Source organism: Trachemys scripta, chromosome 11 (genome assembly GCF_013100865.1).
Source record: "Trachemys scripta elegans isolate TJP31775 chromosome 11, CAS_Tse_1.0, whole genome shotgun sequence".
NCBI lineage: Eukaryota > Metazoa > Chordata > Testudines > Emydidae > Trachemys > Trachemys scripta.
In genome coordinates this window covers 44,351,418-44,453,737 of record NC_048308.1, presented here as the reverse complement: position 1 = coordinate 44,453,737, position 102,320 = coordinate 44,351,418, and the positions used below count along the sequence as shown (strand labels likewise).

General features: G+C 41.7%; 1 protein-coding gene across 6 annotated transcripts; it reads right to left on the bottom strand.

Annotated features, from left to right (window-relative positions):
* Positions 1-11,573: 11,573 nt before the first annotated feature.
* Positions 11,574-76,533, bottom strand: ITPRID2 (ITPR interacting domain containing 2). Of its 6 annotated transcripts, none has more exons than XM_034785413.1 (19): positions 76,515-76,529; positions 71,055-71,288; positions 70,642-70,687; positions 63,142-63,191; positions 62,149-62,205; positions 60,019-60,058; positions 58,220-58,318; positions 57,476-57,684; positions 55,355-56,073; positions 48,755-48,827; positions 34,043-34,125; positions 29,075-30,262; positions 26,408-26,485; positions 24,677-24,804; positions 23,615-23,765; positions 22,166-22,231; positions 20,933-21,346; positions 13,375-13,499; positions 11,574-12,814 (listed from the first exon to the last, which is right to left on the bottom strand). In XM_034785413.1, the coding sequence occupies exons 2-18, from the start codon at positions 71,233-71,235 to the stop codon at positions 13,389-13,391; spliced, it is 3,693 nt and encodes a 1,230-aa protein (XP_034641304.1). In that variant the 5' UTR covers positions 71,236-71,288; positions 76,515-76,529; the 3' UTR covers positions 11,574-12,814; positions 13,375-13,388. The 6 variants fall into 6 exon arrangements, with proteins under 6 accessions (XP_034641304.1, XP_034641303.1, XP_034641308.1 ...); XM_034785412.1 differs by lacking the exon at positions 76,515-76,529 and adding an exon at positions 72,015-72,212; XM_034785417.1 differs by lacking the exon at positions 71,055-71,288 and having other exon boundaries at positions 76,515-76,533.
* Between the last annotated feature and the right edge of the window lie 25,787 nt (positions 76,534-102,320).

The window sequence follows — 102,320 nt, the reverse complement described above, 5'->3', positions numbered from 1 at the left end:
ACTTCTTTGATCCTGAACCTTTAGCTGATGGATTATGTGGGCCAGCCCCATATTGTCAGTCTCAGCTTTCGGATTGTACGCTCTTTGGAGCGAGGACTGTGCCTTCCTCTAAGCTTACAGAGCACCTTGCATCTAGCAGGAGCTTGATAAATAATAGCAATAATAATTCCTTGTGAATCTAATTTGTTTTTACTCTGCATTTCACCAGCATACAAAAACAGTAGAGGAGCATATTCAGAAATCAGTGACCAGAGCTATCCGCTTTGCTTGGATTATGTGACCTCTGAATGGAGGTGTGCTGCAGCTGTTGCAATGTTTCCTGGGCTAAAAACTGCAGCTATGGCCAGAGCCTCCCACTGACAGTTCATGGAGCAAAGGAGTGGGTGTGAGCCTGCAGCTGAAAATGATGCAGTCAGTCTTCTGTGGCATGTAGCCACCAACTAGGGAGAAAGAGCGAGTGAGATGAGGAATGAACAACAGTTTAAAGAAGACAGACAGGCACAGAGATATACTGGAACAACTTTAGCTACGATGAAGATTAATGTAATTTAGGGCTTGAGAATGAATGAAGGACAGTTAGATTAGTTACATGGAGTGACAGTGAAGATTTGGATAAGGAAGGAGAGTGACCGTGCAAGATGAAATGAGGAAACAATTTAGTTCAAGCCAAGGATTAAAGGAATTTAATTTTTAACCAAAGGTAGGTCTGTACTGCAAACTTTCCCCTAGTTTAACAGCATTCAGATCTGAGGTAATGGACTGAAATAGAGATGGGGGAAGCTGTAGAGTTCAGCTGCATTTGAACATCACCAAAATTTAGAGGTGCTTGGAGCTGTGAAAGTGGGTTTTAACACCACAGCTGGGAATTTCAAAAGCATGCTTCATTAGCCTAACTCTATTCCCATGTAAGTCAATGGGCATGTTACTATTGATTTCAATGGAGCAGAGTTAGAACATACAGAAAATATGAACAGAACTAGAAGTAACCAAAAACCATACTATCCTTAAACACAATTGTAAATCAGAAAGTCAGGAATGGACCATCTGTTTGGCTTAGATGTATTGAAGTGACAATGCAGTAACTGCATACTGTGGCCATGTATTTAGATTTTTACCTCCAGCAGGAAAGTAATGATGGAGGCCCCAGTGGTTAGGGCATTAATTAAAAATGGGTTCAATTCCCTGCTCTTCTTGCATGACCTTGGGCAAGTCACTTAGTCTCTCCGTGCCTCAGTTTTCCATCTCAAAAATGGGGATAACAGTACTTCCCTTCCTCACAGTGTTGTTGTGAGGATACATACATTAAAGATTGTGAAGTATTTTGAGATCTACTGATTAAAAGTGCTATATAAGTGCTAGCTATTATTATATAGACAAATACTCACATTTGTTAGGTAGGTAGGCATGTGTTCCCTAGAAACAATATAGGAGCAAGAATATACGTGGTTGATTGGAAGGTTAATGAAATCAAGGCAATTCACAATGACAGCAGAAACTCCACTTTATAATATGCAGGTATTACAGGAGTTTCTGAGCATGGCTTTATCTACAATGTGAAAATGTTAGCAAACATGGTAACTAACACATTTTAATTAGCACTCTGCTAGATTCCAATCTGCACCTAGTGTAGACAGGGACAAGTCATGTTTAAAAACATACTAAGTGGTTGCAGTTTACAACAGGTGTTGACAAAGAGCCATTGAGGGATCATGATTAGCATTTGTCAGAAATTGCCATTTCTTACCACCTACATGGAAGAAAGCTGTTTTCCTCTTTGGTTGGTGACAGACAGTTCATATATTTAAGGAGCTGTGTATATCTGTACACACATCACGTGACAATTATGAGGATCAATATGACATAAGCTTTTATTAAAGACCTCACATGGCCCCTTCTTTCGTGAACTAGAATGTACATGCCAGAATCAGGGGATTCTTGTAATCCCCTTTACCTGTTGGCATTGAGGAGTTCTAAGGGTCACACATTACCAATCTCATCTGGAGGAAAATTCCATTCTGACCCCATATATGGCATTCAGTTCCACAAAGGTATTTAGACTCCTAACTTCCATTGATTTCAAGCCTAAATACCTTTGTGGATCTGGGCCATAAACCCATAGAATGTGAATAAGAACAAGCCAGCCAAACATCCGAGAGAGAGAATGCTCAGAGCCACCTCAGAGCCCTGGGCCTCCCCGCCTAGTGTCCCATCTCCATCTGTGGCCATCTCTTGATGCTTCATAGGAAGGAGACAAAAAACCCAGAATACACTGGGGGGGAAAACTTCCTCGCTAACCCCTGAAGCCAACCCCTGAATCCCTGAATCATAAGAGTTTAGGAATATCAGACATGAATGAGAAGGGACCCCCAGGGCTGCCCAGTCCTTCCCCATCATCACAAGCAACCCCATCAAACAATTCCACTCATAAATTTGTCCATCTCTTTCTTAAAACTAAGTAAGTTGTTTGCCCCCAAAACTCCTATAGGGAGACTGTTCTATTTTGGGAAGTTCTATGACGTGTGTTATATAGGAGGCCAAACCAGATGATCACAATGGTTCCATTTGGCCTTGGAATCTATTAAGCCTCACTCCTCTGATGTCTACAAACCTTCTTCTAATTTCCAGCCTGAACTTATTCATGACCAGTTTGTACTCATGTGTTTTTGGGACAATATTGTCCTTTAACTTAAATAGCTTTTCACCCTCCTCTGGTGTTTACACACAGACACACGCACATGCACACACACGTCTTTATAGACAGCAATCAAATCCCCTGTGAGTCTTTGTTTTCCTGGGCTAAACAAGGCAAATTCTTCCACTCTCCTCTCATAATATAGACCCCTCCCCATTCAACTAACCACCCTAGTAGCTCTTCTCTGTACTTGTTCCATTTGAATTAATCTTTCTTGAACATGAACACAGAACTGTACACAGTATTGCAAATGAGGTCATGCCAATGCCTTGTATTAAGGCATTAATACTTCTCTCTCTCTACTGGAAATGCCTTTCCTTAATCATGCTCGGATTGCATTTGCCTTTTTTGCAGCTGCATCACATAGGTGGCTCACAGTCATCCTGTGATTAACCAACACACCCCGATATCTGATAAACCACTATTTCATTTTTAAAAACACTGGCATTCAGAATGACAGTAAGAGAGATCTAGTATCTTCTAACATCTGATAGGGGCCGCTGCAGGAGACCAGTCTGATTCAGTATGGCAATTTCTATGTTCACTTTAAAAAAAGGCCAATCGGTCACATTTGTGAGACTGAAGGAGAAGTGAGCAACAGAGCCTGAGGTCTGTGTTCATCTCTCCTGGTGAAGTAAATTTGTCCAGTACATTTTGGGGGTTTTGACCACATCTCAAAATTATTATCATCTAAATGACTCAAACCTCTTACCTAAATATGATATTGCCATTTTCCCTATCACACCCCTTCAGTAATTTTCCAGTGTAGTGCTCCCTCTCTCTGAGCTTATTCTTAGGATCTAGGTTTATTGCATGTTGTAGCATAATGTGTTTGTTATAAATTAGGAGTTTAAATGGACCTTAGTGGGGTTTTCAAGAAAAAGAACATACAATAGCAGCCCTAAGCCAGTTAGCACAGAGTTTATCAAAAGGAAACATTCATACCAGCATTCAAAACAGTAGGGAGACCTGACTTTGAGCTCTTATATACCTGCGTAACCCCTTTGCTTCATGTGTTACCCGTAATTTATAGCACTGTCAGTGAGATCACAGGCAGGCCCTTAGTCTCCACACAAAGAGGACTTGCATTTTCTATGGCCTGCATGGTATCCTGGAGTATAGCTGAAAGTATAGGTAAGCACTGCCCAATCTTTTAGCTCATCAGCTGACTGCTGTTTTTAGTACTCAAGCTGCACTTTGCTGTTTACTGTTTTAGTTTCCTTCATGATTCAGCTAAAACTGCCAGGAAAAGAAAAAACAAATTTGCAATAATCAAAAATCACCATTTAGTTTAAGGATATTTCCCTGTCTGCACTGAGGCTGTGAACCTGCATACTGGATGTGACTTTTTTGTAGGGTTACCATATTTCAGCAAGCAAAAAAGAGGATGGGAGGAGCCCTGCCCTAACCCCGCCCCCGTCCTGTCCTGGCCCCGCCCCTGCCCCTCCCACTTCCCGCCCCCCTCAGAACAAGCAACCCTCCCCCCACTCTTTGTCCCCTGACTGCCCCCTCCTGGGACCCCTGCCCCTAACTGCCCCACACAACTCCACCCCCTACCTAAGCCTCCCTGCCTCTTGTCCCCTGACTGCCCCCTCCTGATACCCTCCCCCCATCCTAACTGGCCCCCTAGGACCCTACCCCCTAACTGTACCCTGACTACCCCAACCCTTATCCACACCCCCACCCCCAGACAGACCCCTGGGACTCCCACGCCCCATCCAACCACTCCCTACCCCCTGACAGCCCCCCTCAGAGCTCCCGACCCATCTAAACCCCTCTGCTCCATGTCCCCTGACTGCTCCGATCCCTCTCCCCACCCCTGCCCCCTGACAGCCCCCCCAGAACTCCCAAACACCCCCCCCGCTCCTTGTCCCCTGACTGCCCCCTCCTGGGACCCCTGCTCCTAATTGCCCTCCAGAACCCCACCCCCTACCTAAGCCTCCCTGTTCCTTGTCCCCTAACTGCACCCTCCTAAGACCCCCCTGCCAACTGCCCCCCCAGGACCCTACCCCCTACCTGTACCCTGACTGCCCAAAACCACCCCCCCCAGAAAGAACTCCCCCCCCTGAACTCCCGACCCTCCCGTCTCTTGACTGCCCCCTCCAAAACCTCCCTGCCCCTTCTCCGACCCCCTGGCCCCCTTGTTGTTGGCCTTCGCCTAACGTCTCTGTGAACTTGCTCAGGAACGGCCTGAGCCCTTCGTCCCGGCAGGCTGGGCAGCAGTGGAGGAGGAGCGGGGGAGGAGCTCCAGACTGCCAGAGGCAATCTGCGAATGCAGGGAGGGAGGGAGTGATCTCTGCTGCAGGGGAAGCGGAGGAGGGGCTCTCTCTGGCTGTCGGAGCCCCATGTAAGTGGCACCAGCAAGGACCATGTAAGTGGAAGAGCAAGGACCACTTTGAAAATTACAGTCCTCAAGGCTTCACCTCCAGGGAGCATGATCCAATTTCTCTGAAACCAATGCAGGGAAGTGTAAGTTACACTTCTGTGAACCTCCAAGGTCTTTTGTTCTGCAGGGAGGATTCAGCTTGAGGAAGGGCGGGTGTTGTTTGCACTGTACCTTCTCTCGGGCTTCTGGTCAGAGGACAGCTTTGTAGCTTGGTAGCAGCTCCATTAGTGGGAGCCCTTGCAAAGAGGTGGTGAATCAGTTTCCTAGTCACGTACTCTGACCACGCTCTCGTCATACCTAGAACTATCCACTTTGGGTCCATGTTGGACCCCTAACGCAGCTCCCCAGTGCATGGAAAGCTGTAGCCATTTTGCACAGCTGCAAGCTCCCACCATAGGAGGTTTGGGGGCATTTGGCTAGGGCCTATGCTGGCTTTGTAAAGCCTTATGCTCTCTCTCTCCTTGTGTCCTATTCTAATGACTCATCCAAACATTGTATTAACAAATAAAGAAATGTTCCTGTGAGTCTGGAGCCTTACTTTAATGCATAGATAGCCACAACACAACCCCCTCCTTTGTTAGCTAGGGACTGAACATGGAGAATAAATTACATACTCACCCCTACAGATGATCCCTCTAGGCGTGGGGACATGTTGGCAGCATGGTGCAGGAAAGCCTGCCGTACTGCTACCTATGTTGTACCTGGCTGGTGAATAAACAGATTTCATACTCCAGAGCTCTCAATCTGGCATTTTCATAATCACTAAACAGACACAAATATATTAAAAAAAATAAAAGCTAAACACTCAGGCTTGTTCCCAATCACACTTTGGAAACACTGTGGAAAAAACAAAGGATTTAAACTCTGAAGAAGTGAGAATGTAGAGCAGATGGCATCTGTTTTGGCAGCAATAAATGCTGCAGCAGGCCGGCAAAGTTGTAGGACAGAAATCTGTATTGAGCATACACAGAGGCCAGTGTTACGTGCCAAGAGGCTTTTGTTTGTCCAGTAGCAGTTTGGTTGGGTCTCTCCTGAAACACGTCTTTCCTTCTCCAGTATTTCTCCATTATACTACAGTGTTCACACATACCTGTGTGCGCCACATGAGTACATGGATTCATGTGTTAGCCTAATAGAAATTTCATTTCATAAACTACTATTTCTACTTATTAAATGTCTTTGGGTGAGGATGAATAATACCTAGGAGAGTACAAATAATAATCAGCTTTACAGTTATGTTAGTATCAATTCTTAATTATCAAATTATGTTTTTAAATTAAAGTCATTTTACTGGGATTAACAGCCACCAGGCTGTCAGGTAATATACAAACATTTACTGATAGATGCTTTCTGCTGTTGTCTGTAGAATCAGCAAAGCCAGGTTATAGGAAATGAGCTAGATAAACGAGACGCAGACTCATTAGGCAGCCAAAAGACTCATGTCTACTATGGACTATATTTCAACATTGCAGAGATTAACATATTGGTAATTTAGTTTTGTATATTTATTTCAGCAGGAAATCATGATAGATTTTGGTCCATTAGTGAGAAAATAGTAAACCTAATGTATTTTCCACTAAACAAAACCCACGTTGACAGTCAATGCAGACTTAAAATGAAGTCATATTACCTCCAGTCCATACTAAATCATTAATACACAATTTTACATTGTCTCTTTATGTTAAACAATGAAGATACAAAACTGAGCTCCCGTTGTTATTTTCAAATTTTTTTTTTTTAGGATATTAAGGTTAAAATACAACAGGCAAATAAACATTACAAGGGAGAAAGTACCACAATTTCAGAGTTTAAACTGGGATATACAGTCTACAAACAATAGGGTACCAAATTCTGAAGCCATTTAAAAACCATTGGAACTTTTGAGCTCTCAGTTCCATTTGACTCTGACAAGACAGCACTTCCAGGCTGCTGTATTGTTTTTTTAAAATGTATTCATGCTCCTCACCTACAACGTGCAGGATCAAGCCTCAAGCTGTGGGCCTGTACAGTTTGGAAGAAATTTGAAGAATGGAGGCAGAAATCCCAAACTCTTAGCAACATTACTTGCCAGTTTTTAATAGCCTATATTCCCATTAACTGTAATGAAAAGCATGTACTACAATCAACCCAGCTCTTCTCCCCAATTCAAATTCTAGAGCTTTACAAAATTCAAAACCCAAGAGTTTTAAACATTGCTATGAAAATCACATCTCCTTGCTCTGCTTTTCATGGTACCAGTCTTTGTTTGTGAATGGGTGCAGTTTTACAAACACTTGCTGCACTCTATAAGAAGAATAAATCAGCTACATTGTTTGTATTTTGTCATGATCATAGTGTCAGCATACGAAGGTATGCTTGTGTAGGTAAGCATTTGTCCACTGCAAAGAAAAAGGCAAGCCTTTTGTTAATTACACATATTTAAAATAGGTTTTTCTTAAACTAGAATTAGCCTAGTCATTGTCTAATCTCCAGCACAAGATATTTCCCTCCCAAACCATTTTCCGTTCCTCTACTATGTCCAGATAAAAGCATGGAAATGACTATGTGTATTTTTATAGAAAAATAAAACAGAATAACTGCAGAATACGCAAATGAGTCATAGCAAGACACTTAGGGATAGCAGCAACATTTTGAAAAATAAACTCATTTTTAGGGAAGCAGCAAATAATTACTTAACCTTCATTGTTTTAGAAATGATAGACTGGCATCCACGGCTCAACGCTTCATACTCAGCAAAGCAGCTACTCCCATGCCCAGACAATGCTTAGCTTTCAATGTGCTGTCCTTTTACTACAGTAATTCAATTACTAACCACTGTACTGTGTATAGATAAATTCATTGGGCTGGTCCTCCCCCTTTATGCTGATGGGGAAGGAGAAAAATATCTGTAAAATAAGTAAATCTACTGCATGGTGCTTTACCCCCAGGAAAAACCTACCTCAAAGCTGTGCTGTATACAAGTTACTTTCAGACTGCCAACTCCTTGCTCCTCCTCTTTTTAAAATGATGCCATAGTGCTTACCATTACACTACTGTGGCTGGGGCTTATTTTACACTGTTAACTGGATTGAGCTACATTCTAAGAGCCATATTTTGAATTCCATTATACCAATGTCAATCTGGAGTAAAACCTGGTTGTCAGCTTTCACTGGGGGTCTAATATTATGCTATCATTTTGTTTGTTGTTATGCTTGCTTAGAGTGCTGAAAACAATAGACAAAGCTATACATGTTATATTGTACTCTAGACGGCTGGATGAGGACAGTGCCATTTTGTGCCAACTTTTGCAGTTTCAAAATTTGTTCTTATTCCACATTGGAATGAAACAAAAGCTTTCAAAAGTTTTCTCCAAACAGAATTGCGTTGAAATGGATGATTTTAGCCTGAAAAACCTAGTTTTTTTTTATTGGAATTGGTCAGCAGTGACCAGAGAGCCCTGAATCTCAAACACCATCCCAATGGAAATTTCATTATGTTTCAATGAAATCACACATTTAGATTAATTTCATTTAATCAAAAATGTTTTGACCAGCTGTAGATTTTTGAGCAGTAGCCATTTGATTGGCAGTTCACAAAAGCCATTGGAAGAGACAGACCATGCCCCAGAAGGCTAAATTGATTTGCACTTGTCAATGGCTGAACTAGGACACTGAGGATCTAAGTTAATTTCTCTGGTCAGAAGAGACACCAACCAGGATTGGCTTAAAGCAACCCAGGCTTCTAGACACATCATGACATGGGGCACCTCTTTTGGCCCTGCCTCTCATTGTGTCCAACTCTACAGTATTAAGAGCCAACCCACAAAAGAACTGACCACTAAGCTGCTGAGGAGCCTGCCACCACTTCTCTTTGGGCATAGTGGGGTGCAACAGAATGGCACAGTCTTCCCACTATAAGCAATGGCAGAAACAGCAGCAGGCTCCTCTTCCCCCACTTAGCAGCATCAGGGGCACCTCCTCTCCCGCACAGAGAGGCACCAGAAATGTCAGTAGAGAGCCCTCCGCAGTGTTTACCTCAGATATATCTACTTGTGGGGTGGGGGCGGCTAAGTCCAGCTTCCTCTTCCTCCTCTGGCCGCACACAGAGTCCTCTGCTGGGTTGGTGTTGGCAGTACTCCCCAAGCACTGGGTCTTGGTGTAAACATCCCAGAGAAGACAGACCCAGGACAGTTCACATCTTTTTGAGCGATTGTTTCTGGCTGTTTGAATACTCAGACATACATCATTGCATCAATTGATCTCTGGTCACGTCTTAAAGCTTTTGCAACCAAGAGGGCTAGAAACATACTTTATTAAAATGGAAGACAAGATTCTGATGTAACTCGGTGACTCCAGAAGCTGGGGCCCTAACCTATCATGGCTATGCCTTAAGATAGTCTTTTCACTAGCACTCGCCAGTCTGTAGCAGTTGCTGTGCTCTAAAGTTCTTGGCCAAGATTTGCAGTCACCTTACAAATTCAGCTGCCCAGTTCCCATCCAAATCCCTAAGGTGGTTTTGCAAAAATCAGCCCTTGGTTTTATTTCTCTGCTGACTAGCAGTCATCACTCCACTATCACAGGGAAGCTTTGGAAATGATCTCTGGTAGTTATTACCAATTTATTCACAGTGAATTTAACTGGTGAAAATTCACTAACCATTAATACAATTGTGTCACTCAGCACATGATTCATATCAGATTGTGAGACTGGCAGGAAAAGACAACATCGATTTGTGATGAATGGGAGCTATTTCAATCATTTAGACAAAATAACATGCATCTTCCCTCATAAAGTTAGGGTTTTTCATTACATTTGAAGTGGCATTACCAATGGGTAATGCACCAAAGCAAAGGATGTTTCCTGTAATAAATGACAGCTGTTTTTAAGACATATGCAGAAGTTGTCAGAAAAAATTGATACACAAGTTAGGATTAATTTGCGTGACAGCAGTGGTGAGTTTTATGAATATTAAAAAACGCCATTGAACTGGAAAATATTAAATGATCAATAGCCCTAAAAGAGGGTGAAGTTCATAGAATCATAAGAACGGCCATACTGGGTCAGACCAAAGGTCCATCTAGCCCAGTATCCTGTCTTCCGACAGTGGCCAATGCCAGGTGCCACAAAGGGAATGAACAGAACAGGTAATCATCAAATGTTCCATCCCCTGTTGTCCATTCCCAGCTTCTGGCAAACAGAGGCCAGGGACACCATCCTTGCCCATCCTGGCTAATAGCCATTGATGGACCTATCCTCCATGAATTGATCTAGGTTTTTTTTGGAACATAGGACTGGAAGGGACCTCAAGAGGTCTTCTAGTCCAGTCCCCTGCACTCAAGGCAGTACCATCAGGATTACAGGCAGCTGAGCAGTTTACTTGTCTGTTAGTTTTTGTGTAGTTTAGTATAGTATATCTATTTTAAATTGCACCAGAACCTCACTAATCTGGCTTCTGTCAACAGAATGAAAAATTGGTACATTCTTCCAGCAAATATTAAACAGCACATTCTATACGCGTGAGATCCCACGTTCGTATAGGTTCTGACCTCAAACCCTAAGTAGTCTGGGTTCTTCCTAGCTGAAGGACCAGGACTCTCTCCTTGACCTGCTCCCACAGCAGAGATCACACTGTCCTACCAAGCAAGGGGGCTGCTGGCAGAATGTTCTGAGAGCCCCTTTCCTTTGGAGCACTCTCCTCCACCCTGGTCTGAAATAGCTCAAACTTGTTGACATTCCAGGCATGCTGCCATTTAAGCAGCATTGGAAAGAGATTGGTGCAGCTGGGGGTGGGAATTTGGTTTGGGGGGAAGAGTGTGATGTGGGAATTTTAATTTATATTGGGTCTACTGAATAGTCAGATGTAGTTGGAGTGAGGCAGGGAAGGGGAAGAAGGTGGTCCACTTCTATTCCGATTGCATGGGTAAATTTACTTTCTTGTGTTTTTAAACTGACATCAAGGGTGCACAAAGCTCTGGCTGGATGTTCTTTGGGATGGAGTTTTGAAATGTAAATAGAGTATTTGGGCATGCAGGTTATGAATTAAAGCAGAGCCCCCTTACTGCAAGTTATATCCTTACGCTAACTCCCTTCGGCAGCATTTATGCAAACCCATTTATATTTCAACATGTAACATCTAGGGGGGCTTTTCAAGAATGCTCTGCATCCATAAGTAGGGCCAAATTTCAAAAAAGCTTAGCCCCCAGCAGTTTCCATTGAGAGCAAATGGGAATTGCAGGGTGAGGAACTTCTTTTAAAATCTTGTTCTTGGTGCCCTTAGATTTACCTCACACATTTCTTAAGTGTCCGGTAAATTCAACATATGAGGCCTTCTGCAGCCCCCAGACTTAAGTTATCTATTGTTATGCTACTCTTCTCGTCCACATGTCCTCATTTTCTAAGGAGGACTGTCATTTGATCTAAAATTGGTATTTTTTAAGCAAAAAAGTAGAATGCACAAAATGACATGAAAAAATATACCCGACTGCATCAATGTAAAAAAACACTGGCAAAGACTGTATGTAGGCAAAATAAATACTTTATTGGTTTAATTCCTGTTTTTAGAAATCAGCCCTTAGCTGTGTCTTCCAAACACATTTATAAATCTTTCAGATAAGCCTTTTTATAGAATATTGTTATACCTTAAGTATTCTTTGATTGAGACTTTAACACAATATAAACATTTTTAATAGCTGGAAATGACAAAGGCACAAAGGAGAATCCCAGCAACATTCAGACATTGTGTTACACACCCACTAAATTTCTGTCTGATCACACACACACACACACACAAACACACCCCATATATGAACCCCATTTACTTCCAATTTTATCCATTGGAACAAATACATTTGCATTGCCTTAAGCTACAATACAACCAATGAGGGGTGGTGGTGGGGGGGGGTTAATTGACTTTAATCTCCCCATAATACAACCAAGGTCACCCACCCACTCCAAGTTACACATCCCCATTACTTTTCCAAGAGCAATCTTTTTATTGTATTTTGTTTAATAAAAGACAGAAAAGAACTTCTCTTGATATAACCGAGAAGTAGTCAACACATACACCTAGACAATGTTTAACATAAGGCACATTTCCAAGGAGTGGGAGGACTAGTAAGGAAGCAAAATAAAATTAAAGTTATCTTCTGCACAAAGATAAAGCTTTCAGTGTAAGAACTTTAAGTAGTTTTAGGTAACCTCATATCATTCTACCACTCTGCTAATAGTAACCTCCCCAAGAATTCCTAGAAATTTTTACAACAGAATTTTTTTTTCTTTTGAAGTGGCACTAAGTAACAGCAGTGGAAACAATTATTGGTTGTTTCAAGCTCTCAAAGTGAATCAGTTATTGCACAGTAAATACCTCATAGAGGTCAGTGTTTTTTATTAAAAAAAAAGCTAGGCTGAATATGTATGTTATTTATAAATTGGTTAGATCAAGTTTCATGACACACCTCTCCACAAAGAAATAAACTACACACAAATTAACAATAGGGACATACAAATAAATATTAGGTCTTTCAAAGGGCCATACTTTTCTGGATGGTTTATGGAAAGTAGTAAACTGAGCAGAGTGTCTAAATCATTATATATGGACTCAAGAAGAAATAATAAGGAATGCATCATAGAACTAAGCATTGTATAACAGTAGCCTATCTCAGCAGCTGTAGTGAAGCCCAAGTACATAATTTTATGCCGTCACCAGTGTACGTCATCCAAGAGCAGAATTCCACAGCTTTGCTGGTCCACATGCCTACCCTTTGGAGAAAGAAAAGGCAATGAAACATCTACCATTTAAGAGCAAGACTAGATTCATGAAGGAGCGTGACACAGGGTTGTCCCTTTAAAACTTGCCAGTTGCTTAGATAATTAAACATGTATTTTTATTTAGATAGCCTTGATATTTGCAGTAGCCAAGAAATGCTCTACAGTGAAAACACAGCTGCATAGGGGAGCACTGTAGATCCTGAAGTAAGGATGTTACATATTAAGTAAAATTGGCAGGTTTAAGGACCATCACTGTCAGATGGCTGGAGTTTTCAAAGCCATCTAACAGATTTAGGCATACATCTTTCATTAATTTTAATTAAACTTCAACAGAGCTGATGTAGTTTAGGTTTCAGGGGAGAAGAGCATGTAAGACTTGACTTTCTTGTAGCTGTATAAAAGGCTTTTATATTTTAACTATGCAAGAATCCTTAAAAGTGAATCTAACTCTTTCAAATACAAATATTCTATACAATGACAAATTCTTCTGCAGCCAGTTGTTCCATTTCAGTAAGTTAAATTAATCAATCCACAAAATTCATAATAATTACCTGTAGTACCTGTTTCATGGCTGCATATCTTGCTTTGCATTAGCAGAACTACTTGGGGATGATACAGCTGCTAACAATCCACTTACTATTTCCCGTCTGATTTCACCAACAATAGATTCTTTGATCTAAAAAAAAAGATTAAATGGAGTTATAAGGTCATTAAGTTATACACAACTCTGCAGAGGGTAAAATTGCACAGTATAGTACATATTAGATATTAGCTGCATGTCCTAGGAGTCATAGTCACAATGAATGTTTTAAAAAATACAGATGGAAAAGAGTCTCTATTGCAAATTAAGACTATCTGAATTTAAAGACTCTGAAAAATCATGGCGTTGTAAACTAAGTAGCTTTCCAGATTGTTTATATTTATATTTGTTTATATCTAGGGTTACCAGTTTTAGGTTAAAAACTGATAAAATGCTGACCACCTATGATTGTGAGAACAGAATTTTAGCAAATATGCACTGAAAACACCCTAAATGGAGCAACCTTTACAGTGTGAATAGATCTCTGGAGAAGGTCCGCAGGACCTAAAGACATCTCTATCCCCGATCCCCACTCCAATTCATTAAGCAGTTCATCTAAATGGTGGGTGGGATTTTGGATAGGACCACGATTTAATACAAATCAAGGAAACAAATTTACAATATTCATGAGGGTTTATTTTTTTAGCAGAAAAACACCTGCCCACTCACGTTACCAGTTTGCCATTGGAATACTACTTATGCTGGCAAAGGCAATTTCACATAATTTCTATTAAAATCTGTTAATTAGGCTTACATATAAAAATTTAAAGGTGATTTAATTCAAGTAAGATCCTAGTTGGAGATGGGGAGGAGCAGAGAATGAACAGATCGCTACAGGCTTCAGTAAAGAAAAAGCAGAAGACAAGGTGACACTACAGCAGTGTATTGCACTGATCTGACATGAAGAAAAAGAAATGATGAGCTACTAGCAAGTCTGGGAGAACTTCACGAGCCAAGGCAGATTTAGATGCTCTTCGCCTTTGTTGCACTTAACAGATTTGATGTGTGGCATGAGTATAAAATAGGAAAGGACCATCAAATCCTGGTAGAGGAATGAAGGCTATTAGAAATCAAAGGATATCACCTGTCAGTAACATTACCAATATATTCCATCTCAGTCAGAATAAAGAGGAGTTATTTCTTATTTTTTTTTAAAACACAAAACCACACCACTTCCTGGCATGATTAGTAAATCCTAGACTTAAAAAAAACTGTTCATATTGTAGGTTGATAAATATTCTTTTCAAATGTGGTAGAGTTTGTGTGGTTTTGTTTTAATGAATATGAATTAGAAGCCTGGAAAATCCCTAATCCTGACTTTGCCAATAATTTCTTATGTGTCGTGGGCTAGCTTCAGAATCTCTCCATGATCCCCCATCCTTAAGTGGGGGCAACATTTGCTTAAGCCGACCTGCTAGGGGTGTTGTGATGTTTGTCTAACCCTTTCAAGGTAAAGCTCACTATTACCGTCTCAAAATTCTTCTTCTCTCTCTTAAGGAATACAGTGTCCTTCTTCCTTGCATGCTAGGGAGATTAAGTGACCAAGTCAGCAAGGCTATCCCAAGAGTACTTATCTTTTGTTCTTCTTGGCTAATAATTCAAGCCTTGAACCGTTAGTGGCAAAAGCGCATAACTTGATTAGCGATCCATGCCAAGCAGAAATGCAGGCCCTAAAAATATTATTCAGGAATAGTTTTTCATCGGGACAGTTTGCCGACTTTGTGCATTGTTAACTGGTAAGACAGAAAAACTCTACTCATCGATTAGCAAAACCTTCACAGGGCAGTGTCACTAATAACCACAAACCTCACAGAGATATGTGCACGCAAACACACACCAGAATTTGGGACAGCTGTTAATCTGATAGGCACCCGTCTGGTTTTAGAGTGTCTCTTCCTTCAGGTAATCAGATGCACACCATGTTAAACTTGGTGGGGAAGGCACAGTAGGTAAATGGCTGTCTAGGGCCAGTGTGCTACTAACACTGAGGTTCCGTTGACCACATAGCAGTTACAGCTGTCAGAATAGGACACACTGCATTTCTAGCCATTTTTCTTCTATAGTAATATAGGTCCCAGAGTGCATTCCAAAATATACATTCTGTGCCCTCTCTCTAATAGGGTAAATAAAAATAAAGGCTGATTTCTAAAATAAACTGATAAAGCCTGCCCAAATTAGCACAGCTAACGGGCTAGGAGGAAAGATGGTCTTGTGGTAAGGAATAGGACTGGGAGTCAGGCTTTTCCTGTTCTAATCCTAACTCTGCCACAGGCTTCCAGTGTGACCTTGGCATATCACGCTAGTCCTGTCTCCCCCCACTGGGATAATAAAACGTATCCACCTCCCAGGGGCTACATTTGCTAACATTTGTAAATCACTGAGATCCCCAGCTTAAAGCTCATCAATATAGTGCTTGAGGATTGCACATCACCACACTTCCCTGAATGTGAGCGATTCCCTAAATTACTCCTGATTATGTCCTTAAAGGAATAAAAATAAAAACAAACCAGAAGCACCTGTTAGAAACATTTGACGTTTACTGATAAGACATGGACACCTAACAAAGAGCGACTGCTACTCTCAGCTCCTCTACCTTAGTTCCAGTCTCTGATCCTGAGGTGGATCTCCATCCCTCTTTAACTAAATTCCCTCCCAATTACTGACCTTTCACCTTATGACTTTCCCCGACTTCCTGATGTCTGAGTGCCTCACAGTCATTAGCATATTTACCCTGTGAGAAAGGGCAGTATTGTCACCATTTTACAGATGGGGAACAGAGACATGGAGAGACTTGCCCCGAGTCTGCAGCACAGTGGGGAACTAAATCCAGATCTCCCAAGTCCCTAATCAGTGCCTCAGCTATAAGATTAACCTTCCACTCACCTTCCTCTTGCCTTCTGCATCAAGTTTAATCTCCTGGTCCTCATCTTCAAGGCTCTGTAGAACCCTGTTTCAGCTTCCATCAATATTTATTACCTTCATTGCATCCCAATACTCCCTTTGTATTTATCCCCTACTCCCTTCCATAGGCCCCTCTTCCAGACTGCCAGGGATGCCATTTCTATCCCAGTGTTTTCAAGCAATCAACCTCTCAACTTTCAGACCCCTAGTCTACACGTCACACTTACCCCAATCCCTGACTCGGGTCTGAGCCATAGTCCCCTTTCCATCCATAAAGAAATCTGTTTTGGGTCAGCTAGAATTCAGGACCTGTGTCCTAGGATCCTGCCAGGGAGGTGGGTCATTTATAAAGTATTAATTCGCCCTCACCCTCTAAAAAGCAACAACCAGTTAACAATGAATTTCTTGCTGGTGTGACAAGTGCCAAACTGACAACCCTGGCAGATTAAAGTCTTCCATTTATCTACAGAAGATGTAGAATATGAATAGAAGCTTCCCCCCACTGCCCTGTAACCCTGTCCTGGAAGAACATCCTTTAAAGACTGAAAGGCTTAGTCTCCATGCCAGTTAATCTCTTGGTGCCTTTACTGAGACTACTCACTAGTACCAATAGTAGTGACAATTTTATATGATATAATACGCAAGCATGTAGGGACAGAATCAGACAGGTTATAGCACAAAATGAGTTACATGAGTTATGAAGGACATAAAAGGCAAAAAGAAGATATTCTATAAATACATTAGGAATAAAAGAAAGATGAAGGAAAGTGTAGGTCCCTCCTAGCCTTGCATTTCTATGATTTTATGTACACCTCTACCCTGATATAACGCTGTCCTCGGGAGCAAAAAAATCTTACCGCGTTATAGGTGAAACCGCGTTATATTGAACTTGCTTTGATCCACCAGAGCACTGCTTTACCGCGTCATATCCGAATTCGTGTTATATCGGGGGGCATTATATCGAGGTAGCGGTGTACTGAGGTAACCATATTTGTCTCTCACAAATTACTGAATAGCTAAAAAGTTGCAACAGTTTTTGGTCACTACCAAACTGAGCTGGATTTAAACAGGAGACACAGAAGGGAAAGAATCCATCTCACATAACCAGTCAATTCCTTGAGCCAGCTAATGTACTAATATTTCATTCATTCAAAAAGGGTGCTTATAGGATGTCATAAACTTCATTAAAGTACAATTTCATTAAGATTCTCCCACACCAGGGTATGGTCAAATAATCACCATCCTAAAAACCAGCTTCTTTAATTTTGTTAAACAACATGCAGAATAATAAAAGGACCCAGTTGCACTTCTTGCAATGCTGTGATCTAAGAGTCAAGAAGCAAGCATTGTATGTGATATTTCAATGGAGGCAAGACTGTACTTTCATCAAACAAAACGAGCAGTGTCCAGTACTTTGACATTTAACATTGCTGAATTCCCTTCTGTGGGAGTGAGTTCATTTACTCTGAGAGCTAGCAGTTAAGGTTTTGTTTTTTGTTTTAAACCAGTAAATAGTTATTGGTCAAAGCTCCCATACACCACAGTCCACCCAAGCATATTCTTAAGCACTACATACTTTCTCCTTCCCCAGCATGAGATCATGTGGCTATACAGAAGGGGAGGCATTATTTAATAAGCAATGGGGTTTAGGATTTGTGAAGGCATATATCAAGAATGCATACTAATAGATTTCCTTTCCTTCTCCAACAAAAAAAAATAATTCCAGTGCTAACAATGGAGTTACACAAGGATGACACACTTCAGTTTGTGGTAATTTTAATGCTTATGAAATGGAAAGATTCTCAGGAATAGTATTCAGTAGCATTTGCAGACGCTGCAAAAAACTTCGAGACACCCCTATGCCAATTCACTTAAATCCTGACCTTCAAAACAGTTCCTATTTTGGGCCTGAATCTCTCCTGAGTAGGCTGCTAGAACAGTTAAACTGTGTGGCAACTTAGTTATGTGTTCAAACATCACCTGTGGAGTGAGTCCAGGTCAACTAAGTCAACATATTTGAATCCCAGTCTTTGGGGCTAAAAGGCTATTGCACTGATTGTACAGAAGCCTCAGAAAACTCAGACAAATGTCATGAATCTCTCTTCAGAGTGTACATCTTTTTTAATTTGCTATCACCTAAAAGGTTTAAAGAGAAACTTTCACACTGAAGTAAATTTGAAAAGAACATTTCCTGAAATAACAGCATACTTTGACTCCATAATCCCACATATGACATTACAGTCTGTTGCCAAAAGAACCATAGAGATGTCACAAATGCAACATTAGGGCTTCTTTGGAAGACCAATGTAGAATGGTAAAATGGGCTGCAAGAGAGAGATCTCTTGAACATGTCATGAAATGGCCTCAGCAAATAGCACAAGTAGCAAGAGGCTCTTCAAAAGGGATTAAAAGGAAATAGATCAGAGAATAGGAGAATTTGGGATGTCTTGGTCTACCTGGTCACGTCACCTGAATCAAGTAGGCAATTTCCGGAACTTCTCTCACCTTTCCTTGAGCTACTCTACTGGACGCCATTAAAACAAACAAACAAAACCATTTACCACACAGTCACTTCAGTTACTTTCTATTCTATGTGGAGGGGTAAATGGTGGAATCTCAAACCCCTCCTCCCCCTCCAGTGCAATGGCAGATAGCGAATGTCTACTTAGTGCTGATCACAGAAACAATGATGCAATCACTCCAGGTGTACCTCACTAACAGCCACATTGGGAAACCCTTACGCACATTGCATAGGGTCACACTTTACAAATAGTCCCAGTTACTTCAGTGGGCTACTCATGGTGTAAGGTACCATGGTGTAAGGTGAGCGTGGGTATTGAAAGCTGGACCCGTTTGTTTGACCACACTGCCAAGTGTTTTCCATAATAGCCAAGCTAGATGTATCCTGCTGTAACATTAGTACTTCAATCAGTTTTAACAATGGTGTCCAGTCATTGTACTGCAGTTTTCTCTCTCTTTTCTTTGTCTAGTTAGGCAGTTACCCAGATCTAAACAGATTAAATTCCTTCAGTCTCTTCTCAAACTAGAAGTCATGCTCTCAAGAACTTGTATCATATTATTTACCATTCTGTGCTCCATTTTACAGTGTAAGCATTCCTACCCATCTAAATTTAATGGCACAGAAAAAATCTGGGTGTTTGAAAACTTCAAGGATTTTTTATTTTCATTGTTTAGTTTTTCTACCAGAGCACAAAGTTTCAGTACTTTTGCGGAGAACTGAGGGAGCTCAGAACTTAGCACTGTTAGATCGCTTTACATCTTTAAAGCACTGTGCAAATATTAAATATCCTTCACACCACCATTATGAAGCAGGCAAGTAAATAATATTCCCATTTTACAGGTGGAGAAACAGAGAGCAGTGGGGTCACATTGCAATCCTAGCTATGCTACTAGACTTTGGGAGGGAGCAGGGAGGGTAAAAGGAGCATGAGGCCCCCCCTTATTCCTACTTATATAGGCTATCTGCACTGTGGGTGGCAACACAGGGGAAGGAGGGTGGGAGAAGGCAATCTCCCTAAGGCTGCTACTTTTTCTTCCACACAGGTAGAGGGAGATAAACTGGCCTGCCGGAGAAAATAATTTGTACAACTGTACTATGTATAGAGCTGGATCAGACTACTTCCCCACCCCCAACATCCTGGAGCAACTTGGGACCAGGTATTAGACTGAGGCTCAGAGAGTCACAATTTGGTCGTGGTGTGCTCCTGGGACAGCACAACTGCAAGCTGCCGTTTCTCAGGGTTCAAAGCCACAATTGAGCCTTAAGTGACCTGCTGAGTGAGTCATTTTCAGAGCTGGGATTAAAACTTTCTGGTTCCCATTCCTGTGCTCAGTGCACAGAGCGAAAAGTCCACATTCTCACAGGAGAACTTCCAGGAGAAAAATCTTTGATTTCCTTTTCCCTGGTATTTTGGGTGTCATGAAGTTTAAATTATCATGGTCAGTTACATGCAATTAAGAAAATGTGTCACTGTCCTATTTTAAAACCAAACCTGCAGAAGAATCTGGCAACCAGACAGCAGATAACGGGTCCAAATTCACACACACAGATAGGGATCACTATAGTGGTTCAGAAGAGCTGGAGTCATTTCTGTTCTGACCATGGCTCACTCCAGTCACACTCCTAGAACCAGCAATGATTTGTGGGGAGGGGCAGGGAAAGAGGTGGCGAGTAATCTCCTTAAAATTTACTGTTGAGACCTTTTGGATACAATGTTTCATCAATAAATTAACCCCAAATAGCCCTTACCGCCAGATGAACTTCTGAGAGAAACACCTTCCATGTAATTTTAGTTTGAAGTCTGATATGCTTTCATGCTACCAAGCAGAGGCGCTGGAGGGCTCTTCCCTACCATCCCCATGGTACTAACCAGTTATCTTTTATGTGCTGTTAACTGTTTTGCTCAGATATAACAAACAATTATGGTTCAACCCATTGGTGGCTGACAGCAGGTCCACTGCGGCAGGCTCCAGTGAGTTTGCAGGGAGGGCAGGGGGAGAGTATCCTGCTTCTCCGTATCAAAGAGTTAAGTGCAGTACAACTACAACCTCAATTAAGCAACATTTTAAAAATCCAGGACCCCAGTAGACTGACCATCTTTTCTCACCTCCCGTATGACTTGCTGCAGCTCCTCGTTCTCCACACTTCTGTGAATGTCATCAACTGAAGGCACAAGAGGGACTTTTTCAGGTTTTTGTTCCACCTCTGATCTGGAGTCTCCAGACTCCTCAGAGCACTCAGCTTGCTGCTCAGTGCCTGCTCTTGCCGGCGGGGTGGGCGTTAAGGCAACACATGCTCGGTATAACCTCTTGCTTTGGGTCTTGGATTTTCCAGTCAGCTCAGATGAATTTACAGCAGCTTTTCTACTTGTGTGACTGGAGCACACTGAAGAAGAATCCGAGTTTCCATGAGAGAACACTGACTCTGATCCTTCTGCTGGAAGAGTTTCCGAACCAAACTCTCCCAATCCCAGTCCCAACTCTGACTTCAGAAACGACTGCTCTCGAATAAGTTCAGAGACCTAGGAGTGCAAAGAAACCAGTTTCTCTTATTTCCCCTTGTATTTTCTATAATGACTTAAGATGACAACAGCTAGAAAAATGGTACTCAGTGGTGCTTTGCCTGTGCACCTCACGGGCAAAGCAAATTCACACTGTTCTGCAGAAGCATATAAGTCATTTGCAGACAGGACTCTCCCTATTTTTCTTATGTATTCAGTCACTTAGTCATTCCATGATATGTATATGCTTTGCCTTTGTGACTGCAACCAAGGATCATAAGGAATAATCTTTTATTTAAAGCCAAATTAAATAAAAATGACTGCAGTGCTGCAAACCACTGACTTTTGTAACAATGGATGCACCCAGTCAAAGCTGATGAAGACTATCCCTAAGTCTTGAATTGTTTCTCCCCCTAGTAAAGCAACTGAAAGCTGCCTGTGTTTCTGCAAATTCTGGCCAGCTTTTTTTATGAAGTCTGTTATAGTTCTATTTGTCTAAATCTAAATAAATTAATGACAAAAAGATACTTATCCACAGCTCCTGGAACTGCAAATAACTGACCAGTACTGAGAAGTACTGCAACAACCTCACCATGAACCAACAATAGCCAACCACTCCCAAGCAACACCTGCCCTCCACACGTCTCCTAAAACATAAACTAGATCATGCAAATACTTATGTATATGGGTTTCTTTGATCATGTGAGCAGTGTCACTGTTTTCAACAGGACTACTCACCTGGGTAAGTGCTTGCAGGATCAGGCCTCTACTAAATACTAACCCTGTCCCGCCTTTCCTAAGAAAGCCTTTTCTAACAATGTTTAAAACAAAATTACTTACTGGTTCCATTACGTTCAGTGGAGAAAGGCATGATAGATTATCAGTGCTTCTGCTACCATACATGCCCTGGAATAATAAGCAAAATTAGTGTGTTGAGGTTTGGTTTTTTTAAGCTGTCAAATGTTAATAAATAATATATTGTGTAGTAGGAAACATTCTGAAGAAGTAAAAACATGGAAATCAGGACACATATAAAGCTGGTCAAATAGGGTATATTTCAGTCATTTTAGAAGCAGGCCTTTTTCTATGAGAGGTTTTAAAATATATGTATATTTATAATACTCCAAGACTTTAAATTTGGCTTTGGATCACAGTAATCTCAGAGTTTGCTGTTCTTCCTGCACTTCAAACATTTCTCCGTGACAGAGTCCCACAGAGGAGGATCTGGCCTGTGTCCCTCCTGCTCCTGCACACAGAACTTCTATAACAATATTGGCTGGGAGAGGTAAGAGAAATGGTCAGAGACTATGTCATTCTCATCAGTGCCATGGTCTGAGATGGAGCGGCAGAAGCAGACACACAAGAGCAGTACTTTGTTGAGAGGGTGGTGGAAGAAGGAGAGGGGGGAAAAAAAAAGAAGAGACATAAAATGGTTTCTCTCCTACTCCACTGATATACACAGGTGTATGTCTCTTTTCTTTCCTAGGGGAATGTTTGTGTTACTAGTGCTTCCTTAATTGTTTAGCAGCGGCACATACATAATTTGTAGGGTGGTAGCAAAAGAAGAGCAAAAAAAAAGGAAGCAAAGCAGAGACAGAGAAGGCGAAGGAAACCTGAAAAAAGATGGGACAATGAAAAGCAGAGACGAATTTGGATCTATGTCCAGTCCTTCATTCACTGGGTAGGCAACACTGGAGGTAGCACATTCGACCTATTTGAGGCATATGCACCTCCTGTAGCTCTCTACAATGACCTTTGGCTAGCAAAAGGAGCAACGTGGATGAGCTCCTGAGGGAACACCTCCAGGCCCTAGAGTTGCAGTGATGCATGATGGTTAAGGTTGTGGGAGCCTAGGTAGATTTCTTGGGTGGGGATTGAAGAAAACAGGAGAAAGAGGAGAATGGCAGAAGAAAAAAGAGGTGTGAAATCCCAGGGTGAGAGAACAAGATCTGCACAGCTAGGTGAAAACAGTTTAGCATCAAAGTGGGGAACACTGTATTTTAGTTTGTTTTCCCTGAGCTTGGATTTCCTCTTCACATTTGAAAGACCCCCTGACAGAAAACAATGAAGTGTCACTTCTGCACTAAATTAAAAACACATCTCCAAGATACAACAAATTATTTTCCCAACTAGTCAAGGAAAATATTCAAAGCTTTGGTTGGAGACTATTTTGATTTCCAAGTTGGTGTTTTCTGCTCTGTAAGGGAGACCTTATGGCTTACTTCAGCATGCAATTAAAGTAAACAAGCTGCTAAGATATCTGAATACTTATTGCAGAGCAACACGCACTGTGAGCGTCTGAGGTCTGTAAGGTGAAGACGTATGTAAAGTTCTAAGCTGTTCCTCCAGAGCAAGTAGACGTTCCTCTAACTGCATTTCTAGCTCCTGTAGCTCCATGCGGACCGATTTTCTCAAACTCTGGAGCTGATCAGCTTCGTATCTATATGCAAGTAAATTATAAAGAACAACAGTATTCTGTTAGCAAAGAGCCATAATCCATCACATTCTATGAAGCACCGGGGCAGCAAGGACAACAGAATCCATGGTGTACCTCAGGACTGAATGATGCTCTTTCACAAGAAACCTGCTGCCTCCTGAGCATTAGTGAAGGGGAAGGGAGCAAAAGGTGAACTCCATCTCTTTTTAAGGAGGTGGGGTAGGGTGGAGGGGATATGTTCAAAGAGAAAACTTATGTCAGTGGCTGTCTGTAAAAGAGAAGGGGGTTGGGTTGCCACATTCCTTTTCTGCATAACAGGGAATGTGTTCCATAAGTTTAAAATTAAATTCAATATAGTCAAGCATATGGAGTTTAGACATTTATATACATTTTTAAAATTTTAAAATGAATCCATTTAAAGAAAATCAGCAGCAACATCATGATCAAAATTTATTTCTCCTGCCTGGTTCTCTCTTCACAAGCAGTGGTAGCACAGGGTCAAGAGGCCATTATGAACAGGCAAACTGCTTGTGAATTTAATTAGTTTTGAATTAGGCCAGTCAAGAGCTGCTTTAAATGTAAGAAGTAGATGAGCAATATTTAAAACTGTTCCAGATCATCTGGATGAAGCTCTTACTGAAATCCATGGTCAGAGGAGTTAAACATAGCCAAAATAATGAGTGCCATTTTTAAACTGCACGTTGCAGCTGGGGGGAGATAGTAACCAAAATGTGAGAGAAAATTCAGGCCTCGTCCTGCTGAATGGCAAGTCAATGAGCAAATTGCCTTTAACTTGAATGGGAACAGGAGCAGGTCCCTTATCATATAATAATTTTTGTTGGACCAAATAAGTTTAGATATGTGCTTATTTTCTCTCTTTTTTTAAAAAGAAAACCATACACAATGACATTTACCTTTCTTCTTCACTCATGTGCTGATAAACTGTTGTTTGCTGACGTAACATAGTCAATTCCAAATCCATCATTTGTGTTCTAAACAAGTTTAGACTCCGCCTCACAACCTGTAGTTCCTGGAAAGTATTCTAGAAAGGTATGAACAAGAAGTGTCAAACACAGAATTTTGTTTATAGGCCCCGATCCTACAATTGGGTCCACACAAGTGGACCTCCACCCGCATGCAGAGCTCCACTGACTTTCACACAAAGGCCCACTCACAGATTACATGACTGGAGTCACAGGCTGAAGTAGTTAAGACACAGAAAAGCAGCCAGTTTAAAAAACTACGGAGATTTGGGCTTAACTTTTAGTGTCTTACCCTGCAGACACTCACTCCTATCAATAACTTTCAACATGAAGTTAGTTCCACTCATGAGTAAGACTACTCGTTTTTAAAATATTACATACATGAGTGTTTGTGAGATTGGGGCCTTATTTGAAAACTGTTATCATGTCCCCACTCAGTCTTCTCTTCTCCAGACTAAAACCCAATTTTTTCAATCTTCCCTCATAGGTCATGTTTTCTAGACCTTTAATAATTTTTGTTGCTCTTCTATGGACTCTCTCCAATTTGTCCACATCTTCCTGAAACTTGGTGCCTAGAACTGGACACAATACACCAGTTGAGGCCTAATCAGAGCGGTGCAGGGGGGAAGAATTACTTCTTGTGTCTTGCTTACAACACTCTTGCTAATACATCCCAGAATGATATTTGCTTTTTTTGCAACAGTGTCACACTGTTAACTTATATTTAACTTGTGATCCATATGACCCCCAGATCCCTTTCCGCAGTACTCCTTCCTAGGCAGTCATTTCCCAGTTTGTATGTGTGCAACTGATTGTTCCTTCCTAAGTGGAGTACTTTGCATTTGTCTTTATTGACTTTCATCCTATTTACTTCAGACCATTTCTCCAGTTTGTCCAGATCATTTTGAATTTTAATCCTATCCTTGAAGGCATTTGTAACCCCTCCCCGCTCGGTATTATCCACAAATGTTATGGCATTATCTAAATCACTGATGAAGAACCGGACCAAGGACCAATCCCTACAGAACCCTACTCGATAGCCCCTTCCAGCTTGATTGTGAACCACTGATAACTACCCTCTGGGAATGATTTTCCAACCAGCTTATAGTAGCTCCATCTAGATTGTATTTCCCTACTTTGTTTATGATAAGGTCATGCAAGACAGTATCAAAAGCCTTGCTAAAGCCAAGATATACCACATCTATTGCTTCCTCACTATCCACAAGGCTTGTTACCCTGTCAAAGAAAGCAATTAAGTTGGTTTGACACAATATGTTCTCGACATATCCATGCTGATTGTTACTTATCACCTTATTATCTTCTAGGTGTCTGCAAATTGATTGCTTAATTATTTGCTTGATTATCTTTCCAGGTACTGAAGTTAAGCTGACTGGTCTATAACTACTCGGGATTGTCCTTATTTCCCTTCTGACAGATTGGCACTATATTTGCCCTTTTCCAGTCCTCTGGACTTTCATCCATCTTCCATGATTTTTAAAGATAATCACTAATGGCTCAGATATTTCTCCACTCAGCTCCTTGAGTATTCTAGGATGTATTTCATCGGGCCCTGGTGACTTGTGTCTGTACAGTACACAGCACATTCCGGGTACTACTGAAATATTACTAGTTACTAATAAAAACAAATGTACTGTCCCTTACTTCATACAGAGGTAGAATGGATGATCTGTGAGTACTGTAGGAGCCAACAGCAAGATCGTGTCCTCTCATCGCAGGGTACTAAAATAAATAAATAAATAACTAAATAAATAAAAAGACAAACCACTGTAATTGAAAAAGCCAATAAGACCATTTTACAAATCAATCCTCATGCACTGACACTACGGTGACGGGCAGCAGTACAGAACCCTAAAAGAGAAGATCGGCTGTGCGAAGTTTGATAAGGAAACTAAAACATGCAGCAACAGTCAAACAATAACGCGTTGGTGGCAGTATGTGCTCTACAATGGATATAATTAGGATGAGAGGGGGTTTTGATGTGAGGAGGGGCATGCAGAACAGCCTTCAAAGAGAAGGGAGACAGGACATCATTGAAGCATGCTTTCCTGTAGGCTCAGTACCAGCAAAGCATTGAATTAAAACTTGAGATAGAAAAATAACCATTTAGAAGTTATCATGTCGGCTGGAGGAAACAGGAAAGAAGGATATGTTTGGGCCTATACCATTTGTTTAACGTCTTTGACATTTCAGTAGTTCTGACTACCCTGCTAATGCGACATAAAAATGGAATACAAGCAACCAACACCTCTAGGGCTGCTAAAAGGATTTGTATAAACAAACAAAAACCACTTTCACCTCATGGTCACATACACCTTTACTGTGCAGATTTGCACTTTTTGTATTTTATGTCAACCTGTTGCCTGCAACCAAAGGTCCCTGCCTTCATAATTTTTCAGAAAACCGCTTCTCTTTGTTTTGCTGTATCCAGGAATGGTGCAGCAAGGCAGAATTTGCAAAGTGTTACACGTACACACATGTTGCAGTTGAAAACAATTGCACATAGCTGAAATATTTGAGAAAAATGTGGTTTGTCCAATGTAATTCTGAGAGAGTTCAAAGGGCAACTGACATGCCATAGAAAATTTGAAATAAATTGTAAGAGGAGGTTTGCTTAAACATGAGCTTTATAAGGTTTCAGTCCCTCTCTTCCCCACCCTCTGGGAATTTATCTGTTCTTCTTTATCTCTGACCTGAAGTTGCAATCTAGTGTTTGGAACTTTTCAGTCATCTTTGCAGCAATTGCTTGTCATATGACAGAGGACAACTTTGTACAAAGAATAAAGAAAAGCAGATAAATTATCATGCAAACAACTCCGGTAATAATACTGATGGAGTGAAATGTAGTAAACAGGATAGAGACTCTGACCTGGCTGAGAATATGCTTGGTGCGGGATTGGGATGTGTGGGTGTCAGGCTCTGTCTACATTAGGATATTTTACAAAAATTATTCCCACCAATGCTCATTTCCATCAGCTGACCTGGTGTTCTCACCAGTAAGAATCCTGCTACAGACATGGCTCGAGTGGCTTCTTCTTCACCAAGTTTAGTTAACATAATGGTGAAAAGACTGTAAAGTTTCCATAGCCTTGTCTACACATGCTTCCACTGGAAAGAATTTCCTTGTAAAATTCTCAATCTAGACATGAGGTCAGAGTCTGAAACACTTACTACCAGCACAGTACCTAGAGCCCGAAGCAGTCCCAGTGGTTTCAAAGTCAGTATAGTCAGCCCTATGCCAAGACTGAATGCTAAATTTTGACAAGTGGCAAACACCACAAAAGCATACAGACTGAGGTCCTGGACCTGCAACAGTGTGCGCGCAAGTTGATGTCCTGCCCCGCATCAAACCCATCAAAATGAATGGGGCTCCACAAGGGCATAGGAATCCACCCACAAACATCACATGACAGGATTGGGCTCCAACATCCTGATCTTGCAACTGCTCTGACCACGTAGACCCATATGCCCAGGCAGAGTAGCATACAGGATCAGAGCCAAAATTAGCCAGCTAAGAGGATATCAAGCCAGAGAGAAGGTGGAGAAGGAAGGATATCAATAAAACTATGAGATTAATCAGGAAGGGCTAGTGCCTGGCATAACTTGGTAAAGAGTGGATTTTATATTTTAATGTATTTATTCTGAGTAATCAGATGTCCAAGCTGGCTAGTTTCACGTATGCATTATGGCAAAAGTGGGTCTTAACCAGGGACTTGAATGGAAAGAGTGAAGCATGTTGTGGATCAGCTGGGGAATGGAACAGTGTTCCATGTACAGGGATGGCACAAATGGACAGATAAAGATGTTTGTGGGATACAGGGACTAATGGGGTATTGAGGCTGGTAGAGCAGAAAGGATGGAGAATGTAAAAAAGAAAACGTTGGCTAACTGAAGGCATGGAGTGGAGAAGAGGGAATTAAGCAGATCCTTGAAGGTGAGGACAATAACGTGTAAAAAAAAAAAAAAATCTGAGCAAGTCCAAGTTAGACAACACAGTTCATTTTTTCCACAATTTCACGAAGTACAATCATCATCGTGTCAATTGCATTAAGGAAAGCCAGTAAAAGCAAAGCCACTTGGGGGTTGGAGAGATGATCTTATGCAGAAGCTCATAATTAACATCAAATTAACCCTGCACAAAATGTCACATTTTGGAGTCATCATGTTACAACTTGATTTATTTGACAGAACACACATGGGATAAATCCAGATCACATTTAAGACCAGATTAACATTTTGCATTGACTTCAACAGCAACACCAACCAAAAAACCCCCTTTTGACTGCAGCTCTGAATTTGGTTTCCTCTTACCTGAGAGAGATTCTGCAGAGAGTTGCGGATATCATGCAGGACTCTGCGCAACTGCATTTCAACAGTAGAGGGTGGGTTAATAGCATGAGGCCGATGAGGATATCCAGCATGCCTTGGGGAGTAGGGGCATCCAAAACCAGAAGCTAGTGCACTGCAGGAAGATCCTGAGACGCTTGGGATGCTATGGTTGCTCAGTGTTCTCATATGTTCACACAAAGGCCTGTCTTGCCAATCAGAAGGAATAGAGTGCAGAGAACATGTTGACTGAGATATGTGTGCTGGTATGGACAATGGGCAGCTCTGTAGTCTGCTCTGACTGGATTCATCCACCGACCTGTTCAGCTCACTCTGGGAAGTTTCTTTCTTCATGGATGACGGGGCAATGAACAGCGTGGATTTACATGTAGGTGCACTGTCATTTGTCTCGGTCACTGATTTCTTGTCCTCATCCACCAGTTTCTCTTCCCCTTCGGGTGTATACTTGTAGGTGAAAGAAGGGGGACTGCACAAAGTCTCTTTTCCTGGAGATAACCGGACATTTACAGAAGACACAACTCTCACGGGATTCAGTAATGTAGTAGGGAGAGATTGGGACCGCCTCAGAGGATAACCTGATCCAGCAAACTGGTGCCTCTGCTTTAAGAGGAAGAAATCTTTTGACGTGAGTAAAGTGCGCCCTAGTCTGGAATCAGAAGTGCTGCTGATCTTCGTCTGGGCTCTTTGCAAAGCAACATTAACCCTATCCACAGCAGAAGAAGATGAACTGCTGCTTTCAATGGATGCCATTGATCTGAGAATATGGTGTGTTTGGTACTGAGGAAACTCGCATTCACTGCTCTTGTCCAGATCACTCTCATCACTGCCTTCTTCTTCTAGTAATTCAGATTCCTTCTGCTGAATGGAAACCTCTTCACTTTCTGTACTGAAATCCCCCTGATCCGTATCTGATGTCTGAGTCTGCTTGCTTTTACTACCTTGGCTCTCAACAGATATACATTCCATGATTTTCTCAACATCTCCTGTTCTGTTCTTAGAAGGTACTTCCACGTCTGTGAGGAGAAATTCCTTTTCCTCAAACTTATTGAAATTCGTCTGTTCTTTGGCTATTGGCGTCTTAATCTCCTCACCAAGCGACTTCACTGTTGTTTCACTGTCACAGCTGTCAGCGCTGCTTCCCATGCCATGAACCTGTGAAAGGCAAAGCAGAGATGGGAGAAATGGCAAAGGAAGTGAGAGAACACTAAGAATACAACTTCTACCTTAATAAAATTCAGGCTAGCAACAGAGAAAGTCCATACTTCTGGGGGAAAATAATCCTAAATACAGGTATTCAATGGGGGAGAGAAATTTGGGAATCTCTAATGCTGAAAGAAGTATATTGGAGGGAAAGTTAAACAGGAATATGTAATGAGATGGGAGACTGAAACAGGCCAAGGCAAATACAATAAAATACATGTTACAAAGCATGTGATCCAGGGTCCTTTCTATACAACTTTATAATATTAGGTTCCATTCTAGATACCTCATTGCCAGAAAGATAAAATGGAAGTAGATCAGAGAGAAAGAGCAAAGTAATTTGAGGGCTTCAGGGACTTATAAAGAAATATATTAGAACATAGCAAATATATATATTTTGGGTAGATGATGAATAAGGGGGAATGGAGTGTCCAGATATGACATCACCAGTATCTGAAGGTTCTTATTCAACACCGATACACTAAGGTGATAATTGTCTTGGAAATATCTAGGTATATAGAAGGGGTGAACACCAAGGAGTGAGAGGAATTATTAGATTAGTGCACTTGGTGTCACTTCCAGGTATGGGATGAAATTAAGAATGGGAAAATTTAGGCTGAACACATATTTCATTTATTTAAAAACACACACAAAATCCCAGTACTGTTACATGACATGGAATCATCAAGTTCCACGTTACTAGCTCAGTGGTGGGCAAACTGTGGCCCATGGACCGTGTCCGGCCCATCAGACCTTTTAATCCGACCCTGGAACTCCCACCTGGGAGCAGGGTTAGGGGCTTACCCCGCTCCAGCCGGGGAGTGGGGTCGTGGGCTTGCCCCGCTCCGCACAACTCCCGGAAGCAGTGGCATGTCTCCCCTCCGGCTCCTACACGTAGGGGCAGCCAGGGGGCTCTGCATGCTGCCCCCAGCCCAAGCGCTGGCATTACAGCTTCCATTGGCCATTGTTCCTGGCCAAGGGGAGCTGCAGGGGTGGCGCCTGCTCACGGGGTGGTGCGCAGAGCTGCCTAGCCAGTGCCGCACCTCCGCATAGAAGCCAGAGGGGGGACATGCTGCTGCTTCCATTAAGTGCTGCCTGGAGCCTGCACCCTGCCCTCCTCCCATGCCCCAACCCCCTGTCCCAGCCCTGATCCCCTTCCCACCCTCCAAACTCTTCGATCCTAGCCGGGAACACCCTCCTGCACCCTAAACCCCTCACCCCCAGCCCCACCCCAGAGCCCGCACCCCCACCACACACCCCAACATCCTGCTCCAGCCTGGAGCCCCCTCCTGCACCCAGAACCCCTCATTTCTGCCCCCACCCTGGAACCCACACCCCCAGTCCAGAGCCCGTGCCCCATGCCACTCCCCAACCCCTTGCCTCAGCCCGGAGCCCCTTCCCATACTCCAAATCCCTCTGCTCCACCCCCAGCTTCCTTCTGCACCCCAAACTCCTCATCCCTGCCCCACCCCAGAGCCCGCACCTCCAGCCGGAGCCCTCACCCCCTCCCACACCCCAACCCCTAATTTCGTGAGCATTCATGGCCCACCATACAATTTTCATGCCCAGATGTGGCCCCACCCCTGTGCTAGCCTATGTAACTCTTGGGAATTTACCACTGTTATCCTGCCTTCCTCTCTCTCCCACTGTTCAATCATGCTCACTTTTGAGTCCTGTCTTAAATTAGATTGTAAGTTTTTCATGGCAGGATCTGTCTCTGCATATGCATTTGAACAGAGCATAGGTACAATGGGGGCTCCCAATCCTAACTAGGACCTTTGCACACTACTGTAATATAAACAAAAATAATAAAAAGGAATAGCAGGAAAAGTTTCCTGAGGGTGAGTTCTATTCGACTGTAGAATGGTTCCCCTGGGGAAGTGATACCAGACAATGGGGCTTCTACATTTAAAAGCTAGATTGGACAAGATATTAGGACAAATGTGCATAGGGTACAATCAGGGGCTTGCCATGGCAGTAGCATTAGAAGATCCAGGAAGTTTATTCCATCTCTAATTTCTATTGCTCTGCATCACCGTAATGATTCTATCTATTTGTTTACTCTTACTAGATCATTTATGGAGTATATTAGGCAATACTCTCCATCTTTACTTTGCCCTGAACAGAATTTTCAGCCATGAGCTTCATACTCATAGGTATTAATCTCTTTGTTGCTTCTGTTAACACTGCACAACTATCACAAATAAGTTTAGAAGGCTGAAGTAACGTGGAATGCCAAAGGAAATTAGCATGTCCAATGTTTTCCCATCTCCAAAAGATGTTAATATTTTAGTGAAATACCTCATGTAAACTAATGTAATTTACAAAGTTTACAGAGCTGTCTGGGTACTGTTATACCTTATTCATCCACAAGTCATCGCCACAATCTCAAAATTGTTGGAGGGAGAATTCCTCCAATTTCCCCTTGATAGAGGAAGTCCTTGATATCCCCCTTCAAAACAACCCAAAAGAACACAACATCTGCTTCAGAAATCTTTATTTTAGAATTTGGAGGAGTGGGAGATGTATTGGTAGCTCCAATTTTTTCAGTTTGCTCTTGTATTTCAAAGGAGCTGTTAGAGTAAGTTATTTAACAGTAGATGGCACTAATTTACCATAATTTTAGAAAACAATCTATACCCATTTTTATTCCTTGAGACTTTTTCCCAAGTCCTCTCCCCTAGCTGCCAAGCTCTCACTTTCTTCTTATATTAGCCTAACCACTCACCCACATTTTTTCATTCAACTATGTACTTGGTTGAAATGAAACCATGAAGACAACAGTCTAAATATTCCATAGCACAAACCAATACTGTCTTGTTCACCATAATTTCTTGATGTACCCATTAAAACAAGTAAAATTGCAATCAAAATATAGTGTGTTTTTCTAATGAACACAGACAACCATCATTACTGGGGCCTATCTAGGCCACTAAGAAGTTATGGTTTTATTTAGCAGAGTACATGGGACCTTAGACAGGTTTTATAACTAGTTTGAAGACCAGCACGGATCAGGGAATGATTCTACTCTTGCTTTTATGTTAGAGTATTGACTTCAATCAATTTACTCTTGATTTACCCCAGTGAGGGGGAAAAACAGACATCAATATATGAAAACTGAATGATTAGCAGAAAAAACATATTGTCCATTTATATTAATCTTTGCTCATTGGATATTATGAAAGAATAGGAAGCAGTTTTAAAGGCTCAGCCAGTGAGCAAAGGTTTACCAAAAATCAGTGAACAGGAAATATTGAACTTAAAGCTTATTCCAAGTCTCAAATCATTCAGGTCAGATCATCCATCTAGAAGACTTTAAAAAGTCGATGCAAAGCTACAAAGGGAGACCAGACAAGTCCAGTCCTGAAATGGAAAATCCTGTCAGGATCCAGGACTGATAAACAAAACAAAAACAGTATCACAATAATCAGCTACTTCTCCAACCACAATACATCTACACAGCTAGCGGCAGCCCACAGCAGTGAGCTCCCCAGCTTGGCTCAACAGACTTGGGCTTGCACTACGGCACTAAAAATAGCTGTGTAGGTATCCCCTTCCCTAGCCTTCAGAGCCCAAGCCACAATGCCTACCCAGCTATTTTTAGTGAGCTCCACAAGTCCAAGTCTGCTGACCCAGGCTTGGAGGCTCACTGCCGTGAGCTGTGTAGATATACCCTCAAATCCCTAGTCATGGGCCAGGGACTCATTGTGCTAGAATCAACGAGCAGCTTACCTGAAGCGAACAGCAATCTGTAGACGAATCTTCAGCAAAGCCACTGCTATCAGAATGCTGACTAGCAGTTCGGAACAGATGGTCTGTAAAGGAAAATAACAAGGAGACTATAAGATGTTTGAGACAGATTTGGCAAATTTCCTGCAATATCCTTGGGAGATTTAATTGAATTAAATATAATTCTCTTTTGGGGTCCATTGTATTAAATGAATGGTTTATGTACCATTGTGGGCTTGGATTGTATTTAATCTCTCTAGGAGGGAGATGGGGTGTGAACCCTGGGAAGTGGTATAAATGTCAAAAGATATTGAACAATGTGCCAGACAAGAATGGGTTTTGGGGACAAACAGGGTCAAGTGCTTTTCTTGGGAATTTCTAGAGGGAGGTGACTGCAAATTCCCCACCATCCTCTGGTTATGCAAAAACCCAGCCTTTTGAAGCTATGCCCTGAGGAGAGGATCACTGTCTGCCTATTATGGAATTTCAAGATCAAAGGCTCAAACTGTCTAAAGGAAAGACTAATCTATTCATGGGTGTGCTTATTCTGAGCTGGTAAGCCACAGAAAAAACCCTTTGTGGGGTCTGAAAGACTAACTCCTGACAGAGCCCTTGTTGGAGTTGGGGAGCCTGTCCTGTCTAGGCATTCTGGCTTGCTGGGAATATCACAGGGTAGCCAGAGAACTGTGCAGCCGTCACACCCCAATCAGGAGGAAGAAAGATGCAGGTTTCTGCCCAAGGGAGGTGATGGCTAAGGAGCCAGGAGCCTAGAGCGGGTGTCCTTGCTGGACCACAGAGAAGGGAACTGTGACAAAGTTTATATACGGAGACTTTTAAATCAAAGTCTATGCTATGTTGAGATGCCAAGACAACAGATACCTTTGAAAACTGGAAACAGAATGGTCCCGTTTCCAAATCATGCATCACAAAAAGCAAAATTTGGGGGCATGTGGGGTTTTTTTTTGGGGGGGGGGGTCAGGGGTTGCTTTGAATCATGAGAAAGTACAAAAGGCTCTCTCAAAATGTCCTACTTGGGAAATGTTGACTAGCCGTGGGATACTGGCCATCTTTTACATTTCTCTTTCATGTGTTCGAGGGTGGGGAGAGAAAAATGCATTATGCTGCTGCTACTAACCCCTTACTTCCTCCGAGGTTCCTTCCCCAAAGCTGAGCCAGTGGCCACTCAGATACACATGCAGTTAGTGCTCCAGTGGTTTGCTGCACTTCCCCCCTCCCACCCAACAACTGCAGCAGATGGCAGGTCTGTTCCTTCCTCCAGTGAGGGGGGATGGGGGACACCACATGAGACCACTAGCCTCTGCCAGTCTAGACCAGACTGCAGGGAGCTGAGGGCACACATGCAAAATGTAGTCTGAGAAAATGCCCCAGAAAACATGACATTTAGGAGATCAGTCTAAGCACAAAGAGTGAGATCCTCATCCCTGTTCCCTTGCCTCATCCCCATTTCCTTTGCTCTAGGTAAGAGGGCTGGAATAGCATAAAGGGGGTTCTAAAAGCCCTGGTTCCACCCATGGAAAGATTCTCCGGGTGCAGGAACTGCAAAGGCAGCCATAAGGCTGCTTGCCAAGGATACCTTCACAAGCCCTAGCAGTTGAGATGTTTTGGGGGCAGATGCTGACTGCAGGCTTGCAGCATGAGATACTACAGAGATTTCAGGTAGCAACAGTGCCCAGTGGGCATTCTGAAGAGACCACTGTAACTTAGGCAGGCCCATAGGCCTCTTTAGCCCTTGGAGAAATCCAGGATGTGCAAGTATGCCTTAATATTACTATAGCTCCTACCCTGTCCCATGGGCTGAGAGTTCAGTACCGTGCTTCTTCAGGTATTGTCTACACAGCAATAAAACACCGGTGGCTGGCCTGGGTCAGCTGCCTCAGGCTTGCGGGACTTGGACTGTGGAGCTGTAAAATTGCTGTGTAAATATTTGGGCGTGAACTCTCAGACCCCATGAGGGGCTGGCTCCCAAAGCCTAGATTCCAGTCCAAGCCCAAACATCTACACAGCAATTTTTATCCCCACAGTCCAAGCCCAAATCAGCTGACCTGAGCCAGCCAGGACCATGCCATGAGTCTTTTATTTCAGCGTAGGAGGTAGAGAACAGAATCTCACCCCCTGTGACTTCAACTATTCAACTGCCATCGTAGAACACATCCAGTTGAAAACAACACTAAAACACATTATGAAAGCAGCTTCTAAACTGCTGGATGCCCAAACAAGCACAACATTTTATATTAATTTTAACCAAAATTTTACTAATGCAAAAATAAATAACTAAACACAACAGCACGTGCACAGAAGCTCCATGAACTAGAAAACAGGCGAAATGCTTTTTTAACTTTTTTATCAAATGTTTCACGCAGTTCCTACAACATCTGCACAACCCAAAGGCACTCCCTGTTAACTTGGTAACCACCTTACCCAGGAATGATGAACTACTTGCCACCTCAGGACAGAAAACCCAACCCAACTCCCAAAGACAACAGAAAGACTCTCAGTTGACTTTGTTTAGAATTGGATTGAGCTCTCTGAGTCCAGGATACAGTTAATACTTTCTTTTAAAGTTCCCTCAAGTTACCATCTAATTACACTTTTTTAAAGCTATAAAAGACACAATACAAAATCTGTCTTTTATTGTTGCATGGAATCACGCTATCTAATCTTAAAAATGTAAGATTACAATGAAGTCTTCCTGGTTCAGATAAGATGTATACAAAGAGGGGAGTAGTAACTTATAACTGCAAGTTTTGCAGCAGACACCCATTGTACATTTCACAATAACTCTTCTATAGTACAGAACTTTATACATCTATGAAGTCATGCTTCCTAAGATGTAGACATATATAATACATATATAGTAAAAACTTTTTGCAGGACCAAACAGCAGTATTGCTAATTGACATATTTTCCCCAAAACATTCAGTAAGGAAGGAATGCTCCTGCATTCTTCTATCTGTAAAACAGTGTTCAAAACATGTTGAAACATAATTACACAAGACTACTTAGCTAACAATAACTATTATTCATTGTTGCCTACAAGAGAAAACATACATCAAATCAGACTCCATATGCAAATGAAGCATCCTGATTGACTATAGTCAAGGTAGTTAAATCCAAAGCAGACTGCGAAGAGTTACAAAGGGATCTCACAAAACTGGGTGACTGGGCAACAAAATGGCAGATGAAATACAATGTTGATAAATGCAAAGCAATGCACATTGGAAAACAATCCCAACTATACATATAAAATGATGGGGTCTAAATTAGCTGTTACCACTCAAAAAAGAGATCTTGGAGTCATTGTGGATAGTTCTCTGAAAACATCAGTGCAATGTGCAGCATCAGGCAAAAAAGCGAACAATGTTGGGAATCATTAGGAAAGGCATAGATAAGACAGAAAATATATTGCCTCTATATAAATCCATGGTACGCCCACACCTTGAATATTGCATGCAGTTCTGTTTGTCCCATATCAAAAAAGATATACTGGAATTGGAAAAGGTACAGAAAAGGGCAACAAAAATGATTAGGGGTATTGAACAACTTCCATATGAAGAGATATTAATAAAACTGGGACTTTTCAGCTTGGAAAAGAGATGACTGGGGAGGGGGTATGATGGAGGTCTATAAAATTATGACTGGTGTGAAGAAAGTAAATAAGGAAGTGTTATTTACTCCTTCTCATAACACAAGAACTAGAGGTCACCAAATGAAATTAATGGGCAGCAGGTTTAAAAGAAACAAGAGGAAGTATCTCTTCACACAATGCACAGTTAACCTACACAGTACTCTTTGCCAGGGGATGTGTGAAGGCCAAGACAACAACAGGTGCAAAAATTAACGAGATAAATTAATGGAGGATAGGTCCATCAATGGCTATTAGCCAGGATGGGTGGGGGTGCGAAACCATGCTCTGAAGTGTCCCTAGCCTCTGTTTGCTAGAAGATGGGAATGGGCGACAGGGGATGGATCACTTGATGATTTCCTGTTCTGTTCATTCCCTCTGAAGCACCTGGCATTGGCCATTGTCAGGAGACAGGATACTGGGCTAGATGGACCATTGGTCTGGCCCAGTATGGCCGTTCTTATCAAGCTGCTTATGACCTTCAGAGGTATAGTGAATTGATTCCTAATATTTCAGATAAAGACATTCACCAATATGTGAACTGGTTTCTTGTTTCATGAAGTTTTATTGCCTCTCAAGAATATTTACTTCTCACAACAATAAATCTTTATGACCCTCAAAGCCTAATTCTGCTTACTAGAGGGGCAAATTGCTAAAGCCAGTTAGTAATTTAAATCGCTTTCTGTTGTGTCACATTTTTGCATCTGCCTCAACATCCCTCAGCAACTACTACTTTGGGGTGGGTGGGGGACACCTCTTTTCCAAATTTCACCTGTGTTGACAATTTCACAGATTTATTTAATTTTGGGAGGACATTTTGAATTAATCAGGCAAGGCATTTTTAATAGACAGGATAACTTTTATCCAAGTGTGAATCAGTGCTCCTACCCTATTTTTCCTTACACTAAAACACCACACCTTATCTATATTCCCTTTATGTACCAAAAACACCCTTCTGCCATACTGTGTATGCAGTAAAGGTATTAAGAAAGAGTGCTGTTGATATTCCTTTAGTATTGGAGTTAATATTTCTATTATGGAGTCAAAATAATGTATCAGCTAATATGCTGGGCTATGCAGATATACAATAGTATCCTCCACACAACTGCATATGGGTTTCGGATACAGATTCAGAGACTCTCCTCCCTTTCCAACATTTTGGAGCACATGTTTGGCTCATACAGGTTAGAAAAAGGTGCAAAGGACACACTGAGCTAGATAAATTATGGATAAAATGGCACCGATCCCAGGCAGTGGTGAGTTTTCCTGGAAGAGGGACAATCTTATAAGGTGCCTACAACCCACGTTCCACAATCGGACTGCAGATGTCCAACTCAGCCCCCCAAAAAGGGCAGTGCTGGCTTATGAAGGGCATGCCTGGATGTGGAAAATGTGCACTGCCTCTGTTATAAAGCTTAATTTAAAGCTACCTTCCATCACAGAACACCAGGGAGCATGGCAGTTCACCCGGTGTTCAGTGGCCTCTGGGTTGAGTGGCCTCCCATACATTTAGATTAGTGTAATTTGTACCAGCCAGAGGAAGTCAATCAAGCCCATTGCATCTCCACTGTTTTCACTGTACCATAAGCATCATCTCGTCAAAAAGTCTGACAAGGACCTCTTCCCCAGTAGATTGCAAGAGGCCATAAGGGGATTATGAAAGGGAAACTGGGAAGAGTAGCAGCCAACCAAGATGAACAGATAAAGTGGAACAGTTAACACAAGGTCCAACTAAACTAGGAAAGGAATGAATGCACTCTCCCTGCGCTGCATGGTAGGTGTGATACTAAAAAACACAACCAATTAAACCATTAAAATATTCAAAATATGCCAGTGGAATTTATGCATTCAAAAACATTTAGGCCGACAAAACTCTGAAGAAAAGAGAATATAGGAGTCCCCGATTTATAAGCATGTCTGCATTTGATGGGTGCATGGCACGGTAATTAACAAATAGTGGAATAACTAACTATACTCTACTTTACCCTACTTAGCTCTCAACCAAGTAGGATTCTCATCATTCCAGTCAACTAATGGCAGCTTACCTAAACATCGGAATAGTGTTTCTGCTATCATCTGCCTGAGTTTGTGCTTCTGGTAGAGAAAAGAGGAAGAAGTGCATTGAATCTGTTCATTAACATCTAGCAATATTTGGGTTATTTGCTGCAATGTTTTGCATTATGGATACTAATGAACCCAAACGCAATAAGCTTTTATATCAGTATTCCAGATTTGGGTGGGAGGTGCCTAGTTATGGGGACCTAAGAGTACTCTCACCTCAGTACAGAGCTGGCCTTACCATGAGGCGAACTAAGGCAGCTGCCTCAGGTGCCAGACTGTGGGGGAAGGGGGCGCCACTAGGACCCAGAGTGTAGAAAATTATGGCTGCTGCTGGTGCATATGTATTCTCTCTGCTCCAGATTCACAGAGATGGTGGAGTGCTGTGCTGGAGGAAGGAGGGCACAAGAGACATAACAGGCAGGCAGGAGAAAAGGTGAGAGGGAATAACAGAAAACAGCAGGAGCTGCAGGGAGAGAGAGAGGAGCCGCCTCTTATGTACCTCTCTAGCACCTCCAGGAGCCTGGACTGATTAACACCAGCTTCTCAGAGACCTTCCTGTTTCCTGCTGCTTCCCTGAACCCACTTGAGGAGAACAGGCAGTCAACTGAAGTAGTAGGAGCCAGTTAGGCCCTTAAGACGCTGATATCGTCCCTCTCTCAGGCCCTGCTACCAGCCTGCTTATTTGTCCCCTTCAATTGAATGTTGAGAGCCACTATAGCTGGCACAGAACAGCAGTCATGAGTGAAAAAAGAAAGCAAACAAAGGAAGCTTTTCTATTTAAGCAGGAAGGAGCTCTCCTGAGATACCCAGACACAAATGTTCACGTTGAGCCTTCCAGGCCCAGTGAGGATGTGAGTGGTGAGGAGATGCCTGATCTTCCAGTTAGTCAGAGTGCAAGTGACCTGGAAGCTACTGCAGCATCCATATCTCCAGCTCAAATGGATGTAACCATGCACATTCCTGAAGAAAAATGATCAGAAGAGTGCGGTGGAGGTGCAAGAAACAGCTGCTGTTGAGTTTAGTTCCTTAAGTCTAGATCAGTGGTTCTCAAACTAGGGCCGCCGCTAGTTCAGGGAAAGCCCTTGGCAGGCCAGGTCGGTTTGTTTACCGGGCGCGGCCACATGTTCGGCTGATCACAGCTCCCAGTGGCCTCGGTTTGCCACTCCAGGCGAACGGGAGCTGCAGGAAGCAGCGTGGGCCAAGGGACGTACTAGTCACTGCTTCCCGTGGCCCCCATTGGCCTGGAGCAGCGAACTGCAGCCACTGGGAGCTGCGATCGGCCAAACCTGCGGACATGGCAGGTAAACAAACCGGCCAGTCCCACCAGGGGCTTTCCCTGAACAAGCGGCGGCCCTAGTTTGAGAACTACTGGTCTAGATGATCCAGGACTGTGGACCCACTTGAGCAGTAGCTTGAGGGACTTCCTTGTACTGCATGGGCCACAGCAAGTGAAAAACTTCATGTTCCCCAAAGACAATGAAAATAGAAGTTTCCATCCAACACAATACTGGTGTGAAATCCCCAATGGTGACAAAGTGGAGAGGCCATGGCTTATGTACTCGAAAACCCAGAATGCTGCATACTGTTTTTGTTGCAAACTCTTCCCCGAATGTTCCAGCCACATGGGGTTCTACAGGAACAAAGGACTGGAAAAATCTGGCATGCCATGAGAAGGCAGCAAATCACCAGAGAGCATTTCATAGGTGGAAAGAGCTTGAGATGAGACTAAGGTTAAAGGCCACCATAGATGATCAGCATCAAGAGAAGATTGCATCAGAATCTCTTTACTGGCAAAATGTTCTGAAAAGGCTCATTGCCATTGTGAGAATCCTTGCTACCCAAAACCTAGCACTGTGTGGCACTTCAGATCAGCTCTATGTGCCAAACAATGGAAACTTCCTTAAAATTGTGGAACTGATGGCTGAGTTTGATGCTGTACTCCAGGAGCATCTAAGAAGAGTCACCACCCAAGAAACACACACACACACCACCTTGGAAAAACAATTCAAAATGAGATCATACAGTTACTGGCAACAAAAGTCAAACAGAAGACTGTGGCAGATCTGAAGTCAGCAAGATATTACTCTGTTATTCTGGACTGCACACCTGACATCAGCCATACAGAACAAATGGCTTTAATGGTGCGTTTTGTAACAACAACAGAACCTAGTGAAAATGTCCCTGTAATGGTGACTGTCACAGAGCATCTTCTAGTATTTATTGACATTGATGATACTACAGGAGCTGGTATGACAAATGTGCTTCTTAAAAAACTGGAAGATATAGGAATTGCGATAGCTGTCATGAGAGGTCAGGGCTACGATAATGGTGCCAACATGAAAAGAAAGAACAGAGGAGTGCAGACACGGATTCGAGAGTTAAACCCTCGAGCTTTTTTTCCCCATGCAGTTCTCATTCATTGAACTTGGTGGTCAGTGATGCAGCATCAGCTTCTAGTGAGGTTGCTGAATTTTTTAATGTAATTCAAAGCATCTATGTATTTTTCTCTGCATCGACTCATTGATGGCAATTTTTGAAGCAACATCTGGGAACATCCTCTCTGACACTGAAACCACTGAGTGCCACACGATGGGAAAGTCGAGTGGAGGCAATAAAGCCTATCAAACACCAAATTGAGAAGATAGATGATGCCATAGTTGCCATTATAGAGGATAATGGTATGACAGGAACTGTTTGTGGGAGAATAGTGGCAGAGGGAAATGGAATCACCAGTAACATACATAACTTCAAATTTCTGGTGTGGCTTAGTATTGTGGCATGACATACTGTTTGAAATAAATGTTGTAAGCAAGAGACTCCAAGGTGTTGACCTTGATATATCTAGAGCAATGGAACAACTGACAAAACAAAGTCATACCTACAGTCTTACTGGTAGGATGAGGGATTTCAAAACGTTCTGAAGAGTGCACAGAAGTTGGCAGAGGAACTTCACACTGAAGCTATTTTCCCACCCATTCAAGAATACAAGAGTCACCGAAGAAGACGGCATTTTGATTATGAGGCATGGGATAATCCCATAAGAGAACCCAAACAACAATTCAAAGTTGAATTCTTTAACCAGGTGCTAGACTGTGCAATACAGTCAGTTGAAGAACGTTTCATGCAGCTCAAGGAACACAGCAGTATATTTGGGATGTCGTATGATATTCCAAAACTCCTCACTATACCTGAAGACCACCTACATCAGCAATGCAGGACACTAGAGACAGTGTTGACACATGACGATATGCGCAATATTGATGCGAGTGATTTAGGTGATGAACTGAAAGCCCTTTCAAGATACATTTTAGCAGGATCAACTCCAAAGGCTGTTGTGGAATATATGTGCGCAAATAAAATGACCACCCTCTTTCCAAATGCTTTTGTTGCTTTGCGCATACTTCTAACACTTCCTGTAATAGTTGCCAGTGGAGAAAGCAGCTTCTCCAAGCTGAAGTTAATAAAAACACATCTACGCTCCACAATGACACGGGAGAGGCTGGTCAGCCTTGCAACCATCTCAGTAAATCAGGGGTCAGCAACCTTTCAGAAGTGAGGTGCAAAGTCTTCATTTAATTCACTGTAACTTAAGGTTTCGCATGCCAGTAATACATTTTAACGTTTTTAGAAGGTCTCTTTCTATAAGTCTATATTATGTAACTAAACTATTATTGTATGTAAAGTAAATAATAGTGCAGCGAGGTGAGTTGGGCCGGTGGCCGGAACCCTAGACCGGCTGCGGGCTGAGTAGGGACAGTGGCCAGGACCCCGGCTTGCACGGGGCCGGTGGCCGGAATCCCAGACCGGTTGCGGGCTGAGTGGGGCCAGTGGCCAGGACCCCAGCTTGCACGGGGCCGGTGGCCGGAATCCCAGACCGGCTGCGGGCTGAGCGGGGCCAGCAACCAGAACGTCAGCGGGCTGAGCAGCTCAGCCCGCTGCTGGTCTGGGGTTCCGTCCACCGGCTCCTGCCAGCCGGGGTCCCAGCTGCCAGCCCCGCTCAGTCCGCTGCCAGCCGAGGGTTCCATTCATCCAGGCAGGCAGCGGGTTGAGTGGGGCCGGCGGCCAGGACTCCAGCTGGCAGCAGAGTGCCACTAAAAATCGGCTCGCATGCTACCTTTGGCATGCGTGCCGGAGGTTGCCGATGCCTGCAATAGAGCATGAGCTGACCCAGACTGTGGACCTTCAGGAAGCAGGCATCGGCAACCTCCATTGCAACCAAGAAGGCACAGAAAGCACCACTTTGATCAATCAAAGAGATAAAAATGCCAGTGTTTACTAGGCAGACAAGAAAAGTTACATTTACTGTTCAGGCGTTTGAAAGTTAAGTGTTACTTAACATTTTTGAACAAGGCATTTTAAGTTGTTAGTTCTCCTTTATTGGGGTAGGTATCAAAGCACTACCATGAGAGGAGTAGAACAGGAAGAAGGCAGAATTGAGACCTTTCGAAGTTTTGGCCCAAGCGAGGGGCACGGGGGTGTCATTTGAGCTCCCCGCCTCAGGTGCCAAATGTTGTGGGCCGGCCCTGCCTCAGTGCCTCCTTTTTCCCACTTGGTACTCTGCTGACTCTGCCTGGGAGAGGAGCTCAGATCACTGTCTGTAACCAAACATGCACTAAACCGTGACAGCAGGACACTGCTACAATAAGCCCTGACAAGTCTTCCCTCAAGAAAAGTGAAGGGGCATCACAGCATGTGGAGGGCATGAGCGTGAACTCCCCCAAATATCTGGCTAATTTCAGGCCTCTTTCTGTAGATATGTACAGAGATACGTACATGTGTGTACACTCCCACCCGCCCTACCTGGAGCAGTAAATATCAACTGGAATTAACGGTGGTGTTGCCAGTAATGTGTAATACTAGCCCATTACTATAGCTTTCATTTTCAAGAGTGACTCCTGATTTTGCCTATCAAACTTGAGACATCTTGAAGGGGTCTGATTTTTGGCAGCTGGCTGCTCAACTTCTGAAAGTCAGGCACTCCTAAGGAACCACAAGCTAGACACTGAAAACCTAGGGCTATGTCTTTTACACCACAGATGTACAGCCTGTATTTGTGAAGCTCTATTCAGAAGGTGCCGGAAAGAAGTCGCTGTTGCATAAATGCAAGTCATCATTAATTGAAGAACTTTGTTTTCCAGCTAACAAAAGCTTCCTTCCATCTAACTTTGCAATAACTTTTTATACTGGACATTTAGCAGCACTTTATGTTTACAGCACAAAGCAACTGAAGCTCTTCATTTCTCTCTACAGTCTTCCTACAAAAACCCCACAAGCAAAACATAGCTACATTTGAGTTATGTAATAACAAATGCCAGTTCTGAGCATACTGGATAAACTAGTTCAGTGCCATTTACAAGACATGACCTAAAAAGTACAGCAAGCTGGTCTTACCATGTTAAGGGATACTTAGCAGTCTCAATGCAGTGTTTGACAAACACTAATAGCAAAACAATACAATACAACACAACACAACACAAAAGCACTCAGGATAGTTAAGTCCCAGGCAGACTGCGAAGAGCTACAAAAGGAATCTCTCAAAACTGGGTGACTGGGCAACAAAATGGCAGATGAAATTAAATGTTGATAAATGCAAAGTAGTGCACATTGGAAAACATAATCCCAACTATACATATAAAATGATGGGGTCTAAATTAGTTGTTACCACTCAAGAAAAAGATCTTGGCGTCATTGTGGATAGTTCTCTAAAAACATCAATGTGCAGCGGCCGTCAAAAAAGCGAACACAATGTTGGGAATCATTAAAAAAGGGATAGATAATATCATATTGCCTCTATATAAATCCATGGTAAGCCCAAATCTTGAATTCTGTATGCAGATGTGATTGCCACATCTCAAAAAAAGATATATTGAAATTGGAAAAGGTTCCGAAAAGGGCAACAAAAATTATTAGGGGTATGGAACGGCTGCCATGTGAGGAGAGATTAATAAGACTGGGACTTTTCAGCTTGAAAAAGAGAAGACTAAGGGGGGATATGATAGAGGTCTATAAAATCATGACTGGTGTGGAGAAAGTAAATAAGGAAGTGTTATTTACTCCTTCTCATAACACAAGAAATAGGGGTCACCAAATTAAATTAATAGGCAGCAGGTTTAAAAACAAACAAAAGGAAGTATTTTTTCACACAATGCACAGTCAACCTGTGGAACTCCTTGCCAGAAGATGTTGTGAAGGCCAAGACTATAACAGGATTCAAAAAAGAACTAAATAAATTCATGGAGGATAGGTCCATCAATGGCTATTAGCCAGGGGGGGGGGGAGGGAAGGATGGTGTCCCTAGCCTCTGTTTGCCAGAAGCTGGAAATGGGCAAAAAGGAATGGATCACCTGATGATTACCTGTTCTGTTCATTCCCTCTGGGGCACCTGGCATTGGCCACTGTCAGAAGACAGGATACTGGGCTAGATGGACCTTAGGTCTGACCCAGTATGGCCGTTCTCATGTTCTTAATAATTTGCAAGTCACTTTAAAAAAAACATTAATTTAAAAATGAAAAATGTGTGCTAATGGGTGACACTGGCTGCTGTAGAACTCAACGTTGCTTAGGCATGTTTTAATAACCTCCAGCCTATTTCAATGGAGAGAAAAATAGCCACCCATTTTAGTTTAAATATTGTACATTTTACTGCAGACGCTCTTAAAAATGTTTTGCAAAGTACAACAAACAAGTCAGAGAAAGCAGCCACAGTCCTCCTTTTAGAAGTACAATGTCATTATAAGTATCTTCTCCTTTTATATCCCATAAATTCATAACATTCGGTTCTGAATGGCACCACTCTGGTGTGGACAGAGAAATATCCTTCCAAAAACAGACACAGGCCTGCGTCTGTGAAGAGTACATGTGAAATATGTATTTCTGGTTTGGGTGCTTATGTATAATAGAACCATGCCACTGAAACAGGTTAGTCTATGTTAAACTACTTAACAGCAAATACGTTGTAACACCAATTAGGGTTTCCACTCAGAGCTGAACTGAGCTAAGGGATCCCTAGCAAGGCTACGACTCTTGTTCAGAAACAGTACCAAGTTTTTTTCCAACACAACTAGTAGTTTTTGGTGCCTCCATATTTATTGAGCACTTGCCCTCTGAAATCAGACCCCTTGTCTCAATTTGAGCACCCAAAAATCACTAGTCACCTAAAATGCTTCTCTTCTTGGAGCTTCACTAAATTGGTATGGTCTTGTAAGATTCTTACACTAAGAAACTAATGTTTGGGAATAGTCTCAACTTTTATGTTTAGAACTGACCCAACGATCAATAAAGGTAAATGTTTAACAAAACAGGGAAGTACATGGCTTGCAGTATGATAATGACACAAAGTCTGCCGTGGTTTGGCAGTTATTTTGTGTCCTATGTGAAATAAATATTTGGGCTCAGACTACTTTCTAGCAGATAGTAGCTGTCCCCATCACAATTAGCACCCTTCTTGGTAGATTCAGCCGATAATGTGCATAGGCTTGGAAAATTCACCATTCTTTCACTTCTATGCAGGTGTTCCCAGAACTGAGTTGAAGCACAGTGGAGGGACAATATGGGAAAGCATGCACTGCTGTTGCCAATTATACCAGTTCTGTGGCTATACAGAAGTTTTTCATTGCCAGGGCTGTCTGGCACCTTTCATGAGCACCAAGTTTATGCAGGGTTTTGGGCACATTTTTTTTCCTGAGGTGGGTGGAGGTCTATATAACACACCTTTAGTTAGAAATAGAAGACTTTGTTTTGGGTGGAAAAAGTGCAAGTACCCAAGGCTTTGAACTTCCTTCAATGTTGGTGAAGACCTGACAAACAGGAAACCCTTTCAAAAAAATCAGATTTTTACCATACAAACTGCACAGAGCTTTTTACCTGGGGACTTTTTACCTGGGGACAAATATCAAATGTACCTAAAGACAGGTATACCATACGTGTGTACAATCCTGAGGAAAAAATAAACCAAGATGGGGATGCCGTGAAAAGGTTGGTTACTGACAGAACTTCCGTCACCTTCTCTCTTCCTGTCCTACCTTTCACAACGGAGGAGTAGTAGTCAATGCAACTGTACATGTATTATGGGAAATACTGCAGTACCTATACAGGAAACCATTCTTATTAGGTTTTCAATCTTCAGAGTTCACTTCAAGGTATCCTCAAACATACTGAATGCACGTCTACAGCTGTTAGAAGACCACCTCATATTATACAACTTAAATTTGTTAATCTCTTAAATTGTTGCTTTAAACAGATTTCTGTCTCTCTTTAGTTTTTGCTGGGGCGTGATCAGGTGTCCATATATATAGTCCCTAAAAGAGCCATTCACTTAATACATCAGGGACTAGTCTTTTATTAGTTACACATGCATCAGCTGGAGACTAAACTTCATATGCCAGCTTTTCATGAGAAGTAATAACAATGATAAAATGAACTTAAACCTCTGCCTTGCCCCTCTTCCCGCCCAAAATATAAAATAATGTCATTCAAGATGAAAGCATGCAATAAATTTGCTACATAATCCGGTTCAGGGAGTTTGCCATCTGAAGAACTAGGACTTCCACCTAGTGCATTCATTTTGGCCCTTTGTGTAGTCAAAATGCAGCTGTAGCATAGCAAATAGTAAAAAGCTGGATATACCATACAATTTAGGTTTAAAACAATATAATTTTAATTTAAATGGGAATCTTAAATTACAAGATCTGGATAGGAAAAACCCTACAACCTGAATTATCATTTCAGTTTCGCTGCACCATCATGAATGGTACAAAAGTCATAACATTAATTGAGGTTATAGAGCTGCCTCATCTCCTGTAATTTTAGGGTGCCACTTTGCAATTATCTTCTGTGATTTTAAACTTAGTTGAAAAGCATTCCCTCCCCTCCTCTCCCCCCATCCAGCTTTTTTTTTTTTTTTTTTTTGGAAGGATTACTACTTAAGTAGTTTTAAATCCTCGAGTCAGCACTTCAAGATTCAGAGACACTCTTAGGATTGCACTGGCTTCGAGAACTGGAAGTCTACTCACCTTTTCTTGATTTGTTCAAGTGTAACTGGTAAGAAGTTGGAACATGTGGTGTTTCTCCCTCTGTGCTTTGAATCTAGAAGAGAGGAGATTTGTAGATTTAGTTATACCAGTGGAACGTGTTCCTGCACCTCAGATTGTGTACAGTGTATACAGTTTCAGACAATCTTTTTTTATCCACCAGGTCTGCAATGACAGGTAGAAACAGTTATTCTAATATATCTTACCTTGCAAAATTAAAATATTCTTAATTTAGCATTTAAGATAACTGTAACAATGCCTCCAGTTTTGCAAAATAATGCCTCTGCCTCACCTTACATTAATTCCCATAAACACTAGGTCACCATCCTGTGACAATATTCTGTCAATATTGAGAATCTTATTAGTCTTTGACATAAGACTAAAATAGTAATGTAATTCTATCTTTACCATGGTACATTGCTCTTTCCATTCACATTATTTCATCCCCATTGGGAAATGCAGTTATTTTTAGTCCCTTGCATGAATAAGAAGCATGATGTGTGAATAAAATACATTTAGAGTAGTGAAACAAGTGGCCATCTTGAAGTAAACACACTCCCTAGTGTCATCTTGCAAGGTGATGAGTATTTCACTGCAACATGAGTTTAAGGAGTTCTTCTTAGGAAGAGTTCAGCTCCTGTTGGGATTGCAGCCATACTTAGATAGATTATTATTTGTAGAAATGCTTCTTGTGTTTCCCAGTACATAAAATGGAAGATAGCCTGTTGTAAGTCATGAAGATTCCAAATGGGAAACTTCAAATTACATACCATGGAAAATTAATCCTACTGCTTAGTCCTTTTGCAAAACAGTAAAACTTATTGTTAAGTAAACAGTTCTCAGACGACCGTTCAAACAATGAAAAGAATATGTTTAAAATCTCAACAGAAAGGCCTTTGTCTTGTTTGAAAGCCCTAATACATTTTCTTTTTTGTATGTAACAAAAGATCCATTAGTTCGCATGCAAGGCTAGACTGTAAAAATAAAAACCCACACTAATGTACTAGTCTAACTAAATTCAAAATTAACAAGGAGAGAAACTTCCAACTGCATCCGTAGCTAGATTCGCTAAATACATATATATTTCACATACAAATTGGCATTTTGCTCATTTTTGAAATGTATTTGTCAAAAGCAAAAAATATATTTACACTGACATGATCTTTGCTGCAAGAATAAAGCAAAATGCTAAATACATTTTCTCAAGTACAGGAGATTCAGGAAGTACTCAGTCTACGGGTCTGCCCTTGACTTCAGTGGGAAAAAGATAGCAGCTCCTACTGACTTCAAATGGGATTAAACTCTACATTAAGAACAGCATCAGATCTGTTCCTCCTGACTGTGTAGACTGTCCCAAGAGGTAAAATAATCGTCTTCTCAAAATACAGGCTACTGAAAAAGAAGTTCAGGCTGTAACTGCGTAATATGAAAATGGATATAACATATTTAAAATTACCACACAAACTATTCCACAAAAGATTAGTTAGAGTAAAGTAGCAATTCCAAAGGAACTCATCCTTGGGAGGAATTTTCAAATCCTCTAGTTGTCCTTAAATGAGGAATTGGGATTGCAATCTCCTGCTATAATCAATTCCTCAAAGAACAACTTTCCCCTATTTGTTAATTAAGTTGGCTGGGTAGAATCCATGACCACATCACTAAGGGTACATCTACACTACAGCGGGGAGTCGATTTAAGATACGCAAATTCAGCTACGTGAATAGCGTAGCTGAATTAGACGTATTGCAGCCGACTTACCCCGTTGTGAGGACGGCGGCAAAATCGACTTCTGCCGCTTTTTGTCGGCGGCGCTTACTACCACCTCCGCTGGTGGAGTTAGAGCGCCGATTTGGGGATCGATTGTCGCGTCCCAACGGGACGCGATAAATCGATCCCCGAGAGGTCGATTTCTACCCGCCGATTCAGGCGGGTAGTATAAACCAGACCTAAGAGAATTTATGGCTGTCTAAAGTACATCCAGCTGCAACGTCAAGAGGAAAAAAAATAAATCTTAGAATGAAAAAGATAATATGATCACAGAAGCTACTATATATTCTTCAGTAACTAAAATAGTTACATTTTAACGTATTCAAGCTATAATCTCTGCTATCACTGTTGCACCATGTTGGAAATAAGAGTGCCAAGAAGAGAAAACAATTTTTTTTGAAGAGCATTTGATTCCTTTATAGTTTCACAGATTACTTTAACTCATGATATTCCATATTGAAATATTTATATTATATTTTACTGGGGAAAAAAGTCAGCCACTGAAGTGTCTTTGTAAATAAAGGAGATCTTTGTTCGCACTTGACCCGAGTTCACCCACTTCTCAACTTTCACAGTTTGACGTGGAGACTTAAGATGTTAAGCACTGATAAAATGGCCTTGTTTCTGTTTTCTATTAAAATCAGAGCATGTCTTATGAAACTCCAATTTATTAAAATGGAAACTTCAAAAGGACTTCTTAAAAGGAACATGGAGATTTCTCAAAGCATGAGGTGAAAAACTGGCTCTTTGCTTAATTATAGCATTTAAAATGACATAGGATACAAATTAAACAAGCAGGAGCAGCTTGAGCTTTACTTATGAGAAAACAGAAACTGATACATTATTTCAAAGATAGAATGTGCTTCAGGGGGAAAAAAAGATTCAAAACACTTTGCTCTACCTTTGTCAAAGATCTTAAGATCTGAAGACTGCTGAGCATCTTCAATGCAGCACGGGACCTAAAATGCTTTATTCAGCTCACGACATGACTTCTTGCCTGAGGACTGCAGGTCCAAGTCCTGTGCATTTAATATTTTTGCTCAGCAAAATTTTAGGCCACTTTAACCCCAATGTAAGCAAGTGCAACTCTATTTACTTTAAACTGAGCAATGCCATTTAAAATTTAGATATGAAGTGTTTTAAAGAGTGCCTTATAGGAAAAAATGAATGCAACATAACTTGCACAATAGCTGATGTTTTCATCTGCTGGAAAGGCAGTTTGGAAAATTCCAATTATAAGACCATGAGAATGAGATACAAGAAAAGCTATTTCTTCAAAACTTATTGGGCTCAATTAGCTCACAATCAGCTACCAGTTATTAATTATCAGTAACTGATCATTTCTATTATCTTTCTTGGCAGCTTTGGGAATGAGAAGTGATTCACTGAAGCAGAGCTCAGCAATCCTTTCGAACATTCTAACCTCTATGGGAGGGAACATCTAGAACAGTTTGAGTGAGGGACATTGCAGTAATGCATGTAAGGCATGGCTGCTGTTTACTGCACTAATCATAACCAACCTCACTCTTACTCGTCTCTTGGTTTTATCCACCTGTTATCTCTCATTTTATACTTTGATTAGGTATAATCCGTACTTAGATAATAAATTCTTTGTGGCAGGGACTTTTTGTTGCATGTGCCCCTAGCATAGTAGAAGCCTAAATCTAGCATCATGGGCCCCGATTCCACCCCCTCAAAGAAAAAGTAAGACTGATTCAACACAATTCCTGCTATTTTGCAAAATACAGCTACTTGTTTAAGACAAGTTACATAGCAGGAAATAAATATTTTAATTAAATTGGTTTACTTTTTTTAAAAAAATTGAGAAAAGTCAGTCTTACAGGCTCTTTGATTGCACTGGTCTTCCAGGAAAGACATCTTGGTTCTCTTCCCCTCTCTTTGTTTCTGATGGCTAGGCTCTGCCTTTCAACTGCCAATCTCCTTTTCATCTTAAATGCCTTCCACCTCCTGACCTTGGCTGTGCTACTGGATCAGTTGTGTTTGCAATCCAAGTGTGCTGCCTCGCAAAACAAGCCCATTACTCCTTCCAACCTTTTTAGCCAATATTGAAGCATGAGACAGACCTTAGTGAATCTAATTGGCTAACTGAAGAGAGGTTGCTTGAGGGAAATCCTGCTCTGAAAAACTCTCACTCTGGCTAGCTTTACAGCGACAGCCTTCCTAATGGAGTTGACCAACTAAGCATTAAAAGCATGGGAAGAGCTTCCTTAATAGATTTGTCATCTTTCTTATGTGTAGGAATACATTCCAAACAAAGCTTAGGAAAGAGTGGGTGAAGAGTTATTTTCATTGCTTCTAATATTGTTTATTGTTCATTGTACCCTCTTTAAAATGCAGGAAAATAAAATTAAAATTACCAGATAACGTTCAGTTTTGCTGAAGAAAAATAAGAATCCCTCCTGGGGATTAGAAAGCAGTTGAAATGTATATACTCTTACTGTATAAACAAAAACTCACCACAACTCCATCCTACATCGTACTTCATCATGCTAAAACAGCTGTGTTTATGCACTGGTGACACAGGTTGCAATGTTAACTAGAGCTGCACAAACTCATCAGTTTTGGGTTGCAGAGGTTTCAGCTGTCCCTTTTTCAGTTTTGGGTCATGTTTTCCTTCGAGTCCAACTCAAAGGAAAATTCAGTGGAAGACACCAAGTTTTATGTCATTTCACCCTATCCTCCTATATTGGCCCAGAATTGCAAAAGAAAAAAAATCATCTCAGATTTGCGAATACAATCTGATCTTCATTTGTGTAATAAAACCTAACAACGGCCAAGTTTTCCTTGGTTATGTTACAAAAGCTTCACGCTTTTCCAGTGCCAACATAGCAGCAGACATAGAATTTGTTAAGTCCTACTTGAAAAGAAGACACACAATCCTTGTTATATGCGGTTTGTGTTTTTCAATCCAGGGGGTGGGAGATTTTTTGTTTGTTTTTTTTTTTAAAAATCACATCAACAAAGATATTACATTTAAATTCTGAAGGATTTTCATCGTCACTAGAAATGACAACTTAAAATAGGTCAAATTTGGAGACTAAGCTACTTGACAGTGTCCATTGAAAAGCTCTCACAAAACATCTGTTAATCCATAACTCAGTAGACAAATCTTATAATTACTAGTATGAGTAGGAAGTCCATGCAGTATTGTTATCTCCAGTGTGACGACTAGTTTCTGCATTCACTGGATTACAACACAAACCTCATGAGTCTAAAAGACCACATACAGGGAACTGGGATAGAATATCCCTCCAGGACAACCATCACTGAAATATTTTGCTAGAATTTTTATGGGGGTAATAAAGGGACTAGCCCACTGCTGGAGGCAGGATACTTGATTATACGGCATCATTTTTAGATCATACTAAATGAAAATTTGGTAATCAAGCAATATTTTTCTTGAGGAATTTGTAAGTGGAAACTTTGGGGGCCTGTAAGTTATGAGTTAAAGGACTTGATCCAAAAAGTATACAGTCTGGTCAGAGAATAAACCATCTAGTTCTTTCTGACAGGAAGGAATTGTTTGGAATGCAGAAGTGGTAAGCTTTGCCAGGGACTGCAAGCTACCTGAATTCAAAGAAATGAAAAATAAAGACAATTTAAATTGATTATCAGAAAAAGTCACTTCCCAACAGTGAAATCCATTAGAATAGTCTCCTGAGGAAAATGGTGCGGGCGCCATCATTCTGGGGCATTTAAAAGGGTCACCTGACAAACCACTGTAGACTATATTGGAGGGGAAATTCCTGCACGGTGGAGAGTGAGTTAGATCAGTGGCTCTCAACCTATGGTCTGCAGACCTCTGGGGGTCCTCAGATGACAACTAAGGGGTCCGCGAAAGACTGCTCTTACCATAGAATGGTGGTTTTCAACCTGTGGTGTGAAGCCTCCTGGGGGACCACAGACTATGTCTAAGCTTTCCAAAAGAGTCTGCACCTCTATTCAAAATTGTTAGGTGTCCGCAAATGAAAAAAAGGTTGAGAACCACTGAGTGAGATGACCTAATGGGATTCTGCAACCTCTAATTACTGTGAGCAGTTCTCCCTTTCCAAAATGTAAAAAAGATCATTTCACTAACATGGAAGTGAAAGGTTTTATCGCCTGTTAAGATGTAAGCTAATGTTCCTAACTCTCCTAGAACATGTGATATCACTAACACTCAGCAGAGCAGGGAGCTATGTTGCTTCCACTACTAGTAGAGCAAACTCAGAACCACTAACTCAAATCACAGCAGGCAAATAAATGGAGGAACTAGGCTAAAACCAGGCCTGCTGTAAGTCAGTCTAGTTTCATTGACATCAATGGAGCTATGTCAGCTTATACCAGCTGAGGTTTTTGCCTTACTGTTTCAGACCATTTTTCTAACCTATGTATTCTGTTGAAGGGTATAATAGCTAACAATTTTTAGGCGTTTTTTTAATATCTATTTCAGTTCAGATTTAAACTGATACTACTACTCAATTGTAAGTGGTTACTAAATAGAGAGAAAATTAGATTTTTTTTTTTAAATAAGTTAGACTTTTTAGAAGGAAAACAGTAATTAAAATGATACAGGAAAAACTAGAAGCTTAGCTAAAAACACCCACAAAAATGCTGCATGCAAAATCAAAAATCAGTTTAAAAGAATATATTTTCCTGGCATGGAGCTGCACGTCAAACAACCTTCTATTTTACCAGCCTTTTGGGTTTGTTTGGTTTAAGGACTGTCTTGTCTCAATGTTTCCTGTGTCAGTATAGGGAACAACAAAGGTTATGTCAACTCGGTGCAAAATAAGGTCATTTCTTTCCACCTACCTCTTCCATCTCAAAGGAGTCCTTCTGCGGTAGCTTTAGAATAGTTATGGATGGAGATGCTATGGGAGCACAAGGTTCTTTATCTGGAGTTGATGTAGATGGATTTTGCAGCTCAGTGCTATTTTCAAGCTCATTATTCGTAGATATATTAGCATCGCTACTGAGATTGGAGGAGTCCACAATACCAGATTCTTCAGACAATCTATTCTGGTGACTTGGAGAGTCATTCTTTTGTTCATCTGTGTGAGGCACATTATCATCCTGAGTTCCTTGTTTGTCACTAATTCCAGCAGAAAGAGTTGTGTCATTAAGTATGTCTATAATATTGGTCTGATTACTAGGTATCTCCTCTTTTACTGTAGCCAGAGATGGAGAATCTTTCTTTTTTAAGTGTTTTGGTAATTTTGATTCATTTTTTAAATCTTTTTCTTCAGTCTCTTGGTCAGGTGACATTTTCCCTTTTTCAACAGCTGGGGGAGTTGTGCAGCTGGTACTTTCGCCTGCCTGCTGGGGTACACACAGACTGAGTTTTGATAGGGTCTTCATTAAACGACTTGCAGTATTGCTTCGATTTAAAGGAGCAGGGTTGGAGGTCTCTTTGTTGGAAGACACTGAATTCATGCTGCCAATTTTCTGCAAAGGAGTCCCAGAAACTTGGGAATATAAGGAAGAAAAAGCATTGGCCACAGTAGTAAGCACTTCAATCTGACGAAAACGACCTGAAGCACAAGAACAAAGCACAAGTTAAATTTTTGAGAGAACAATTGATGGTATTGTGTCTAATATTTGTACAGTCTAACTAAGAATGTCTTAGGACTTGCAACTAATTCTTCTCTCTGGAATGAGTAAACAAAACCACCACAACTTACAGTGCACAGGTAAAGCCAGATTTCTGAACCCCAAATATCTGCATTATCCAAAGAACATCTCTCTCCCTTATCTAAAATTAACATCAAAATTCACTTTGGATGTTGTGAACCCTCATCTTTATGATCATCCATTTTTATTCAGGTCTATGTTCTGAGACTTTCGTAAAAGTGAGATCACCTGTCCTGATATATGATTTCAAGAGTATATTAGCAACACGTTAGGAATGTATTATAATACACACTTATATCAAAGCTGATTTCTAAGGTCAAAATTTTAAAAATGTATAGACAATATTTTATTTATGTATAAGCTTGGCCTCTACACATTAAATTTAGAGTCTTGTGGTATAAAGAGGTATTGATTCTTTGTATGACATGGTATGTAAATGCTAGTTTAAGAACATTAAGAGTTACCTAGAAATATAGGCTGTCTTCATGATATTATAAAAGGGCAACCCCAACATGCCTCTTTCTGAAATTATCAAGGACTCTCAAGAGTGGTTATAATGCTGCCTAGTACTGAAAACCACAAGTGATCCCTTGACCCTTAACAATTGGAAGTTTGTAAGAGTACTTTATAACTGTAGAAAGAGAAAGGTAGGGAGAGCCCTTATAAATACATTAAGTACAGAAACACAGGTAAAATAAAATTGTGAGTACTGACAACACTTAGTCAGCTTTTCCCACTCCAAATACTGCTGTAATAGAGTGCCTCAATTACTCTATTTTCCCCACCCTCTTTCAATACTATTTTGATGCGCTGCACACCAATGGCGGGGTTCTCAGAAGGCTCAGCTTTGGCCTAACTGTGCTTCCAGTGAAGTCAATAGGAGTTTTACCACTGCCTTCAATGGGAACAGAATTAGGTCAACACAGAGCACTTTTTAAAATCTCACCTTAAGTATCTACAGGACAAGAAAAGTCTCTTAGAATGTTTTTGTTGTAGCTTGTTTCAGTGCTTTCAAATTGAAATGAAAGAGACTCACAAGAAGACCAACATACAACTCAGAAGGTGAAGGATAATGATGGGGCACCTTCCTTCCCCACCCCAAAAACCTGCCCAAACACGTACACATCACATCTTGGAATAGTTACAATTAAACTGGAGTTTTACTGTTGAGTCTCAATAGGACCAAAATTGGGCCCTGAGACTATAAAAGCTTTACAGAATACCAGTCTACAGGTTCCCTTTTCTGGTTGTTTACAAAATTTTAAAAGCTTAAAATAACCTTCACTTTAAAAGTATACTTACTTGTTAAAGCAAAATTTGGATTTTCCACTTCCATGCGCTGCATTTGGGCATTCAAAAACACTTTGATATCAATCCCTCTGGCAAACGATGATGAATTAAAAAATCTTGATGGGATTTTAGAAGCAATATCTGGTTCATCTCTTCCAAATCCAAGGTTATAGAGTACTTCTTCAGGGTCTTCCTCATAAAGATCCAGTAATTCAGAAACACTAGACAAATGAAAAACAAGAGATTTTTCTACACAATGGCTCTCTTCAGGACATGATCCCTTCAGTCTGGTTGCTATTTCAGCCCCCCAATCTGTGCCCTACTGAAATTTTGTCTCCTGCAGCTTAGTGCAATGGGCCCAAGTCACAAGTTTTGGAGGCGTTTACACCTGGCATTTCTGTTCAAGCCATTAGCGAGATGAACCCAGTCAATGTTCAGATACAAACGTTTTATATATTTATTTATAAATCCAACCCTTAACCCAAAGGTCTTGAAATCTGAAATGCTTCTAAAGTTCAGGCATTTCCAGGGTTCTGGCCCAATTGTCCTTATTTCCTGAGAGCCACAACTGGAAAGAAATGTCGAGTTCTTTCAAATAACCAAATTAATAATCCCTCTTTTGCTACTAAGCACAATAATACATATAAATCAAGCCAAGTCCATCTATTTTAGGGATAAAAGAAGTAACTATTGGAAGAAAAAGAATGATAAATCCCACTGAACTTTGCCATATCCTCCAAAGTATAGTTCTTTTACCTTGAAACCGTCGCACTGCTTCTCCCAGAACCAGTGGAATTCATACTTCTCCCCTTCTGGTGGAATTGATGTCTCCTCTCCTTAGCCAACATACCATTGCTGTCATACAAATGGACAATACTGACATGATGAACTGGTTCCTTGCAGTGATTCAATTCTCAGTCTTTAAGGAAAACCTAAATCTCCACTCTCAGAGAATTTCTTTTCCTGTTCAGTATTATCTGGTTTACAGTAGCTAGGTCTCATTTTATAAATACACTGAAATAATTAAACCTTAGCCCCTTAATAAAAAAGGTATATACACTCTGAGAATCCTAAAGCAAGGGATACAAACTGATAAAACACCACTGCAATCTCCTACAAAACAGTCCCATTTCCCTTCCTGCTCTCACCCTCCTTTAAGCCCACCCAGAAGTATCAAAAGTATCCCTTACTTCAGTAGGCTTATGTTCTCCACTCCCTTACCTCCCCCATGGGACCGCCTCTTCACACTGGAACTGGCCTCGGCTTGCTGCTTGTGTTACCTCACCTCTCAGATGCTGATTCCAACTGCCTAACCTCTGCTGCTTCCTGGTGCAAGGCATGGATTGCGGCCCATGAGCTGCATGAAGCAGGGGAAGCCTCCCAGACAAGCCTGGGAATTGGTTGTGCTTCCAAATTGGGGGAAATGGAATGGGACTAGCTCCAACCAAGACTTCCACCCTGATTTCTCCTCCCCAGTCCCAGACTATCTCCTCCCTACATCCCCAGCAACTGGTGCTGGCTCAGCATTTTCCAGTGTCGTACAGACTAAATTACTTTCCCTGCACGGCATCAGCATCACCACCCGTTTTAGAAATGTAGATTTTTAATCATTAGACAATGGGAGTTTCACTTGCAAGCAATCTGGCAGAATAGTCACCTCAGGAGCTAAGGGAACACAGAGCAGCTAGGTCCATTTATACAAGGGATGTTACTGGGCCTAACTGAGATGAAGTAGCAAAAGGTCTTAGGCTATGTCTACACTACCTCGGGAAGTAGACCTACACTACGCAACTCCAGCTACATGAATAACGTAGCTGGAGTCGACGTACCTTAGGTCGAGTTACCCCGGGATGTCAACAGGAGAAATCTTCCCGTTGATTTGTCTTACTCTTCTCATCAGGGGTAGAGTACAGGGTCGACTGGAGAGCAATCTGCTGTCGATCTGGCGGATCTTCACTAGACCCGCTAAATCGACCGCCGGTGGATCAATCTCACAGCGTCAATCCCGGCTGTAGCGTAGATGTAGCCTGAGTCTACTTGTTGTGTAGCTGGGCTCTGACTGCACTTAGAGCATCACTTTGGGGGTAAGTAGGAGGCATTCCATAGAGGCTTTCTCCCAGTACAGTCACCTGCCCCCCTTACTCCCCAAAAAAGAGGCTTTTTCTAGCCAAGCTTCCATCTCAAAGGTTGAAACAAGGAGCGGTTTTCCCCTGACACTGTCCAGAAATAGATCGGGCATTTGAGTGGCGGGTGAGGGAACTGAAGTAAGCCACTTATCTCTTGCAGAAGTGTTGCTTTGTGTTCAGAGATTTCCCCCTTTTACTTTAAACTCCAGATTAAATGTGATAGAAGTAAAGTAACATATTTATGGAATACATTTTTGCGAGTATTAAAGTCTGTTTTCCCCATATTATTAGTGACGTCTTCTTTGTAGGAATAAACTCTTCTGCATGGAATGGTTTTAGTACTGAGACTGCCTCGTTTACCTTTACCTCATAGTTCATATCATTTTATTTCAATATTTCCCTAAAACAAAACAAAAGTGAGATACTTACCATGTTTCCATTTTTGCATCACTTTGATGTAGATGATTAGCTGCAGGAAAATAAAGGAATTAATTGTACATAAAGCTCTTTGGCAAAACAGCACTTATAATTTATAAGAAATGGTAGCCAACAACATATGACTCCAACAACATATGTTTGTAGATGCCACTCCACCTCCCAGAGTCCATTCTTTACACATAAAAGTGTACAATCAGTATGTATACACATTTGTAATAATAGGTGTTAGTTGATTCCATCTTTTTGTTACACTAAGATTTTAATCTATTGTATTCAGGGTATGTGTTTATAAGAAAATCATACACACACACACACACATACACACACACAATTAACCATATCTACCCTTTTAGAGCTGATCAAAAGTTTTTTGAAAAATATGTTTCCGTTTTTTCTGCCTGCCACCTTCAGAAAATTTTGACATTTGAAATTTTTCAGCCAGCTCTAACAGCTTTGTCCTTTTCCCTTTCAGTCATATGACCAGAGCTTGGATTGTTATTTAAAACAAAGGGAAAAGGGGGGAGGGATAGCTCAGTGGTTTGAGCATTGGCCTGCTAAACCCAGGGTTGTGAGTTCAATCCTTGAGGGGGCCACTTGGGGATCTGGGGCAAAATCAGTACTTGGTCCTGCTAAGGAAGGCAGGGGGCTGGACTCGATGACCTTTCAAGGTCCCTTCCAGTTCTAGGAGATGGGATATCTCCATTATTATTATTATTATAAAACACTTCTCTAACAAGTCCTTTGTATGGCAGGCGGTATAACAAATGAAAAGTCTATTAGGAGGAATCTTTTTAATCCCACTTACTCTAAGTCAGTAAGTGATACGGACTAAATTAATCACATCAAGTCAACCGTCAATAAATTGCTTTCCTCGTTATTTTTAAAAGACTTTAAAAAAAAATGATTTCCTCCCTCAAGGCCCAACTCTCCTTCTGTGGTGTTGATGGCAAGACTGCGATTGACTCCAATAAGAACAGGGTTGGGCTTTTATACCAGATCAGATCTGACATTTCTCAAACACTTTTTAGAATTGCAAAAATTATTGTCAACTTATTGTATGCCCCTGATCCTGCATATATGCACAGGGTAGCTGGACAAGCAGAACCCAGTCTGTGAAGTGCTGATCACCCTTTGCATGTATGGAACTTGAGCATGTTTGGCAGCTCTCAGCACTGGACCCTCAATGCAGATCAGCTACTCAGCTGGGGATCTCTCTGGCAATTTAAAACATTCAAATCACCAAAAGGCTGTGCAGGCCACCATTTTTGGGGTCAAGAGGTTAAAAAAATAAAATAAAATAAAAAGCCTGCTCTGAGGGGCCACCTCTCTTCCTCCTCCAAAAGAAAGAGGGGGAAAGAAGAACTAGTGAGAACAAGCAGAACAAACAGTAAAGCAACAGCTGGAGATACAAGGGGGAAAAGTGTCATAACAGACAGAAAATCTAAACTGCCTTCCTCTTTGCTTTATTTTGTTTGGTGGGTGTTGGTTTAAACACTTATCTACCAGTTTTTATTTCCAGGTTTATTTAATTCTTTCTCCCATCTTTCACCCTCTCTTCTCTTTCCTTCCTCCTTAACTATCAGCTATTAGCTGAACACTTGAGGCCAAATTTGGCCGTCAGAAAACCCTCGCATGCCACTCCCACTGGTTCCAATGGAACTGGCACACGTGTCTGACCTCCATATCTGGCCCATACGAAGAGAGCACAAGCATTAACGCAGTCATTTTTCTCATTGCTTGCACTCCTTCCACCAGTACTTTGGACTGTTTCATTGCTGTTTGCACCAAAGCACATGAAGAAGTAGCAGACACCTGCTCCCTTCATTACACAGGCCCCTTTCAAGGCTGGCTCTGCCCTGCAGAAAGGCCAGGTCACAACAAGTTGACAAAAATAAAGAAATAAAGTTTTGATGAAAGAAAATACATAAATAGGTTTGTTGCAAAAAAACAAAAATGTCTCATCTTCCCTCTTGCTTTCCAGACAGCTTTACCAACAGGCTTCGACCAGATTGGAAATTCTGACTTTTCAAAATAAATTCAAACTCTTGAATGTTACTTAAATAAATAAATAAATAATAATAAAAACTTGCTTTAATAGTCAAATAACCCTGCCACACCCACCTTCCGCTCCCAGGGATAAGTCATCTTCAAAACTTCCTCCATTTCTCACCAGCGTGCCTGAAAATGTACATTTGGCAGTTCAACGCCTATATAGTGCTGTAATGTTTTCTTTCCAAAAGCTCATACAATATTTTTAGTTTAAACACTTAGAGTTAATGCTGGAGGATTTACTCAGAACATCTTTACAGATCTTTTATCATTGACACCCTGATAATGTACAGATGAAGCCTATGGTATTTTGAAGTTACTATTCACATCACAAAAAAGATTATTTTAAAAGAAGAGATAAAAGAGTGAGAGGGGGCTCTAAAGCTATTAGAGGGGCCAGATAAAGAACAACTCCATGTCAAATTGCAAGCTAATTAATCATAACTACCTACCCCCTAGTATCATACCTAATGTAAGTACCCTACACTGGATGTTAAGTTACACTCCAGACATTTTACCACAGAGCTTCAGGGTTAATAAATTAGTCCAGTCATCCCCTTTCTTCCACCGGTATATACTGAGAGTTTTTTTTATATGCTCTGCAACTACCTGCAGATTCTTGTTGTACTTTGAACTTTCAAATTTTGTCCTGCTCAGATAGTAATTTTTTCAGGTGTGGCTATTTCAGTTAGAGCTAGTAAAGAAAGACAGCACGAAAGCTGACCTAGTTCTAAGACTGTGCATTAACTAGCTTCCCCTTTCCTACACACACATGCACGCGCACACACACATACACTGCTTCTGCAGAGATTTTGCATTTATATATAAGCTGAAGCACAGAAGTAGTCTTTTTAAAGACTTCAGCTCTTGAAAAAAAATTCTGACCCTTTCCCCCTCCCCTAAACTTCTCCCTCAACTGCACAGGAATACTAATATCTTAGCAAGATCAAGATAGCCATAACATATGCATCTGGCTAACATACATTGATTTTAAAAGCATAAACTAAGAAAGCAGAAAAGTTCATAATAAAAGCAGCTATCCAAGAGCACAGAGCTTTTTCTTACCCTTCAATGTAGGATTGCTTTGCTCATCCAGGGAGGCTCCCAAAGGCGTTCTGAAACCACAGAAAAGGTTAACGCTAGTTTAAAATGTTGCTTCTTCATGTCCTTCTTTCAGAGCTATAACCAGCTTGTGATAACAGCAGTTGTGCCTCCTTCCGCCTTCCTCCCCCAGAAAGCCTGCACAAACGCATAGGGACTGACAATATCTTACTAAACAATCCCCAACCCCCTGAATAAACACTTGTGAAAAAAACAGGTCGATAAAACTGGCAGCACTCACACCTATGAACGCTAACACAGGAATCAGGATTAAGGCAAAAGTTAAGAAGGCCACAGGCATTCTGTAGGTTGTCAAAGAAAATATTATGTGTTATATTGTGCCCACACTACCAACAAGAATGAATAGGGAGCGGTGGCGGTGGCACTACGCAGGAGTGAATTCATTTTAAACTCATTTACACTTTAAAAGTTGACACCTGTTTTTCCTACACTGAAACCCTAAGGATAGGTGAGTAAGGGAATGAAAGGCAGACAGACAGACACACACACACACACACACACACACCCCTTCCCCTTCCCCCCGCAGATTATAAATTCATTTGGTCAGTGACTGTATTTTTGTTCTGTGTTTGTATTAAGCGCAATACAATGGGGTCCTGGTCCATGACTAGGACCACCAGGCACTACTGTAATACTAAAAATAAGTAATAGTAATAAATAATAATAATAATGCAAAGTCTAATCAGAAACAAGAACAATCTGAGACCTAAAATATCTGTCAAGACATTTGCTAGCTCGGATACTGGATCAAATTCTTTAACTTTTGTTCTAGGGCAGATGTAATCACTATTTCAAGAATGGAAAGAGGCTTGTTGAAGGGCCCAATCCTGCGGTCTTTGAAGTCAACAGCAAAACTCCCACTGACAGCAGGATTGGACCCTAATGGAGTTAGTATTACTCATCTTGTGTAAACTAATTCAGTGCATAAGCTCTTTAAACAGACCAAATATTAATGCAGAGCTTCCACTAATGTAGACAAACAATGGTTAACAAGAACCTGCTATGCAGTAAAGCAGCTTGGTACAAACCCAAGACACAAAATAAAGTAAAATATGATTAAAGAAAGACAAATCAGATGACTTAAGTGTTTACATCATGAATACTTCATATATGGGCATGTGAAGGTTTTTCATTAGACAAGCAGAGAAAATTGCCCAAAGTTACTATGAAATAAACAAAGACATGATACAGTATTTGTTCTGGTTCCAAAACTAAATTCTGGAATGAAAAGCATGTATTTGTTTCCTAACACACCCTTTATTTTACAATGCAAATTGTTCCTCTGGAACAGTTTACCGTTGCTACACGTTGCCCTTTGATATGGAATAAGCCACAAAGCTTTGACAATGACTCTTTAAAAATAACTTGTTACAGTGACATGCCAATTAAAACAATGACAGTATGAGTGATATTCACTCAGCTAGGTGACAGAATAAGCCTTTAGAAACTCAAATCTCCTGGAATTTTGGGGCTCTCATGGGAATAAATAGGGCTTCAAGTGACTAGGTTTTTTATTAAATCTATTCAAGTTACAGCAAGTCTTATGTTCTGAATTAACAACCATGCCTATTGTTTATATCCCGGTTTTTATGGCTACATTTCTATTCTCCCTCTCCTTCCTTGGCGGCCACTTCAGCATGTCTTATTTTTTAGCTAGACAAAGTTGCTGGCAGCAACTTCCTCAGTTGACGCCAGTAGTGTGCATGCACTGGCTGGCAGAGAATGGTAAAAAGCAAGCAGCAAAACTGGCATTCTCCCTCAAAAATTAAGCCTGTCACCTCGGCAGCCTGTTAACAGCTACTAGAAAAGAAACTTTGGCAAGCAATCTGTCTGCATCCCTGCTTGAATTTCTACACATACACAACCACTTTATAGTCCATTCCATTGAAAAATTGTACATTTAAAAAGAGAAGAGCATAAGAACGATCGAAGCCCTTTGAACAACAGAAAAGCAACTGGGATATGTTTTTAAGGGAATATTTTCAGTAGCATGGCTCATAAGTCAGCTGATTCAGGTTTGCTTTCAAGTACATTATGCTGCTAAACAGGAGATTTTAGAGATCTTTCAATATATCCTCATACTCAAGAAAAGGCACACTGTACACTGGGGGTGGATACCATACAGCTATGGCAGACTCTGAAGAAGCTGCCTGCTTTCACAGCCCTAAGTGAAGTAACATGAGTGTGGAGCAGATGTAACATAGGGCAAGGACAAATGGAAAATCAAAGACAATCTGGAATGCAGAGCTTCATAAAAGTCTTGACTTGCACTGGAATCAAGGAACTAACGTGAGTTAGATCCCTCAGAGAGATGACAAGACATCTCCCAAACATTCTAGGTGCAGTCAGGAAGAGTGGGGGGCATGCCATGCTGGATTCTCTGGGATCTGCTACTCAACACCTCCCCAAACATTTACCCCCCTCTTTCTACCCATAGTGCCCATCGCTGTAGGCTCTATGTACTGATCAGATAGATTAGATACACATGGGTGTGCCCACAGTGGACTTCACTGAGAATTCTGCTTTTCATCTTCCCCGTGTTGTAGAAAATTTCTGTTGGGTTTGTTTGACCCGGTATTGGTTATTGTAGGAAAACTTTAACAATTAATGAAGATCGTGCATTGTGTTTTAGAAGCAGTTAAAACTTTGGCTGTTAAAAATCATAGTTTGGCAGCCAGAGTGCAATTAAATAGTGTGTCCATTGTGCCTCAAAAACTCAAAACAAAAAAATATCTTCCCGTCACATTTCAAAACCTCCTCTTTCCTGAATATTCTACATGAGAAAGTTCCTAAACATTTTCCAACAGGGTAAACTATGTTGTTGTTATTACAGAAGACATTTTGGCCAAACAAAACACTCAAATTCAAAAAATAAAAACCATCCTTGAGTTCAAATGGAGGATTTCCTCCTTTCTGTTTCAATGTAAGATGGGCAAACAGCTGATTTTTTACGTTTATCTTAAACAGCCTTAGTAAATGCACTAAACTCTTTTAATCATTTCAAAACACTGGCAAAATTGAGAGAAATGAAGGAAGACTTTCCTACAGGGGTGATAATTCCATGAAATGGAGCAGAAGTGGGATGTTTCTTAGGCCTCTATGAATATTGCCACAATGTGATGAGTGCTTTTCTACCCCAATAGCTAAACAGAGGTAAAATATATATACTTATATAAATAGTGGAGCCTGGAGTTATGTGGAGACTTCTGCATAGCCATGAACTACTGTACGACAGATGAGAAATTTCAATGTGGAGTGGTTGCAGTCCCAAACTGCTAATGCATACCACAGAAATAGCCATCTAGTAAGTCCATTTTCTTTACAACTACAACATTGTGGATAGTCTTTTGAAACAAATAAATCTTACAAGCAGAGCTCATTACCAAGAATGTTGATGCCACTTCACTTGAACTAATACACTGCAAAACTGAAAGTAAGACTGGCCAATCAAGTTTGATCCTACATTTATATTTTCTAAAATGTCATATAAACCTAAAAACAATAGAAATGTATTCATTCATTCCTATGGGGAAAGTATTTTTGGTGTTTTTACATGTCAAACAACAAGGCATTTTGCTAACTCCTGAGAGCCAGGACATGTAATTGACTAGAAACAGAAATAAAATCAGTCTATTTTTGTTGTACACACTTGGAGAAGTCCAGATTATGCAACAGTATAGTGAAAAGTGCATTAGATTGTTACAAGAAATTCAGTTACAATCCAGGAAGATAGTACCTGTAATGTAGGTGTTATTTTTAACAATACAATGTAAAATATGTTCAAGATTTTTGATATTGTCTTTAACCAGCAATGTGGACAGAAAAAAAGGAAAACCACCAAGGATCATCAAGGGCTAGAAGAACTTTGATTATGCATGCACATACGCAGAGAGAGAGTAGCAGATGCCTTGTCAAAAAGTAAATTAGATTATTCTCTCACACCACCTATAATAGTCAAAAATACACATTTTACATACAAATTTAACTGTGTACTACCTACAGTCTTGAGCAGGGCTTTGGAGCTGTGCTCCGGCTCCCCTCCAGCTCCAGGCAAAATCCTGCAGCTTCACTGCTCCGGAGCTGCTCCAGCTCTGGGCTCCACTCCAAAGCCCTGGTCTTGAGAGTATAATCCTATGAGGAGCTGAGCACTTATCCAAAGTGCTGAGAATTCCCGGCTCCCACAGACATTACTGGTAGTTGTTGGCACTCAGCACATCACAGAATCAGATCCTAAATGCCTACTGGACTGATCCTGCTCCAATGAAGTCAGTGGGAGTTTTTCCCATTGACTTCAATGGATGCAGGATGGACTGTATTTCCATTTCAGAGAACCACTGATATTAACAAATCACATAAGCTTTGCAAAAGCCAGCCACAAGAGCAAAGTTTGAATAGTGTGTGGATATCACTAAGCCCCAGGGTGGAATGTCTATGCATTTAAGACTACAGAGTGTGCAACATTTTTATGTAATACATGAAAACTAAAGGAACAGTGTCAAAGTAGGATTTGCCAACTCTACAACAGAGGCAAATTTAATTTTTTAGTATAAAGTATAGAATTGGTCAGCAACAACATTTACAAACAGTACATTTACACTTGCACAGGATCTTTTATGCAAGGATTACAGAGGGCTTTACAAACATCCATTAACTAAACCTTGCAACATCCCTGTTAATCAACATTTTTGTGCCTTGCTTTCCTCAGCTGTAAAATAAGGAAAACACCTATTTATGTGGCTTGCTCAAGGTCACGCAGTCAGTTAGTAGCAATAGCGTGAACGAAAGCCAGGAATTCTGGCTTCCAATACTCTGATCTAATCAACAGACACTACTGCTTCATAAGTCTTCTATCCCGCATAATGATATTCGATTTTATTATTATTATTATATAGATTTGTGACTTTAGTTATTAAGTGTGCATATTGTCACTGTATGAATATATGTACAATTCCTTTAAACCTGTACCAAGAAGCTAAGAAAGGAGAAGATTCTAGACAGGAACTCTGTGAATAGAGACAGACTAGCTTTAGGAAGAACCTCCCCCCCGCCCCCATTCTAGTAAAGCTTCTAGTTTAGCACTAGACCTGTGTCAAGAAAAGGAACATACTGATTTGGTAGCCACTGACTATTTACCAAGATTTGTTGAAATTCTATTTCTTACAAAACCCACAAGTAATTAGATCATATAAAAGTTAAGGCATCTTCTCTCATTTTGGCAGGCTGAAAAAAAAATAGTCACTGACAATGGACCGCAATTTGTCAGACGTGAATTCCAAGTTTTTGGGATAGAGTATGTCACCAGCCCTCTCCGCCCACAAGGGAACAGGTGACCTAGACTGCACAGAGACTTCTACAACAAAGACACTATATTAGCTCTGCTGAGCTATACGGTAACACATTCATCAGTCTCTAGAGTAAGCCCAGCCGAGTTGCTCACGGGGTCAACAAATCAGACTAGCACTGCCAACCTTTAAAGTAAATTTTCACTATAAACTGCTATGTCTAAAGGATGAGAGTGAAAGCTAAATATAGGAGGTCCTGAACTTTCTTTAACTATTGGGATGCCACCAAAAGCTCACCTAACCTTAAACAAGGACAACTATCCCTGATAAAATTGAAAGAAGAAAAATATTGGACAAGATGAGCTATTGTCACTGGCTACAGCTGAACCCCAAAATACTATATGGTGGAGACTGAAGAAAAAGCTTTTTCTAAATCCAACTGAACTGTTTTGTGACAATAGCAACAGTGGTATTCATTCCAGTCTTAGTGAAGGGACATAATTAGGGCCCTACCAAATTCACAGTTGAGTTTGGTCAATTTCATGTTCATAGAATTTTAAAAACTGTAAATTTCACTGTGTTGTAACCCTGGGTGTCCCAACCCAAAAGGAAGTCATGGGGAGAGGGGGTTAGAAGGCTATTGTAGAGGAGTCACAATATTGCCACCCTTACTTCTGCGCTGTTGCTGGTGGCAGCATTGCCGTCAGAGCTGGGCAGCTGGACATGAGCGTCTGCTGGCCAGACACCCAGCTCTGAGGGCAGCACCGCCACCAGTAGCAGTGCAAAAATGAGGGTGGCATGGTATGTAGTTACGGGAGTCTGTGGTCGCCCTCTCTACACACACAGCCAACCCAAGGTCTGTTTAACCCCTGAGCACCAGGACGGGACAAGGCTGGGGGCCCATGGCCATGGACTCCTACTGTATGCCAGGTTCCAGCTGCTGGTCCTCGCCGGGCTAGTGAGGGATGGGACTTCCTCTTCCCCTGCAGGGGCCGCTCCCAGGGCCAGGTCAGACACACTTCCAGGAACTGCCCCCAGCTTCAGGAAGCTCTGCAGCTGCAGGCTGGGAGCCCAGCTCTGAAGACAGCACCACTACCAGCAGTAGCGCAGAAATAAGGATGTCATGGCAGGATATTGCTACCATTACTTCTGCGCTGTTGCCGACTCAGGTGCTGCTTTCAAGCTGGGTAGCTGGCCAGCATCCACCACTCTCCAGCCACCCAGCCCTGAAGCCACCACAGAAGTAAAGGTGGCAATACCATGACCCCCCTACAATAGCCTTGTGACAGCCCCACAACCTTTGTTTGTGCTGGGACCCCCAGTTTGAGAAACACTAGTTTACCCATGAAATCTGTATAGTATAGGGTAAAAGTACACAAAGGACCAGATTTCATGGTCCATGATGCCTTTTTCATGGTGTGAATTTGATAGGGTCCTAGAAATAATCCTTTAGGGAAGTCCAAGCCTAATGGACAGGAGTCTATATATTTGAGATTAAATACATCTAATCAGAGAAAAAGGATCCTCAGGGCCAGAAGGTGACTATATGTGGGAGAATGGTAAAGCTGATGACTCAATCTGTTGCTAAATGTTTAGTAATAAAGGGGAGGAGATAAAGGGCTGTGCACTGTTTCCTTAGAAGTGTAACAGGAAGCCAGTCAAGATGAGGATAGGGAAGGTTTTAAGAAGAGCCCTGCAGTCAATCAGGGAGAGAGAGGGTAGATTTAGGCATAACACTGTTTTCCTTAGTCTTGGCTCAGTATTAGAAGAAAGTGACTCTGTAATGCTTTACCACTGTTACATGACAGATAAGAGGGAAGATGGGGGGGGGGGAGAGAAATCAACTGTTTGCCAGACAGCCACACTAATACATGCATTACTACTCTAGTAACTTATTAATGGTACATTTATTCTCAAAGAAGAACTTCAACTGTTCCCTAATAAGAGAAAGCACACTACAGAGAGAGGTGAAAGTAAAACTAATAACTAATTTTTCTCACCTCCTACATGCTTTGAGAGCCCAATCCTTCAACTCACATTCACATAAGTAGAGGTTGTAAGTTCAGGTCCTTTAGCTAATAAAGAATTGTGGACACTACTACTTAGACATATGTAACTATTTAGAGCAGTACTGGAACTTCTGGTTTGCAGAAGTACTTACCTGCAATCTTTAAGCCATATGGCGATCTTTTCGTTTGGAATATTACCTTTGGGAGAAAAGAAAGGGAAGGAGGGAGAAAAACAGAGTTGTAATTGATGCTCTATGCATTCCAGACGTCTCATGAAGAAAGACGAATGGTGCCTTTTAAACACCACTTACACTACTGCCACACAAACAAGACTGCTGACAAGAGCAACAACAAAAAAAGACAATAATAAACAAAAGAAATAAGAATAAACTCAACGGCAGGCCAAAAATATGAGAATTAAAAATACTTTTAAACACAGACTGCATGTCTCACATATGGTGCAACCCCGTAATGCGTTCATCAAGCAGGGCTAATGAACGGGGCGATTCTAATCACTGTTTTCCCCCCTTCCCTGCCTTAGTGGAGACAACCGGACAGGACAGACCTCCTTCTGCAGCCAGGAGCAGTTTTCCGACGGTGAGATGGTCCTCCTGCCGGGCCAGCTCAGCTGCTTCTGCCGAGAGATCCTCCGCCTCCGATGCCTGCCAGGAGTCTCTGCTCTTAGCCCAGGCCTTTCTCTTCTGGCTAGCCCCCGGCCACTCCTCTGCCCCCGGCGGCTCCTCCATCAGGACCGCGGCTCCTGCAGCTTCACTTCACAAGGCGACCGCAGCAACGCAACCTGCCAGGCACACGCGAGCCGGGTTGAGCGCGCGGAGCCCGGCTCAGACTCGCGGGACGGGAAGTGAGGGCGGCAGCGAGTTTCCCACGCGAGGCGCCGGCCGGCTGCAGCCCGCGGGACGGGCTCCCGCGCAGCCCAGCTGGGAACCAGCAGCAGCGCCCGAGTCACCTAACGTCCGCCCCAGGCTCCGGCAGCGCCGCCGCCGCAGAGGAGCAGCAGCCCGGCGCGCCCCGCGCTCAGCATCGCCCCCGGCCGGCCCCGCGCGCACAGGCGACTCTCGCCTCGCTCACTGTTGCAACACTGGAGCGGCCTCCAGGTCCGCCCTGAAAACGATTCTACGTTTGGCCGCCCCCGGCCGCCCGGGCTTCGCTGCAGCTCGCTCCCCTCCCACGCCTCGCCCCAGCTGGCGACCGTCACCTCCGCTCCCCCCCAAGCGCGGCTTCCAGCCAGGAGCGCAGCTCGAGCGGCCGCAGTAAAAAGTAACCAACAAACCGGGAGGCGCCCGCCCGAGCCGTGGGAGCCGAACGGCAACCCGAGAACTTAATCCATCGGGGTGTTCCTCAAACCGCTTCCCTCCCTGGGGAGCGGGCAGCAGCCTGCGGGGCCGGATCGGGCCCCTGCCCCGCAGCCAGCCGCGGGGTCCCGGGGAGGACCAAGCCAAGCCCCGCAGCCACCCTGCGTGCCGGGGGGAGAGGAGCCGCTTGCTGCGGGGTGAGCCATACTCACATAGCGGGCCCGGGGGAGGAGGATTCACCCGCCTAGGCTGGAGATTGCAGCAGCGTCCCTCTGAACTTCCTCATACCGCTGCTGGGAGAAAAGTTTGCTGCCCACGTGATGGGACCCAAGCAAAGCCGCGCGTTCTCCTCCTGCCCGGGCACAGCCGGCTGCACGCGGGGGAGCGTCCTGCTGCAGGGACCGGCTTCCCCTTTCTGCATCTCCCCCCTGGGGCCAGGCTAGCCAGTCACCCGCTCCCCCCCGTGGCGTGTCCAGAGGCTAGTGGGCAGATGACAGTGCAGATAAAAGACATGGGGGGGGGCGATTGTTGTCGCTCTTCTTGAAATCCGCAGTAAAATCCTCCTGCAGTGCCAGTGGCTTTTTAAACGGGGGTGGGTGGGTGTCCCTAACGGAGCAGGAAAAGGAACAATTGGAAAATCGACGCGATCTTGCTGGGGAGCAAAAGTTTATTGAACCCACTAAAAGGCTCGTGGCAGCCCATCCGCTCTCACACCACACTGTCCTCACCTGCTTGGGAGGGTGAGCTGGTCCAGCTCACAAACACACCAAGAGGGAGAGTGGGGAGAGGACAGGCAGAAGATATTAAGAGCTCAAATAAAGAGTGAGAAAGGGCACACCGGGAAACATGGCTTAGAGAACTAGCTAGAGATGAGCGAATGAATGAGAGAGTGTGGAAAAGTGAGTGTGGAAAACATGCAGAGGAAGGAAGAAAGGATAAAGGGAAAGGGAGATGTGGATGACAGGAAGAGAAAGAGACGAGAACATTCAGCATTCTGAAGGCATTATTATTCATTTCTATTATCATGTCATGGAGCACGGAGGGTCCCATTGTGCTTAGACTGACAAACACAGAACAAAAAGAGAGCACCTGGCCCCAAAGAGCTAACAATCTAGGTTATATTACATTATAAAGTAGTTTGAATCTGTTTTAACAGTAGCTTGGTTATGTCTGCTGAAATCAGTGAAAATAGTCCTGAGTTTAGGTGAAGAGGCTTGACCCCATCTTCCCAGAGCTAACACTGTGGAGGCTATAGATCACTCTTGTTTTCTTACCAGAGAGGTGACAGGCCATTAGCCCAGTAATGTTTCCTTCTTCTAGGGTGACCAGATGTCCCGATTTTATAGAGACAGTCCCGATTTTTGGGTCTTTTTCTTATATAGGCTCCTATTACCCCCCATCCCCTTTCCTGATTTTTCACACTTGCTGTCTGGTCACCCTACCTTCCCACCCCTTCCATCTAAATGCACAATGTAGTTGACACAACATAGATGGGGCAGTGACTCCACATAAAAAGCTGTGTGATTTTTCATAGGTAAATTTAGTCCTGGGGAGTAAGAAGAGCAATAGTGGTCATGCTGAGTCCACCATACTCAAAACTTTCATTTCTAAGAGTCTAAACTTTAGTAATCCTCTTTCTGACTTAGCACAGGAATACTGGCGAGAGCAAGGAAGCCTTTTAAAATCTTATTTAAATTCACTTGAAGTCTTTATAATCCTTAAACTTGCTTCTAGGAAGATTAAAGCATCCAGTGTTTCCTGAAAATCCAACAAACAATATAATCTGGGAAGAATGGAGACTCAATGTCCGGGAACAAACCAGTGCCTAAGAAGTCACTGCACATACCAGAGAATGTGAAGGGCTTTAGGGGTGAAATCCTGGCTCCATTAAAGTTAATGGTAAAACTCCTAAGGACTACACTGGTATATCATTATCCGGCAATTGGATCCCTGTGGGTAAACTGTTGCACCTGTGTGAAGCCTCACTGGTTTTTATAGTAGTCCACCTATATGGAACTCATGGCAGAATCAGAGCCTAAAATGTTCAGATTTCTAAAGAGTCGTATTTTAGACCCTGGATATGCTAGCCCCTATTATCCATGTTCCACTAGAGAGCTTAGGGAATTACCTTCCATAGTGGGGACTGCTTAGGGCTGGCACAAATACGTCCAAGTCCCCACCTCCTGCCCCTGGTATTTTAACAAAATGTGCAAGATCAGAACATTGGGAGGTTAACTACTCAGAAAAGCTCAAGAATCCACCCCTGATTAAAACAGGGCATGGCTGTAAGAGCAGCAGCAGCAGCCAGGAGAGGTGAGAATCATCAGAAAAACTTTTTAAAAACCAGGTCTGTCCCACAGATACCTTCAGAAAGAGGGGCTAGACCTCTCAGTGTTGATAGGAACGATCTCCTGAGGCCAGGGTCCTCTGTAAATACAAGTGTGGCAGGCCTGTCATCAACCCTGGTTTTAGTTTTTGTAGACAAACAGAATAGAGACCTTTTATTTAAAAACTAATCTGCCTATGGAAGTATCAGGGTCATGATAAACAAACATATTTCCTGCTGTAGTTGAGAGATCATAGCAACATGGTCTCATTTCTCATTTTCACCTTTCTAGAAGTTTCTATTTTTTTTTAAAAGATAAAGTGTCTTTTTTCCCCATGAATAAAACAAGTTTCAGTCCCCATTGCATCTGATACTGTATGTACGTCTTTCTAAGATTATTTTCCCCTTATGCTATAAACCATTGGGGAGAGGGGGAAGAAGGGTAAACCTTCATTTTTCAATGTACTGTGATTAAAAACCAAAAAAAAAAAAAAAAATTGAAGTGAGGGTGTATCTAATCTAATTTAAAAAAAAATATTTTATCACAATAGCCTATTTATGTTTGGAGATTGGGCTATTTATTATAAAAAGACATAAAAAAGCAGCCTGACACAACCAAAGCTACATTTGGAAATTCTCTTTTAATCATCAAAATCCGGATAACTGCAACGACATTATAGGCTTCTGTCATCTGTTTTGCTCAGCTAATATAGCCATCATGCATTGTTCTGTGACTTAAGTAGAACAAGGAGATGAGTTGATGGATACAGGCTAAGGCCCCGATCCTGCAAACACACCTGTGCATAAGACTAGACACTTGAGTAAAATCACCCACCAGTAGTATTTGAAGGATCAGGGCCTTAAATCTGATTTTCCTTGATTTTGTTAATAAGGAACAAGCATAACATTACTTCAGTGTATTTTGGAGATTCATTTTTGAAACAAAGTGTATCATTGAGATTGCAATATCATATGAGATGTTACAAAATCACTGGGAAATGTGGAAAATCACAATTGTTACACTTTTTTGGGAAGACAATAGCTTCCATGAAGTAACACACACATCCGAGTTTGTAACAGATCATCAGCATGAAAATTCTTACAAGTCCATAATGTCAATACATACTTAGAGAGTCCATAACTGACAAATTACTAGCTTGATTATCTATAATGGCTTGTCTGTTCTGTCAACAAATACTCAGAGAGCATTTGAACTGTAGCTCATACAATAGCTTTATGGAGTCAAAAATCATTATGGCAAGCCAGTACTACTTATGGACCCAGTTTATGGACCCAGTCTTGCATTCTCTGACTTCATCTGATTAATGATTGCAGGATCAGGTCCTATATGCAGTAGATATTTTCCAAAGGCAAATAGCTAGGTGAATTTTTTGATTGATTGATTACTTTTTTAAGTAATAATCTATATTTTGGATATAACAGCAGAATTTTTCATTTAAAAAATAAACAAGTGATTTTCAGTTATAAGTTAAAGAACATCTTTTTAACTAATAAAACCCTATCAGTTATATGGATTTTTAAAATCAGACATACTTTTTTCAAAATTGTTTTAAGTATTCAAATCATAATTTAACAGTCAATTTTCAGCGAACTGCATTCTGTTATATTATAGGGTCAAATTCATCCCTGTGTAAGCAACGGTAATTTCCTTGAAGTCCAAGCTTCACACAGTTAAACAAGGGATGAATTAAGTTGCCACATAATTCAAAAATAAGTTTTCACATATCTTATTGGTTTTGTAATCAGAACTCAGAGACAGAGAGAATACCATTCTAACCTGTCACTCAGACCACATCACCTCTTCTTTAATCTCTCCTCTTCTCTATCAGGTCAAAATTTAGGACATCTTGTTCTGATTCTCACACTCATACATAACGGATCCTCCCAATTTCTTCAGCCTTATCCCTTGTCACATTGCCCTGGCCACTCCACTCTGTCAAAGATGTATGAGAAATTGGCATCTTTCTCCCACAAGCATCTCCATACTGCTCCCTGTGCTTTGAAAACCCTCACTCACTTTGGTCTGCCAGGCCACCACTGATCTTTTGAGGCCCTCATGAAAACTCCCGTCTTTCAGAATGTCCACAATTAGCAAGTAGAGAATACCCACCATTTTATACCTCTGTCATCGTTATTTTTTTAAAAACCACCTTCATTGAATCATCACAATCAGCAACAGCCTAATCTGATAATTGTATTGTTGAGACACTGCATCTTTCTTTGCATTATATGAAATACCTACTACACCTTTAGACACTATAAAATTATAATAAAAATGTATATGTTAATTTCTTCTAGCTATTGAAATTCGCTTTTAAAATAAAATCTGAAAGCAAAAGGATAATCACATTCGGAGTATACCTACCTCTTCCCCTAACCAGAGCAGAGAAGCATGCCTGAGCTGGATCTGCCAGTATTGTAAGACAGATGTTCTCTCTCAAATATATGGAAAATAATCTGCCAGTTTCGCTCTAACAAATTTAAGTGTTAGGGGACAGTCTCTATGGCTTTTCTAGCAAATTGTTTTAGTGGATTAATGACAAGCACTTTTTTTTATAAGATAAGAAAACAATGCATTATCATTCAAAACAGTAGAACTTGTAGGGCTATTTTCTAATCAAATTTTTCTTGGTTTTAAGAAAATGGTTTGTATTTCTAGGACCTCTGGCTGGAGGAGGAAGGAGGAAAAAACCCACTTCCTTCAGGGCGTTTACAAGAACTATAGCATCGCTTGTTTGAAAAGGAAGTTTCTAAAGGAAGAGCCGGATATCTGTATTCAAGTGGATTACAGCTGCACCACCAGATCAGATAGAAAAAGCTAAGACCAGCACACAGCAATGTAATAAAACAAATACCATAAAGAAAGAGAGAGTAAAAGAGGCTTTCAATCTCCCTAAATGTAAATGCACTCATGTCAGCAGATGTGTCAGCGGGTAGCTGTAATTTCTGAGGACATTATGATCTCTGCCAAGAAAGATGTATAAGAAAGAAGTTGCAGGCAGAAGGAAACTAAGCCAATATGGTTCATTTCAACATTGTCAGATCCCAAATTATTCCTTTTACTTTCCTCAACATGGTCAATCTTTTCTGAAAATTATTTTCTTGGTCTTTTCTTTTTCTTATTTTTTATGTCTCTTGCTTTCACTTAGCTGTCTTTCCTCTTAATTTGAGGTTCTATTTCTGTCTCATCTCCCAATCTCCAATAAGTTTTCAGTGTAATTGGTTATCTTGATACCTGTACTTAGTATAATACCTTGTTAATGCACCCACACACAGTATTCTGTAGAGGTCTATAATCCATATGTTACAGAAGGAGAATACTAAGGAATACAAAATACTAAGGAAAGGAAAGTCATTTGCTTGGTATGTGTGCTGTAAGAACCATTTTTTTAAACCTACTGTTTTTAATTGTTTCCTGATAAATATGTAGGATTGTAAAGCACTTTGCTTTGTAGGCTTAATTACAAAATTTGTAGGTTTTAAGCATTAACTACATCCTTTCATATATAAAGATAATTACTGCTCTGATTTATTAATTTCTGGTATTGCTCCACATGGGTAACAAAGAACCTACTTGAAACTATATGTGGAAGATAAAGAGAAATCAAGATAATTATTTGCCCTAAGAATACATTGCCCTTTTATTGCACCTTTCATAGGAGGATCTCAGAGCACTTTAGCAATATGATGAATCCCACCTCTGCACCCCTTGAAGTTAATGGCAAAACTGACAGACTTCAATGAATTAAGCCTTACAACAACATGCCTGTGAGGTAGATATCAGTAGCCTGGTTTTATATATTCCACTGTGGTTAAGTGAATTGTCCCAAAGGCAGAGGCAGGAACAGAACCAGGAAATCCAGGGCTGTGTTCTAACCAGGATATCACCCTGTATTTCCTGAGATTTTTTTTTTAGAAATCTGTTGGCTGGATATCCTGACATAGGCATAACTTTAAAAACATTCCTGAGAATTGTGGACTACTCACAGTCCCAAGTGAAGTCAACCGGAGTTGGGTGTGCTCATAAGATCAGTCCCTTGGCCATCATCTGAAACTGCCTTACTGGCTGCACATACTCAATGTTAGCTATAAAAAGGTGGTATCAGCTATATTTACCTTTCCATTCTATGCCAATTCCATCTTGTGTCTGACTCATCTCTAAAATTAAAATTAATACTTTTCTTTCATGGGAAGTATAGGAAATTCCAGATGTGATGATAGAGTTGATTTAATGGCATCAGCAGAGGTATCATATTATCATATACAAAAAGCCAGGGAGGGTGGAGAATCACCACATTAAATGTAACTCCGCAAGTATATATATAAGATGCATGCAACAATATTGTGCAATTCATATCTATTCTACATTTTATTAAAAATAAGAAAGTGCTGGAATGAGCTATAGTGAAACAAAAATGTTTTGCATATTAAGAGTGAGCCACTGGCACAGAAAGGCACAATGTTCTGTGATGGAGAGCTAGCTGGAAGACCTTGATGTGGGGGGAGAGTTAGATTTGGAATCTCTCCCTCCCTCCCACACACACACACACTTCTGACCAATTCCTGGCCAGCAAGAGGCTGGAATGGGCAGAATGTGCAAAACAGGGGATGGAAGAAAATTGTATCACTGTTTATGTTGCATTCTCAATTAAAGAGAATAAAATCATTTTAACCCGATTAGATACATGGTAACTTCTTTCAAGTGCAACCATAGTAAATACTAATATAACTGAAATTTTTTTAACTGCTTCAAGAAATAAAAGCTTTTATTTCATGACATCATGATCTCTTCTGCACTGATCAATAATCTCTGAAGAAGGATTTATTTACACAATAGCCCATGTAAGCACTCCTTTAGGAGTCACTGTGCTTTTCAAATGTATTTTTTAATAATAGGTACTTACTGGTCAGACTGGTGTAGCTCCATCAGAGACATTCCAGTCTAACAGGTACATATCGTAGTTTTAAAATGTTTATAAATGGAGACTGGATAGTTCAGCATACAGTCTATTTCTCTAGTGGAAAGGTTACAATCTAGTCTGATCCAGTACTAACCAAGAATCATTGTTGTCTGATAGATCTTTGGTGGCTTATGTGAATTAATCTGAGGGAGGTACCACAATGAGCTCCCACTGAGCAGCAGTCCAAATCACAAATGAATGTCAGGACTAAACAGGAATCTTGTTGCAGTCCCAGGGCCCAATCTGGCAAGACCTCTGTGCACAGAAATCTCATTAACGTATTTTTAAAGTTCAGTACATGACAAATACAGTATTGGGCTCTTAGGTACTGACAACAGAGAAAACTGAATGGGAATGGAGACTGAGGGCTGCTCTATACTGAAGCTGTAAGTCGACCTAAGTTACGCTACTTCAGTTATGTAAGTTACATAGCTGAAGTCGATGTAGCTTAGGTCGACTCACAGTGGTGTCTACACTGTGCTGTGTCGACGGGAGACACTCTCCCGCCAACTTACCTTACTCTTCTCAGGGAGCTGGAGTACAAAAGTCGACAGGAGAGTGCTCTGCCATCGACTTTGTGTGTTTTCACCAGACCCACTAAATCGATACTGCTGCATGGATCGCAGCAGTGCCGATTTAGCCTGTAGTGTAGACATGGCCTGATGTCCCCAGAGAAATGATTCCTTCAGACAGAAGTTGAGGCACTTTGGTGGGCCAAATTTGTCTTTTAACTATTGGAAAAGTGAAAGGATTTCATCAATCCCAGCCTCTTTCACAAGGTCTATATTAATTTTGACTTTGGTAAATGCTGAGTCCCTCTAGTTCAGGTGACTCCAACACCTCGAATCCTGACAGAAATGTTTTCTCCAATTCCAATGTTATATATAAACAAAAAAGAAAATCTAACTACAATATCTAAAAAATAGCTGATGTCCCTTTAAAATAAACTTTCACCTGGACTGAAATGTTGCTAATTTTCCATGTGCTAAGAACAGGCAGTATCTGCTTCTACCCTAAGTGGTTCTTAACAAATCCATGTAGTTCTGGTTTTCTGCAAATAGGAAAGGTCTTCCTTTTAGCTAGCTCGCCAGTCTTCTCATACATGCATAAACTAAGAGGTTGTATCTTCTTTCAGAGATCATAATCAGTATCTATAGGAATGGGTTCTGATATCACAAGTAAGAAATTATAGCTTATAGACATGACAGGAGGAGGCTGATTTATTAGAGACAAAGGTAGTATTTTTGCATGTAAACATGCTGTATATTTAGGTTTGGGTTAGAAAAGTTACTATAGGGCAGAATACCTCCAAGATGAAGGTGGGAGATGAGATATTTCTCTGAGGCTATTTTGTATTTTGTATCATCTTGTATTTCTCCTGCTATGGCACATGAAAACATAAAGATGACAAGCTCATTGACTGACCCTTCTCATCATCTCCAATACTCTCAAAAGCAGATATCTAGAGTAAAGAAAAAGCTCCAAGGTTTCTCCCCACAAAACTGTAGTTTCAAAATGTTAAGCTGGATGAAAGTTCAAGTTTCATGCTGTATAAGAGATGTGCAATTGAGAGAGATCAAACTAATCCATCCAGTAGGGTTTATTAGAAGGGTTTCCATGTGAGGAAGCCCTGGAAAAATCTGCCTTTTGTGGTAGAACATCTATAGTCACCAAATCTGGATATTTCCCAGCTGATGCATAGTTTCCATATGGAATACATATAAAGCAGGAAATTCACATTTTCTCATGCTCACCACAAACTTTTTATTCTGTCCTCTGTTCCCTATGTATAGTTACCCTTTGTGTTCATGGAAACAAGAAGCAGCTAACAGCACTGACTAAAGACTATACTCACAGCTTTGCACATCAGGTGAATTTTATATCTTCTGCACAAGGCCAAGAAAGGCCTTATCAACACAGGAAAAATGCATCATGTTAAGAAATGCGTTAACAAACCCATGTTAATTAACATAATGTTATAACGTGATTTTGCCCATTCTACAGACAAAGACAGCTGTGTTTAAAAACATGTTAGCTGGTGGTGGCTGTTAACCCTACATGCCCCACTTCCCTGCTTGGTTTTCCCGCCCTCCCAGTCTCCATGGAGAGAGCAGTCATTGTGCAGGTAAGTTCCATAGTGAATGTAAGACTGCTGCCCCACCCCCCTCACATGTTAAGTGGTGGTTTCTCTATGTGTTAGTCTCTGATGATCAGATACATTTCATACTTTCAGTGCAAAGTGCCTCAACCCCAATCTGCAGCATTCTTGCAAATCCAGCTCTGAACAGGGACTGGCAAACAATTACAAGCAGTCTGTGATTTTGTGAAATAGACAAACATCCACTAAAAGCTATGTGGTCATGACCAGATTTCTTCCTTAAGACTGACTTTCTGTTAATTTCTGAAGACAAGACATTTATATGGTAGCTTTCATAATGAAGGAACCTAAAGTGCTTTACAAACAGAAACATATACAAGACAAAGTATCCACACGGATAACTTCCTTTGCCACTGAATATGGCAGCTGTTTAATACCACACTACAATTTAAGACCAGAAATGGTGAAGAATACCTTATCCCATTAAAGATGTAGAGGAATTTAGGTCCCATCTACACTGAAATTTGAAACCCCAGTGGCACCTTTGTAGAGAACAGTGTTTAAAGAAGGTCAAGCTTCTTCACTGGCTAGAGTACTTCTCTAACCAGCCTGTGTTTAAACTTAGTTCTCTAGAAAGGTACTAACTGCAGTAGTCATCTTAAGAAGAAAGACTGTAAGTACTCAAGTTCAATTTGGCTAGAATGCTAGAGTTAATGCTCTTACAGTTTGAAAATGACCATCTTTAAGGATCATAAGTGCTCTGTTTTAAAAGACCAATCACCCAAAGGTTAGTACCTGCAGCACGAAAGACCCATAGTACCTACTTACTCACCAACATGAAAATGCTTCACTTAGGCCTTGTCTACACTGGCAAGTTTCTGCACAGTAAAGCAGCTTTCTGCATTGTAACTCCCCAGGTGTACACACTACCAAGCCACTTAGTGCGCAGAAACTGCGCTGTTGCAGCACTGTAAAAAAACCACCCTGACAAGAGGCATACAGCTTTCTGCGCCAGGGGTACAGCACTGCAGTGCCAGTGTAGACACCCTGGTCGATTACAGCACTGTGATTGGCCTCCGGGAGGTGTCCCACAATGCCTGTTCTCGCCTCTCTGGTCATCGGTTTGAACTCTACTGCCCTGCCCTCAGGTGACCAACCGTCATCCCCAACTTGGGAATTTTGAAAGTCCCCTTCCTGTTTGCTAGGTGACGCGGGCAGTGGTCTCAGCGCATCTTTCCAGGTGACCATGCCTGCTCCACGCATCAGGTGATCCCTCCGCTTGGAGCAATGCCAAGCTGCTGGACCTCATCAGCATTTGGGGGGAGGACACTGTCCAGTCCCAGCCACGCTCCAGCCATAGGAATTATGATACCTATGGACAGATTTCATGATGCATGACAGAAAGGGGCCATGACTGGGACACACTGCAGTGCAGGGTCAAAGTGAAGGAGCTGCGGAATGCCTACCACAAGGCGCGGGAGCTGCCGGTTCTACAAAGAGCTGGACGCGATATTCGGTGGCAACCCCACTTCTACTGTAAAGGCCACTGTGGATACTTCGGTGGCTCACATGCCAGTCGATAGCGACCGAGACAGGAAGAAGAAATCTTGGACCAGGATGTGGAGGAAGAGGGGGACCCAGAGGCAGAGGATGACATGTACCACCACATGCCTAGTCTGAGCAGCGGAACAGGGTGTTGATTGACTCTGAGGGAATCTGCCTCAGAGATCTCCAGGAAACTCTCTTGGAGATACTGGGCAATCCAGCCGCTGGTTCTTCGGCAGAGATGTTTTATTTCTTGACCCATTGAGCATAACTTTCCCGCGCATCTGTACCATCACTGCGGACGACGACACCATTGCTGCACACAGGCGAGCAGCATAAGGGCCAGGGCACTTATCCTGGAAAAGTCCCTCCCTTGATTCCCTGCTCACCCTCAGCAGTGAGATATCTTCCATAATAAACACAGCCTGTGGAAAATGTGAGGACAGGAATGATTATAAGGCCCCCGCTACAGTACTGGCTCTCCCCAAGAGCCAGGTGCCCAGTGTACAATACGGTTCTGGAACACTGATTTCCCCTGCCCCTGTGGTTACTCACCATTTTGGGGGTCTTGTGGCTCATGTGTGCTTGCCTGGGGTCAGCCAGTTAGTGACAGGTATGTGACTAGGGGCTGTGTTTTAAATCGGTGATATGTGTGTTGCAAACAATACTGCTTCTGTAAAATGTTGCATTTTGGCGTCACAGCTATGACCTTGGGAACCCAGCCTCATTCTTTGTTATCGCCGGCTGAACGGCTCTGCAGAATTAGAAAGCGGCCATGAAGAACTAAAGAGGACTTTCTGCCTGAGGTCATGATGCACTCCGCGGCTGAAAAACAAGAATTGAAGGAATGACGGGACAGTGAGAAGAGGGACCGAAAGGAGAACGCTGCACACCAGAATGAAACCATGGAGCGGCTTTTAAACGTTATGGAGTGCCAAGCGGACATACTCCAGGCGATACTAGCACTGCAAACTGAGCAGCTCCGTGCCTGCCCTCCCCAGCAGCCGCTGTCACAAAACTCTTTCCCATGCTACCCCCAGACACTGCCAACACACTTATCAACCTCCTGGCTCCAGTCGGTACACACTGGATTCCACTCATGCCTCATCACAGTCTAGTACCCACTGCACTCAACACCCGTCCCTCTGCAGTTTAGCTCTGCTGAAATACAGTACCTGCTGCACTGTACTTCAAAAGACAAGGTTGCAGACAATACCTATAGATACACAAATCTTTAACCGACCCCAGACCCCACCTCTTCCTGGCACCCTCCCTTCCCCCGTCCCCTTCAGTGCTGATGTGGTTTTTTTTGTTTGTCTCTCTCCTCCAGTTGTTTTTTAATAAAAGAATTGTTTTGGTTTGAAAGCAATCTTCATTCCATTATTGAAGGCAATCAGAGCTCTGCAAAGCAACAGGCAATTTTCTTACACCTTCATAGTGCATCATCTGCACCAGTCACAATCACCTCCAAGCATTACAAGCACTGCACTCCTGAGCATAGCAACAAATATTAGTGGCTTTCAGCTTCAAATTGCTGCCTCAAGGCATCCCTGATCCTTATGGCCCCATGCTGCGCCCCTCTAATAGGCCTGATCTCTGACTGTTCAAATTCAGCCTCCAGGCACTGAGCCTCAGTGGTCCAGCCCTGAGTGAAGCTTTCACCCTTCCCTTCACAAATATTGTGTAGCGTACAGCACATGGCTATAAGCATAGGAATATTGTCATCAGCCAGGTCCAACTTCCCATATAGGCAGCACCAGCGGGCCTTTAAGTGGCCAAAAGCACACTTAGCAGCCATTCTGCACTTGCTCAGCCTGTTGTTCAACTGCTCCTTGCTGCTGTCAAGGTGCCCCATGTAGGGGTAGGCAGGGTCTCCCCGCATCACAGTGGGCATTTTGACTTTCCCTACAGTGATCTTCTGGTCTGAGAAGAAAGTTCCTGCTTGCAGATTCCTGAACAGGCCAGTGTTCCAAAAGATGCATGCATCATGCACCTTTCCAGACCAGCTTGCATTAATGTCCCTGAAATGCCCATGGTGATCCACAAACACCTGGAGAACCATTGGGAAATACACCTTCCGATTAATGTACTCAGTGGCTAAGTGGTCTGGAATATGCGTGCCATCTATCGCCCCGCCACAGTTAGGGAAGCCCATTTGTGCAAAGCCATCCACAACGTCACGCATGTTGCCCAGAGTCATGGTATTTTGAAGCAGGATGCAATTAATGGCCCTGCACACTTCCGTCTACATGAGTCCAACGATCAACTTTCCCACTCCGAACTGGTTAGCGACCAATCAGTAGCAGTCTGGAGTAGCCAGCTTCCACCGTGAAATCACCACACGCTTCTCCAATGAGAGGGCAGCTCTCATTCTCGTGTCCTTGCACCGCAGGGCTGGGGTGAGCTAAATCACACAGTCCCATGAATGTGGCTTTCCTCATCCAAAAGTTCTGCAGCCACTGCTCGTCATCCCAGATGTGCATGATGATGTGATCTCACCACTCAGTGCTTGTTTCCTGAGCCCAAAAGCAGCATTAAACTGTGGTCAGCACCTCTGTGAATGCCACAAGCAATCTGGTGTCATAACTAGTACGCGTGGCAAGATCAATGTCACACTCTTCTTGCCTTTGTAGTTTAAGAAATAACTCCACTGCCACTCATGACGTGTTAGTGAGAGCAAGCAGCATATTGGTCAACCATGCGGGATCCATTCCTGCAAACTGAAGAGGCAAAGTGTGCAGTACACACAGGGCCGGCTCTAGGATTTTTGCCGCCCCAAGCAAAAACAATTTTGGCCGCTTGCCCCCCATTTTTTTTCTTACCCCACTCCCGGCCCCACCGGGAGTGATGAAGGAAGAAACTATCATGATGATCTTTTTAGGAATGGCAGATGACGAACTGCTGTCTAAAACCAATGTGCATGTATTTTCAAAATCATAAGAAATACATAATAAACATAAGCATTGATCAATAGAAATAATAACACCACCACCTAGCTGTTACATAGCACTTTTTACTCATAGATCTCGAAGTGTTTTAAAAGGATGTCAGTCTCATCACTATTTTACAGATGGGGAAACTGAGGCCCAGAGAAAGGACGTAACTTGCCCAAGATCACCCAGCAGGCCAATAGCAAAGTCAGAAATAGAACTCAGGAATCATCCCAGTCCAATGCTCTATCCGCTAGGCCACACGGATCACTTAAAACCCAACCCCAGAACAACAGAGAGATTTTGAAAACATGTCTGTATTTTAAGCTCTTCTTTTATATGCACACTGTTACATATACTTCCCATAAAAACCAAAACAGCACAGTATAATGCAGCACAATATACTGTATAATTGAGCTAAAACCAAGAGGTACTACATGCTGCAATTTCTTTTAATATATCCATGTGCATAGCAGTTGGCCTGGCATTATTGTGCACACAAGAAGCTAGGAGCTTTTTATTTGCCAGTTATTGTTTGTAATAAAAGAACTAAGTCAAATGACGCAAGTGCCCTTTTTGTTGTCATATTGTTTGCTTTAGCTGTAACTGGCTCTAATCCAGTGGTACCTTTACGTAGGCTCCTGTATAATTAAGATTATAGGAAAGGATTGAAGATTGAAAGGAAAACATTATGATTTTTTTGTGGGGAATGCACTGATTTCCATCTTCGTGCATTTTCAATGGGCATGGCCCACACTGTAAAGATAACTGCTGTGGGGTAATCTTAATTTCTTGATAGTGCAGGAATATTTTAAATACTGATCCCACTTTAGACTTCTGTTGGACTTTTGAGCTAGAGAACACTTTGGAGATATCAATTAATTTGCTACAGGCATTTGACATTATACCTAATTTGATATTATACCTAATTTTATAATGTTTTTCTTTAATAAAATCCATGGAAAGGGATCTCAGCAGAAATACACTGCACAAGTTAATACCATCCAGTTTTGACCGAAAGAAACACACCCTTTTGTAGTAACTGGCAGAAGGCGTGGCTCTGAACACCAATCCTAGAGAACCAAAGGCTTGTTTACACGGGGAGTTAAGATGAATTAACTAAAGCATGAGGTTAATGCACCTCATGCCTGGTCTACACTGGTGGCGGGGGGGGGAAGAATCGGTCTAAGTTACGCAACTTCAGCTATGTGAATAACGTAGCTGAAGTCGACGTACTTAGATCTACTTACTGTGGTGTCTTCACTGTGGTAAGTCGATGGCTGACACTCCCCCGGTCAACTCTGCCTGTGCCTCTTGCCCTGGAGGAGTACCGGAGTCGATGGGAGAGCGCTTGGTGATCGATTTATTGCGTCTAGACTAGACACAATAAATCAACCCCCGCTGGATCGATCGCTGCCCGTCAATCCAGCCAGTAATGTAGACAATCCCTTAGTTAAAGGGCATTAAATCAGTGTGGACACTTTCATTCAGATGTAAAGTGGTATTAGTTCACTGTAGCTTAACACACAAAAATAGGGTATGTCTACACTATGAATGCTACTGTAGCGTGCTCTAGTGTAGACACGACAGTGATGGAAGGGGTTCTCTGAGAGTTGGCCATTCTGTCCACCTAGCTGTCTACGCTGGGGCTTAGGTCGACTTAATTACATGGCATAGGGAAATTTTTCATAGCCCTGAGCTATGTAGTTAAACTGATCTAACTTTCTAATGTAAACCAGCTGATAGGCTTATGCAGTGGAGCCTCATAAGCACATATGGCCTGTACCAGGAGTCTGGTATAGCCAAATTACATATATAGCATATGCTATCCTGAACTCAAGTTACTTTACTTCTGCATGTACTTTAATTATTCATTAACTTCACAGCTTTAGTTAATTCATCTTAACTTTCCTCAGCATCCTCATGTAGACCAACCCTCAAGAGAAACAGATACCTTGTTGAGAAAAATATTGCCTTCTGAGATGTTTGGCAACAGCTGTACAAAGGGGCTAAAGCATTCACAACTAGGCAGCAAGTTTATTTGAAGAAAAAAGGAAGCCTCTGCCTTTCCACTGTTTGTGGAAGGCAAACCTCTTTTCTTAGGAATCCTATGAAACTTGTATATCAACCCACCCCCAGGGGTGGTGCCTGCTGATAATAGCTTATCACTGTAGTGAGGTTTCCAGGATACTATATATAGTAATTTGACTATGCCTGACTCCTCCCACATTCCACAGGACACACCCCATAGGTGCCTTAAGAAGCTCCTTTGCCTGGGGCTATTTTTGTGTTCTAAGCTATATGTCTCCTTGCCAGCAAACAACTTGGGCTTATTCTAGGTGTTCTGAGTCAGTTTTTTTTTTTTTTTTTTAAGTTGCTATGTTTTGTAACATGCAAGCCATGGAAACGTGCAGATAGGGCCCAAGATACAATCCTTCAATTTCAGATTTGAAAATGTTTCTTCCCAGGAGAATTCTACCCCACTGGCTTAGTTTAACTTCCACCAAATATGAGCCGAGTTCCTAAGTCACAGTGATCCCTACCAGTTATGCAAAATTTGGCAATAATTAAATTAACAATTATTAGTTTCTCTTCCACATCACCTCTCAACACCGTACAGTGAATGGTATCCTTTCTTATTCAATTGAATGTCATTAAGAAAGTTGGACAGATATTTAGGAGAACAATATTTTTAAAAGCCCAAAGCCTGAAACTACATACCCATAGTAAAGGAGGTAGAATAGAGTCTCAGCCACTTTTGTGCTACACTGCTTCTCTGTATTGTGTGTGCAAACTAAGAGTCAGTTCTTGCAGTCATTGAAGCCAGTGGCAAAATTCTCCCTGGCTCCATTGGGGTGAGAATTAGACCTAAAGAGAATCAGTAAATTCTAAATGAACAAAAACATAACATAGAGTTACTTTTCGTATTTGTAAGTGAATCACTGAATAATGCTGAAGAACAGTGCTGCAATAAATGCTTTCTGGTGAGACTTAACTCTGAAGAATATGAAACTAGGGACTGCTTGACCCAACATGCCTCAGCTAAAATTGTATCAAAGCAATTATAAAACCTGATTAAACAAGGCTTCATTCCCACATGCAACTCCACCTTTCTGACTTGGCAGGACTGTAAGTTGGTAACACCCTGTTGGTGGTTTTCATAAAGCATTTACAGTAGCAATTAAATGCCTATAAAAGTACAGGAAAGGATTTCACTTTTATTTCCAACATGCTGGTGGAGGTTAAGGAATGTGTGTTTTCAGACAAAGGGTGGAATTTTCAAAAAGCATTCTGCACTGGCATGATCCACTGATGTTTCACTACTGACTAAATGGGAGCAGAGTCAGACCAAGGCAGAGTGCTTTTGAAAATGCCATCCAAAATGTTAGAACGTGAAAATGACACATCCCATTGTAACTCTCTCATCTACAGAACTGATGTGCTTCACATTAGGCCCAAACTCTCTGAAACAATTTGCTAGTAAAAGATTCACAGTGCAAAAGTCAATTAAAAAAATCAATTGCCCTCCATAAATACAAACAAGGATATAGTAGTTTTATTTGTTTTCCAGCATTCCCTCAATATTCACATTACAAAGCCGGTTACTGCTTAAGCTAATATTTTCCATGCTTTAATTTTACTCCAATATACAGGTCCTTGAAAATCTGTATACTCTCTTGAACCTGCTGTAATCATAATAGATTTACTTGCTGGACACGTTTCAACAATGTAGTTGACTGTCTGCTGCAAAAGTTTAATTCTCAGCATTCAGAAGTTCAGGGTTCCAAGTGAGATACCATGAAGTGGATAGGAAATTTGATGTTTCAAAGCCTCTTAATAAGATTGAAAGAGTAGGGTCTAAAATTTGGCCCATATAGTCCTTCTTCAGGGGTAAGGGGTAGTTATCTGTTCAGTTCTCATTTATTTTTGTCGAACAAACAACCCCTTTTTGTTTTTCTAGTTGTTACAAGTGGTGGAAAGCAGGAGGTGCAATCTTATGTCCTGTTAGTCCAAGCTCAGTATTCCTGCCTCAGGGATATGTCCTTGCAGGAGGCCTGCATGGCAAAGTGCAAAACAAACTAATTTTTCATCTCTTTAATGAAACAAACAGAAGGAGTAAATTAATTAGTAAATTAAATAGGTAAATTAGATGAGCAGCAATCTTAATGTACATTTTAAAAGCGCCAAATGGCTGGAGAATTGGGGGCAAACACTGGCATTTCCCTTCTCCAATTATCATAAAAATAAAATACTGTTTGAGAATTTTGCAACAGTGAAGGAAATGTGGCAAATGTCTTGCCTACACCCTTTCCTTATGTCTGCTGAATAAGTTAGCAGCACCCATCTAGTTATGGGGAATGGCCACTATTTGTAATGTATTGCTTCCAATTAATTTCAAATAGCTCTAAAAATAAGATTCTGGATTGCTCTAGACACTTTATTTCATCCTTTGCAGCCAAAAAAAGCATAGAAATCCTTATGAAGATAAGGAATCTTCAGTAAATCGACACGTTTATACCTCTGGGATACAGTAGCCTAAGAATGCAGAAAAGAGATATATTACAAGAACAAAGAATTTTACAAGGACAACTATTATGAAAATGGTACATTTTTATGGATTCATTGATGCAGCTCCTGACCAAAAACGGCAAATTGTTCTTCCCAAAAGAGTTTCACCATGTAGAGTTTTAGAAAATGTACAAATGTGCCGGAGGATTTAATCTCTGCCATTGTTTTGCGCTGGAAAACTTAGGAGTCAGGGCTGCAACTTATTGAGGGTATAGAACAGGGGTGGGCAAACTACGGCCCGTGGGCTGGATCCGGCCCAGGAGCAGTTTTAAGCCGGCTCACGAGCTCCCACTGGGGAGTGGGGTCTGGGGCTTGCCCCGCTCCGGCGCTCCAACCAGGGCGCCTGGTCGGGGGCCGCTCTGGCACTCCAGCCGGGGCACCGGGTCGGGGGCCGCACCATGTGGCTCAGCCCTGCTCCGGCACTCCAGCCGTGGCATGGCCCTGCTCCAGGGCGCAGGGTCAGGGGCTGAACCACTGTGCACTTAGGAATGAATTTAGCCCCTTGACACTGGCAAAAAGTTGCATGTGTTTCGTTCCGTTGGATTTGGAATGATATAAGGAAGAGCCCTGTATATACCTAATATCCCAATTAGGATATCTTCAGACCATTTTTATAATTTAACATTCCCAGTTCAAGGCCATCTTCTCTTCTAGATGGATTCTTTCCAAGAGGGGCCAGGAAATTCAGCGAGTTGGGAGTCATCTGCCCCTCAATAGAGCAGGCACATGGTATGGACACCGAATCCAGCAGTTCTTATCCAACTGTCTCTCTCCACACAGTTGCCTTAGTGGCCTCTCCCTATTCTTGCGCCTCTGGCAATGTAGCTTCTGAAGGAGATGGTGCTACTAGTGGACTCCCACTGTGGTTAGGGCAGCAGCTGCCCCATAAAGGCATTCCCACAGGTGTTAATGCAGCTGGATTTCTGATTATAAATACACAGGATGTTGAAGGGTACATGCCAAGAAGAGTGGCTGCTCTACAGTTCCACTACATTCTGATCTGTTCCGGTCTCTGAAAAATCATGGAAGAGTATCCATGGGAGTGGAGAAGCATCCCCAGGCCAGAATTCAACAACATATGCTCTCTTCGGTCATGGGGAAAAAATGCTGCCCTAAACCAGCGAGTAGTACAGGACATGAAGAGAAAGTTAATATTTGGCTTTCTTTAATTAGAACTCCTAGTTATTGAGGTTTGACACTGGCTAGCTTTAAATAATAAAATTACTGCAGCACTGTGAAGCCAGAAGCACACCCATTAGCAAAGAGGTTTAATCTGTCTGTTTGTTCTCACTTTAAAAAAAACAACCTGGTACTAAAAGATTGTTTGAACTTTTTTAAAAAGCTTCATGCAAGTGCCCTAGAAATACAGTACTAAGTACTGATTAGCTGATCTACATCTTTTTGGCAATGCTAGAAGAATAAAGCCATGTACATAATCTACTCAGTTTAGTTTCCTGGATGCAAAATGCATACTGACTGTACAGTTGCCTTTTGTACAGTTCTGTCACCTCTGTGGGATCTAAAGTGGCTGTTAAAATAGCAGACACAGCTGCCCAGGGTCTTAATGATCCCACTGTGAACTTTGAAGCTATCCCATTGGAAGTCATAAAAATACATAAAGCATGGAAAATCCAAAGCTTTGGTACATAGTAGATTAATCAATCTGCATAGTGAAGATGCCAGTTTTGCCAATGGGTAGACAATGCTACAGACTGTGTGTCAAAGACATTCTTGGACCACCCACTCACTTGCACAGATTCAAGGGTTAGGGCACTCGCCTAGAACTTAGGAGACCTGGGTATAATTCCCTGCTCTGCAAGAGACCTCCTGTGTTATTTTAGGCAAGTTGCCTAGTCTCTCTGTGCCTCAGTTCCCACATCTGTAAAATGGGGATAACAGTACTTTTCTATGTCAGAGGGATGTTATGAGGATATATACATTAAAAATTGTGGGATGTTCAGATACGATAGTGATGGGGCCATATAAGGGACATAACCCAATGCTCCAAGTGTCCCTGAACCTCCAGCTGCCAGAAGCCAGGATTGGATAACAGAGGATAGATCACTTGAAATTGCCCTGTTTTGTTCATTCCCTCTGAAGCATCTGACACCAGCCACTGTCAGAAGACAGGATACCAAACTAGACGGACCATTGGTCTGAGCCACTGTGGCCGCTCTTAATTACTTAAGAGAAATAGAAATACACACAAGAAGATTTTAATGAATCAGTGAAAATAAAATTCACTGTGGCATTTGAGGCCACAGTGCAGCAAGAAAGCTATGGTTCCACTACATGGAAAGCAGAGTGTGGAATTCTGTGACTTTTATGCCAATTCATGAGTGGGCACTACTGGGACAGGAGAGGGCAACGTGTTGTGATTGGTGCTTTGGTTACATCGATAGCCATTGAGTCTGCAGTTATACAGATCCACAGGCCACATCCCTATGCCAGTCCAGGGGCTGAAGTAGCACCTCGAAGAAGGTGCAGAGCTGCCCTGTCCACAGTTGGGGGCTGGCTTCTATCTCCTTCACCCTCAGTGCAGTTCCTTGCACAGAGCCATTACTCCCTGGCTTGGTGGTGGATTTCAGGCTGTGTGTACACTTCTGCAGTAAGTCGACCTACGTTACGCTACTCCAGCTATGTGAATAACGTAGCTGGATTAGACGTAGCTTAGGTTGTCTTACTGCGGTATCTACACCAAACTGGGTCAATGTAAGACATGCGCCTGTCAACTTACCTTACTCCTCTCATTCCCAGTGGAGTACTGAAGTTGACTGTAGAGTGCTCTGCCATCGACTTAGTGGGTCTTCACTAGACCCACTAAATCGATCCCCAGTTCATCAATCGCAGCAGCGTTGATCCTGCGGTAGTGTAGACATAGCCTGAGTATTTTATGCAATGCTTTTGTTCCTCCCAACTGAAGAGACAAGTCATCTTAACATTTCAGGAGAATCTACGGTACCTTATTTTTAAAAGTTTGGTTAGTGTTTAAGACTTCAGACTATTTGTGAGTGTGGGTTCTCTATAGGCTTATTACTATGGCACCAGTACATTGCAATGATAATACTGCTTCATGTTATTAATCAATCTTCACAATACCTCTCTTGTATAGGAAAGTGCTGTCATCCCCATTTCACAAATGGGGAAAGTAAGGCAGAGAGACTGACTTCTCTCAAGGCCACCCAAGGAATCAAATAACAGAGCCAAGAATAAAACCTAGACGGTCTGACTGTCAGCCCTGTGCTTACTTCTCCGGAGCATGTTGTCTGCTAATTTTACAGCACCGGCTTGTAAAAGTCACTCTGGCAGCAGCAAACACCAAAATAGCTCATGCTGATTACAGTAGCCATTGATATTGCTGAACTCAAGGACATAAATTTTCTGTTCAATTGTCACTCAATTCAAGATCTTTATCCCCCCAAGTATGCGAATAGGATGAAGTTTGGGGGTAGCTTTCCAATGTTCCCCTGGGATAGGGATCATAATACAGCCATCAGTCGCATCAACAACCCCATCAGTCATTGCCATTACAGACACTTCTTTACTTCACATCTGTACAAAAAAAAAAAAAAAAAGCTTTTTAATTGTAATTCAGGCAAACTATTATACAATGCGAGAAACACACACACACACACAGATCATGCAAATGTAGACAATGCAATGTTCCCTAAGAGAAATGGGGAAATGAGTATCCCACAGAAACTTTTTATTCCATCCAAAAGAAAGAGTGATGCAAATTTATTTTAATCATTAACTCCAGTTAGCTATCACAGTACCTGAGAAACTGCCATATGGAACGTATACCAGGATGGTTTCTACTTGTAGTGACCTAGAGCCTTCCAAGAAATGAATTATGATACATAAGCCAATATCAAGATGGCCTTGATTTCCCCTCTCCTAGAGCTACAAATACATCAGCTATGCACAGAGCCATTACTGAACAGTTAATATGTCTAGTAAAAGTCTGAGTAAAACCTACTGCAGCCACTTGGAACAGAAGCATTTGAACAGAATAAGAATTAAAGTAGCGAGAGACTCGGAGGAGAAATTCCAACTTTGTTATGTCCACTTTCATTTCTTCTTGTCAAAGGTCACAGAATTATTGCAACTATGTTTTAGGATAGACTGAATGATACAAAGCATGAGGAGTTGTGTTACTTTGTCCTTTAATTACTTTAAACCCTCAACCCACCCCCTTTTTTCATATCTCCATAAAGAGAAAGATTAATTTAGATACAGCCATGACAAGGCCATTTAGAACTGTTTGCCCATAGTTTTTGTTCAATACACAGGGAAAATGGAAACACTGCAGCCAGGTACAGTATCTCACACCGCCCTTGCTGTTCTTGGGTTTGAAAGATTTGGGCTTCTGTTACTTTCCCCAAAGGAGTGTTTGTTTGGGCTATGACTGTAGGTGCCTGAATTTTACTGTTTTGTTCTGAGAAGTTATAAATAATGCAGCTAGATAGAGGAAGTAAAGTTTTGTGGGTAAGAGAACTAGAAAAAACAATTCCTTGTTCTGCCACAGATTTTTTGTGCCTTGCTGGGCAAATCACTTAGGGTGGGATTTTCAAAAGTGCATAAGGGATATGGGCGCTTATCTCCATTTGGAAATGGGTACCTAACACCATTAAGCAGTTTGAAAAGAGAGATTAGAAGGATGGTCCAGGGGTTAGGGTGCTAGACTATGACTTGGGAGACCTGGTTCCAATTCCCTGGACCACCACAGACCTCTGTGTTACTTCAGGCAAGCCACCTAGTCTCTCTATGCCTCAGCTTTGAACCTCTAAAGTGTGGATAACAGCACTTCCCTATCTAACATAGGGATATTGTGAAGATATATACACAGTAAGGTAGTCAGTAGCAAGTGCATGCTAAGTACCAAGTATTACATCATGTGTTTCAATGCTTCTAAGATGCTTATTTGAAAGAGGTATGAAAAGACAAAGATTGAAGTCAGTTTCCAATATTTCCAAACTATTACTAAATAAAGAAAAAGGCAACTTTCAAACCCAAGAATTCTAGAATTAATCTCCACAGTGTGACAAAGTTCCTCCTCTATCTTGGTGGGTCCTGCGCTTAGTGGCAGATTTTCTTGCTTCAGAGATTCACCATGTGGGTTGGGGAACAGCCCAGAGACCTTCCCCTCTGGAAGAACCCACAGTCCAGGTCAATTGGGAGGTTTGGGGGGAACCCAGGCCCGCCCTCTACTCCAGGTTCCAGCCCAGGGCCCTGTGGACTGCAGCTGTCTATAGTGCCTCCTGTAACAGCTGCATGACAGTTACAACTCCCTGGGCTACTTCCCCGTGGCCTCCTCCAAATACCTTCCTTAGTCTCACCACAGGACCTTCCTCCTGGTGTCTGATAACACTTGTGCTCCTCAGTCCTCCTCCAGCAGCCCAGCCTCACCGTACACCTCTTGCTCCCAGCTTCTCACACTTACACCACAAACTGAAGTGAGCTCCTTTTAAAACCCAGGTGCCCTGATTAGCCTGCCTTAATTGATTCTAGCAGCTTCTTCTTAACTGGCTCCAGGTGTTCTAATTAGCCTGCCTGCCTTAACTGGTTCTAGCAGGTTCCTGATTACTCTAGTGCAGCCCCTTCTCTGGTCACTCAGGGAACAGAAAACTACTCATCCAGTGACCAGTATATTTGCCCTCTCCCAGATGCCTGTTCCCCACTGGTCTGGGTCTGTCACAACAGGTTGATCATGAACAAGTTGAGCTGGAATTAGGCTATGCTGAAAGTAATGTCTGGCATCTTCTTTACATACTGCAGACATACTTGCTGCAAACAAGAAAGAAAGTAGAAATGTTGAAAGAAATTACTGAGGTTTCTGTCCTCCAAAAGTTTCTTAGCAGGACAGTACCCTTTCCAAAAGGGATAAAAATAAAATCACCAGTTTAGTAAAAAAGTTTATCTACTGGAAAATGCTAAAAATATACACCTCTATCCCGATATAACATGACCCGATAGAACACAAATTCAGATATAATGCGGTAAAGCAGTGCTCCGGGGGGAGGCGGGGCTGCACACTCCAGTGGATCAAAGCAAGTTCGATATAACGCGGTTTCACCTATAACACGGTAAGATTTTTTGGCTCCTGAGGACAGTGTTATATTGGGGTAGAGGTGTATGTAGTGAGCAACATGGGATATTTTCAATGGGATATTTTCAATTTTAGAGCTGAAATGTTATAATTAATTTGGGTCAGGCTTAATCTTTAGAACCCTACATTAGGGCCACACTTCCAACATGGCCTTAACTAAAACTCCACTTTTGCTGGGGCATATTGTGGGCACAACAATTGCAGATACAAAATGTCAACCACAATTCCAGTCCCATAGACCTCTCTGTCTCTTCTTGCAACAGCAAATCAGAGTCTTTGAGGTCTCTGTAACCCAAACTGCAGCCACAAAAAATGGTGCCCATTATTATCTGTGGCTGGTCAAATGGAAACAATGAGCTGAAAATTTGGCCCTGAAAAGGGGCTAAGGAGACTTTGGGAAAAGGGTGACAGCAAGTGATATCAGAAAATACTCTGCTCTAGTGTCAAAGTGAGATTAACTCCATGAAACAGGCACTTTGTTCACCAAACACATTGTGTGTGCAGTTAGCAGAAATCCATTAGCTTTAAAATGATAAGACACAGCAAACACATTAACAACTTCTGTGTTATTGCTTCTGAACTAATTGGAAAGCTGACAAAACATTTTCCCTTCCTCTTCTCAGAAAGCACTCACTTCTGAGTATTCACCAGGGTCTAGAAAAAACACAAAACACCTCTACAAACAAACACAAGTACAAGTCAGGGATCCTGACAACAGAATACTGTAAATCTGACTTTTTTCAGCACGCTCTCAAGGCCTCTCAATAAGCAAGTTGTTTTGAACACCTTGTCTTCATTCCCTCACGGAAACTAGTTTGAAAGGAAATTTATCACCTCTGTTAAGACACATCTCACTTGATCAATGGAAAACCATAGAGATAATTTCTACTATTTCTCTATTATGTCACTTTCTACTATTTCTCTATTATTCCAGGATATAAGGCATATCTCCTGACATTTTGGTCAAGTGGCTTTGCCTTAGACAACTGTCCATCTGCACACAATTGTGCAACCCTCTTTATAATTTGCTAATTTGGAATCAAGATAGAAGCTGATGGTTCCCTTCAGATATACATACTTTTTAGAAAGTGTCTTAAGCAGCACAAGGTCATTTGTTTTACTTAGAAACTAGAAGGGGATCAAATTCCTGTAAGTTTAGCTTTGTTATGAGAAGAGGGAAATATTCACTACATTTTAAAGTTTCCAGGCTGCATTCTACAGTTCCATACAACTCACGGAGCCCTTTAAAAAAAAAACCACAACATTTTGCATATTAGTGACAAAGAAAACTCTTGTAAAGGTTATGTACCACATACACTTTCCACATCAGTACATTGCTATGCATCTCAAACACATGAGAAGGGATGATTGCAACAAAAGTAATAATTTAAACATGGGAACTTTCAAAAGCAAATGAACAAAAATCATATTTTTGTGATCCTTGTTATTTTTACCATCCACTGGTGTATTAGACCTTGAAAAAAGGAAATGCAAGTACAATGATCAAAGTCTGCAACAAACAATGGCAAAGAGATTAGCACCAGGAAGGAGGCTGGAGGAGCAAGGATCACAGAAAAATGAAGTGCAAAAACAATAAAGGGGAGAAAACCTGGTGCCCTGCTGCACTCCCACTTCAATCTTTCAATGGGACTGAAGAGTATAAAGCAAAAGTGAAAAGGGGAGAGGGGTGCATCAGCCACTGGAGCAAGTGAAATCGGAACTTCACTAGAGAAAAAAGTTGCTTTGACTTCTAATTGAAACTCACAATGGAAAAGAGAGACGGAGGGGACAAGCGTGTGAGTGCAAGCACATATAGAAATCAGTAGAATGGCAAGTGAGGCGTATCTTGGAGATGCATTCTTTGGGAAGCTGGTAGCCAATGAAGGAGTAGGCTAATGTAGTTATATCTGCAGAGCGTGTGCTCTGGAGACAGATGGGGAAACCAACAATGAAAAAGCTGTAATAATCAGAGTATAAGACAATCAGGGCCTTGGTAAGTGTTTTGAATAATATATGAGGACAGAAATAGGATGCCTTGAAGATGTGATGGCGAGATCAGCATAGTTCTTTGTGAAGAAAGCTGAAGTTTCTTGTGCATGTGACAAACAAGGGAGGAGAAAGGGGGAATCCATTAAGAATGTTCTCCTTGCTTGGGAGAATAATGTGAGTTTGGAGGTAGTGAGCAATGGTGGAAGGGCAAAACATGTTAACAGAGCACTGTAGGGCAACCTTCTATTTCCCTTTAATGGTTGTAGGCTGGAGTTATTTTTTTCAGTCCATCTCTTGCACTCCGTGTTTACCCCCATGTAGGGACATCACGTCTTTTTCTCTCAACTCAGTCCTTTGGAGTTCTTCCCAGAGTTGTGGAAGAGCAGAAAGTATTGCTGTTTTAATATTAAACTAGTGTAGATTAGAGTTAGATATTTCTGATACTTCCAAACAATGTTTAGATTCCACAGTGACAGGCAGCTTAGAAGCATCCAAGCTAGATGGAAAACTCCTACTGAAAATGTAAGTTTCCATATTAAAACAAAAGGGATATTTCCCTCTTGACCTGTTTTGATTCTGAGATACTATCAGCATTTACTGATATTGTAAGCCACTAAGTACAATACAGCTGCAATATGCAAAATATCTACTTTTTCCAAGCAAGTTAGCTTGTGTTCTATCAACAGGAGGAAGGGAATGGAACTACAACTATATTGTTTGATAGCATCTAGTTTAGGGGAAGATATGGCCCACACAAAAAAATTGCAATAAAGCATTCATAACAAGTAGATGCAGTGACAGACACAGGACATGCTCAAAGGCTCAAACTCACTGCCAACAGAGACAGAGACAGACAAATTGTGACGTGTCCATATAGGATAACGTAAGAGATTTTCCTCCAGTTTAATTTCTGACAGTTACGCTGTACAGGCATCATTCTCCTCCACTACCTACTGTTCTACAGCTTCCGAACTTGTATCAAAGTATGGCCCACTTAACTAATAAGATGACTGCCCAAAGCAAACTGCACTGATCATTGTACAATGTCTGCTCAGTTTTTAAGGTATATTACAGCGGTCACCCAAAAAGCATTGCCAATTGCCTTCAATAACTAAGTTACTTTATCTAAATTTTACTCAGTTAATACTCCAGATAACTAGGGAATAACCTTAGTTAAAGCAAACTTGGCATGTTCTAAGAGTAATTACTGTAGATGGCACTGCATAGCCAGCAAAGAGAAATTCACATGATCATTCAATTAAGAGGCCTGTAATGTGCCTGTAATTTCTTCTGGAAATAGCAGAGGGGGAAAAGGAGAGGCAGAAAATGGCCTGTTTGCTAGGCTAACTACTAAAATGTAGCCACTACAGCCGGTCAGAAATGTTTTGGCTGAAAAGGTTTCCAGGGGAATATTCTGTTGTCATAAGATTTTGATACAGAGTCCATCTTGCAATACATCACGTCCAGCCACACTACAGCACAAGGACTGAAGAGCAGCTTCTCCCACTCAAACAGCAGGGAAAGACTAATGTAGGTGGAAGAATGGAAGTACTCCAGCTGGAATGAGGCCAGGATACCAGGATCTACATCCCTACTCATAAGAGGAGTGCTATGAGGTGATTCACTGTTACATATGGTCAGAACCTCAATTGCATGTGTCCCCCAAAAGACAGCTACGCAGTGTCCCCCAACACCATGTTGTGTTTTTTCAGTACTGACTCCAAAGAAAGTGTGACACTAGCTATCTTAGTGACATCACTTCCTGTAATGATTGTTCCATACAGGACTACCATCTGACTACTGACTCAAACCAATGCTGTTTACCTTGAGAGTCTGAACACAAGACCACAACACAAGGATTTGTGACCGCACAATGTGTCCCAAAGAAAAAAGAAGACATCTAGAGAATTAAAGTGCACCGTTCCCCCCACTCCCCGACCATACACATTGTAAGCAGGAAGGCAAGGGGACAACTGTCCCTCCACCGTAAGGAAGAGAGGAACTGGAGCAAAAAAAGGCTGACTGCCCACTGGAACTGACAGTCTTTCTTTACCTACAGCTGATTGATACCACCACACCTTGTGTGACTGGAGAGGCACGTAGACTCAGCAGAGAAATGGGAGCATCAAACCAAGGCTGTGTCTGTTGTCTGCTCCAGTGGTTCCTCCAGATATGATCTACTTGATGCTTTCCACCTCAGCAGACAGAGGACAGAGTTGACCCACAACAGCAGAGCTTCCATAGGCAATATGGTGGTGGGTTGGAGGCTTGAATGAGGTGGTTTTACAAGAAGAGAGATGGGGAGCAGGAATAGATTAGAGAGAGACAGGGGGGAATAGAGAGAGTGATGAGTGATTTAAATCAATGGTGCTTGCTATTTTAACAAATACAAATGGTGCAGTCTCAAACTAGAATATGCTAAGTGATATGAATAGAAGTCACATCGCCAAAAAATGCATTACCAAACATCCATCCCATACAGCATGATTGACTCAATAGGTTAATCTCTGATGCAGGTCAGGATTTCCTGGCACACATTCCAAAGCCAGCAATGGGATGAGACACCATGATCACTGGCGCCAAAGAGCAAAGCCATGCAGTACATTGTGGCATGCATCTACAGTGTATATATTAGTAAATAATTTGTGATTATGCTTGACAGTCATCCTATAACAGCTTCATTTTTAGACAATGAAGTTTTTTGTTGTAGGTTATGTTTCGTTTTGTAAGCACAACATCCCTAATCTTCATTAAGAAAGTCTATTTTTAGTTCACAAATTTCCCCAAGGCATAACCAGTGGCCCAGCAAATAGGTTAATATTTTTTAAAATATGCAACAAGTTTGAACATTGGTTCTTACCTAACAATGTTCTCTGTCTATTATTGCTGCTGGATTTGTGCTGCTGTTCCCACAGGGTAATTAAACTGCTACAGCATATAATTCCTAAATCCTCCAAGAAAAATGAGGAAACTAAAGCTGTAAGCATAATGTGCTGCATACTCTAAGAAAAATATCTGTTTCTTGGCAACTAGAAAAACAATTCATTTCAATTAACTGACTCCAACTAGTCCACATCTGCTGTTAAAACACTAAAGAAAAAATATTTGAGTGCTTTGAACCACTAATAATGATATTGTGCAAAGCACAGATTAGATTGCTTGGAAAAAGAGTTTAAATAATAGAGTGCACCATCCATTTTTAACCATTTCTAAAATCCTTGATTCAGTAGTTTCACTTCCTGTCCACTTTATACCAATCTCATGTCATTGTTGCATCATATTTGCTTGCACTATAGTAGTATCTCTTACTGCAAAATTACAATGTAAAAAATAATCATACATTAGGTAGAACTCCCCAATGAAAAGTATGTAGAGTTCTTATTAAAGATAGTTGGTGCAATATAAGCCATAGATAGCAATAGGGTTAGAAGTGTTATCTGAGACTTGTCTGCACAGTCAAGACTAGAGTGTATGTGCTATTGCACTCTAACTGCCCCATGCAGACCCTGCTGGCATGAACTCAAAGGTACCTAGTCCACGTTAACCTATCGGACTATGTTAACATGCACTAGGTGGTTTTGAATTCATGCTTGCAAGATCTACATAGGTCATTTAGATCACACTCCCACGGTCCGGGCTGCAGCACTGTATAGACAAGCCCTTAAAAACTTGGTACAGTATTCTAGATGAATTCTGACTTTGGTAAATACAGTCTGACTCACTGTCAATGATTTTCTTTGCATGAGTAAGGATTATTCATGTGGGTAAGGGCTATGAGTCAAGGTTGCAAGATGGGCCCCCTGCAATTTCAAATGGAGACTATATTCTTGCGCACGTCTTTCCTAAACTCTGTGTCATGCTGCTGTGCACTGTTACACCATTTGATATGTTTCATTGCAGAGGTGGCTGCAGCACAGTGACGGGCAAAAAAATGATTTTTATATTTGCATATCAGGTTAAGGCCAGATAC

What these genes read in the sequence shown, in the direction of transcription:
- ITPRID2 (XM_034785413.1), bottom strand. Translation starts at nt 71,235, where the DNA reads ATGGAGGAGCCGCCGGGGGCAGAGGAGTGGCCGGGGGCTAGCCAGAAG. An exon ending in ATATGGCTTAAAGATTGCAG is followed by an intron (nt 63,192 to 70,641) that starts GTAAGTACTTCT and finishes CTGTGGTTTCAG; the next exon opens with AACGCCTTTGGGAGCCTCCC. An exon ending in CTTGAACAAATCAAGAAAAG is followed by an intron (nt 34,126 to 48,754) that starts GTGAGTAGACTT and finishes TTTCCTTTACAG; the next exon opens with ACCATCTGTTCCGAACTGCT.